At 47.0% G+C, this 144,179-nt stretch overlaps 2 protein-coding genes and 1 pseudogene across 2 annotated transcripts; 1 reads left to right on the plus strand and 2 right to left on the minus strand.

Annotated features, from left to right (window-relative positions):
- Positions 1-13,352: 13,352 nt before the first annotated feature.
- LOC144103739 (ubiquitin-conjugating enzyme E2 Z pseudogene) lies at positions 13,353-14,213 on the minus strand (annotated as a pseudogene).
- Positions 14,214-26,756: 12,543 nt separating this feature from the next.
- LOC144103740 (uncharacterized) lies at positions 26,757-32,314 on the minus strand. Its single transcript, XM_077636394.1, has 3 exons — positions 32,291-32,314; positions 29,245-29,310; positions 26,757-27,070 (listed from the first exon to the last, which is right to left on the minus strand). Exon 3 carries the CDS (start codon positions 27,060-27,062, stop codon positions 26,757-26,759), a length of 306 nt encoding a protein of 101 aa, XP_077492520.1. The 5' UTR covers positions 27,063-27,070; positions 29,245-29,310; positions 32,291-32,314.
- Positions 32,315-39,124: 6,810 nt separating this feature from the next.
- On the plus strand, positions 39,125-64,378 carry LOC144103741 (thyrotropin-releasing hormone-degrading ectoenzyme-like). The gene is made up of 13 exons (XM_077636396.1): positions 39,125-39,167; positions 41,925-42,113; positions 43,389-43,504; positions 44,269-44,411; positions 45,493-45,591; positions 47,141-47,305; positions 50,707-50,799; positions 52,126-52,395; positions 53,763-53,969; positions 55,124-55,319; positions 57,491-57,753; positions 59,560-59,791; positions 63,691-64,378. The coding sequence occupies exons 1-13, from the start codon at positions 39,125-39,127 to the stop codon at positions 63,982-63,984; spliced, it is 2,310 nt and encodes a 769-aa protein (XP_077492522.1). The 3' UTR covers positions 63,985-64,378.
- Positions 64,379-144,179: the final 79,801 nt, after the last annotated feature.

The raw sequence follows: 144,179 nt of genomic DNA on the forward strand, positions 1-144,179 counted from the left end.
TGTGTTTGTACGTGGCATCAAGGCATGCAACCTCACTATCATGTAATAAAATAGATGGCTTACTATAACGCACAACCTTGTTTTCTTCCTCATGTGGAAGGCTTCCATATTCTCACGTGTCAAGTGTTACGGGTGCTTGTACAGGATATCACACTAGTGCAAGGAAGGAAAACAAAATTTGCACTAACGATCATGGTCAACGAGATAGTAGAGTTGTTAGCGTTTAAATGATTTCCATGCCCTTTCAAACGTGTATTTTTGCATCGCCCGGTCTGCCCGATATACACTTGTCCGCATGACATTAGGATTTTATAAACTACCTCTTCTGCGCATGGCACATACTTTGTTTCGTGCTTAACCCCACCGGTTATTTCAGATTCTTTTAGGTTTTGTTCAGCCTTTTTTTTTTCAAAATCGCACAAACCCTTTTAAGTTTGTGCGATTTACTAATGATACAGTCGAAATTATTCCGGAGACCTCCCCTACGGCGCCTCTCTCTACGTCTACTCTTTCACTCCCTCCTTTAAACCTTCCCTTACTGCGCGGTTCAGGTATCCGCCGTGATGTGAGACAGATACTGCGCCATTTCCTTTCCCCGAAAAACCAATTTTCAACAAAACCAATTAATTTATGTATAGTTTTGAGAGGCCTTATTTTGTTCTGCATTGCAATCAATTAGGCTGATGATGACGGTGAAGTATTACCTCGCGTTGTCGTTTTCTGTAATCGCTAGCAATTGGTTTGCTGCATGTGACAGTAGAAGAAGAGGCAGAAGAACAATTATGGCAGCCAACCCCTACAGTCTGCCGGTACCTGCAAAACCATCGACCAAGGCACGAAGGCAGTCATTCGATCCAAAAAGTGCATCTCATTCCCTGCCTAATTTTCAGCTGCAATGCCCTCCGTCTCCCAAACCGAAGAAAACATCATCGGGTCCAGCTATCCCGGCAGCGGTTGCCAGAAGAGTGAGCCAGGCCTCACTGGGACGCTTTCATCATAAACAGCTTCGCATCAAGCAACCAAAGACCACTGGCCCAAGCGCTGTGCCAAGCCCACTTCTTTCAACTCCCGTCCAGGAACGTCACGTTCTACCGCCACCGCCAAGATCGCTGTGGAAAAAACCAGATTTTAGGCAGACGTTATCGCAGAGTCCTTTTGGGCGATCTGCAGCAGCCCAGTCCAAAGAGTCCGATGAAAGACTTGCCAATGCTGCCTCCCACACCTCCAATCTTAGCACGGAAAGTAGTTCGTCAGAGTTTAAAGCAACAAGAACTACAAGCCAGTCATCTTGTCCAGGGCGTCGACTGAGCAAAGCCAGCGATCTTAAGCCACGTCGCCGAACAGAGACGTCTGCCACAGAGTCAACGCATGACCAGGATTCGATGGACGATGAGTCTCATTCGGTGCTGCCTCCAACAAATCGGGGGTCGGTCTTCCGACGGCTACTGCGGCCGGTTTTCAAGAAGTCTCAATCGGCCCGCACGTCAACTCCCTCGCTGGTGGCGTCAACATCACGTGCCCGAAATATCGACGTGACGAAGAGCTCAACGTCCTCGTCGTACATCGTGAAAAGGAGCGATGCAGGCGCTACCTCCAGCCGGGAGACCCAAGGCAGTGACGAAGACGAATCGAGGTCGCAAATGATGAAGGCTCTGTTTCTGAGCCTGTTCATGTTCGTGGCATCTATCCTGTGTATGATGGCCTTCTTCCACCTAAGCGACGTTGCCCGCGACCTTCACGCTAGGGAAGGTGATCCGGCGACCACTGGTCTGCCGACGGTTGCGCCCCCGAATGACTTCGTCGCAAACATAGCGCAGCGGCACATTCCTGCTGTAGCCCACGGGGTGATCAAAGGAGGATCAGCGCGTCCGACTACTGACGCAGCTCTCACGAACGTTGACGACGCCAGTACCACAGCAGCAGAAAGCTCGAGCACCGTTGACGACACTGCAACGGAGAACGACTAACACGTTCGTCTTTTGCCGGCAGTTGAGGCCGCACTATGATTAGAGCAATGAAATTAATGTGGGTCCTCTTTGTTAGCTCGGTAGATGCACGTTTCGTGGTCGTCAGGAATGGCGCGCTGCGGACTTTTCTGTTGCGCGTACCGTTAGGGTTATGCGTCGAGACAAATGAGCGTCTCCACGCGCAGAAACTCGATGAAGCATTATCCTACTGCAGCAGATGCACTCGCAGGCTACTTCAGCACGCTCGATCCTACGGTATCACACTTTTTGCAGGGAGCCAGGCTGAAGAAGGCACTATAGAATTCAGATAAAATCGACGATTGGAAGCACAATATAATTTCCCATCTTATCAGGGTTTGGCAGGAAGCGGAGCTCAAAGCTCCATGTGCACCCTTTCCAGAAGTCATTTAATGCGCTTGTTTTCAACCGATAGCGAAGTGCATATTTTATTTTGTTTATATCTTACATGTTGATGCTCATTAGAATACTTGTCCTCAAAATTGTCGCTTTGCATGTTATAAGAAACGAGTTGAAGTAAGTGCGGTTTTGGAATACGTTCCATTTATTGTATATGGACGTTTATGGGGCGTTAGAAAGAATTATTACTGCACGTGGGTGATGTTTATCCCGAGGGAGGCGAGTCAGTTTTCACCTGTGCGAATGCCCTGAAGGAGGCACCGTATGCCTGGATGATGCTTCAGAAATCGCCTCTTGGCCACATCCTCTTCGACGATTTGAGAGCGAACAAGCGATGGAACCTGCTTGAAGCGTGTGTTGTGGTGTAGCAAAAACAATTTACTGATGCATTTCTGTGAAGGACAGTATCGCTGAAGCGAGCGCAAAAACGAAGCTGAGAAAATTGCACAAGCTAAGCACTTGCGTGGCCTCCGCCACTGAATAAAATTCAAATGTTGCGAGTAGTTTGTGACACGAAGTAGCGCCATTATATCAGCGCATGGGCACTTGAATTAAAACAAGCTGAAGTCTGAAAATGAAACAGGCTCTTGTGTGAGGCGGACAAGCTTTAATCGGGCCCCGCAATACGGGCGTTGTTGGGTGTTGCTGGTGTTTTTAAATTAGGCATTGTAGAAGGCATTATGTACTACACTATTCTCTGGCATAATTGTGGGTGTATTATGTGCGTGCTTTCGCTTGGCCGAGTGAGGTCACGTGACCTAGTGACGTCATCACAGCCTGCTCACTGGTTGTAAGCAACCTGCATATGGATAGAGAGTCCAAACCAAAAATAAATGTGATATATGCAAATGTGGCCACCGTCACAGCAAAGCGCATATATTGCAATTGCAACTAGCAGGCCAAAGTACGGCGATTGATGGATTTGCTATTGCAAATAAACTGACAGAAATACACACAGGGTGCCTTTGTTGAACTAAATCCCTTTCACCTAAGATCCTGCCCTGATATGCACGGAAACGAACAAGACCAGAGGAAAATGCATAGTCACGTACAACTTTTTCATCATTTATTAACCCTTAAGGGTCCCGTAGGGACATTACATAAGGGGGGGATACATAGTGTCCGACGATCATACATATGAAATATACAACTCAAGAACTAGGCAGCAAATCCTCCTCAAAGAAGGTCCTCCAGCCAACGGCGCCGAGTGATCGTCACTACGTCGTGGTTAATAGGGTTAGTCCATGGTTAACCCTCTTGCACCAGCCGGGCCCTACTATATGCCACGTCACCATGTGCGCGCGGTGACAATCGGTTGATACCACACTCTGGAGGACCTTCTTCGATGGGCATTTGCAGCTTCGTTCTCGAACTGTATCTGATCAACAGCGTACATCCATTTTTTTTTAATTTCATTCAAAACTCGAGAGCTCTCCATGATACGGTACGTGGGCTGTAATATCCCGAAGCTGCATGGAGGATTTGAAGACGCAGCACTGGGGGGCACATGAATTCATTTCTAAAACCGGGTTCTTCGAACGCTCATAGATGTTGCACAGCACTCAACCGGTTTTGCATTTCGCCGCCGTAGAAATGCGGCGGCCATAGCTGAGATTCCGTGACCTTTCGTTCAGCCGCCGAAGCGTCTGAGCCATTGATACAGGTCAGCTTTGCTTATGAATTCGTACAATAAGTTTAGCAGCCTCAAGAAACCTCTGTAGCTGCTTCAGTTAGATTTGGCGAGCAAAGTCGTTTCTTTCAGTATATATAGCCCAAGTGTTTTTGATTCTGAGCCTTGCAGCATGGTTCCTTTTGGATTCTCAGCAACCCTAATCTCTCGGAGGCGGGAGGAAACCGCGTATTCAAACATCGCAAGCTTAGGATTGCGAAATATATTAGAGACTAGACAGGCCTGCTGAGCGGCCTAAAAACGGACCCCTTGGTCTGTATAGGTTTCTCATGAAGGCTGCACCATTTACCCCATGGTCGATGTGGAACGTAAAAGATAGATCAAGACTGGGAGCCTGGACGAATCTCGTGCAGTATGCGTATGTTCTCATAGATGGCATGGCAATTCCCTGCAAAAATGTGATGGGCGTTCAGGTGAATAGCCACCCGATTCTTGGCCGATGCCCCAGTGTGGGTATGTGCCATCTTTTGATAGGCTAACAACAACAACAACAACAAGTGCACAGCCAATCGCGAGTGACGTCATTCCACGCGCAGTAGAACAGACGCTGAAGCAGCAGTCAGCAGAGCAAAGAGCCGCCACTTCCCCACCGATCGTACGCTGCAAGTGTCCTCTGGCCCGCATACCAGTGAAGACCTCCTCGTCCAAGTTCTCGGAAGGAGCTAGCACAAGGGTGAGCCTGGCTCCCTGGCTCCGTCAGAACGCTTCCACGCGAAGCAGGGCCCCGGCAAGCCGCGAGACATCACGCGCACCAGCACCCGTCTAGGCCTCGCTCTATCGGAGGCCATTAAAGGACACCTCGCCTCGCTGCCAGTGATGAAGCCTTGGCGGGGAGCTGCTTCAGTGCGATCGGTATCACATCCCGTTTTAATGCTGTTGAGAGCGACTCTTTCCAAACCAGCTGGAAGAAGACCTGCAAGCATGTCCCGGGAAACCATGCTCCGGACACTACAAAAGTCACCGACACCGACGAACCGCAAGCTCGGCACCTACACCGTTCATCGAGGACAACTGAGGAAGATACTTTTTGCCCGGGATCTTGCGTGCCATCGGCTTGCCAGTCTCCAAGGACTCGACCTACCATCTCCGGTTGGACGGAAAGTACCTGTCGGCGCGGTCGCCAACGGAGCCCTGCTCGCTGTTCAACAGCCTGACGCAGTCCGCTCACAATGGGTTGTTATCGAGATGCTTGTTCCGGCTGCAGTTGTGGGTGCGACGCATGGCCTCGGTGACCGCCATCTCCTAGTCCTACCTAAAGGGGCACCCTGCCGTCAGGAGACCCTAGCAGAGCACCGCGCGACGGGAGGTCCAAGTCGGTGCCCTGAAAAACTTAAGAGCAAAAATGGAGAATTAGCTCATTCTGAAGTTTTCCACGCTTGCATCCACCCTGCGTACGACATGACTGCGGCTGCTGCACCTGGAACAGCTCGCCGAAGGCGACCGACCAGTCGACAGTGGTTCCTCCGGGAGGCTTCTGCTGGTACGTGCTGGCCTGTGCACCACCTGAAGCGCAGTGGCGTCTGGCACATGGTACACCAACAACAAGAAATGTTGATGCCACGCCCATGCCTTCGGAGAGGTTATGTTGATGCCACGCCCATGTCTCCCAGGAGGATCTGTTGATGGCACGCCCATGCCTTCGGCATGGGGGTTGATGTCACCCTTGCGAAATTGGCAAGGAGATGTTGATGCCACGCCCATACCCTTGGCGCCGGAAAGTTGATGCCACGCCCATGGCGGCCGTTTGGACATTTTTATCGTCTTCGGCGAGATGTTGATACCACTTCCTTGATCTTCGCGTCAAATCCACCCAGTGATTTCAATAAGAGAGCGCAAAACACTGGAACTTCTCTTCCGAGGTATTTACGAAAACCGCCGCTCATAATAAATTGGTTCTAATTTAGTAAAACCGGCGTTCGTGATCGTTTAGGTGCGTAGTCAAGCACAGACTTCAAGAAAATGAGGAATGGGGCAAGCAGGCCTCATTGACCTCAGTGCTGCAGTTTCAATGCACGCATGCAGCCACTGCTCAGCGGGGCTAAATGTCCGCGAACATTTCAATAGCAACAGCATGCAGGCGCTGTCTTTTGAAGCGATTGGCTACGAAGAAAGAAAAGACACAAGCTCTCTTAGAGTGAGCACTCTGACTGCGCCGTGAGAGTAAGGGTAACATAGGGAGTAAACAGAGGCAGATTACGTAGTGGAGTGCTCGAGATTAGTGATGGATGTTGCTTGGGAAATTTGCCCTGTATACGAAAATTTTAGTGAAACAAGGAACCGTTACCCGAGACCAGATACGACTGAGAAGAGGTAGGGAGCATCTATTGCATATTTGTCGAGACCCTGTTGCGCTAAAAAATTTGTAAATGTGGCTCTAGAGTCATTGATTTTGTTACGCGTCATCTAGAGGTCGCTAGGTAGCGACGACGGTTCACAAGTGATTGCAGCCACCGTGCCTTGCCAAACCAATTAGCATTTCCTTCTTCGAAGGCATATCATAATAGTGATCATCATGAGTGGTTGATTATAGCAGGATGTGGATAGATAGATAGATAAAGAGGAGGAGGGAAAGGCAGGGATGTTAACCAGAAAGGGGTTCCGGTTGGCTACCCTGCACTGGGGAAGAGGGATTAGGGGACTAAAAGGAGGAAGAGAGAAGGAAAAAAAGCCATAACACACACACGCACAACGCTGTCACAATTTGTCACTCAATCCAGTCGCTCTCAAGTAGGCAAAGAGTGCCTTGTATGCCTTGAGGGCAGTCGACTGCTGTGGCCACGGACCGACGATCTTTTGCTCTGTTAATGGGCGAGGATCGAGGCGGATAGCAGGATGTGGCGTGATCAAAAGAATGCATAATAAAAATTTAGACCCCTTGGGGTTCTTTAGCGTGCGCCGACACTTCTCAGCACACGGGTGTATTTTCAGGTTTTTGCCCGTTTCAGGACCACACCGCAAGACGCAGCACGATTCGGCACACGATGGCTTTGGTATTTTTTTCGAGGTGGGCTTATTAACGGCAAGAAAAAGAAAGGCAAAATTCAAACGCTCTTTTCCGAAGGGAGAAATTTTTTTAGTCCTTCCGCTTGGATCCGAGCTCAAGTTTTTGCACGGCTTTTGTTCTGATATTAAGTGCTGTTTTTAAATTTTCCTTCTTTACGTCAATTGTTATTGTCACCTAGTGGTGATGGCAGAGCGGTAGTGGGGAAGGCACGGAAGGGCTTCCACAATAACTCTCTCGGCAGTCGTCACCGGCCAGAATCCCAGCCGCTCTCGGCCGAGGTCAATTTATACCTGGCACAGAACTTCGAGATATGGCACGCAAATCAACCAGTGCAATTTCGAACATCGTATAATCAGCTGCGCATAGCTGTGTTCATTCGGGGCAAATCTGGTCGCGTCTCACGTTACAAAGTGATGAAGCCGCCTGCCGTTGGCTTTGAGAATCATCATGCAAACATAACAAACATCCGCACCGCTAAGTTGCAAACGCCATCTCAGTATAATGCTCTAGTGAAGGTATAAATAGACTAAACGCGTTGCCCATGGATTCAAGATGCGCGGTGCAGATGACCTACGTATCAAGAAATGCCCAGCAAGTATGTTCTTCGGCACACGTTTATTCCGGACCCCAAGCTCTGTCACTTGTTCCCGCTTGTCGAGATCATCATAATGTACATGCCCTTCAAACCAGAAACTTTCAATCGGAAAAAATACTTTGGCACCTTTGTTCTCACGACAAAAAAAGCTCAAGATATGCGCTACGAAAACACTCTCCCTCCCTGCACTCTCGAAACGTTCTCTTCAAGAGTTGCTCGTAAATTCGCACTTTTGTATTTTACCTCGAATGAAAATGTCAGAACTAAACTGCTTGAATCGCAAAGGCTTTACCGGCGATACGTAGTGCGACACTGCTTATCTGTTGAGAATGCATCTGGCCTTGACATGCGTGTTGGAACCAATGTTCCAGCGTTGTGGGATCGCAACACTTATCAAGCGGCTGCTGGACACAGACTTTCACTCTGTTCGCATTTGTCTGGCGCTAGCCTTCAGGGTTCGTGCGAGAAATGATACACTATAAACTGTCACTGGTGACTCAAATGATGTGGTGTGTATTTAGTGACACGATCCAGCATCTATGTTAATAGACGTCGACGAGGAATGTCTTAGGTATGGCGTTCTTTCAAATAGGAAAACATCCTATGTTGTGAACGAAAAATCTTCAAGCAATCCTTGTAGCACGCCAAAATATTCAATGCATATCTTACAAAGCATGCATATTGTAAAATTGGCATAACTAGTGTGGCCGAGGAACCGTTTTAATTACATGCTCTCATAGCATAAGTTAATCCACAGACTCCCATAGAGTTTCACAGTGCATTGCGGAGTTACGCTCATCGCATTATGCAACTGGTACACATGGTAACTTGGAACTATGGCAAGCACAGGCTGATGCAGGTGGAGCCCGTAGGAAGTCATTGGAGCATGTGATGAGTGAAGGATAGGTCCATGCACGGAGATTCAGTGTTTCTACAAAAGGCTGAACACAGGCGATGAAAACGTCCCTCAATAGGCCGCAAGCTCGAGCAATTTTGTCCAGCACCAACCAAAGAAAATAGTCCCACGGTGCTGGACTACGTAAAAAGCGGATGAAGTGGAGCAAATTATTGTTTTAAATTGCCTAATTGTTATTGGCTATTCCCATAGCGTTAGACACTTGCTTCAGCTACGATCATTACGCATAATAGAGTAAAATCAACCTGGTCTCGGTTGAACTGAAAACACGGGCTTGCTTGATGTGGTGCACTATGAACACGTTAAGAAAACATTTCGATTCCACGTTGTCTATAAATGAAAATCAGTGCTGCCTTCGTTATCAGCCGAGGCATGTAACTAGTGAATCCATTATCTCGGTCGTTAGAGGACTTCCAGATACAGGTTCCAGGACTTCCAGATGTTGGTGTAAGATGGTTGCGAAAAACAGCAGGGAACTCTCACAGTAAAAGAAAAAATTGAGAAAGTAACGAAAGGTGGCTGCACGACAGAAAAATAAAAATAATCATTATTTCCGAAAACAGTTCGCGAAGTGCAATTTGCGACCCGAAAGCCATTTTAGTAACACAGACTTCGTACTAAGAACACTAAATATAATGAACATATGGACCCAATCTTCCTACGCTTGTCGGCTCTGTATGTTATGGAGAAATATTTTATTCTTACCATAGTTGGTTAATTTAGAAACTCTTAAATCAGAATAAGTACTCTAGTATGCGCAAATAAAATAGCAGGAGTGAAAACGTTTTGTCGAGCAGGGCTGCTGTAGTGGCCTAAGGTGCATGTAGTAAGCTTTGGCGGTGCGAAGAATAAAACGAATAGCTTGGTAGAAAAAGAAAGAAAATTAGAAGACGAGAGAAGAAACGTGATTGAAAAGATACAACAAATCAACTTTTCGCGATGCTTAAGAATTGTCAAGCCAAGAGTTTTTCTGAACAGGTATAAAAGCCTTTTCAGCTAATAAAGTAAGACCAGATCAATATAAGATAGCAACGTTGATGAGCGCCCCGAACAAGTACGTCTAGCGAGTGCGTTAAGAAGTCGTGCTTAGTTAAGGCTCACTCCGCTAGGTGGATGGTGCTGGCCCAGTGATCGCTGGCTAGAAACACTGCGCTGACTGGCGGAGGTGGTTGAGCGTCGTTTCCTGCGAACCTTGGCTTTGAGTCGCGGTTCCAGAGTCCCTTTCATCGCCCCCATGACATCGCCTGCACTTGCTACGCTTGTACGCGATACATCCTGGTCGAACGGTGCGCCCTCCCGCGGCAGCCTCTGAATCATGCGGGATGAGAGGTAGAGCACGGCTTCCGCCATAACCGCCATTACATCCTCCCGTCCGGACGGGCGAAGGTTAGACGCGACTGCCGCGAACACGCCGCCCAGGCGACCACTGGCTAGGTACAGACAGATGCAGAAGCCGCGGCCGAGTGTTGGAAATGCCTCGAGGGCACACAGCGATGTGATTACAAGGCCACGGCACTGACGGCCTTGTCCAGGATTAACAGGAGCGCGGAGAACACCTCCGGGACGCTGCTGACCATCGTGGCGGCCAGCAAGCAGCAGTTGCTTCCGGCCAGGAGGTAGACGGCGGTGGCGATGGTCACTCTATCGATTGCGTTCACCACGCGGAGGTACAACGCGAAGAGCGCAGCGTCTGTGGCCACGGACGTCCAGGTCATCCAGGGCTTCTTGCGGGCCGCGAACGCCAGGAGCGCAGCGTAGTACGCACTCATGACGGCGAAGGACGCCGAAAACATGACCGAAACACGACGTAGCACGTTGCTGGCGACGGGTCTCTCGGTGTTCGTTGTGGAGGCCAGCGTCAGTTTGGCGTGTTCGAGCATCAGGACCCTCAGACGCTGGACGAACGCCGAGGCGTGTTCTGTTGAGAAGCCATTCATCTTGGCAGCTTCTTGGACCACCGCTTCAGCACCCTTGAGGTCTCGGCGCGCTATCAGCCAGCGCGGTGACTCTGTGAGCAGTGTGCAGCCTATGGGGATGAACAGTGTCGGTGCCACGATCAGGAGCTGCAGCAGGATCCATTTGAGGCGGGCCTGTGAAGAGCTGCGAAACAGGCCTCGCCGAGCAAAAGACCCGCTGTTCCAATGAGGCTCACGTGCACGGCCCGGTGCTGGTTCGTCGACACCTCGGTCACCAGGGCGAAGGCCACCATGGTGAGCGCACTCGAGGTGCCAGAGATGAGGAACCGGCTGCACAGGTATACGAGGTACGTGATGGCGAAGCAGCCTCCGAGGGCCGCAACCATCAGCACGCACGCCGCGCTCAGGATGATTGGCCTGCGGCCGACGACGTCTGTGGCAAAGCCGGACGCGACGAGGATCCCAAGGCGCCGGCCATGTAGACGGCGTTGGCCATGGCAATGAGCCAACGTCGGTGGCACACCAGGTTCCAGAGGCTCACGATAGCGTTGTGGGCGACCTCTTCGTCGTAGTCCCATTGGTCGCACCAGACGACCTCGGTGTTTTTGGGATCGGTCGGATTCGCGTAGACGGTGCAATGGCTTCGGCGCCCGCTGTCTTCGACAGGGATGGCAGTCTCCTTCCAGAGCGCGATCGAGAGATTGACGTCCGCCGGCTTCGCACACCAGTGGTCTAGCTCGCTGGCGATGAGCGGGAAGGCGAGCGTGTTCGAGTGCATGGCCCACACGGATAGTATGGCGAAGAACAGTGTACCCCTCTGGAAGTTGCCGTAGCCGAAGGCATCGGCGCAGTCGAAGGTCTCGCTCAGCTGCGATCCGACCGCGCCTAAGTGGAACTGGAGAAAATTCAGCACGTTTAGCATGGCGCAGACCAGACGGCAGGAGTTGTCGCCGCTGGAATGCTAGCTTCGTAGGGCTGGCTTTAGGCATCCGTCTCTTTGCTCTTCTTCTGTACTTCTCGAGCTGGCACGTTGCACGCAGCTCGTGCGTTGTTGCATTCGCGCAAAACTAAACTGCCTGCCAAAATCCGGGGAAATTATGTTCGGATACAACTTGTGCAAAAAATCCTTGACAAAGACGAAAAACAGCAAGGAATTTTGCTTTCGCGAAGTTATTTTATTTCGTTTGAAGTGCACTGAAGGCGGACAGAATATATTTCCACGGCTGCCTTTTCGCTGCATTTCGAGTCGTCGGCTACTATTGCAATGTTTGCAGAAGGTCCCTTAAATGATCTTCTAATCCATTTTGAATACGGAGTGGCAGAAGATTTGCATCCTGAAGGTAATTTCGTCGAAAACAACCGCTTAGCGCTGGAAGGATGTTATAAATTTTTACAATTAAAGGCCACATAATTTGCGGAGGCCAAGCCACATCCGAAGCGTCTCCGCTCGAGATTCACGTGAGGGCGAAGTTTGCATGCAGCCGAGCCTGAAAATAACACAGATACAAATTTTAAAATAGGTCTGACGTACATTATGTACATAATTTATAGCGCATCACTGCACATTCCGTGCTTGTGACTGTATAAGCTCCGTAACATGCCCACGGCACGAGCCCCTTCCAGGCGACGTGGTCAATGAGAGTCGCACGCCATCCCCACCATCGTCATCAGCATCGTAAATTCTGCCCAGCAACGACCCTGTGGCCCAGGACCTCCGGAATGACGTGAACATCGGGTGAACACTACAGTTTCCTCTCAGAGCACACAGACAGTGGCTGCGTATCATAAGCGGTAAACACTAAAGGTGCAACAGAACAGCGCTTAGCCCTTTGAAGACTGACTACATTGCCACAACCATTAACTGCTCACTGAGCAAACATTGCTCTTTAGGTTTAACTGTAAAGGGACGTCAACTAAAGGCCATTTTCCTACGAAGTAATTAACCGTTTTGGCGCTTTGACCAAATATGGCGACAAGTCCCATTTGAACCTTCCTAGATGTGCGTCATGTACATTCACTTCAGACTGTGTACCGCTTTTAAAGAAATATTAGGCCATAGGGATTGCTTCCAGGCCACGCAGTGCGACTCTTCTGGCATCGCAGCTTTACGAAACCCTCGAACGCGGCAGCGTTCAAAGGAAGCGTAGGACTTATAATGGCTTTAGAGCACCTCCTTCCACAATACCGCTTACCAGGAAGCCCCTTGGTCAGTGTATTTTTGACGTAGGCTGTACCATATGTACAGCAGTATCAGAGTTAACCTGCCCCCTGTTCACAAAACATTCGAGGAGAAAGGAACGACTGTGTAACTAGCAATGGTACAGGTGTTCTCGGTACGCTTCCAACCCCGACCAGACAACGCTACGATTCTCAAAATATTTACTGCGAAATGATGCCGATGGTGACCACATGGGTCGAAATAACTGGTGCTGCACGCCAGATATGTACAACTGCTTATGACTGAGTACCCGTGTGATCCTGTGTCACACACGCGGACGCTTGGGACTATAAAGTAGGAGATGGGAGGTGCCGGTCGAAACGACGCTTTTCGCTTCGCTGTGTGTTACCAGGTTGTCAGTTTGTGGAACGCTCAACTAGCAAAAAGCATTTGGCACACTATTTAATTTTCTTACGCGCACTGATAGACCACGTTGATAGTGGTTCCTCTCTACCAAAAATTTATGCTGAAAAATGGCCGAAACTGTCGTCCGGAGTTCTCACTTCAGCGCCGATGAGATAGGCGCCGTACCGTTCTCGTCGCAGAAGCGTCATGAGCCGCTGCCACAGCTTGTTCCCAAGCGCATCACGAGTCCTCGAGAAGTCAGTGTTGCAGAGGCTAGTTGCTGCTTAGATGTACATCCCGTCGTCGTCTCCATGAGTTGTAACTTCTGCTGCATCTCGTGTAGCAGCTTGCGCAGCAGCTTCTGAGGCGGCCGCTTGGTTCTTCTTCTCAACTTCTTCCCGGAGAATCTTCAGCCGTGTGAGGAGTGCTTCCATCTGGAACGTGCCGGGCGAACTAAAGCTGTAGGCGTCCTTCATTTCTGTACCCGACAGCTGAAGGCGTGACTTCGCGATATCCTCATACCTGCTGTACGATTCAAGGAAAGAGTCCAGGATCAAGTTCCTGAAGGCAGGCGGGCAGTTAGGGTCGTCCTTCAAGGCGGCTTCCACCTGGTCGCACACGGCCACCCTTAGCGTCTCGTGGCGGATAAAGTCGTCGTACTTGTCGGAGTCACCTGGTTCGTTTTCCTGCTGAAATCCGCTGAAGTACGGGTGCTCGCTCATCAACGAACGGATGCTTACCAACACGTTGACGAGTCCGAGGGCCGGACTCCATCCAGGTCCGGGCGCCGTTTTGATGGTGCTGACGCAGACCTTGCCGCTGTTGTAGAGGTTCACGTTGAAGCGGACTCGGCCGGCGTCCGTGGTCATGAAGCGCATGCGGGGCGGGCTGAGCGGGTAGTCCGGGGGACAGTGGAGCAGAAAATGGAAGAATCCACCCTCGTACGGCGTTCCGGTCGAGCCCACTATGAGTACGTGGATTCTTGTGACGTTGCTCTCTTCAGGCGAGATGAAGATTCCCGCGGGCGGACTGGCGCGGAACTCGGCGATATCTTTCTTGACCCTCAGCATGGTTTGCGGCGACGGCTTGTGGTTGTATTCCAGTGGATCCCAGGAGTAGTAGCTTGCAGGCACCTCGCCACTCATTCTTACGTTTCGGCGGGACGACAGTGTTGTCGTTGCAGTGTATGAAGGCTCCGAACGCTCGCTCTTCTCCTTGATGATGATGATGATGTCCTCGGGTTTAATGGCACATACCCACGGCCGGGGATTGGCCAGGGTGCACTGCTGATACTCTGCCCCTTGTTGTTGTTGTTAGCCTATCAAAAGATGGCACATACCCACACTGGGGGATCGGCCAAGAATCGGGTGGCTATTCACCTGAACGCAGTATATCAACGTTCCTACATACCTCAAGCGCATAGAGTACTGTAGCGCCCTCCTTGAACTGCGCCTAAAAGCGCAGTCGAACGAAAAAGACGAAAAGAAAGTACGCGCCATCCCATGAACACTTATATCAATACGTCACTATTGTTTGAACGTGCAAGGCACCCTAGCCAATCTACACTGTGGGTATGTGCCACTCCACCTGATGCCATAACCAGGCGGTGACTATTTAAATTGCAGATTGCATATGGCAAGCATGGGATGACCTAACAAAAATTGTGTAATTCTGTTTCCGTAGCAGAGGAGGCTGCAGGAGGTTATGGCCAATCCCCCTTGTGGGTATGTGCCATTTTGTGAGGGGAACAACAACAACAACACCTGATGCCAACAACAACAACAACGTAATGCCACGGCACGTTTGTTTGTTTCGATCCGCAGCCGCGGTTGTAAAGCAAGTAGACATTGTACAGGTTCGGACAAAAGTGGACGGAGCACACTACTGACTACCAACGTTTTTTTTTCAGGAGTTGCATAATTTAAACTGGCATCTATGGTATGTGGAGGCTGCTGGCGGATTCAAGGGCGTTCTGTCGTGTACAAATAATTGTTCTTCGTGTCCGATAGAGAAAGGCGTGATTGAAATTATCACGGAATGGCCTGCTCCGTTTACTTATGTCCGCACCTGTATGTCTGTATTCATCGTTTTCCTTTAATTGTGCGCATTTGCCAGGGTCCAAGCGGAGTGGTCACATGATCATTACATAGGAGAGGGAAAGAGAATCACTTTATAAACAGAGCTCAGACTAGGCGTTCAGTATGTCGTGGGCCTGGGTGACGAGAGCAGGCTTTCCTTCCCAGGATACACACGAGCTGGAGTGAGATAAGGAGAATGTGATGAATAGCCTGAACAGGTTCAGAGGACAAGAGAAGAGACACTGGTTAATACCAGCACAGCAAGCAGGCCAGTTCGAAGAGGAGGGGTGAGAATGCAGTCAGAAAAGGACGAATTGGGCAGCTGTAGTGATGATGTTCAACAGTATCGCAAGGGAACAGCAGTTCACAATTGTTAGCGAGGTGATCGAGGTGATGGAAGGGCAGGACGACCAGGAGTCGGCAGGAAGGGTGGTGGTGGCTGAAGCCCAGAAAAGCTCATGACGGATGGTGAGCAGGCCACGTGAAGGTCCCGAATCAAAACAGCATCCTCGTCGCCAAAATATGTTGTATCGTAGTAATGATAATTAGCAATGAAACAGTACACGTAGCATACGGTCGAGCCGATCTGTATTCTCCTACTTCGTCGTCTTCTCTCCCCCCATGCGCGCGAGTGCGTGCAGCGCACTTGCCACACTTCATCTTTATCACAGTAAGGGAATACGTCTACTTAAGGCAGGTAGTGCCCGCTGATCCGGAGCATGAGATGGAAATAACTAGAATAAGAATGGGGTGGAGCGCATATGGCAGGTTCTCTATAGGGTCATGAATGGCAGTTTACCAACATACCTCACGAGAAAAGTATACAACGGCTTTATCTTACCGGTATTCACCTACGTGTAGAAAGTGGAGGATAATGAAAAGGGTTCCGCTTAAGTTAAGGACAACGCAGCAAGCCATGGAAAGAAAAATGATAGGTGTAACGTTAAGAGACCGGAAGCGGGCAGAGTGGGTGAGGGAACAAACGCGTGTTAATGACTTCCTAGTCGAAATCAAGAGGAAGAAATGGGCATGGGCAGGGCATGTAATGCTAAGGCAAGATAACTGCCGGTCCTTAAGGGTAACGGAGTGGATTCCAAGAGAAGGGAAGCCTTGCAGAGGGCGGCAGAAACTTAGGTGGGAGGATGATATTAAGAAGTCTGCGGGCGCACGGTAGGCGCAGCTGGCAAAGGACCGGATTGATTGAAGAGACATGGGAGAAGCCTTTACCCAGCAGTGGCCACAGTCAGGCTGTTGATGATGATGGTGAACGGCTGCTTTTGATCAACGTCAACAAAGCTTTAAGCTATTTCTTCATAAGTGCACTACACCTTGTCATTAGAACAAGCGGTGCTGAGTAAATGGCTGTAGTGTTCGAGTGGTGACCGCGAGTTCATAGCTTCAATCTCGGTCCAGGCGGACCGGGATCTCCACCTGGATCGCCTGGACCGGGATGTCTGTTTGCGCTAGAGTGCTTTGAAGCTAAGTAAACCGACGTGCTAGTGCACCTAATTAGCCTTTGGTCTAGCCACGCTAAATCGCCCGTCGATATTTAGACAGCCTTTAGACTGTTCACAGGCGTTTGTCTATAAGGTCTACAGATGTCAAAAGAGAAATCCTGGACTAGTCTATAGACAATGCAAATCCTATAGAAAGTTTTTACACAATCTCTATATTTAAGGCCAAACACTTTTAGTAGACTGCCTACAGGCTGTGAGTACACAAAAGGAAATATCTAAAGCTAGGCAAGAGACAGGAAGTCTATAGACTTCCTGTCTCTTGCCTAGCGTTAGGGATATCTGCATACGCCATTGGCGTCTCACCAAGACATGCCTGAGAACACTCTGCAGGCGCTGTCTTCGCGCAGAGCAATCACGCTGGAAAACCCAAGTAAAATCTCAACCCACAACATGGAAGCGTTAGCGCGTTAGTTGTTTATTTTCGCGTTTTTGATAAAGAGGGAAGCGTCAACTCCAGGCAAAACAAAACGAGGAGCATTAGCGGTAACCACAAGCAGTCTTTGGTCGAATAAAAGCTGTATGCGAATTTGCTCGAACCTTCTCATAAACGTCATAAACGAAAGTAGAACACAGGCTGTATCAGGCCTGTCATATCACGGCCTATATACGCGAACGGTGCAAGCTCCACAATGTAGAGCCGTGAGAATTTGAACGCTATGTAATCTTTATATCGACATAATGTATTTTCCCTACGCTGATATATGATGTTTGCAGGCAACAGAACAGACGCATGGCACATCATAGAAGCGCGTCAGCAAGGCCCAAGTACGTTATTTTTGCTTTGTGGCACAAAACATAACAGAGTAAAATATAACAAAACTCACTCCATGCCCTTATTGTCAATGGTTGGGGTGAAAAAATATTGGGTGCACATCAGACGTTAAATAAGATTTCAGCCCGTAAAGTGACGCGGGCCAACCAGTCCTTTCTGTCGCTCCGTTGGGATCAAAGTAAATCTAAATTTTGCACCGCAGTGGCTGCGTCATTTGATCAGTACCACCGCAGGCGAATGCCTTGTGAAATTCTGGCATGCTTGAGACGGCGATGGTGCAAGCGGCCGAAGCTGTGTCATTATCGAGAGAATTAATGTCCTGGCTCGGCTTCGCTCCAGCACAGAGCGAAAGGCACGCCCGTTTGAAGAACAGCTCCTCCGAAGAGAAAGGGGCTTCGCTTTTCGGCGTAGCCTCTGCGAGCAAGGACTTGGCTTCAAAGATAACTTTCAGTGCCACTGCCGCTTGGAATGCCTCGTCAAACTCTGCGTCGTTGAGTGGCCCGTGGAAAGGGCCGGAGTAGTTGGCGTAACACGTACGCGCCGCTTTGTAACTGCTGGCTGCCTCGACCGACCACCAGGGCCCAGCAGAGGTCCTGAAGAGCAGTGACATCACCTTCCGTGCCATCTGGAAGCCCAGCGTCGCGAGGTTGGCATAGCTGCCTCGCGATATGACGTCGAAGAAGAGCGGAGGTACAGCGAACATGTGGGGGACGACCAGGGTGTTCGTCTCGATGCCTCCCAAGAGCTGGACCTCCACACTCTCCGAGAACCGCTCGTCTTCGGGTGTCGTGGAGTCTTCGTCGACGTCGTCGGCTAGCTTCGTTCTTCTCAGCACGTTCAGCTTGTTGTAGATCCAGTCGTTCGCCCGCATGCCGAAGCTCGGGTTGTACCTGCTGTTGTCGACCTCCTCTGCAGAAAGACTACCGTTACTGAACCTCGTTATGTGCAGTTCCTTTACCTTAGACAGTGCGACGATACGATCCGCGTCGCTCATCCACTTCAAGAAAATAGAAGCCTTTTGCTGGGTAGTATTAAGGATTACAGAGTAGTAATCGTCCACTGTTTGGGCAGTAGTCGGCAAGATGGACAGCACCTTTGTTAAAGATGGCAGCCAGATGTGCTTGAATGTGGCCGTGGTGTCTTGGTGGCAGATCTTTTGGACCAACTCGGTGTCGACTTTTGATTCTGAGGTATGCATAAAGTCTAGCTTCAGAAAGTTGACCACTAGCAACGCGAGAGGGTACAGGGCTTTCACTAGTGGCATCTCGTGCAGTAGGACAGATCGGAGGTCGCTGCATGTACCATTGAAATCTCTAGCCAAGACATCTGTGCCATTGGGTAGCTTCAGTTCGCTTTGGGAGCTCGTACCCTGAACCCATTTCTCGGGCGGAAACTCGGCGCAGTCGGTGCTTGATGCCGGTGATAGGGGAGTACTGGATCCTGTTCGGTGTGTGTCATTAAGCCCTATACTATCGTCGAGAGCCGAGCAAGATGCGATTACAGCTTCAGTGACGTTCTTGCCTCCGACGGCTTTGAGTACAGCCTCAAGGATACTGTGATCTTTCTTGGCCTTCTTCGGTAGTCGTTGCTGGAATGAAGCACACCTGTTTACTCCTATGTAGACCTTATTCTCTATTTTTCCGGTAGTGATCTTGAAGAGCGCGTGCAGCCTGTACACGAAAGACAGTCGAAGCAGCTGAGAGAATATCTGGTCTGAGGACATCCCGTGCCACGTTAGTGCCTTTGTATCTGAGACCTGCGGAGAATGCAAGCTTGAGTTGAATTCAGCGTATAAAGCTTCAATTGAGATGCGTGCGCTGGCGTGATTCGTTTTGCCATACGTGCAAAGTACACACAGAACAATTTCTTTCTATCTATGTAACTGTGACACGTATTCTCGTGGACAAGTCTCCAATACCTGCGAAAAGGGCATTAGGCGCAAAGGCGCAACTTCTGGTAGCGATAACTTCATTTGACTACCATACACCACAGCATGTGAATGAGACTTTTACCTTCAGAAATGTTGCATGGAGCCATCGGCTAAATGCCGATATATTGGCTTCGGCTGCCGTTCACAAATCTTGAAGAAACTCTGATTATCGATAGACCAAACCCCTTATACCTCCTTGGGTCTCGGCTTCTTCATGTGAATAAACAACTTTAGAAGGGGAAGGGGAAACACCGACGACTGAAGAAATGTATTGAAGTTACGGCTACCGCACAACAACCTCGTCGCTGTCTTGCGGCACGACCTGTACGACTTAAGAATAGCTACTTCACGTCAACGACACGAAAACTGCGCAAAAGAAGGGATGCGGTAAGACGGGGTAAATAGGGTGCGGTGTGTGAACGGATGCTTTTGTGAGCTGGGATATGCAGATGTAAATTCATTATCCAAAAAGGGAAAACAGAAAAACAATACAGTATAACACGTATGCACTGCCTTCTTTAGAGAAACGGAGACAATGGCCACGCGACTTAGTTTACCAATATCACTGCCTCAAAGCTTTTCATGCTTTTGGAGTTTTGCGGGAATCTTGATAGGGGAGAGCTGCGGAATAATTTCGACCACCTGGGGATCTTTAACGTGCACTGACATCGCACAGCACACGGGCGCCTTAGCGTTTTTCCTCCATAAAAACGGCGGCTGTGTTTTTATAGAGGAAAAACGCTAAGGCGCCCGTGTGCTGTGCGATGTCAGTGCACGTTAAAGATCCCCAGGTGGTCGAAATTATTCAGGAGCCCTCCACTACGGCACCTCTTGTTCCTTCCTTCTTTCACTCCCTCCTTTATCCCTTCCTTGGCGGCGCGGTTCAGGTGTCCAACGATATATGAGGCAGATACTGCGCCATTTCCTTTCCCCCCAAAACCAATTATTATTACTAGATCATTTATGATCCTTGATGAGAGAGGTAAACATCGAAGAAAAGATTCTAGGCTATTCCAGTAGCCGTAGTCTTTAGTGGCGGGAAGAGCCATAGTTCTCACGTCCGTCATATCTAAAAATTAACATCGCAATAAAGGGAACGCTGATCGGACTTCGAGGGGTTTATAGCGTTTATAGTGCTGCTTACGTAACGCCCCCAAAGGAAACTGTGAACTAGGCAACGAGGAACCCAAGACAGGATATTAGCTACATATCCACACTGCTGCACAGCGCAATCTCAGCCGCAGAACATGGAATTACAACTGCTACTCAAAAGCAGCTGCTCGCGAATATTACATAGCCTCTTCTCGCGCGGCTGTCTAACTCTCCACTCAGGTCAACATCCTGTGCTGAATATGCTCCTCATCGCCCCCCTCTTCTTTCCTGGCTTCCTTTCCCGCTGTCTCACTCCTTCTCTCCTCCTGTGGATGGCTTTGCCCTCGCGCCTTCCTTCTTACACTGCAAGGCTTACCCACTGCCATCTGCATAAAGGCTGCTCCGGACGAGGCGCGAAGGATGTGTTAGTGCATTGTTAAAGAGGAAGAGACAATTTGTTTTCTGTGCCCAATACTTTGCTTTGAAAGAGGCCGATATGGGCCAGTAATTATGCATATAAGCTGAAACACCTGTGTGCAGCGTTAATAATTAAAAACGATTTCGTGCACGCAGTTTCGGTCTCGGTCGGCACCAGCCCTGAAGTGCACTTTGACATAACGGTCGACTGGCGAACCTGGTCTACAAAAACACTGGTCACGACGGCGTCGCCGAAAAGTACTGGTTGTTCCTGAGAACGAGCACTGGATTCGGTGACGTCAAAATAATTGGGACAACTGACTTTACTCGATGTGGGTGGGAATCCCAAGCGGGTCCTCGGAATGTCATGTTACACTCAACGCTTGCGACTGATACCTGCTAGAAGGAATCTCCTTAAACCAATGATTCGAATGATAACGTTTGTTTGCGTTCGAAATTTTGTGTCTGTACTTTTTTAAAGCTTGGCAGCAAAACCATAAGTACTTGATGAAGGATTAGAAACAATGATAACAGGAAGACTGCTTTCGCAAACAACAGGACAAGGTGCTTTGAGCGATAGTACGCCAAGGGCTCCTCTTACCTCGAAGACCTTGTTTACGATGTCCTGGAGACTCCTCGGGACACCCAGATAGTTGACGCAGTGGCTGTAGTATCGGGACACGGCACCAGCAGGCTCTGCCAGCTCAGTTTTTGCCATCATCTCGCGGTGTCTTCTGGCGGTGTAGTTGCGCAGTACGTCGGCCATGAAAGACGAAGACGACGCGGTTGGGGTCTGCGACGTTCTTGTAAGCCAATGCCCGCAGACGTGCCGGTAGAAGTCGTGGCACGGCTTCACGCGCTTGTCCACGATGACGTCCATGTAGTCGAGCACCTGGACGTCAGCAAGGAGACACGTTCAGGGCGTAGTGCATCGCTCCTGCTGCGCGTCGGAATACACAGACGATGGAACTCGGTGTGTTGAGAGCGCAGTGTACGCGGCATAGTGGGTGCCTGTACACATTAGTGCTACACAGCTTAAACCATCCTACTGCGACATGTAAAAGCACGAAATTTCTTACTGTTGGCCCGGATCAGCCCAAGTTAGCGGTACTACTGGCCAGAATTGCCCTGTGTAAAGTCACGAGAGAGAGAAACAACTTTAATGAAACACCAGTCAATGAACGCCAGGAGGGAAGTTCATCTCCCCTGTCGCCCCCAGCCGTCGATTGGAACCCCTTGGGACACAGCAGCAGCAGAGGCTTGACCGACGACGTCCTGCTGGACATTAGGGTCTGGGCTGCAGAGCAAGGCCTCCCAGGATTCTGGAGTGCACGAGCTATCGTACCTAGTCGGACGTGTCCACACCATGTGGACCAAAGTTGCTGCCTCGTCACGAAATTTGCCCTGTAATCTGAATACTTCAGGGTGCCACTTGCTGTAGAGTACAGGGTTGGGAAAAACCCCCGTCTGTAATTTTGTCCACGTAACCTCCTCTTTCTTACTGAGCTGTCTGTCCGCTGGCAGGTAAATTTGTCGACAGTCGCGAGCAAAAAAAGATTAGCACTGAGTGACGTTCCACAGGAGCGGCAGATAGCAGCGCTCGGCGCTGCGATTACGAACACGCTGATAACAGATGTGCCAGGTGGGTTCGCAAAGCACGCGATGTATTTTCACCACTCCGGTGACGTCACTGTGCTAATCTTTTTTTACTCGCGACTGTACACGCTGCAGTGCGTGAAATACACTGGGGACGTGAAGTCACAGCAACGTGGGCAAAGACATGAAAATTTCATCAGTGAGATGATGGCCTGAAGACGAACTGTATATACCGCAAGCTACTTTATCCGCCTTTATATAGATGCTGGGAAATGTAATCTCAAATTGTGAAGTCTCGTTAGGATGCAATGACATGGGAGGCGTCGAGAAGCCGCTTCGCTCAGTACAACATTGTTTCCAAGCTAGGAATGTCACTAACATCCCTCTTCTGGTACAATGAGTAGCGTCGCATGAAGCAGCCACCCTTGCGACAAGACTCATCATCTCTACTATATATCGAACTATTTAAAGTTCACTTGAGAAACAATGACCTGCGGCACTGGCCTCAAAGTGGCCTTTTCCTGTGCCTGGTGGGATAACACTATTCTAACAAAATCTGCAGGTTGTACTCTTTCCCTGGCCTGCGCCAACAGGCCTCCCTTTCTTAACGAATACCACCAGAGCGTCCACTTTAGGCACACATTATCAAGACCCCTCGCGTTAAACACTAAAAAAAAATGAAAATTGGCTGTCGGGGAGAGGAAATGGCGCAGTATCTGTCTTACATTTCGGCGGACACCTGAACCACGCCATAAGGCAAGGGATAAAGGAGGGACTGAGAGAAGAAAAGAAGAAAGAGGTGCCGTAGTGGAGGGCTCCGAGATGATTTCGACTACCTGGGGATTTTTAACGTGCGACTTCGTATAGCACACGGGCGCTTTTGCGTTTCGCTCCCATCGAAACGCTGCCGCCGCGATCGGGTACTTCCCCCCGGGTACTCCGGATCAGTAGCCGAGCGCCCTAACAGCTGGGCTCACGGCTACTGATCCGGAGTACCCGAGTTCGAACCCGACCACGGCGGAAGCGTTTCGATGGAGGCGAAACGCAAAGGCGCCCGTGTGCTGTGCGATGTCAGTGCAGGTTAAATATCCCCAGGTGGTCGATGTTAATCCGGAGCCCTCCACTACGGCACCTCTTTCTTCATTTCTTCCCTCAGTCCCTTCTTTATCCCTTCCTTTACGGCGCTGTTCAGGTGGGAAACAGCGTTGGCGGTTTATGTGATTACATCAGTGCTTTGCAACGGTTTCGCAGCGATAACATATGAAGATACCGTCGGTAGTGCTTTGTACCTATAGCAGAAAATCCCCAGCAGAGGAGTAAAATAACTATTTAGAGTACACTCACTTCGCTACAGGCTGGGTTAAGGCAGCGGTAGCTAGGCTTGGGGAACATCTTGAAGATCAGAACGCTGAGAGGGATGCCCAAGACTGAGAAGAGGCAAACCGCCAATAACGCCGCGGGTCCGGGAAATAGAGAGAGATCGCCTGCGTGTGGGGTAAGTTCTGCAGTGAGGGAAAACGAGTACAAAGTGCATGACAAGATGGATATATGAAAGAAACCTACTGTGACTGAAACCAGAGAAAATATGGGGTAATTTCTGAAATAGTTGTGTTGATGTGAGCGGCAAGCTAATAGCGTAATCATTTTCGAAGCGAAAGTAATTTATTAGGAAGTGCAGATGAGAATATTGGCATGACAAGACGTTCCACATCCGCCATTTGGCTGGGGTGGCACTCGCGAATTCGCTCAAAATTAGGTAACACTAAACACAAATAGACTGGAGATAAAAAAGCCACTGCAGCAGATCACTTGGTAGAGTACCTTACACGACTTACGGAGATCGTGGATTCGGATCTTTTTTGCCTGCCACACGAGGCGGTTTTTCTTTTACTTTATGGAAATTAGTTTCTATCTTTAATAGTGTTATGCTAATCATTTTGGAATCTTGTGAGCATCACCATTAAAACCATTCCAGTACGCGTTTCTCGCTATCAATGGCTGTTGGCGTTCTTGATATATTTTGCAAGATGAGCTTGTCCCTTCCTTACCCTATGTAAAGTAATGCTGTGGCAGAGTAAGGTATGGTGTGGTATATGGCGTGGTGCAGTATATGGTTGTTTTGACCTAAGAGGACGCCAGTTATATGTTCACTGCGTCACATGCGTCGGTCAAGTAGGCTTCTTGCCGTTTATTTCGGGGCCGCCGCGGTGGCTTAATGATTATGACGCTCGGCTGCTGACCCGACAGACGCGGGTTCGATCCCACGACCGCGGCGGTCGAATTTCTATGGAGGCGAAATTCTAGAGGGCCGTGTACTGTGCGATGTCATTGCATGTTAAAGAACCCCAGGTGATCGAAATTTCCGGAGAACTTCACTACGGCGTCCTTAATAGCGTGAGTCTTTTTCGGACGTTAAACCATAACACCAACACCAGCAGTTGATTTCAGCTAGAATACAATTAGTACAAGTTCTCTGTAATCCGCACTGCTTTGAACTCTCTTTAAGTCATTTTCTTTTCCTCGCTTTCAGCATTCTTTTCCATGCTTCTTTGTCATTTACCAGGTTTCGAATGCACAAGTGAGCGCTGGGAAGGCACAATGTGCAGAAATTATGCTTCCTATTTTCGTTCACCGAACACTTTACATATATGAAAATATACTAACATATACGTACAGCAATCTATGAAGTATGGAAGGCCTTTATTCAGTGAGACTGATCGTCTAAATGTAATCGTAGTAATTATAAAACCTATGTTATGACAGATGAACAGCTTCAAAAGTTTAAAACCCATATAACACGCGTGCCACAATTATAGAGACGAAATAGATCTAGAAAAATAAGATGCCATGCTGATCTAATGCTGAAAACCATTGAGTGCTAGCTAGCTGCCGGAGTTATCGAGGAAATATGTGCTTACGTGGCGAATATTTTTTCTCGGAAGGAGGCAAATTCCCCCACTCTTCGGATTTCACTTTGCCATCTGAAAGATGATCAATAAAAATAAAATGAGTACCTTTATTATATACTATTTAAATCTATCAAGTCCACCAGGGGATATAATATTTCGCAAATTACGCGGGGAGGGTAAGCTGGTGCCGGACGTAGCTTTCAAAGTACCTTTAATTTATAAGATTACAAGAAACCGCTTTTGCGATCACAGCAAGTTCTGCTCATTTTAACAGTGTCGTTCAAGTCGTTTTCCAATTTCACGATTACCACTTTAGAACAAGCAGCGTGATTAAGAATAAAAAGAGAACACAACGGCACTCGTAAAAGATGAATCTTCTCTAATTCCTCAGTCGATATCTGGAGTGCGGATGGAATCGAAACAACGTTATCTCGAACCAAATGTAAATCCTCCTTTTAGGAGACATGTTATCTGGTGTAAAGTGGAGTCTCAGCTCTGTGCTTCCTTTACCTTGGAACAGCAAACCTTCGGAGCATAAACTGACTCTGAATTCAGAAGTCCAGTAGTTACGCAACGCTTTTTTTTTGCTGTTTACCTACTTACGAGCAGTAGATAATTTTACCGATAGATACTTTAATAATTATTGATTGATCAATATGATCTACCGTTTGAAGGGTCCTCGCTTAATCTACACCGCTTGTTTGAAGAACAACAGTGATTTCTGTCGGCATAGTTGGTTCACTTCATGAATTTCAAAACGCAGCACCAAAACACTACAACGGTGCGCTATGTGTTGGTCTTCCGTCGTCACTGCGGTCCTGACTTTTACGCGGAGATTTTTTTCAAATGTGTAGAGTTTTCAAAAATCTCTAGAAGTTGAATGCCAGTTTTTTTTTTCTTTTTCAGGACTTCTGGAACAGCCTCATTTAGGCATCCCATTTCTTTCTCCGTACACGAAACCCCGCTTTAATATTTCCCCTCTTACACATTTTACTTCCCTAATTATTTATTTATTCCTTTATTTACTTATCACATTACCCACAGCGCCAGTTTGGCATCACGGGGGGGGGGGAGGGGGGAGAGTTACAACATAATCATACGTCATAGTGGCAGGGACAGAAGAGAAAAAAATACTAACAGAAACAAAATGCAGCATAATTTAATACAAACACACACAACCATAAAATTACAGCAAGGCAGCAAAAAATTCATTACATTTTGCTGAAAAGACTCCCTGGGGGCACTTATTACCATTTGTTCCCCCCCCCCCCCCCCGCCCCTTATGTAATGCCCCATTGGGGCCTTTAAGGGAAAATGATTTATTGTTTTTGGAGAAAAATGACATTCTTAGTATATCAGTTCTCCATTTCATTTCTTTTACTTTGCAAGTCGTTCTCGGTACGTGCAAAGCCTCTGCCACTTACCAGGACGAACAACTGCCTCTGGTTGCTTCAGCTGATTTGTTTCCTGTTGCTGTTCTTTCTTTTGTTCGTCCTGTGTTCTCTTCTGAGGTTCCTGTTGGCCAGGTCGCTGCTGCTGCTGATGGGCTTCCTGCGCTGGCAGTTCCTGCTCTGCGTGCGGATCCGTCGTTCCTGGTACACTTCGCTTGTGGTCATCCGGAGGCTGATGGGGGACGTTAACCTCGCCTCCAACCTGCGCTTCTCGGGTCTCTTCCCGACCCATAGGTGACACTGCGAAGAGAGTTAATAACGCGATAGCATTAGAGGTTGCGTTCACGAGAAAAGCCAGCGCCCTCTGTCCGTGTCACGAGAAAGCAGGCGGCCCATCTGTCACCGGGGCAGGCTGCAACCGGCCCACCATGACAGGTGGCAATCAAATTAATTAAACACATTCAGTGTAATTGGCACCTTCCCAAAGTTGCACCGTGCATTCGGTCATTGGTCGAGAGATAGACATCCTCCCGAAGAAGTGTCTGCACAAAAATGAGCCTTACGGGAGCTGTACATGCTGAAAAAAGTTCTATAATGCAATAAACTCGTACAGTTTTTCATACAGATGTCATACAGTTATCAAAGTTATACAAATGTCTTTCATTTCTCCAAAATCATACATGCCATACAGATGTCATAAGACATCATACAAATTGTATAATATTTGTACGACGAAACCTGAATGAGGTTATTGCATAATAGAACTTTTTTCAGCAGGGGCGAAAAGCAACTAGGGTCTCACAAGCCGAACTGGGGACTGTTTTAAGCAGCCACCAACAGGGCAGTGGCGCATCGCTTAACCGCTGCACCATGGCGGTAGGAATGCTATGAGGACTCCCCGCGATCTATGCATATTTGAAAAAGAAAGATCACTTTTGAGGGAGGGATCTCTAATCCTCTCGCTTTGCACTCTTAAAGTTCAGTTAGGCGTCGTCAAGGTTTTTGAAGTGTCAGCTTACTCCGCTGCTATCTTTCACATTTCTTCATTTCTTACCTTCTTGGGCACAAGCAACCTGTAGACATTAAGATCGTGGTGTTATGCTTTCGATGCATGCAAACAAGCGCGCGGTTGCAAGCAAGCAGTGATAGAAGCTTGTGAGTGCCTTAAAAGCGGTCTTTCTGTACTTTAAAGAGAATTCGGTTTGAACCAAATACGCGCCAGTTTCTGAAATCTTATGTGCCAAATATTTGTTCCTATCCATATGTTCTGACGTTCATTTCATTTTCTTACTATGCGCCTGGCATCATGAGTTTGTTGCGGAATGTATTTTAAATCCGGTTGTTGATGTGGATGTGGTTGTTTTTTGGCCCCTCTATTCTTTTTGTGTCATTGTGGTTGCTCTCCCACAGGAAAGTTGCCAGCGCCTTTCAAAGCGAATTTGTCCCATCCCGTCCTCCAGATACAAAACTTCAGGTTCAGTCCTACTCTCCAGCTGCAGATACAAAATTGGGGAGGAGACTTAAGCTCCGCCTTAAGGCTATGACGCAAGAGCGCAGTGGGTTAGGATTTTAGTTCTGAGCAGTTTGACACTTTTGAACACATATTAATTTTGTAGCGAAAGCTACATTGGCCACGAACTCGCAGTTTCGTGGGGCTCGCACCGCACCACGTGACCAACCACGTGACTTGTCACGTGACAACAACTAGTCAGACAACCAGACTAACCTGGACTTGCAATCAAGATTAACCAAGGCTAACCAAGCTATGCCTTAGCTTTCGCTACGTATATCCTGGCATGGCCGAGCTATGCCACTGCATATTTTTTAAATTGGTGCAATTGATTGATCAATTACACACTCTAAATTTTATTAATTCGCATCATCAAGTATTGGCTCTTCATTCTGAGAATTTTGACACCTTTGATCCCCCTATTTCCAATTCCTTGATTTCCTTAATTAATCCGTAAGTTACTATTTTTTCATTAACTCGTCATCGCCTATCACACACCAAGCAATCATCGATCCCTAGGCCCACAAATTTCCGTGATAAGGTTTTTTTTTAATTTGGTTTTGGGGGGAAAGGAAATGGCGCAGTATCTCTCATATATCGTTGGACACCTGAACTGTGCCGTAAGGCAAGGGATAAAGGAGGGAGTGAAAGCGGAAAGGAAGGAAGAGGTGCCGTAGTGGAGGGCTCCCTTTTTTTTTTTTTACGCAGCCCCCGATTTTTTTTCGACCCGCGTTGCCGAATATGCCGACGGCTTTTCGTCCGAACGAGCTCTATACGCTGTCGCGTGTAACGGACGGTATTGATAGCAGCAGTAATCTTAAGCCTGCGTAAATATGTAAATCACCTTAAGCGGGATTGACCGAGCGGCTAGCTGATAAGCATGAATGCCGCGGCGAAATGCTAAGCGTCTCTTTAATGGTGTTTTGACCGCAGGCCACTAAAAATGAAATTCAGAAACTTATACCATCTCCTTCGGCGTTTTCCTGGTTCGGCTCCGAGGCTACGGAGGCTGGATGGTCGTGATGCTTCCCTGCAAGAGGAGAAGTTTCCACTGAACCTGCATTCCCAGTCTTGCGTGCTTTAGTGACTCTCCACTAAGCGTTCATTCATAGCCATCTAAATTACTCCATTACTTCATGGGGGCTGACATACCGTTCCCACTTATCGTCTCTTCGACTTGTTCAGAACCAAGCTGTCAGGATTCTAACATGGAATAACCGGTATTTTCCTACATCCCATTTATATAGCGAGCTTAACATACTCAATGTTAATAATATCATTACAATAAATGTAGGTGTATTTTGTTCTAGGGTAGTTAATAATCACAATGTTCTGCAATTGATACTCTTAAAGGATATCACGACCTGAAATGTTACGCGCTTTTCACATCGGAATAATTTTTTGGTTCCGAAATTTCGCACTAACCTCGGAATTAAAGCAGTTGGATTTTCATTAATCAAACTTTAGAATTCATTGCCCTATGATATTAAAATAGCGTCATCTTTGTCGTCATTTAAACGCCAACTTAACATGTTTCTTTGAAACTACTAGGCTAATTGTTTTGTTTTTTTTTGTGTTTCTCCTATCGGTGGTTTCTCTATTTTTTGTTTCAATATGTGCTTTTATCTAATATGCCATACTGTTTACTTGGTATGCATTAACTCATTAATGTTCGCGGTTGATATTGGTAAAAATTGTCATTAGTTCATACATTTTATTATAAGAGGTCCATTACTGCATATTGCTGTGATACCTCTCACTGTATGATCAATCGGTGTGTGCATGCATTTCTCATGTATTTTAAGAAATAAACTAAACTTCAAACTAAACTTCAAACATGTCTTCAAGCTACCTGGTCTGTACCTTCATGTGGGCCAGTCGGGGAGGAATCATGGAGAGGTGTGGTCTGCTCCGCTCTCGGTGAGATTGGTTTCTTTGTGATACGAAAACGCTACTCCATCGACCCAGGTCAACTTCATTTTGTACCGAGTGTCCCGTTAAGTAGACAGCAGCCGCTGCTTGCTACAGGTGCATTCCTTGCATTCCATTTGCGAGTTAAAAGTGCTTACACTTCTCGAAAAGTTTCGCATCGAAACCCGGAGAGGATATATAGGGGTGCGGCTTATAAATGCACTCCGAATTTAAAACCAACAGGCGGCGTGAGAGTGCATGACATCATGTGCCTTTTATGCAAAACGAACGGAGTCGTTAATCTCCATCTATCAAACCCTACCCTCTCGCCTTTTAGAAGCCCACGGAAATTTGCCAAGACTTGTCAGGATTAGTGTGCATGGCTAGATGCGTTTCGCTGCCTGAGTCTGATATAATGAATGCGCAACACAGCCTTTTCGAGAGCTAAGCAGTGCACCGGACGAGTGGCGCTAGCGCGATTATTCTCTCGAATGCCGACAGTAAATACGTTCCTCAAACATGGCTCTTTGCACGAGCTAAAATTTGTTGATATTTTCTTTCATGCTGAAATGAAACACAATTCGGCGACAGAATTTTGCGAGCTGGCTCGAACGAAGAGGTTAATTAATTACCAGCGGTGGGCATTCAAAGAGACACTCAGGACAGCTAAACTGATTTCCTGGCTCTTTCTCTCTGTTTTCTTGTTTACCCGGCTGTAAAAGCGCATTTCTCGCCGAGAAAAATACATGGACTTCAAAAGCTTGTAGGGACAGCTATGCTCCGCCTTAGGGGTATGACGCGATATCATTAATGGGGCCCCACTGGCGGCCTGCAGGGTCCTCTTCACTTCGCAGATACCGTCAATGTTGTTTATTTCACCATCACATAATGCTTTACGGCTCCCTTCCGAGCAAGTACTCGTTCACTGTCGCGACATTCTGTCTATATGCCCATATGTGCGGATTTAGTCATTGTCTACAATGCATCCATATATCGCGGGGAATCCTGACGTCACTCCTGGCATATATATAAAGTGGTAACGCGGTTAAGCAATGCACCACTGCCACAGGAGGTGGCTGTTTTAAACAAAGCCACCGGAAATACTTGTGAGACTCAGGTCATCCTTCCAGAGCTCCTGCTAATCTCGTGCGCAGTGCCGAGGTGGGCAGGTGACAGTTGCGTTGAATTTATTTTAATTTCATTTCCACCTGCTTTTCTGGACACGCCGACGCTAACGCCCGGTTCTCCCATGAACGGGACCCTTAACGCTACATCGCGTTAAAATTTTCCCCGTTGTTGGAGTCAACCTGGTGACGTCATGAACAAAAAGGCCTCCATGATCATTGTTTGGGAGTCAAAGCGGTATCGCGTAGCCTCAGGGATCCCTGAAAAACTGTCAGGACGTCACACAAAATAATTGTGAAAACACCTGGTGGTTATGATACCTGCATTTCTTTTATCACGTTGCTTTTAAAGTTTGCAAAAGCGAGAATTTTATTGAAAGTGGCCTCTTTTGACTGAAACGTGGTAGTTTATCGGTACAAACGACATTAAATTTTTCCTTAGTGCCTCATTAATTAAGGCGTTGCCGAATCCCTTCAGATATCTATTAAGCCTAAATTTTTCGTTATTTCCCGCGCAGTGACCATTCAGGCCCTGTTGTCACGAGAACAGCAATCCTAAATTAAGTCTCTTTGCCACTGCGGGCTCTTGAATACCCGAATTTGTTTTAGGTGCATAAAGTGCGCTTAGAGCGGAAATAGTTCTTGGCGAACAGAACATACCATTCGCCAAACAAAGGAGTAAGCCGGGCTTGTTGGTACATTTTTTTCATGGAAACAGCGCAGCAGACGGGACCAAGAAAGGAAGCAAGAAAGGAAGGCAGTGCCCGTGTGTGTGTCTTCCTTTCTTGGTCCCGTCTGCTGCGCTGTTTCCATGAAAAGAATATACCATTCGCGGAAGCTGCGAAAATGATCAACTAGTGCACGTTGATACGTACGCTGTTGTCAGTTGTCAATATGCGCCCGTTTAGAGAATAAACTTTACAGAGCATTTTAATTCCCCGATGCAACTATGAAAACAACGTATCGAGTACTTACGTCTCCCGGCTTTCGGCTTGTGTCTCTTTCCTGGTAAATAAGGACAAGAATAAAAAAAAAAGTCACGCTGTACTTTAATAGTTTCTATGCGCTAACGTCTCGAGGATTCATTTTTTTTTTTTGCACCGAAAATTGTGTTAGGAAGTTCTGCGCAGCTTATAGGTCAATATACGGTCATGTGACAGTCACGGGTTCACGCTCACGTTACCAGCTCCAGGGACGTGACAGTGTGCCCGATGAGATAGCTGTTGCAGGCTAGGTTGCCACAGAAGTTCCTAGATATTAGATTTTCGTGCCCGTATTATGCATTAGAAAAAAAGAACCAGCAAAACTGCTTCAGCTATCACTGAGCTTGACGCCTTACGTAGCAGAGCGAACACACTGGGCAACTTCTTTATTTTACCAAAAATATGGCGAACCGTGCCTGTGCTGATAATTTCGCCAGAAATTTATTCTTTAATGCAGGGTTTGCAGTCTTCTGTGTAGTCGTTTCAACAACGAAACAAATTTTCCGAATTTAATAAGCACAGTTATTAATGCACCATGGTAACATCAAGACAATTATTTTCGCTTTGAATCTCATTGCCATATGGTGCGAACACCTTACAAGTGACCTTGTAAATTTAGTGAACAGCTAAGTGTATAAATGGAACGAACTTACTTTTGCTCTCCTCCGCTGTAAGAGATGCACAAGGTGAATTCAGATGAGACGTGTAGTGTCGCTTCGACAACTCAGCGGGTAAGTGGTGAACAATCTGAAATCTTCGCCTCGTATGAAGCAGAATTCTAGCGGCCACTTTTATACAAGACCCACTACAATCTGAAATCCTCTTCTCGTAAGAAGCAGAATTCTAGCGCTCACTTTTATACAAGACCCACTTACATATATGCGTCAATGCTTTAAGGATATTATGCTTCTTTTAACGGTCTACAGCTCATTTTTTTTTTTACCTAAGTTCGCAGACTCATACACACTGCTAGAAGCTCGCAAGTCTCATCACTCCGCCTCAGCATTTTTTAATAAACTGTATGAGTATTTGTACAAGGCCGGTGCAACTTTTCTACATCAAATTGCTTGAATTGAAGTGAAGAAAATAGCGCACAGAAAATACAGAACGAAGGAGAAGACACGGACAAGCGCTAACTGTCGTTAATTATATACGATTAGAGGTGTGCAGTTATTCGAAATTTCGAATTAAAAATCGAATTTCATTCTGTTCCGTCCGCTGAAGGAATCATATACGGAATGCTCGAAATTATTTGAAACAATTGAAATTCGTTTTCGAATTTTCGAATAGTTATGGAATAATTTCCTCCGCGTTTCAGTAGAGAACACCGCAGCTTTTTTCAATTCTCTCTCAAATACAGGGATGACTTCGACTTTGCAGAGCATGCTTCCACGGTTGGCCTGTGCGGCTAGGAGTGTTCAGCTTTGCGGCCAGGTCCAGCATGCTTAAGCTGAAATGAATTGATTGGTCCCTCAGCGCAACGGCTAAATATGGCTGAACATAAATGCACTTTCGTCTTATAGTTAGCACTGAGGTCAGACCCATTTTCTTCGTCGAAAAACTTGGAATACTCCTCGAGGGTGGGTTGTGCGCCACTTCCCTCGAGATCCGTGTCATACTTAACTGAATCATGTGAGAAAAAGGATATAGTCTAGACTTGCGAATCGTGATAAACGTAGTACACGCCAAGCGTATGCGGTTTCTCGTCCACTCTGTCACGTTACTCTAGTAATGTCCACTGGTAAATTATGTTTAGTGTTATCACTATTATAAGCACCAGCACTATCACCATTTTCCTTTCTTTGTGCCACTAGTTTCGCGCATTTGTTAAGCGCATCCATCTCGGCAGAGTTGGTTCCACTGCAGGACAAATGATTGTCCTAATACCGAACGCCCCGAGAGAATTAAGCGGATTAAACGATCAGCATGGAGGACGGAGACAATAATTGGCATGAACCGTTTGCGAGTTGCATTTAATGTGATAACATTAGAGTTGTCACATGAAAACCCTGCTCACATCCGGTGTCACTAACTTCGCTGATTGGTCGAGAGAAGTGGTGTGAGCGTCTGACGTCATCACAACCTAACCTGATGATCCACCCTGACTGATTGACAGAGCTCAAGTGACCCTGTGGTGTCATCGCAACCTGCCCACTGTGGAAGGTGGCCGCCGGATAGCTAGCAACGGGTCCACCTTGGCAGGCGGCAGTTAAAGTAATTATTGGTCGAAAGAAGTCACGTGACCTTGTGTTGAGCTATGCCATCAGCGTCACAGCGTAGCAGCCACCTGCCACTGCGGCTAGCAGTCCGAATATGGCGTCTGATGGACCGACAGATGTGAAATCTAGTGCTATTGCATTCTAAACTTAAGGCGACTTAAGCGTCCCCGTAGTTTTTTTTTCTTATCAGGCAGCAAGCAAAAAGCACAGTGCTGAAGAGCTTAGAGGATGTGCGGGAACAAGGATAACTCACCACCAGGTGTCGCCGCTTTGCTTCGATCGACCTCTTCTTTGAACTCGGGGCTAGGAGCAACAGAACCTTGAGAAAGGGAGATGAATCATTAGGTTAGATACCTCCTTGTATTCCACCGCTTTCTGCCCAGTACACTGAGCGGCAAAAGTTACCTCGACCTCACCAGCCGATAATGAAAGCTCAGCACCTTGCTCAGCTAGAAAAGGCACCAGTGACTCCTCGACCACAACAAGGCATATGCAAGGCCGTTAGGCTGTTTCTGACAACGCAGGCCGCAGCAGAAAGCGAAAAGCACTCGTACGGACGAGAAATAAACAAAAAGGATTAAAAAGCAATAATTAAACTCGGTACCTTCAGAAAGCAGCAAAACCTGTGTTGAAGGAAAATGAAAATTGGTTGCTGGGGAAAGGAAATGGCGCAGTATCGTCTCACATCTCGGAGTACACCTGAACCACGCCGTAAGGGAAGGGATAAAGGAGGGAGTGAGAGAAGGAAGAAAGAGGTGCCGTAGTAGAGGGCTCTGGAATAATTTCGACTACCTGGGGATCTTTAAAGTGCACTGTCATCGCACAGCGCACGGGCGCCTTTGAGTTTCGCCTCCATCGAAACGCGGCGAACCCGACCGCATAAGTGTGTAGCAGAAGGCAATGTGACCAAAAGTGTTCCGCGAACGGCTCGCAGAGAGAGAAGAGAGAGATAAAGACAAACGGAAAGACAGGGAACGGCTCGCAGCATTGCAAGAAAACACACGTCTTACTCACTTTCCTTCTTCTTACGCCTCTTCTTCTTGCCTGCCTTGTCTCCTTCGTTGTCGAGGCCCTGGGATGTATCATGGGTCGGCGACACCTCCATTACGAAGGACGGGGTCCCGGTTTAGTCCAGACAGTCTCGTAGCGTGGTGTAGGTCGTAGAAGAGGGAGCTCGAGCGGTGGCTGGCTGTGCTGGCACGATGTCTCGTGACGCACTTGCTGTCCAAGCGCTTCTCGGTGCTGGCGATACCGATGCCAACGCCGCCACTGAAGGCAGTGGCACTCATTATTCAATTCAATTTTATTCAACATCTTGAGGATCTTGGCTGCGCCGACAAAAAGCCAGAGAAAAGGCTTGACAGAGGTCGACGCACCCTACAATGACTTGACAGCAGCACGAGAATGGCATACAGCGTGTGGCATACATTCATAACAGGATCACTGAGATACGTGAATATAGAAATGAAACGGCATGGGGTAAGCACACAGGAAGGAAAAATACAAATCATAAGTACAAATCTTTGTTGCAAGAAGTGCCGATGGTACCTAAGTGTACATCAATTTAGATGCCTTATTTAATGAGCATAGAAGAGGAAGAAAGCATTTGGTGACTATAACTGGCGACCATGATGAAGAAACCTCGTTATCGGTCGCAAAGGTTGCATCTGCTATGGATATGACACTTCCAAACTTCTGCCTGAAAGAGAGGCGGAGAAGGTGCCGCTCCTCCGGCTTTTTGAGGCCTTTACATGGGCGCAACTAAAGGCGTTGACTATCTTGATTGTATGTTGTAACATCTTTGAAGGTATAGGCCGGATTACAATCGGGTTCCTGATCGAGTGGGGAGGAGTGGGTTTTGGTTTTCAAAGTATCACCACGCCTGCGATTACCATTTTCATCAAAATCTTTGGAGCGGAAGCAGGCGAGTTTAGATTTGGGAGCCTGGGAGTATAAAATTGCAGTTTCGCACTGACGTGTGTGACAACTATGGAAATGGAGGCACTGTTACCTGTCAGTTGGTTTTTGTACTACTCCAATTAAGTAGTCATTAGGTTAATTTGATTGATAAAGAAGGCATGCGTGAAACAGATTTCGATCTACGTTCTTAGATGGGTCAATATACTCTGTGAGTTGTTTTTAGGTTTCTGTTCATGTCATGAATATGTCAAGGGAGCTTTAGTACAAAGCCGGTTTTCTCTTAAAAGCGGGAATACAGTTGGATTCAGTGTTATGCATAAATGTGTTGGTATAGTTTGGTGCCATTTTAGTGCCCACAGCTGTGCCGAGTGCTTGTAGGCAATATGAGGTGCTGAATCTGAAAGAATGTAAGTTTGCTCGGCGGAAACCTGCTCTATACCTGAGCATTGAACGATGAAAGAAGGAAACCAAGTTTTTTTGGGGAATTTAGAACTCAACAGTGTGCTACTGTGAACACTCCCGGGATTTGTCGTAGCAGTCCCGGAGACACTTATCTCTTAAAGGAGCAAAGTACTTCGACAATTGCAACTTATGTTAATCGCACTCGTCCAGGAATTCATGTGCTTCAGGACGTCGAAAGCAGCGCACACTGACAGAGCACAAAGAACAAGACGGGAGACACCACTAGAACTGACTCGCAGCCATTAGCTTGGCACCAGCTTAGCCTCTTCTTTTGGCTCTCCTCACTGAATCCTGGCCTCTACCCCGTTGTGGGTATGTGCCATGTCACTAAGGCAACAACAACAATTGAAATTTAATGGAAAAAACGAGCAAGTACGTCTACAGTAAACACCTCAAACTTCATACGTCAAAACTACGTGGGAACAAGTTAATGCGCGTGGCAAGAAAAATGTTGCTAAACACAAGCAGGGTGCAGCCGGTTGTGCAGATAGCAGAATTCTTTATCTGAAATGGCGACGGAAGGTTCGTTGACGCATCGCGTGGAACGTGCTAGTGCTGGGGCCCAAAAGAAGGAAACAGAAACCCGGACGACACGCGGCAGCACGCGGCACAGAAGAAGAATCCTTGGCAGAGAACGGTCGCGTCTTCTCAGCCTCGCTGCAGGACTGCGACTTCCAGGGCTGCGATCGGAGGCCCACGGAAATCCACGAGCCCCGTCCCCGGTAATCGCCGTGGTCGCATGCCATCAGCCACTGTGCCTGGCCGCCGCCATCGACAGTGCAGACCCTGACCGTCCAGAGACTTCGGTGCCGCAAGCTGACCTCTCCCGCTCACCTAGGCAACCAGAGTACATGGTTGTCTACGGGGTTGCGGGCACAGCCTTCGAGCTGCTGGCGGCCGGGGTCATCGCCGTGCACTTCAACCACTTCACGTCGCTCCTGTGGCCTTCCTATGGCCGACCGAGTAGTGGCGAGAACATACTGGCCGAAGGGACTCTGTACTTCCCCAAGCACGGGAAGAAAACTGTCGAAGGTGCAAGCGGCTCAGCCGTCGAGTTGCTCGTCAACGGGGCCACGGCTCCTGCAGGAAGCAAACAGACCGACGCAAATCGGTGCCTAGACGACCATATGAGAAAGGGTGCTCCGCCGCTGTCATTATGAAAAGCGGACATGGGTGACATGGATGAGAAATTTCCGTTCGACTGGGTGAAGGCAGACTTGAAAACCGGATGCTAACATGGGATCTCAATTCCGCTGTCAGCATCGCTTCAACAAGGCCTCATCTGTTTGCGATCCCGTATAGAGAACTATGTTAGCAAATAAAAGAAAATGTCCGATACTTCATAAAATCGAGTCATCCTTGGATTGTACCTTCAGGTTTTGCATGTGGAGCAAATGGGAGTCGATTTCTTTCTCTTGATTTCGACTGGGATGTCATTAACTGGCGTTTGTTTTCTCGCCCACTGTGCCCGCTTCCGGTTTCTTACCGTTTCGCCTATCATTTTTCTTTCCGTAGCTCGCTGCGGTGTCCTTAAGCTGAACCCTTTTAGTTTGCCTCCACGTATCTGCCCATAGGTGAGTACCGGTAAAATACAGTTGTTTTATACATTTCTCCTGGAGGATATTGGTAAACTTCCAGGCATGATCTGAGACAACCTGCCACGTGCTCTCCATCCCACACTTATTATTCTAGTTATTTCCTTCTCATGATCCGGATCAGTGGCCACCACCTGCCCTAAGTAGACGTATTCCCCTACCATTTCCAGCACATCGCTACCAAATGTGAATTGCTGTTCCCTTGCTAGACTGTTGAACATTGCTTTTGTTTTCTGTACTTTAATTTTCAGACCTGTCGTTCTACTCTGCCTGTCTATGTGTGTGTTTGTCTCTGTCTATGTATACTAATGTCTAAAGCAATCATTTTAAAGAAGAAACCACGCAAGCAAAATTTCGGTGTCTGTACTCCTTTAGTTCAATAACAACACGGTAAACGTGTCTTTTCCAGCATGTCCATCCACATCGCCGGCCATTGGCTGCAAGATCCAACGGATTGCCCGAATAATGGGACGGACCATCAGTTTTCGGTCAGATTAAAAATGTTTTCATTATCGCCATCATCAAAAACAACTGCGGAAAGCGAGAAACTGACACGCAGCGGTGGAGGAAGAAGAAGAACAGCCGTCCACACGCTGTCTCAAGGCGGAGTGCTGCAGACCAGGATCCGAGATGGTTCACTCTGACTTTGACGAGGACGAGATCAGCGAGGAAGGTACTGACCCGAGGCAGTTTCTCTACAGTAGGCACCAGCGAAAAGCGCAGAACTAATCAGTAGTACGGTAATCCGCTCGCCCAGCAGGCAATGTGCAGTCGTCCACACACCTGTCTAGAACACTCGAACGGCTAGTCCTCATGTCCATTTATGACAGTGACCACTTCCTGGCGGGCCCCATATTGCTTTTAAAGACATGATGAGTTTTAGACGCGATCAATGGCAATGTGCATGCTCAATAAGGTCTTGTTTCGAGCCGTAGGCCACTCGTATATGATGCAAGTGTACTCCCCGGTTCTCCGCACGAGCGTTACGACGTGCGGTCGAATGTGTGGATGACTGTACTATCGGCGTCGAAGGAACCGCGAACAATGCCTCTGTATACTTCAGCTCCGCCTCAAATGCATGACGCGGCAATGTTAACGGGTCCTTTCAGTGGCCCGGGGTTCTCTTTGCGTATCATTTAGCAGGCATGGACACTGCTCTTTCACAATCACACAAAGTTTAAACTACCCTTAGGTCTACAATGCGATAGCATTCGAGATCCCTCCCGCGCATGTACTCCCCTGTCGACGAGGTTATGCTCACATGCCCATATATCAGGATTTGGTCATTTTATACTTCAGATTAACAGGTCGCAGGGAGCCCTCACTCCTGCTGGAGTAGTGATGAGATTAAGTATGCGAGGATACGGCGGGTGCAGCGGGCAAATGACAGTGTTAAGTGTAGAGGCTTTTGCCTTTTAGTGGCGATGATGATGATGATGATGATGATGACGATTATGACTGCCCCAGCATGTGGTGGCTTCAAATACAGCCACCTGGTGTGCTTGTTAAAACAGGTTGCTCTTCCCGAGCGACCTCTCGCGGCCAATCAATAAATGCCACCTACAGCAGTGGGGAGTTCACAATCTGCTGGCCAGGTTGTGATGTCGTCCCAAGGTCACGTGAGGTAGTTGGCAGGTTGGTCAGCTACTTTTATTTAATATCCCGGGGGTTTTCCCGCGAACAGGACCTTTAATGCTTTTTCATTAAAACGAAAAGAATAGATTTACGGAGATTAAATACTTGCACCGTTGAAGTTCACTTCTATGTCGCCAATACCGCAATGCCGCTAGTTTTATTGCGCAAGGACTGTATTTACTGTTCAGCACCTATTATTTTTGCATTATTGTTCTGAGTTCGCAGGTGTCCTTTCCACTTTTTTTGACATTAACTACACATGGGACGCATGAGGAGATCCTTTATACTTAAGGCTCTCTGAGAAACTGTGCCACAGTAATGGCGTCAAAGGGATAGCGATATGTGTGTTATCTGCCCATAAACCTGCAATCGCTGCAAAGGTAGGCGCATTTCCGTCACGGACTGGAACTGTTTCTCCAAGTCTAACTATACCGCCATGAACTAGCGCTCGAGTTCCTGAATTGTGCTACGCTTCGCTGCTCCTTGTGAGTTGCAAGCTTTCGTTGGACTGCAGCTCCTCGCTTGTTCCAAGGACCTTCTATATTGACAGCTGCCCTGCAATTTTTCTGTATTTTTTGTAATACACCTCAATGCTCCTCGTAACAAAAGAACTGTAGCGCAACCAAGACGAACACAAGAATAGAGGCACACAGGACTAGCGCTAAACTTCATCTAACTTTATTCACCGGTAGCGCAGCAAATATAAGGAAAAAAAACCCCGATCACGTGCAGACACCAGATCACATACACCACTATCAACAGAACCGTTCAAGATATGCCATCTCCGATTTGTATAAATTCACGGACGTATCGCTAACACAATATACGCCTCTCTTCCTTATATGAAATGCCTCCAGTAATTTTCTTCTCTGGTGTCTGCACGTGATCGGGGTTTTTTTCCTTATATTTGCTGCGCTACCGGTGAATAAAGATAGATGAAGTTTAGCGCTAGTCCTGTGTGCCTCTATTCTTGTGTTCGTCTTGGTCGCGCTACAGTTCTTTTGTTACAGTATGTACCATCTAGCCCAACAAAAAGTTCTTCTAAGCTCCTCGTAAGTTTCTAGGTTTTAATACGCTGCAAACTGTTTGTGTTGTAAGTGCCGTTGACGTTATGAATTGCTCTATATTTTGCGTCATTTTGTTTGCTTTATAAATTGCCGTGTAAAGTGCCCTTCCTGCTTGGACTTAACCATTGCCAGCAGTGTGTCCCTAAATAAATAAATAAATAAATAAATAAATAAATAAATAAATAAATAAATAAATAAATAAATAAATAAATGTTGTTTGTAGGAAATGTGCAGATGAATAGGAAGTGAGAAAAGAAATGCTTTATGGGGACAAAGATAGGAGGTGGCTCTAAGTATGTGACAGGTGAAATGTTTACCGCTAATGCATGCGCATATAACAATTGGCCGATCTTGTTCTCTGCATGTTACAGCGACTGATGTATTTTAGTTGAGTGTAAACAATATTCCGTTTTTTTTTTGCGGCAAGCGGAGCACGAGATTTTTCAAAACGTTAATCGGGATTACTCGATGGTGCTACCATTTGCACCGCTGTTTTAGTCGCCGGGACAGTCCGCGACATGGCGACTGTCCTTCTGGCACTAATTAGTTAATTAGCTAATTAACACGAACAGGGCTAGAAGTAGCAGCAGCTGCGGATAGTCTTGGCTAATGTCGGAACTGGCTGGTGATTTTTACACTGGAGATGCTCTCCTACACCGCACCTAGGAATCCTGTAGTTTACGAGTCTGCGGGATACGTCAGCTGCATCCTCCGTTTACTTGGCGCAGAGCCGACGGACGATTTCCAGGAGAAGCTGATCGTCTTCGTGGCCCTGCTGACGTGCGTGTCGCTCGTCGGCGCCACCGTCATGGGCGTGGTGCAGATACTGAGGCTCAAGGCGCGGACATCGGGCCTCGAGGCGCTGCTGGATGGAGCCAACGGCACGACCAACGTCAGCGACTGGAGCAACATCGCAGGTATACGCTGCGTCTACTGTCAGGGACAGAAGTCTCCAGGAGGTCCGAAAAATGACCTACACGTACAAATGTCAAGATGTTAACCAGAGCTTAATTTTAGTGTCAGGACTAAGTCGACAGACTTTGCGGTCGAGATGCTTCGGCAAAGCGCAGTTGCAGCAATTTGTGAACGGTGTTGCCACTCGCACTTCACGTTTACGCAATATCCTGGCTCATCAGAGCTCTGTTTCCCGTAAAAATTACATATTTTGATGTCCCACTATGAAAAGCTGTCAATGTAGCTTTACTAATTAATGGGATAGCATTACAGTAGTCGTTGCATCAAAATCCAGCCGATATCCGCGGCGCTATCCGTAGATTGGTGAAGGGAGGACCCGTGGCCTTGTGGGGTATCGTAAACTGCCCTCATGGGCCACCCTGATTTGTAGAGTGAAGTCACGTGAACTTGTGACGTCATCACAACCAGCCCAACGCTTTCTCAGTACCCTAAATAGCGAATTGAAGTAATGTCGGCACCATCACAACATAGCAGATACCTACTAGTGCCGCTACCAGTCCGATAATAAAGGGAGATGGACCGACCATTGCAAAGAAACTGACGCAAACTCTGGCAGAAGTTGCAACACAAGCTGTGACCACTGTGAAGTTTAGTGCTACTGCATTGCACTCTTAATGTGACTGAACTGTCCCCATATTTTTGTCCGCATTTAGTGTCCCTTTAAGGACAGGAAATGCGTGGGAGGATGTAAGCGCTCTTGTATGAAGGACGGGGACTCTTCGACATATAATATTCGCTTTCAGCTTCGAAGCGGCGGCTGGTGGTATTCGCAGTTTCGTCGTATTTTTCTTACTTTTGTTGTTGGTTTTGGAGGCAAACGGTGTTCCCTTCGGGGCTGGGCACTAATGTTTGAATAGTCTCGTTTGAATAGTCTCTTGACGGAGCCTCACTCCCGCTCACAAACGTCCTGGTTCCCTTCTACCCGTTGTACCAAAACAACATGTCACAAGCTCTGCAGCTCGTTCCTTTTGCCATATTCGTTGTCTCCAACACATCTTTATTCGGCGCAAAATTAACCGCGACATGGTGCTTTCGAGCTTGATGTGTTTTGGAAAAAGCATTTCTGACGTGTCAAAACGGACGTTTCAACATCACCGGATATCCTGAGAATTAGGCCTTAGCGAATAAGCAAGTTTAAACTCTCAGAGTAAACCGAGCCGTAAGTGTGAGCCAGTAGATGACCTCATGTCTCCCCACCGCCGTCGTGGTGTCCGCAGACGCGTCTCCATGGCGACCGCTGCACTACGACCTGCTGCTGCACCCGAACCTGGAGAACCAGACGTACGAAGGTTACGTGCACGCCGTGTTCCGGATGCAGAAGAACGCCCGCAAGGTGAGCGCCAGCCTTTTGGAAACAGTCGTAATGTAACGAAAGGAAGCACGCCGACAGATCCCGATGGGACGACGGAGGGGCGAACATCTCGTGAGGTGCTTCAAGGCTTTGAGTGGGAATGAATGCCGTTTTATAAGATGCAGCTTGATGAAGTTTGTTAAAGAGTGCTTTATTGTGATTATGCCTCTACAGCCAGTCGGGAAAAAAAGACAGATTTCTCCAAGTGGCTTACCGACAACAATAAGAGGTAGCCCTCTCCGGTTCCTGCACAAAAATATCTGAAATGAATTTCTATAGTATACGGGCAACCGAAATAATTCCTTTATGGCAAGTGTGCGAAATAAAAAAAAACTCATGCCCAAAATAGGACAAAATATTCCTTTTGTTGTAAGCACATATTTTTCTGCAGTACTGCAGTATTTTTCTGTACTTCATCACTACAACCACGGATAGCGCAATACTAACGAAAATTCTTCTTTGACTACAAAAATTGGTATGTACTGCAACTTAATGAGCAAAAATACTACAGGACATCTGCCGTGTCGACAGAAAGCTTTCTTTTGTGTTTTTCGACTGGTGATCAAATACAGGTTTTCCTTCTTCATCATGACTGGGTAGCTGTGTCTATGCAATTTACTGTGACCCTAAACTTGCTTGTCTTCTCCTTGTTCGTCAAGCCTACGGAAAGGATGGCATGAAGCTGCGTAGCCTGCGATGAAAAGAGTGCACATTCTTTAGCATTCCTGTCTCTTCTTTTGTTCCAGATCGAACTGGACTCCAGCCGGACGCTTGAGATCGCAACGACAGTGCTTCGGTGGAAGTCCTTTCCTGTCCGGGTGACGCGCATCCTCCGGCAGGGCGACAAGCTCGTCGTGGAGACGACTCACCTTCTCAGGATAGGCCGCACGTAAGCCGTGTTATCTTTCCTTGTCAACACAGGAAGTTGTGTGGGAGACTTCCGGCTCTGCTTGATCAACCTCCACATAATTCTCGTAACCCGTCAGCACGATTACGAGACAAGAACTCTTTGAAAAGAGTATCGAGCCACCGGACTCCCGCCTTTCACGAAAACTTCCCTGTTGGATGCCCGTACAGAAATCGTTCAAGCCCATTGCGCAACAATGCCGGCAGTGTACGTTTCTGATATACGCGTGAACGCCCGTTTTCGGAGCAGGAGAGAAAACAACTTGATTTTTTGTGCGCTCATGCCTGTACTTCAAGGAAATTTGCGCTCTTATGAGGGCTGCATGGGTCAGCAACCAACATTTGCACCCTAATAGTGGAAATAAGGGACGCTAAAACGCAATTGCAATGTTTGCTCTATTTACACTGTGCCAACTAACTCTAATGGTGCCTTAAGATATTCACTTTTCATGAAGGACGTAAAATAAAATTTATCTATTGCTTTAGAAGGTGTTGGTCATCAAAAGAAAGAAGAGTGATATTTTGTAGGGAAAAAAAAGGACAGGGCGGCACAATAGTGTAACGACAGCCTGGAGGCGCAGGCAGGCAGGCGTAGTCATAGTTTGGGTCGGTGGTTGTTTAACACTGGAGTAGAATGCAGACGCTGCACAGAAAAGAGGCGCCAGGAAGGACGTTCAATGTTCAAGTGAGCGGAGTTTTATACACGAGCGAGCCTCAATGTGGGCCTGAAACAGCCATTTCAGAAAACAACCTGTTGTACTTTGAGTTACCTTTTGTAATCAAGTGATTCTTGTTTCGTTATTATTTGCATTTCTTTTTACTCATGTCAAGAGTAAGCGTTTCATTAGTAATGTGCGCTTAACTCTTCTGAACGTCTTGCCTGCCTTCCCTTCTTGTAAAGCTATGCAGCGCTTCCAATTTACTTCTTTGTCAAACAATCATGTGAAGAAAGAATTGATAAGCAAAGAATAAAATGGAAAACGCGTGGGGGAACTATGCGCCTGTTTTCTTTTTTGTTTTAGGCGGCTTATGTTGATTTCATAATTAACTTCTTTGGAACGCAGCTACAATCTGACGGTGCAGTTTCGTGGCCGATTCCACCAGCGACACGGCCTTGTCTTGAAGAGGGACGGTAACGATGTCGCATTGTTCATGCGACCCCGGTGAGTTCACCCACTTATGCTCCGTTTCATTCATCAGGTGCAACGCTGTGAAAGGTACGGAAGTAGTCCGAACGGGAAAATAAAGGGAGGCGTGTTACTCCGGGCTTGCTCTGTGCCCGAGTGGTCTATGACACGAGAAAGCGACAGCGAGTTGTCAGCAATAATAGTGCAATTAATCAAGATCATGACAAATGTGTCATGTGGTAAGCCCACAGGCAAAGTATTTACTAAGTTTCCGTCACTACAAATAACGCACTACTTTTTGGTCGTGGATGCAGGCAGTGGAAACAAGAGCGCTAGCATTGACAGCGTTGCACATGATGTTTGAAACGGAGTATAGTAACTTTGGCTCTTGTGAGCAAGTGTCGAAAAAATATTGTTACACGTATTCTAGTGTGCAGAAGGACATGCGTGGTGGTGAGTGATTAAAAAGACCAGCGTAATAGACTGGGACAAATGGGTAGAAGTAGACAGGACGAGCAAACCACCAACTAGCCCAGCTTTTTCTCTTTACTTGGTGATGAAAGTTTGATGGAAGATTTTTTACTTCAGCTTCGGTTTTTGCAATGCCTTTTCAACGGAATACTATCAGTGTTGATGTTAGCAGCCCGGGCAAGCCGGTTGTCTTCCGACCTTTGGCATTGTGTATATAATCGCAACAACAACAAAAAAAGACGTATATTTACTTTTGTATCAGGCTGAAAAGGTGCCGCTTGCTTTATTCATGTATCCCGCCCTTCTTCGACAATGCCTTTTGTCGGTGCAGATAAATGAATAGAGCATGGCTTCTAAAGCAAGAGCATTTGGACCTAAAATCCTTCATCACTCGTGAATAAGCGCTGTCTACGTGTTAATAAACTTTTTTTGCTTATCTGTGTTATTAGTAATGATAAGAATAATCCAGCAGGCTCCTAGTATGGCGCAGGCTCGAGTGATATCGTACTGAGAGCATAGTTGGCTTTAAATAGCCGCCCTTATATTTTATTGGTGCATAAACCGCTAAAAAATACCAATGAACTCATGCATCCAGAAGAAGGTGGCCAACTAAAAAGTTCACTTCTCAGTCATATCTAGGGTAAAAAATGAAAATTGGTTTTTGAGGAAAGGAAATGGCGCAGTAACTGTCTCCCATATCTCGGTGGACACCCGAACCGCGCCGTAAGGAAGGGATAAAGGAGGGAGTGAAAGATGAAAGGCAGAAAGAGATGCCGCAGTGGAGGTCTGCGGAATAATTTCGATCACTTGGGAATCTTTAACGTGTAATTGTTCAACTCCTGCTAACGAAGCATCTGCTTTTCTTCTCGCTTTGATCTGTACCTATATAACACAATAGGTCTCATATAAAACACCAGCTCTCACTGACGCGGTCCAGTGTTTTTGCTAAGACCACCCGACAGTGGCGACCACGTCAAAAAACACATTAGTAATTCTGAGCACAATAAAGGGTGAAATCATTGCTTATACAAGGCATTGAGATGACATGCACACGTTTACTGAAGAACGTCTCCATGAACTGCACAGCTATCGCAGAGTTCTAATGTCAACGCAGAGACCTCGAGGCCCACGTGAGCTTCCCGTGTTTCGGCGACCCAGGCTGGAAGACCACCTTCGACGTGCGCCTGCTCGTTAGCGAGCACATGCAAACCTCCTCCACGGCGCGCCTGCGGAACGTCTCCTCCCACAGCAACGGAACTGCTGTGCACACCTTCCACAGGTATACTCGAGGCGGACCCAGTCGCTATACCCTTGTTGACTGGCTGGTTGCTTCGGTAGATTCCTGGGGGCTTTTTTTGTGAGGATAATGTTTAGGATTCATTACTCTTCCTTTTTAATGGGAAAGCATACCTAATCCCATTTCGAGAAATCTCGGATGCGTGACGTGTTAGTGTGTGTACTCGCACTTGGTACAGGAAATTCCGGCGTTGGCAAGAAAAATATGGCGAGATCATCAAGCGGCCGTATGGCGGACACAGCAAGCCGAACACCGCCACTTCAGACGATCCTGTACATGTTGTTCTATATATAGGCTCCGCTGACCAACCCTCATGTGGTGCCTTACAATATTCATGCCAAAATTGTGACGCAACCGTTTGTCGTGCAGCGTTCCAGGTGGTGTGATACGATTTCTCGTTGCATGCTGGTGACATAAGCTAGTGAAGTGGGAATTCGAACAGGGATTCGAACCGACGATATATGCGACGATATATGGTATGCCTTCGTCTGGAAGCGGCTGTGTAAAGGGGAAGTCAGGATCCCTCAAGCTGTTTACACAACTTTTTCCCTGGCCTTCCTCGCAACACTTTGTTGGAAAATAAACTTCAACTTCAAAACTGTGGTGCAACTGTTCGTCGTAGAGCGTTCCGGTGGTGCCATAAACGAGTATGTGTATGTGAGTGATCGGGGGTGAATGCAGCCAGGGACTGCAATGCTTTTTCACTCCCACACGTAAGCAGTCTTAAGTGTGTGTGTGTGCCGAATTTTGTATTCTTTGAGAGGGCTCGCCTTTGGTACTGCATGCAGACGCTGACTAAGGGCGTGCGTACTGCATGGAATTTTCCAAAAAGAAAATAAATAGGAACACCTTATTGCCTAGTGTTACGGCAGTAATGGCGCTCATTAAAAACTGCTGACGTCTTTACACGAAGTGTTGTCACTTTCTGTTTGGTGATGTCACTTTGGTTCGCTTGCGTCACTTTCCCCTATCTAGTTAAAATTATCCGATTGGGTGAAGTGACATCCCTCTATGTAATGGACGAATTTCATCATCATTTACACATTTTTTCCCGATAAGTCTTCTTTTGTTTTGCTGTCGCGTTAAAAACATCTGCGGTAATGAGAAAAATCAGTATCAAGTTCGAAATAACTTTCCAATAATTGATTTTTTGGCGCAGCATCTGTCTCGTATATCGTTGGACACCTGAACCGCGCCGTAAGGGAAGGGATAAAGAAGGGAGTGAAAGAGGAAAGGAAGAAATAGGTGCCGTAGTGGAGGGCTCCGGAATAACATCGACCACCTGGGGATCTTTAACGTGCACTGACATCGCACAGCACACGGGCGCCTTAGCGTTTCGCCTCCATAAAAACACAGCCGCCGCGGTCGGGTTCGAACCCGGGAACTCCGGATCAGTAGTCGAGCGCCCTAACCGCTGAGCCACCGCGGCGGGTAAATAATTTCCCCAAAAATGCCATCTTGTGTAGAGCAGCAATTGGTACTATCAGCCTCAAATGAAATACAAACACCGGAGCGCGTGGCGAAAGGTGTATCTTACGCCATCTCCTTGTCGTCGTCAAAGATAGAGGAACTCGTCTGGTCTACGACAGTTTTGTTTGTTTTCTTTGCGTTCTGCGTCGTTCTTATGCGCCCGCTCGTGGGTTGAGCCGCGTCGCCGTCGGCGTAAACGAGTGCTAGGGGAGAGAAAGAGCGGAGGAGGGTGAGCATGCCCCCTAGAGACCGGTCACGCATAGATGGCGCTAGTGGTCCGCGCCGTCATAAATCATCACTGCATGTGTGGGGTAAATGGCTCGTTGGCGGGCGGTGCTGTGGTATGTGCTGCACGCGACAGATTGCCCACCTCAGTTGTTAGTCAGCACCGTGTCGTGCCTCTTTGCAGTATGCTGTCCCTCGTTGGCTGCTGTTTCAATTGCGACTGACAACGTTGTCTTGCTAGTATAAATCGTCTCCTTATGAACCATGCTCTGGTGCCGCAGACTGAACATATCTCCATCCATTTCTTAGTCCACAAAGCCACCTTAATTACAATAAAAGGCTGCAAGAGGAGTGTTACGTGCAGAAAAAGTGTCCATGAGAACAAAGATTGCTTTGTAACTCTACATATATTCCCGTATCTCATTCGTTACCACAATAGATCGCAAAATCAAAACACCTATACATCTGCGGTCAAATTTCGCATTAGGGAGTATCCTAATCTTTCTTAGGATTTTTTTTTCTCGCTTTGCCACTGGAGCGCCACATTCATACCTTCCAACAATCGCAACACCCGTAGCTCGGTTTCGCTGCTGGCAGCGGCTCTGGCCCGCGTGGGTGAAGCGAGCGCGCCTAGCTTGCTGACCTGCGGCACTTCGATTTTGCTTCCATCATCACTGCGTTATCATCAGCGACTAGTTCCGCGATGCCAAGAGTGAAAAAGACCGGTCATGTTGCGGTCGCTGGAAAGTACGAATGCGGCGCTCCAGTGGGAAAGTGAGAAAACTAACGTCGAAGGAAACAGAAGCAAAACTGTCGCAAACTGGATTAGTGTGCCTGTCCTTGATGCTGATGGCGTAAAACGGGCCTCTGGCTACGTGCTCCGCTGTTCGCATTTCATCTGACGCCGATAGTACAATGGGCAAAGCAATAGGGAGTAGATTTCGCCATTAAGCTGTCCCACAGAGGTGGTGAATCCGACCAACGAATGCTTTACTGTTGTAAAGAAGAATTGCAGGATTAGCTCGACTAGTTCCGCGGAGTGCCTTCCTGAGGAGGCACTGCCATGCGGACAGGAGCGATAGGGACGCCAGCCCTATCTATTGCAGGGTGTTGAGGCAGAACTATTCTTCTAATCTACAGAGTATCTTTAGGTACTTTGTGTGTTGAATCTTCGGTACTGTGTGGTGTTGAAGGACGGCGAACATATTCAATTTCTCTTCAGCTCATTGGGACAAATTAAATTCAACTATGAACTACAGATTGTAAAATACAAAGCGTGATATATGGTGCTAACACGCAGGGTTTAGCGTCTGGAAACAGCACAGAGGCTACGAGAAACAGCCTGGAGGAGGACTCCGGATTACTTAAGTGCACCTAGGAATATTAATCATGGTAGAACAATGCTGTGGCACACTGTCGTGAAACGAAACATCAAAAGGCTTATTGAGACACTTCTCACATCTGGGAGATCAATTCCTCAGTTAGGACTGATAATTGCACTGCGCCCTAATATTCGATGAATCTTGGGATAAGTGAATGTGCTTAATGCTTAATTTTCTCCTCGCGTGCGAATCGAAAAGCGTCAAAAATTCGGCTGGTATTCGAAACCTTTCAAATTCGCACAAGAACTGTCCATTATATAGCGCTTATTGCTTAACATTGGACTCTTCACATATCCAATGTTGCAGGACCGACCCTATGTCAGCGTACCTCCTGTCCGTCATCGTCACAAATTTCAGCATGGTTTCGAGCGAGAGACTCAACCTCTGGTCGCCCCTGTCGTGAGTAAACGCACCCCTGTCTTCACGTGGGAAAAGTATTCGCAGGGGAACCTAATTTCATTATGTGTTGGGAGATGCGACAGCATTAACACCTTTTGATGTCTTTCTTTACCGGATGTAACGTAACTTCCGGTCTGGCGACGTCACTTCCGTCCAGCCAATGTTAATGTCCCGGTTTGTTGACGCCAGTTCTCGCCAGCCAATCCGAAAGATTCAGTCTGGTAGAGTTGCCAAGCCATGCATCTCCTTGCAATTGTGACAGCACTGTGCACACTTTTGTTGTCTAGATTCTTTGCAGCGTGGAATTATAGTTTTTATCAATTTACAAAGCACGTCTTTACTTTGGGCTCTGCATTTAATCCAGCACAAAAGACTTATTAGAAGATTACGACACTAGGTAGTGCGAATTTCTGGCGCAGGTGCAAGTGCTTTCATTTCGCGATGTATTGAGCACCGCTGTCTCTGCAGCACCCTCAGCTATCACTCCTGTCACGAGCCGCGCCACCATCAGTGTGCCTCTCTCTGGCGCGTCTCTCAGCAGCAGCCGCAGACTGAACGTGCCACATACCTCCATTCCTGTCATACCTTTCTCGTTCCACAATAATCCTCCTCCTCTTTCCACGGTAACCTCCATCGGCCCTGACGTGTAGCAGCCTCCAGGAAGTTAGCGACTTTCTTCCACGGTTACGTCCTCAGTGTGGTTACCGTGGTAGACACATGTAACAACTCTGGTAACTACGACATTAACGGTAAACGCAATCTTGGAGGTGACATAGTGAACACTCACAGTATCTACAACGACAACATGGAAGCTCAGCCCGAGGAAAAAGCGCTTAACAGCTGTGCTGCCAAGGTCTCCAGAACGCTTGTTCGACAACCAAAGTGTCAGTTTCTATTGGTGTTCGCTTCCTATAGACCGCACTGGTGAACTTAGTGGTACGTGCGGGTTAACGTCCCATAACTGAACGTAGCTTCTGGCAAAGCTCCGGATTAATTTCGACGACTTTGGGATTTTTAACGGGCGCTTTTAAGGCAAAACACGTAGGCGATTTTGCATTTCGCATCCATCGAAACGCAGCCTCCAAGGTCGTCGCGATTCGCACCCGCATCCTGTGTCCCAGCAAGTCAACGCTATAGCGGCTGAGCGGGTAAGCTACCGTGGGGTGCCATACTCGTGAAAGTGAAAGTCGCACTCACGTGCTCATAAGCGGGAGTACCACGAGGTGATCCTTGAGAGACATCCAGCCTGTGGCAGAGATTGCATTTCGCTTGTACCGAGGACTTGTGCATCTTGGAGCCAATGTGCGAGTCTCGCTGGGTTCCCAGGTTCTCTCGCTCCCGGTCTACTGTGCTGACGACTGTCACGCGGGCGATGCGGATCGTAGAGGGACTGGTGGGCATCCGAGAGAACGCCTCTATCGTACTGGACCTGTTCGTGGTGCCTCGCCTGGTACACCTCGCCGCATCGGGCGCCGGCTTCATCGTGCTGCGCCAGGACGTCTTCGACAGCCAGCGCCCCTGGCAGAGCCGCAACTGGTTAATCACCGTCGTACACCACATGCTGGTGCAGTACTTCCTCTCGTACGCCACGCCTCGGTGAGTGGACTTCCCTGTAGGATTGAACCCCCCTTTTCGCTCAGAAATACGTTCTAGAGATCCCACGACAAACCTTCGCGAAGCTGGTTTTGTGTTGCAACTCGTAGCAACACTGCTACGTACACCGTTCCAGACAGGGGTAAGGCATATGGGTGTGGACACAGAGGCCGGCGCCGCAGTCAGATAGTGTCCCATATTTCCTTTGGGCGCCATGACTCTTCCCTCAGCGGCCTGCTTTCACACGTAATTTGAATCTATTACACGGGCAATCGGCGGCGCCTTGCTGACAAAGCGGTAAAGTTTTCCTCGCTTCGGGGGGCGGTGTCCTGGCCGAAGAGCTCGTTGCATATCACGAACGTTTATCGCACTGGTTTCTTGCGCAATATATGGTAAAGTTTGGCGGCACGGCTCCACGCGGGCGAGGCTGAATATTGAAACGCGTCGCCGCCCCCTTGCGTCCATCACTGCACGCCCGGTCTTTTTGCCACTTCGGAAAGAATTAAAAAATCTTCCCGCACACGTACGGCATAGTTGCGCTCAACGGTGGATGGCTAGTCAAACACCAAGAAACGAGCGCTTCGCGTTATCACCCAGTTTCTATGGCAGCGGGAGGGCTTATGTATGTTTTTGTTTCCGCCGTTGAAAATTCATCGCTTGGCTGATAGATGACGCTGTGATCGCAGGCCCGGTTAAAACTGCGTGATTGGCACCTTGTCTGGCAGGTGGTGTACGATGCTGTCCTCGCGTTTTGCCCTCACCTACATAACTTGCACAGTGACTCAAGATAACACTTTTGGTCCGTGCTAAGCGGCAGCTTCTTCGTCCGCACTGTAGCCCTCGCCTGAGCGCCAGTGTAAGGACCACGTATAAAGTGTACACCGCATTTAAGGATGCGTAGGCAGGAGGAACGGTTAAATCAACAGACTGCAAAAGTAAGAACCCAGTCGGAAGATAGAACAGAAAATTAATTCTGGCGTCTGAAGAGATCTTTTGCAGTGGTTTTGGCCATGAACTTGTAGCAACAGAAAAGTTTCTAGTATTATGCTGTCCCTAGTCGTAGTGACGGAGCTACAGAATAATGGCGCAGAAATGTTCCACATAAATGCTAATTTTTGCAGAAAATTTTTCCTTGCGACAAAGACGAGAAAACAATTTGTTGCATTTTGGGCGCGATTCTGTCGTTTGTTTCGACTAAGAATGAGCCTAAATAGAATGTAATATCTTCTAAAGGGAATATACAAAAGTGTATTTCTACGGCATTTCGAACAAGGGTTGGTGCTGCGTGCCGACTAACTTTTTTTTTTGTTCTACTGCCTTGTCCTTACCTATGTGTGATGCAAACTGAATTCACTGCCTATTCCGCGCAGCACCATTCGGGATATATGGATAGCCGAGTCGCTGGCGTACGTCTACCAGAGGAAGGTCTTGTCTCGCATGGGTCTGGGCTCAACAATCAACCGGCTGCGCTTGCTGGACCGGCGCAAGGCGATGGAAGCCGACGACAACAGGCGGGACGGCGGCGCGCTGAGGGCCCGGCTCCTCTTCTCCATGCTCAGCGACCTCTGCCCCGAAACGTGCGTTGAAGGGCCTTGCTCGCTCTTTGACGCAAGGAAAAAATAGAGCTAAGAGATTTTCCAAGCGAAGGCCAGTCGAGAAATACGAAACAGCTGGTCCCAAGATACAAGAGAAATTTCTGGCGTTCTGTCGCTACGACAGATTTTTCTGTAGTATTGTGAAGTTGTCTGTCGTTGCGCCAAAACTGGCTCTGTCGTTACAACAGGAGACTGTTCAATGCTACAGAAAATCATGTTGTTACGGCAAGAATTTCTGTTGTCAGGTACCAAAAATACTACAGCAATATCTGTTGTGAAAAAAAAAAGTTTTTTGTTGTGTTTTTTGATAGGGAGGGCCGCGGTTCTTTGAGAACACTCGTTGCCGCCTTTTTTTTTTACAGTGTCAGCTGCTATGGCTGGCCGTTGTCTGCTTTTCTTGAATGTTCTCGCCGCCCTGTTCTAGTTGAATCTCATGGATCGTAAAAAAGTGAATCCTCTAAATAAAATTCGCCTGAAAAAAAATACATGTCAAGTAAAAAATGTTGTTCTGGTTATTCCTTGGCTGTCGTTCTTCCTCACGTTGCAGCTGCTCCGAATCGGGTGTTGCGAACACGTCGTCTAAGGGCAGCTGTTCCTTGCAGCTCCCTTCTACCTGCAATGTAGCAGACTTAAATTCACAGCTCGCCCAGCAACTTATTTTAAGCAATGTACCGGGAGGGGGAAATAAACCAGCTTCTTTTTTTTTGAAATGTACGGAAGCTGCTAGGTAGCTAGGAGCATTAAGCGACATACTTTAATTAGTAATAGCAGGCACGGAACATGAATTGTAGACAGCGGTGGTGGTCTAGTGGTTGAGCATCCGCCTCGCATGTGGGAGGTGCGGGGCTTGATCCCAAGCGCCGCCGGGTACCCACCGGTGACTCAATGGGTACAAGCTTCCCCTGACCTGGTGCTCTTAACGGTGAAATGCTTGGGAAGTGGGTCTTTGACCCCACCTTGAGCCAATGAAAATACCTTGTGCCATGAAGCTGTTGAATCTGATCAGCCCTACGACTCTCTTTTGAAGGGAGGTATTTTCACAAACGTGACTGTTTCACTGGCTTGACTGAGGAGGCCTGACCTTAAAGGATTTCACGGTACTCTAATGCACATATCCTTACCTTTCCTGGGCGCAGTATCCAGACTGGCATTCACCGGTACCTCACCACAAATGAGTACGGAGTGGCCGACGACCGGGCTTTTTGGAGAAGCTTGCACCCCTCAGGCTTCCTGTCTCGGAACATGGAGACGTGGGCCAACTACGGGGGCTACCCCGTGCTCAGCGCGCTTCGGGTGTCCGACGACCGCGGACCAGCTCTCGTTCTCAAGCAGGCCAGTGTACACACTTGCGCCAGAGACTGAACACCTGTTGGTCGGTTGTTTTTACAATGACAGCAGTATGAGGCGCTTACTTCTAGGTAAACGACGTCGGTCTCTGGCGTCCGGTTTGTATGTAGAAACGTAAAAATTCAAGCGTTCACCTCCACTCCGAAGAGAGGGTTGTCAACGTGGGTCTAAGCCATAAGAGACACATGAACCGAGACTTGGGCGTAGTTTAAATGGGCCACCTGTGGTCTGGAAATCCTTATGGGCCCACTTGCGGTGTGAAGACGAGGATACGGCGTTTGTCGCTGTCACATCTTTGCTCTAGGGAGTTTTGGGAATCATCGGGAGCCCAAGAGAACTGTAGGGGCTTGAATCAACAGTGCGCCAAGTTGGCCGCAAACACTAGTGCAAGCTGAACACTTGGATTCCACGATGCATGCTTTGCCTGCCGGCGTGTTTTGTTTGACGGTGTACGGCCGAGGTAAGAAGGACGTTTATGGGGTGCAGTGACGTCGGTTGTTTGTGGCCGTTGTAGGCCGACCCCGAAAACTCCGATAACAACCAGGAGTCCGATGAGACTCTGTCAATGAACGAAAGTAGTGTTCTGAAGATTATGTGCAGGAAACATTCATTGTAGTGTCATCCGTTGCAAATTGCCGTACATTAGTAATAGCAACTGGAGAATAAGCGAAAGCTGAGAAAATCAACTTTAAAGTTTATCCCCTCCTCCTCCTTGTTTATCGCCTCGAATCAACAAAAGCTCGGATCTCCTGATTACTCATCGCCATGGTGTCGCTCAAATGATTTACCTCCACCGTCGGAAACCCGCGGAATTGGCGATGCGTGGAGACCATCAGAATTGAGATTTACTCAGAATTTCTGACGACCAGACATTTAAAAAATCGCTTTTTTATTTTATTGATATTTCGCTATAATATTTCATCACGGGAGAGACGAAGACCTGATAGTTCTAAAAAAAATTAACCGAGGAGCAATTTAAACTCTGCCTTTATGAGTATGACGCGAGAGCGTAATAGGGAATGGCAGAGGCTGGCTGTCTGGGTATGTGGGAGACCACGTGACGTACATATACAGCCACACTCTAACCAAGCTGTGCGAATATGCCTGGCGGCCCATGGGTACTGTGTCTGACTAGCAACTAATGGTCAGGGGTTCGGTTCCCAACTAATCATCCCAATTTTGTTTACTCTTTCACTCCCTCCTTTATCCCTTCCCTTACGGCGCGGTTCAGGTGTCCAACGATACATGAGACAGATACTGCGCCATTTCCTTTCCCCCCAAAACTAATTATTATTATTATTAATATATTTACTTTCTATACTTACATGTTCTTATGACGGTTGTGTCATAGTGTGACCTTGGTTGTAGTCGCCAGTTTTTTCACGTTTTAATCATTTTTGAAGTCTGCCGCTCCACATGTGACGTAGGCAGCTTTTATACCCCTCCGGATTTTTAGCTCGCAACGGACGCCGCCGGATTTTCGCGAGAACGGGTCTCTTAAACCTATCGCTTTGAAAGGATATTAAGAAATGGAAAGTTTTGCCAAATTTTCCTACTGAAAGGTTCCACAGGAGCCACTAATATGGAAACATGGGAATACGGACTCAATATGATACTGAAATATCTGGAGAGCCATGTCTTCTCTGTGTTTTCTATAAAGTGTCAATAAACATTCTTCATACTTTCTAGATTTTTATGTAGCTTGCATGACGTCATATAAAGTCGGAAAGCTTCCTTATACGCTATTGATATATTCTATACGATTTCATATATGCTGTATTTGTATACATTACCTATGGTACTGAAAAACATATGGAGAGCCGTGTCTTCTCGGTTTTCTATAAGGTGTCAATAATTTGTAGCAAGCTAGCAACATAGCAAAGTGGGCGAGTCGGCATTGCATCTTATATAAACGAAACAACAAAGCTAAAACGAAAACCCAGCGCGTGTTCGTGTGTCTTTTTCTGGTCCTTCGTTTTAGTTGCGCTGATTGGTTCCTATAAGATGCAATGCCAACTCGCCCACTTTACTATGTGTCAATAATATTTCCTCATGTTTTCTAGATTCCTATGAAGTGTGCGTGACGTCATATGAAGTTCGTTATCTTTCTTATGCACTATTTATATATTCTATTTGATTCCATATGCCCCAAATAGACTCCATGCGATCCCCATGAGAAAGACATACAATTATGGAATTCGTCACATGGAAAGTCTCAGCAGGGCTTGCTTTTTTATCTGCCGCTTCTCGGCCGTTCAGTAGGAAAACTTCTTTGTCCCCAGGGCTGGCACTGCTTCATCGATCCCGAGTGCAACGAGACGCTCGTGTGGACGGTGCCATTTACGGTGACCGTGGAAGGACGTTTCCGCTTTCCTCAAAATGGCGCCCGGTTTTTGAGGGGAACCATACAGCGTTACAAGTGAGTGCTGCTTCACGTTTCCACCTGCAGCCTCCCGCAGTGTTGTTGGATTAGACAAGAGTGAAAGTAAAAAAAAAGTCTATTAACAAGATAAAAAGAATGCGGGGTCCTTTAGGGGATGGTTTCAATCATGATATCCGCACTTGACCAGTGGGCGCTTTACGCGAATGATCGACATTTTCCAGACATCTTCGAGGTGCTTGAGTCAGCCATAATGAAACGCCATTTTTCTTTTTCGTCGAAATGTAACATTTCTCCGCACAAATAGTGAACTGATGCAATAAGAAAGTTAATTTATTATATCTCCAGGGCAAAATACTATCCAATGATTTTTTTGGGGGGTGTGCGAAATTTTGTACTAGGTGTCACAACTGATGAAATGCGAAAGCCTTTAATGGCTCATACTCGCGGTGTCCGTCCGTCCGTGCGTCCGTGGCACTTTTCAACTCGACAAGAAAAAAAATCTTTGTGCACGATGGGATTCGAGCCACCATCCTTACGTTCCCAGCTGAGCTTCCTAAAGACTACGCTTCTTCCTGCCAAAGCATATGTATTTCTCCGTGTCTAGGACGCTGAAGAGTGCTTGCAGAAAGGTTTCGAATTAGATGGATGCCTCCCGAATGCCTTCCCGTGTCTCTAGCATTTAAGATTCAAAACAATTGTGTACTTAATTAACATCTTAACCACACATCAGTGACACAAGCAGCAACACCGCGCTAAAGGCTTCCGCCTCACCGCACTTTAGGTCAACAAAGTGCCCCCCCCCCCCCCATGAATTTTTATTTACTACGATCGCTGTATTTCATATTTCATAAACGACCAGCTAATTAAGATATAAAGGACGCGAAGTTCACCTGAAACAAAGAAATCACTGCTAGGTGCTGCCCACTCTCAAAAAATGCTGCGTATACGTGGCGGGTCAAAGGGTTGTAGTTAGTGTTAGGTTACGCAGAAGTAAAGAAGGAAGTTATCTTGATCGGCCAGTCCTTGTGCGCGGTACTTTCGCCAAAATCTTTGAACCCATTCTGTTAACAGGATGCTAAAAAAGAACGAAGACAGCTGTCAGGATGGCAACTTACAATCGGACTAATGGGCAACCTACGACCTCACCACGAACCCAGCCTCTGACGAATTGTCGTGTAAAATTCTGGAAGCATTCGCCTTTCGCGGTAGAGAGTGCTAAATAAGCATAATTTGATCGAAGATAATTACACTAAGTCCATAAAGTTCTGCAGCTCCCTGCATTTTTAGCTCTGTAAAAACTAAAAAATGAACATTGACTGATTGATTGATTTTACTTGTTGGTAGAGAGGCCTCGGTGGGCCTATGTTATGGCCTCCGAGGTCGACTGACTTCATTGCATACTTTTTACATGAGGTCATATCAAAAACAGCCTCTGTATGCAATTGCTCATACAGTGCATACAGCTGAGTTATCTGGATGCATTGAACGCAGTGAAACACGTTGCCTTCGCTGACAGACGAGGACAAAAGACGAGCTCGATCTCAATAACCAGATATTAACAAAGTTTGCGATGTACAGCTCGTTTTTTTCTCCTTCCCTGTCAACACTGCCGCCATGTCTCACTTTAAATGAACCAGAAAACGTCGCGCACCTCAAGAACAGAGGCACCACAGCAGTGTTAGTGTTAAGAGCATGTAGGGAGTAGAGAGACGCAATGTAGAAAAGAAAGAACCAAAGAACGTGTTGCGGTAGACTGCACGCGCATCGAGCACTGCTATAACTCGCACAGCGGGGGCAAGGAGCCAATGGTGCAGCAAATCCTCCGACGTTCGCGTTTTGCAGGCTGCCTCCAGCCCTTACATCGTCGTGGCTGCTGCTGAACACGGGCACCGTCTCCTACTTCCGCGTCCAGTACGACACGGAAAACATTGCGCTGCTGACGAGTCAGCTGCTGCACAACAATTCCGTCCTGTCGGAGACCGCCAGGGCGCTCTTCCTGGACGACATGGTGGCGCTGGCAGTCCGCAGGATGGTGTCCATCGACGCCCTGGTCGGATTCCTCACCTACCTGCCAGTACGCCGCTTCACATACATGCACTTCCTGTCTTAAAGGGGCCATGCAACTATAGTTACTGAGGTTAGGAAAAGCGCACGAGTGATCGGTATTCCATCGTTCATCGCCGCCCCGCAAAATTGTTTAAGCGAGCTGCATCAACACCGAAGATATCACCGTATATGAATGATGCTTCTTTTCTCTCCCCTAAAGCCATATTAAAACATCATATAAAAATAATATTCCCGGGGAGCTATAGTGTCGCACAAATGTAGTCTAGCATTGGAATCGAACCTCTTGACAAAAGGCGGAAGGAAAACCGGCTGAATCCGATGCATGCAATTTGTAATAACTCAACTCGTATCGACAAATTTAAATATATCTAGTCCCCCCGCCCTCCCTACCCCTCAAGCAGCAGGAATCAAGGCTTCAAAATCGGAGAAATTAGATGTCGCAAAAAATACACGAAATTTCCTCGCAAAAACGATATCTTAATGGAGCACTTTACCAGAAGAGGTTGTCACAGCTAGCGGTGTCCACTTCGCTCAACTTCTCCATAATTTGTAATTATTTGAATATTCCTTGCACTGTGTTGTTCTTGTGGATTGTATAACAGGTTCTAAAATTGCGAATGTCTCATTTATATACTGACGGGCTGCTTCTTTGTGTTGTTTTCATTATTTGTGCCCCCTCTCCTGCTGTAATGCTTCGGCGTTGCAGGATATGCTATAAATAAATAAATAAATAAATAAATAAATAAATAAATAAATAAATAAATAAATAAATAAATAAATAAATAAATAAATAAATAAATAAATAAATAAATAAATAAATAAATAAACGCCGACAAGCCAGAAAAGCGAAAGAAAACAAGTCGGGACTGCAACACACCGCGGTCCATCCAGTACAAGTCACTTAAACACACCCAGTGAGAAGGCTCGCCCAGATTCCCCAACTTACGTCATCGGGGTAAGGGCGGCTAAGAACCCGAGGCAAGGTGTCACCCTAATCGGTTGCGAGAAGAAATTAAAAAAAAATGTTTGTACTCAACACGGTTGACGCATAGCTATTAAGCGTGACTCGAATGCTCACAAAATGCACCGCTTCCTTGCGGGTCAAGTCATCGCTGTTCCGATGCATGTATTTCTGTTGTTCATCTTTCTTAGCTTATAAGAGCTCCATTTTCAGTACAGTTAGCCCTGGTGTCATTAGAACACCGCAATGTATCGAAACACGCAAACTTAATTTCGGTCTGAGTGTCTCTTTAACGAATTAGGACGCTATGTAATAACAACATCGTAGAAAACTAGAAAGAAAACAGTTGAGATGGGAGCATCAAAACAAAGATTCCATATAAGGAAGACTAATACAGTTGCACCTCGATTTAACTGAACCCGATTTTAGGACGTTATTGATGTAACGAACAAATTATGAACCCCTGGAAAGTACCCACACGGTTAAATGCTCTAATGAACACGAAATAAGGAAACAAACGACAATTAGATCCGATTTAACGAAGTTTTTACGAGAAGAAATGGGTAAATAAAGAGGTGATTTCTTATTTCGCCCATGATGTCTCGCAGTCTGTTGGCACCAGCATTACAATCTAGGAGCCCAAGTCAAGGTCCTCTTTTTGTTTGGAGAGGGCTTTAAACTCCACCGCTGCGCAGAACAACGGATTCAGCAGCCGGTAATGCTTTTCACCTTTGGTTTCGAATACGTTTGCCAGATGGCGCTTTCATCACATTTCATACCCTGTGGAAAACACGGATGCTCACGAAATCGGCAGTGGGAACATACAGAATCTTTAAGCAGGAAATTGCCAAAGAAAATATGATAATTGTAGGGGAAGCTTTTTGTTGTTTGAGGCCAGGACTGGAGTTTTGCGGACTAAGACGTATAGAGTCAGGTACCACGAGATAGACACCATTACCTGAGCCACGAGCCCATCCTTGGTACAGCGGATTTCGAACATTTGAAATTCCCATGGAGTATACTTTACTGCGCATCAAGACAATGTGAGGTTTCTATGACGGTGCTGCGCTGTAGGATTCCTCGCCTTAATATAAATTTATGCCGTTGGAGGTTCACGCCGTCGAATCTATGTGCATCATGCGAGGACGTTGAATGAATAGATCATTTCATCCTCTACTGCCGGCGGTTCGCACGGCAGAGAATTCAGTTTTTGGTAAATCCTCTCACTCAATTAAGACTGCCGTTTACTCTTCCCGTTCTCTCATTCGGTGCAACCTTCAAAGGACGTGTCATTTGGCAGGTGTGTCGGCTACTCCACAAGTATATCATTGAAACCGGGAGATTTTTGTGTTAACTTCTCGATACCTTTTATTCTCTCTCAAAATTATTTTTTTTCTCATCAATTCTCAAAATTTAGTAATTCTACTCGCACCGCTTTGTCTCCTTGATTTCCGATCCGATTTTCTTATGCTCAATCAAAATTAATGATTTCCTTTTCACTCACAATAATCTTAATTGATAAGCCGTTTGAGATAAACTTGGATTAGACCTTCCCTGTTTGGATCTGCACCAAACCCTGGCCAATCCCCCACCGTGGGTATGTGCCATCATCTTTCGGGCAACATCAACAACAACAACGTGCGGAGAGGAGGTGGAATCGGCTGAACACTTGATACTTTACTGTAAAGGGCTTCACCCTACAGTGGAAAGACGCGGGGCTGATTTATCCAAAGCATTGGCGTTCAAGGACAGTGAAGGGAAAGTAGATTTTTAGCGGGTAGAAGTAACCAAGCGAAGGTTATCTGATTGGTGGATAAAATCAAGACAAGAGTAAAATTTGACAAGTCATGGCTAGGTGGCTTGAACCACGACCCAATTTAAATGGTTCAGCCGTATCCACCCATCCATCCATACGCGCAGGCGCGTGCTATCGGCAAACAGGACGCTGCGATAGCTTTTATGTGCCGCTACATTACGATGTTAGCTTCCATAGGACGAAAAAAATGTTTTCCTTGATTTTACGAATTTCTCGATTTAACGAACATGGTTGCTCTTCACTTCATTTAATCGAGTATTGACCATGTTGCATTACACTGCCATTTCTATTGTGCGAAGAGATCTGAGGGAGTTAATAGGTGCTGCGTGTACTTTGTCGCGAGAAGCTAATATTTTCTCCTTCTTGTCCTGATGGCACCGTTTTCTGTTAGCGTTTTGGGCTCACGCTGATGATAGACACGACCGCGTGCGTGGCGAGCCGTCAGGGTTGCTGAAAATGTGGTGCAGCTGTCAGTGCTGCTTTTTTTTTAGAGGAAATTTTCACTTCCATATTGCAGTCGAGCTACCCCTTCTTCTTTCGTTAGCGAGAACTGTAAATAATTCTATAAACAGTGAGATTGTGAGCGCATTTTTCGACATTCTTATGTTGCAGAACATAGCTAGATGGCAGCACCAAGCCTCTTGGAGGCCGCAGCTGCTTCAAACTGTACACGCGGTTTTGCACTCGAGATGATTAGCTTATGACATATTACTTGGTTTTCACAGAGCTTGTGGATAATAAATGCTGCGGACGCCAGACTTTCTCCAGGAACTGTTAGGCATTCATACTCAGAGAGAAATACAAAAAGGGAGGTAGAATAAAAGAAAGGCAGTGAATGTAACCAGGCAGTGCGCGGTTGGTTAACCCCGCACACGGGGGAAGAAGATAAAGTGGCGAAAGAGAAATAGAAAAGGACAGTTCTGGTCGTTCTCTTGTGGTCCTCAGGCCTTCAGGAAGAGTTAGGTGGCCACAAAATGTTCATGCTCAAAATATTTGAGCAGCGCCTTAAAGGCTTTACTAGCATGAGCAAGTTGAGGCCAACCAAAATCTCGGAATCTTGAGTCTGTGCCCTGGAACAAGAAGAAGCACACGCATTGTTCCAACTCCTGTGTGCTTCGCTTCGGCGCAGAAGGAACAGAGTTGCGCGGTGTGGCACCTGTACTCGCTGGTGTCCCGCAAGGCCCTGGAGCAGTTCTCGGGGCGCACCGAGTACAAGCCCTTCTACCAGCGCAACCAGGAAGTGTGCATGCTGCTCCAGATGTCGACGACCAGCGACGCCTGCGTGCGAGCCATGCGCCGGAGGACGTGTTGCACATTCAGGATGTTCTGCGTGGCCCCTTCGACTACGCTGCCAACGCTGGATTTTAACTACACTGTCACGTCACCGGAACCGTTTGGCCGCCGGATTTATTTTCCACATTGACCTAAATGCCTGGCTCAGCGCTGAACACAAAGAACCCGAATGGAGATGTTTCACGCTGGTGGTTGTACAAGTGTCGGTACCAGAGCCAAATTTTATGGATTGCTTAATTAGCGGTGTGTATGCTCACTTTGTTGAGAAAAGGTGTATCCTGTGGTGATATGTAGTCGATGATATTTGTGAAAAGAGAAAGGGATCGAGAAAGGAACGATGTACGTGAACCAGGCCACGGGCGCTTTTCGCGACAAGGAGTTCGAGTTCCTTTTTCTGGACATCGCGAAAGAACACATAGGTACTATGGAAGTTTCTTTTGCTCTTTTTGCTTGTGCTGCTCTGGCCACTTTATATAGTTGGCGCGTACCGCCGATTTAAATTGAGCGTTTGCCTGTGTACTGAACCTCCGTGTGCGTCTGTCTTTTCTGGACGCCTACGAGCCTTGTAGGCTCCAATCTGCAGAGCTAAGCCGCCATCACGCCCATTCGCAGCTTGTACCTTCGGCAAGAAGAAATGAGGCGCATGCAGTCACGGGTGGCTAAAACTTGTTTATTCGTCCGTATTTTTGCGTCAATTTACATGTATAAATAATTATATGTATATATGCTTGAGTAACAATACTTTTCATAGCTTTCGAACTAAGAAAACTTTCCCTAAAAACAGCTGCTACCCAACCAGGCTGCCTAAAACTATGCATATAGTGTTTTGGCGACTATATAGGTCTCTCTAGTCTGGTCATGAAATATGCATTTCCTTGTTTAAAAAAAAAACTAATCTAAGGAGGCATATTTGTTCGCCGTCAACGTGCGTAACATCAAAAGTGCAAGGACCACGAAAGCAATGGCAAAACTGCTTGGCACCGCTATTTGACGGTATGTTCCTGGTTCGAGGCATGCGCAGTTACGAAATGAGAGGTATACGAGTATAAGGGACAGCTTGTTTTCAGAGCTGTGACTCCTGAAAACGCCCTGTGCAGTAAATACGTCCCAGAGTTGAGCTCTTTTTGGAAGATGTAACACAGCGCGCATATTTTTCGCCACTGAGGACGACCACAGATTGATATGTCAGAAACCATTGCAAAGCGAGCGTGCAAAGTAGTGCCATGCTAAGCATTTGCAACCTTGATGTATACAAGTAAAGCTCGTGCGTGCTATCGCGCTCGGCCAAAAAGCCTGCCAACGCATAACTGAAAAGCGGTCTACGCGGCTAAATTCAGGAAAACGCTGCGCCCAACAGAAATGCGCGTATCTCGACGACGTATCTCGGTAACACTGCGCATATCTCGCTAACTGCCGCGATCCCTAAGATAGGGCTTCTGCAACGGTTTCCGTGGCCTCTCCGTATTTCCTATCGTATATTGCCGCTCTAAGCTTCTCCACGGAAAGCATCCCCAGCAGCACAGGTAATCAGCCCAATATTGAAACAGGGTGGCTCCATCCTTCTCCTTTAGTGGGCCGGCCTTTGCCAAAAGGGTTGAAACTTGGGGCAAATTGCGTGTGCTGCTTGGGATATTGTTCTCAATCGAGAGGTGCTTGGAAATGCTGTCCACACTGATCCGGAATTATTACCGCACCATAGAAGGAGATAGCAGCCTTCACTCTACTGTGGGTTTTTATTTATTCAGGCCAGGAGGGCCATGCAACTAACGAAATTCTTATCTGCCTTTTTCGTGAGTTCCCATAGACCTGTGTTATTCTTGCTAGTCGTTCCAGAAGGAACTTGGTGAAAGCGCACGAGTATGGCGTCTCACATCCTTGAAGCTACGAATGCCCATCCCAGAGTGCGCCCTGAGAAGAGGGTGGCGGCGGGTGCACTCTCCACTCTCAAACCTCTGGGGCTGGACATGCATCAGGAACCACTTGCGCAGTGGCATGGAAGCTGGCCTGCGGTCTTTCCTCGTGGTGCGTCAAGGAGTGCGTCTCGAGGTCCTTTACGTGCGAAAACTTCTTCGGGCAGAGGAGGCACTGAAGTGGCGGACACGTGATGCCGGCAGTTCGCCATTTTTTACGGTGACGCGACAAGTTGGAAGGGTCGGTGTAGGACCGTCCGCAGTCGGGGCACTTGTGTGTCTTCTCCCCTGTGTGTACCGGTAGGTGTCGGGAGAGATTTTGCGACCGTGTGAACCTCCTTTGGCACACACTGCACACGAAGGGGCGCTCGCCCGTGTGGATCCGCTGGTGTTTGGTGACATGGGTTCTGTGTAAGAAAATATAAAACAGATGGGCGAGGTGGCGTGCTAAGCATGGCAGGTTTAATGCCGGCTTTCAGGAGGAAGAGTTAAATAACCATTGCGACATAAAAAAACACATGCGGCCGTCATGCAGTCTATAGCAACCAGTGCGATGAGCCAGCTTTAGGAAGCTTTCATGAGCGTCTAAATCCCACATGTTTTTATTTGCATTAGGACTAAGACAAAACAAGGCAGACGGACTGTGCTCTACATACATATATTGGTTGTTGGATTGCACCGAACTATGCCACGAGCATACGCACTTTGTCATACACGGGACTTCGTACCGACAAAAAACGAGAGCTTCTGCGCTCTCGCCGCAGAATTCGACGATTGACGCCTATGCGCAAAGACAATGGTGGTATCCATCTGTGTCACAGCTAGACCTTAGGCCGCTGCTCGATCAGATCTGCCTCTGGGTACAGGGATTTTAGTCTCATCACTGGCATTGCCTGTCCATGCTACTCGATGAGTCTCCGTAACGAGCTGTACCATCTACATCGCGCCTGCACGAGCAAAACTTGCCTTCGTGCTCCGCAGTCTCTGCCATGTGAACGCCACGGCTATCAATTCTTTCGTCTGAAGGAAGACGACTGGCATGACAGATTCGCCATGGAAGGCAACGACATTCATCCCGTCGTAACTGCGCAATTCCCAATTGAATCATCAGAATACACAGTGAGCACGCTCTCCATCTTTAAAGAAACGAAATGATTGAAAATTCGTCCTTTTTGGGGGTGTATTTAAGTGTATCTGTTTGACCAGCATCATCAGCATCAGCCCGACTTCACTCACTGCAGAGCAAAGGCCTCTCCCGTGTGTCTCCAATAAGCCTCGTCTTTTGCCAGGTGCGGCCATCATATACTTCTTAAACTCATCCGTCAACCTAACCTTCTGCCGCCTCCGGCTACGCTTGACTTCTGTTGGAATCCACTCCGTTACCCTTAAGGACCAGCGGTTATCTGGCCTTCGCATTACATGCCCTGCATAAGTCGATTTCTTCCTCTTGATTTCGACTAGGATGTCATTAATCGGCGTTTGTTCTCTCAACCACTTCGCCCGCGTCTGGTCTCTTAATGCTACACCCATCAATTTTCTTTTCACAGCATGCTGCCAATCATTGCTTCGTGTTCGCTCCGATCTAACGCTACCACTGCTTACAACCGATACGAAAAGTAAGTGTACACCATGTAGCGTGGTCAAACTTCGCGCTTACCTGTTATAGCTGGAGTAATTGCATTTGGAGCACTGGTGCCTTAGCCTCTGGGGATGATTCCTCTGCTGATGCAGTTTCAAAATATCTTGCGTAGGCGAGCGGTAGGCGCACTTGTCGCAGGGAAAAACCGTGGGTGAAGCGGGCAGCCTGTTTTCATCTTCAGTACCGACCACAGAAACAACACCTTCGTGAGTAAAGAGAGGTAAGGGCTTCGCCATCACAGCCTGCACTCTTAACCGACAATGATCGAAGGCACAGGATGTACGCGAAAAGGCATGCAATTTCTGCAGACTCGTTCCTGCTTTTACTATTTCTGCTCTTTCTCTTATCAAGTACCACCGCAACTGGGCACGTGTGCAAGAACAAAAAGAACAGCACATATTCGAGGTGGCTTGCCATATCTGTAGTGTTCTGTTTGCACTGTTTTGTCTGTCGCTGCTACAAATTTCTTTCCCCGCATTAACTGATTGTGTTATTTGGTATGCTATCACGGCTCGGCCCTCCTAGGTGCAGTTTAAGGAAATCACAGAAATGCTGCTAGCGCAATGCCTGATGTTTTACCTGCGCTTATCAATTTTACAATGATTATGGGAAGTGATTTTAGCCAACAAGATGGCTGGTTGTGTTGATGGGCCAGAATATCAAGATATGGGCATAAAAATGCTCAGGAATGCTTGCCATCTTCTTCCAAGCAAGAAGGCAACGTTGCAAGCTGGAAGCAGGCAGATTTACAAGCTGATAATTTGGAAGTAAGGCTTTGGGACCTAAAGGATAGCACTTCATAATTTTATTTCGATATACTGTCAATCCAAGCCGGAGTTTTTGCATAGGTGGCTGCACTTAAAAAAAACACAACTTCTAGATCAAACCGTTATTGAACGGTAAGCAATGATACAATGAAAAGGATGAGTCTAGTTGATGCAAAGAGAAGAACAGTTAAATATGAGGTCATCAGTAATACAATGCGAAGTATACATCACCACCATTTTAACAAAACTTGGTCAGTTTTAGGGCAATATACTCAGCTCGGCAAGCTTTAAAATTTTGAAGACTATCGCTTGGACTACAACTGAAGCGTCAAGTGCGTTCCATTTGCGCACTGCTCGCGGAAAAAAGAAAAAGAAAAAGGTGTTATTGCAACAAAAATGTTCTTAAAGTGTGACAGGGTACTTTTGGCGGGTGATTCTGGAGCGGTTTATATTGACGAAGTCTTCGGAGTTAATCTTAAAAGGATTGTGCAGGAGTAACTGCAGGATTTTCAAGCGGTGCAGTTTAGATCGGATAGATAAAGGATGAACCTTGCGCGATGGTAAAGTTCAGTAGGTGAATCTGTGCGTCTCTACCTGTTATAGGAAAAACGCGCGGCTTTTAACTGCACACTTTCGAGCGTGGCTACGCTGGTACCTGTTGTAGAGAACCATGATATGTTACCGTATTCTAATATAAAACGTATAAGCGAAACGTATGCCAGAAGCTTTATTCCGAGAGGCGAGTCATTCGAGGCACGCATGACGAAAAATAGCTTGTTCATTGCTTTATTATCTGCATACTGAACGTGATTTGCCCAATTCAGGTCGGATGAGATAAGGATACCCTGATATTGGTATTCCGTAAAAGTTCGTACCAGAATCCTATCAGGACCATCAGTGAACTTAAGCGGAATTTTTTTTCTTTTTTAGGGACATAGAAACAGTCATTTCATTGTTAATGATTATGCGCTAATCGTCGCGCCACTTAAAAACTGTAGTGGAAGCGCTAACTTCCTTATAAAGGACGCAATCGTCTGCGCAGAGTCTCATTTGTACTTCGTTTTGGTTTGTTGTATCATTAATAAATAGCAAAAATAAAAAAGCGTGAGTACAGATCCTTGGGGGGCACCACATACCTCCGGAATAATGTCGGATAGTATATAGGATATAATACATTGATCGACAGATCCCCAATGCACGCTATAATCTAAATGCGCACTTCATAAAGGCATTAAGTATTTATAATTTTCTCATCACAGCTTTCGGACACACACCGAAGAAAGAAATTAACCACTTATATTGCACAGCTTAAGTTTGTAAAAGATTCGAGTGAATTTTTTGGAGTTTTAATAGAATAACCTCGGGCAACATTACTTCAAATTTCTGTTTAAACACGCCTCTTGTCGGCTTGATAAGAAGGGCGCCATAAAATTTGATGTCCATATCCAAGGAATGTATTTTGTTTTTATCTCCAAACTGTGCCGGAATCACCAACAAGAAATTAATTTTCGCGGCAGTCAAATTTGTACAGAGGCGAAATTCTGGATGCCCGTGCAACTTGCGGTGTCTGTTCTGGCTAGAGAACACCAGGTGGTAGAAATTTCCGGAGCCGTTCGCTACGATCCCAGCCACGTGGCAGTTTGAAAGTGGAAACGAAATACAGAAAAAAACATGAGGTTGTATATATCTATCAGGAGGCGTTTACTTCGGCGCCCCCCCCTCCCCCCCCCCCAAAAAAAAAGAAGAAGTCTGTTATATTATAGACCGCTTTGTTTAATTTCCTGCATTGGCGTAGATTTTGACCATTAAATGTTTGTCTCTCGTGTTTCTAATATAAGCTTCCAGTTTTTTATAATGCGAAATACATTGCGGTCTGGCATCAACTGCGGACAAACTGCTACATGTCGCCTTAATTCCTTCATTCCTACCACCCTACTTTGACCCTGCCATTTTTCTGAACGTATGGTGAGGCCAGGGCCACAATAATAATAATAATAATAATAATAATAATAATAATAATAATAATAATAATAATAATAATAATAATAATAATAATAATAATAATAATAATAATAATAATAATGTATTGTTTTGGGGGAAAGGAAATGGCGCATTATCTGTGTCGTATGTCGTTGGACACCTGAACCGCGCCTTAAGGATATTGATAAAGGAGGGAGTGAACGAAAAAAGGGAGAAAGAGGTGCCGTAGTGGAGGACTCCGGAATAATTTCGACCACCTGGGTATAGTTAACGTGCACTGAAATCGCACAGCGCGCGGGCGTCTTAGTGTTTTGCCTCCATAAAAAGGCAGCCGCCGATGTCAGGTTCGAACCCGGGAACTCCGGATCAGTAGCCGAGCGCCCTAACCACTGAACCACCACCATCATGCAGTACTTGTGGGAATGCCTCCGAACCATGACAGTTTCCCTCATACCGTACCAATCCCTCTCCTCATGCGAGGGCGCTCTGCGAGCTGTTGAAGCAGCAGGCCAAACATTGATAGTGGAGAGAGCTCTGCGTGGATGCCAGGACCGTTTGCTATGGGGCAAGTAGGAGCTCACCCTTGAGGGAGTTAAGTTTTTTTCTTACAAAATTTTTTCCCCCTTCTTCACTTTCAGAGAATGGGACTCGTTTCCGTTTCCCTGAGAGTGCGTGTTCTTCGCCGAGCCACAGAACTGGGACAGGGCATGGGTGTGATTGCTGTTTACTTCATTAAATCGAATATTATCTGTTTTTCATTAAATTTTCATTCCAATGGCGCGAGGAGGAGCGTGGAAGAGTTGATAGATGCTGCTTGTGCTTACTCTCCAGCAGCTAATATTTTCTTGTTCTTGTTTTGATGGCAACGCTTCTCCGTGTTTTCGTCTCACGCTGATGGCACTCGCGACCGCGGGCATGGCGAACACTCAGGGTTCCTGAAAATCTGGTGAAGCTGGCCGTGATGTTGTAGCATTATAGAAAAATTGCACTTTAATATCGCAGTCGAGCTCCTCTCCTTTCGTTAGAGAGAGCAGCATATAATTCTCAGAGCAGTGAGATTGGAAGCGCATTTTTCGACATCCTTAAGTTTCAGTATTTCACTAAATGGCAGCAACAAGCCTCTAGAAGGCCGCAGGTGCTTCAAACTGTTCCCGAGGTGTTGCACTCGAAACGATTAGGAGATGTCATAATACTCGGTTTTCACTGAGGTTGTGTAAAATAAATGGGTTGGCATTTAAACTTTCTTCAGCAGTTGTGTGGCGTTCATGCTCTGAGAGAGAAAAACAGAGAAACATAGGATAAAGGAAATGCACTGAAGTTAACCAGGCAGCGTGCTGTTGGTAACCCTCAACGAGGGAGGTGAAGGTGGATAAAGCGGCGAAAGAGAAATAGATAAAGATAGTTCTGATCGTTCTCTTCTGGTCCTCAGGTCTATAAAAACAGTTCGTTGACCACAGTCAGACGCTCAATTCGAGCAGCGCCTTGACGGCTTTCCTAGCGTAAGTTGAGTCCAAGGTCCTGAAACCTTGAGTCTATGCCTAGAACAAACAAGGGGCACACGCATTGTTCCAACTCTGGTGTGCTTCGCTTCGGTGCAGAAGGAACAGAGTTGCGCGGTGTGGCACCTGTGCTCGCTGGTGTCCCGCAAGGCCCTGGAGCAGTTCTCGGGGCGCGCCGAGTAGAAGCCCTTCTACCAACGCAACCAGGAAGTGTGCATGCTGCTCCAGATGTCGAGGACCAATGATGCCTGCGTGCGAGCCATGCGCCGGAGGACATGCTGCACATTCACGATGTTCTGCGCGACCCGTTTGAATACGCTGCCAGCGCCGGATCTTGACTACGCTGTCACGTCACCGGAACTGTTTGAGCGCCCGATTTATTTTCCACGTTGACCGTAAATCCCTTGCTCAGCGCTGCATACTGAGCGCCTGATAAAGATGTTTCACTCCGGTAGTTGCAAGAGTGTCTGTTGCAGCGCAAAATGCAAGCATAAGTAGTGAGGATGCTGAATTTGTAATGAAAAGGTATATAATATAATTATCCGTAACCACTCACAAAAGTTTGTAGTGAATGATATTTGTTAAAAGATAAAGGGACCGAGAAACCAATGGAATACATGAACGAGCCCACAGGTGCTTTTTCGTGATAAGAAGTTCTTTTTTCCGGATAGAAGGAACACAAGATTTGAAGTTTCTTGTGCTCTTTTTGCTTGTTCTTCTCTGGCCACCTATATACCTGTCGCGTCCCGCCGAATTAAAGTGAGCGCTTGCCTTCGTACTAAACCTCCGTGTGCGTTGTGCATATGGCTTCTCCGGACGCCTACGAGCCTTGTGGGCTCTAGGCTGCAAAGCTTAGACGCCATAACGCTGATTCAAAACTTGTACCATCGGAAGGAAGATATGAGGCGCATGCTGGCATGGGTATCAAATGAATTGTTTATTTATATGTAAAACATGTAAGATATTTATATATATGCATGAGATAACGATACTTTCCATAGCTTTCGCACCGAGCAAACTTTACTTAAAAATCACAACTACCCAAGTACGCCCCGGAAAAAACATGTAGCCCTATACAGTATTTTAGCGACCATGTGGGTCTGTCTAACTTGTCAAGAAATATGCATATCGGATGCAAATAAAGACCATGGAGGCATGTTTGTTTGCCGTCAATGTGCGTAATATCTTGCGTAGCAAAACTGCAGGGACCACGAAAACAATGGCAAAACTGCTTGGCACCGCTATTTGAGGGTGCATCCCTTGTTCCAGGTATGTGTAGTTACGAAATGAAAGCTTCGAATATATGGCCTATATTCCTTCTTAAAGTTGTGACTCCTGCCATAATTTCGGCTCGTGCAGTAAATTCGTCCCGCTGTACAGCTCTGCTTGAAATATGTTACACAGCGCGAATGATTTCCGCCACATATGCCTTGCACGGATTGCTCCCTTAGAGACTATGGCGCAATAAGCGTGCAATGTTGTGCCATGCTAACAACTGGCAGTATTTATGCAAGAAGATAAAACGGCTCGTCCGTGCCGCCGGCACCGCATAACTGAAAAGCGGTGTCAGCGGCTCAATTTTGGAAAACGCCGTGGCAAACAGAAAAGGGCGTATCTCGACGACATATCTCGTTAACACTGATCATATCACGCGAACAGGCGCGGTCCCTCAGAGAGCGCTTCTGCAACAGTTTCCATGGCCTCTCCGTATGTCCTGACGCCAACAGCCGCTGTTCACCTATAGTGCGCATACTGCTTTCAATTGAACAGGGATTTGACATGCTGTCCACTCATGTCCGGAATTACTCCCGTACCTTAGAAGGAAATAGCAAGCATTCGATCTACTGTAGGTTTTTATTTATCTCTGTCAGTCATGAGTGCCATGCAACTAACGCACTTCTTGTCTGCCTTTTTCGTTAGTGCCCATAGACCTGCGTCAACCTCGCTAGTCATTCCAGAAGAAGCGTGGTGAAATCGCACATATATAGCGCTTCAGATCCTTGAAGCTACGAATGTCCATCCCACAGTGGGCCCTGAGAAGGTGGCGGCTGATTCATTCCACACTCCATTAAGTGTGGGATTGGCCATGCATTGGGAACCACTTGCGCAGTGGCATGAAAGCTGGCTTGGGGTCCTTGCTCGCGGTGCGTCAAGGAGTGAGTCTCGAGGTCATTTAGGTGCGAAAACTTCTGCAAGCAGAGGAGACACAGAAGTGGCGGACACGTGGTGAGAGGAGTTCGCCGTTTTTTGCGGTGACGCGACAAGTTGGAAGGGTGGGTGTAGGACCGTCCACAGTCGGGACACTTGTGTGGCTTCTCCCCTGTGTGGACCGGTAGGTGTCGGTAGAGATTTTGCAATAGTGAGAATCTTCTTTGGCACACCTTGCACACGAAGGGGCGCTCACCCGTGTGAACTCGCTGGTGTCTTGCGATATCGGATCTGCATGATAATAGAGGAAAACAGGAGTAAAGGAGGCACGCTCAGCATCTCAACTTTAATGCCAGAGTAAGAGTGAAATAAAAATTGAGTCATAAAAACAAAAACGCAAACGGCCATTCATCAACCTATCGCATATACTGTGATGAGTCAGCATATAGAAACATTTTCTTTCTTTGCATCAGATCTAAGACAAGAAGGACAAAATTATGCAGACACGTTCTGCACTTAATACATGTGTTGGTTCTGTGGTACCACTGAGCTAGGCCACGAGCATACGTTCTTTGTCAATCACAGGACTTCGTATCAACAGCTAACACGAGTATTTGTACTCTCGTCGCAGAATTCTCTGATTCGTTTCCATGCTCAACGAAGTTGGTGGTCGCCATCTCTGTCGCAGATGGACCTCAGGCCGCTGCTTCACCAGGTCCGCCTCCGGGCGCATCGGTTTTAGATTCATCGCTCGCTTTGCCTGTTCATGCTACTCAATGAGACTCCCTAACCGACTGTATACCATTTACATCACGCCGACACCAGCAAAACCCGCCTCGGTGCTCCTCCGTCTCTGCAAGATAAACGCCTCGGCAATCAATTCTTCCTTCTGAAGGAATACGGCAGCCATGACATGGATCTTACTTTAACGGCGGATTTGAAAGTTGAATGACCAGAATACCAAGTTATTACACTCTTCCGATCTTGAGAAAAAGGAAATGGCTGAAAATGCGTCGTTTTGGGTGTTTATTTGTATGTACCGCCTTCAGCACGCTTAACAGGAATGCTCGAATGCGCTTCCTGCCCTGAAATTACAGCTCCTGAGAGCTGGGCGCTGTGTCTAAGACCATGCTGCACGGTGTGTTTTGCGGCGGTTGGAGACAGCTCGTTCATTGATTGCAATCTACGCTGCGCCGACGCAGCGGCCGACGCCCAAGGCAGCGCTAATGTCAGTGATAGACACGCGCTATAGCGCCCATGTTCAGCGTGCGTACGGCTGTTTACGTTTGATCAACAGGTGACAAACATTGCAGGACATTAGCGTCTGTATAACACTACCACTGTTGTCGACCGATACTAAAATAATTGCAAAGCGTACACCGCGGACAAACCTATGGCTTACCTGTGATTGGTAGAGTACTTGCAGTAGCGGCACGGGTACCTTAACTTCTGGGGATGCTGTCTCCGCCAGTGCACTTCCAAATGCTTTGGCTTATCGCAACGATAACCGCATTTGTCGCAGGAGAAGACCATGGGTAAAGCGGGCCGTTCGTTTTCTAGTGCAGAATTCAGCACCGAATCAACTTCTTCCGCACTAAAAACAGGTAGGGGTGACTCCATCGTAGTCTGCACTCTCAAGCGTCGATCATCGAAGGCGCAGGATGTACGCGAAAAGACAGGCAATTGCGGCCGCCTCGTTCCTATTTTTATACTTTCTGGTGTTGCTTGTATCAGGTACTACCGCAACCGGACACGTGCCTCAGATTGCTTTGCGATATCGGTTGTCTTATGTTGGTCACTGTCTTGTTTTTCAATCTGAGTTCAAAAATCCCCCCCCCCCTTCCCTAATGAACTGCTCCAAAGTGATATGTTATCAGCCCTCGGCTCGGCGCTCCGAAGTGCAGTATAAGCAAAACTAAAATCATAGAAATGCTGCTAGCAAATGGCTTCACCTTTTATCTCCACATATCACTTTTATGATGAGTATGCGAAATAGTACTGTAAGAGTATCATAGAAATGATGCTAGCACAATGCTTGATCTTTTACCTGCATATATCAATTTTATAATGACTACGTGAAGTCATTTAGGCGAATCAGACGGCTTGCTGTTTATATGTGCCAGGTTAGCCACGTACGCCCTAAAACAATGAGGAATAAATTCCCTACGTTCGAGGCAAGTAAGCAACGCTGTAAGTAATAATCACGGCAGTAAATCCCTGCGATCTGAAGAGTTCGAAGCAAGCAGGCTGAATTACAACCAGACACTGAAGAGGCAAGATTCTGGGATCTAAAGGATATATTATGGGGTATTACTCGTCCACAATGCGTATTATGGGTGTTATGCGCACTTTATAAATGCATTACGTAACCATTATTTTCTGATCACCGCTTTAGGACACACACAAAATAAAAAAATAAACTGCTGATCTTATTTCGCAAAGCTTAGGTCTGTAAAAGACTGGACTCACGTTTGGTGGTGTTATTAGTATGGCCTCCAGCAACATCACTTTAAATCTGTTTAATTGCCCTTTTGTCGGCTTGCTAAGAAGGGCGCCATAATATTTGATGTCGATATGCAAGGAATGTGTTTTGTTTTTGTGATCCCGGGCGCGGCGGAAGAACTTCGATAGAGGCGAAATTCTAGAGGCCCGTGTGCTGTGCTATGTCAGTGCACGTTAAAGAACCCCAGGTGGTCGAAATTTTAGGAGCCCTTCACTACGGCGTCTCTCATATCCTGAGTCGGTTTGGCACGCTAAACGCCATAAACTAAACTAAACTATTTTGTTTTTGTCTCCAAAGAGTGCAGAAATCGCCTACAACAACTGAATTTACGTAGAGGTCAAAGTTCGATGGAGGCGAAGTTCTAAAGGGTCATCTACTGTGTGATATCAGTGTACAATAAAGAACCCCTGGTGGTCGAAATTTCCAGAGCCCTTCGCTATGTGGTTCGATGCAAACCACGCGGCCGTCGTTTGGTGGAGGCGAAATACCGAAAAGAACCTCAGGTGGTATATATCAATCTGGAGCAGTCCACTTCAACAACCCTCAATGTCGATGCGTCGCTTCAGGATGTTAAACACAGCATACTAGAACATTTGTATTTAGTTTATTGCATTGGCGTACATTTTGACTGCTAAACGTGTGTCTCTTGTGGTTCTGATATGGAAGCATTCTTTTTTATCAGTGTACCGGCTGAGAAGTCCCGAGCGCATAAAAAAGTCTGGCTTTGAAATTGGTCCTTGCTTGTCCTGCAGCATGCAGCAGACTGAGGAGCAAGGTAACAGCAGAGCAACTGCGACACGAGTTGGATTTACCCTAGATGACCCCAGTGGTAGTTTTACTCTAAGGCGAGGCTTCACACACAAGACACAATTCTATCTAAGGATGAAGGTGGGTAGTTGGGTGCCGATTGTGCGGTGTGGAGATAATGTGGGGAATCATGTCGAGAGTGGCGATGGGTGATTATTTTTGTGGACAGCTGGTATGCATACTGCGGCTTTGAATGCGATCGTTTTTGCTGCACAAATTTTCCCTTTGCATAAGCAGAGTCATATGTGAGCATTCAGGCCTGTGTAGCGTATAGATGTAGAAAGGCCTGTTGCTGGGGACCGTGGTTCCAGACTCTTGTGTCGGGGTGGTCGGTTTGGGTGCGAACCCTCGCTGTCGATGCAAGCCGGCAAAAAGTTATCTAACGTCGTCTGTGCAGCGGTAGCGGGGCAGAAAGGGCAGGTCAGAAAAGTAGTCTGCGAGTTCCGGGAGGCGCTGGCCGAGGGCGTCAGGGCAGCACCCACACGGATTTTACACAACGCCTCCTCCTCACGACGTGCTCACATCTCTAGTTTTCACATCTCCCTTTCGTGTTCCAAAATTCAGCTTTCTTTCCGGTTACAGTGCTGGTGCTCTCCAAAATGGAGATTATTTCCCTGTCATCTCTTCCAATTCTGGACTTTGGTGCTCCAAAATAGGGTTCTTTCCTGAAGACTTGCTCGAGATTTGGATTTTTCTGCTCAAAAATTAAGAATTTCCGGCCCCAAAACTGCTGCAAGCCCTACTGTAGCGGTTGCACCCCTGCCTTTGCCATCACCGCAAAGGCAATCGCCGCAAAATCTCCATTTTGGAAAGCACCAGCACTGTAACAGGAAAGAAATCTTACTTTTGGAACAAAAAATTGAATTTTGAATCTTAGAGCAGGTATTTAAAATTAACTCCAGCAATGCGGCGAAGCTACAAAGTATAACAAAAACGAGGCTGATTTTTTAGCAGGTACCTTGCATAAAACCAATTTCGGTGCAGATGTTTTAGCTTCAGTGGGCAAGGTACTGCGAATCTTTTACCAAATTATGCTGCAAAAACCCACACGGCTGGGGCAAATTTGCACAAACATGCAACCCTGGTTCACGCAAAGCCTAGAAGATTATACAACCAACCAAGACAACACAAAACATACAAGAAAAGGCTGGTATAAATACTGCAAATATATTTGTACTTGAAGACAAGTTGGACCTTACTAGACTAGTAGTGCATACACAAATAGCACCAGACTAGATGCACGACAAGATCATGCTTTTGCATGAATTAACCTCCCTAGCGGCACACCTATGTCTAGTACAGATGTCATTACCATGACATCAATACTTTGCCTTCTTTGACATTAGCTTCTTCAGTTCCTTCACTTCATCAAGTTCATGCTCAAGGTTTGCATTTCCTCTTGCTATAAGCACGCGGCCACTTTATAAAATACTCAAGTCTTTCTGCTTGATGCCTCAGTTGATCATTGCCTCAGCATTATTGAGCAATGCCTTCTGCTCACCACTCGGTCCTGCAATTTTCTTGTTGGTGCTTCAAGAGTAGGCTGCTTCGAAGTAGCATCTTCCGTCGCCTTCTGTTTGCCTGTCTTTTCTTCGCCACTCACACTTTGCGCGTACTTCGATCGAGATTGCTTCACATTCCTCAAGAGGTCATGGCTGAGAGGCGCCTTGCTTGCGTCACCATTACAGCGCTGAAGAAAGCTTTTAACCTGGCACATTCCATAATACTAGCAATGCTCAGAGCTTCGTCCATCTAGGATGCGCTTGTTTTCGCTAAAGCCTCGTTCTAGATCGGCATTGCCGTATGGTAAAGAAATCAGTGTTTTCAGAGTTTTGAAAGCACGGGATATCTCGTTTCACCTGTTATTGTCTTCAAATGAAATATCCTCGCTCAGGGGTCATCCACCGTTCTTTCAATTGGAGGGAGCCTCTTTCGCCATCGCGTTTCAACATGTGCCATCCTTCAACGACAGACAACACCTGATCATCAACTACAACCCGAGGCAGCTACTAGCAATATAGCGCAAGGACTGCACCTCTTGCTCAGAATATCGATACTAAGATGCAAAAAACGTTGCGTGCATGATCACTTTGTTAGTCAGAGGCCGATTCGGAAGCAGTGCTTTTGAACAAGCAAGGACAATTGCTGGGTTCCAGGGATGGGCATTTTTTTCTCTGCGCACTCCCAGCCTTCAGTTGCTTTCTCTGTGTCAAAGCCAATTTCCGCCCGCTTTCCAGACGGATGCATTTTTCAGGTTAATTTGGTCAGGGCTTTTTTACTGTTGTTACTGAGCCCATCGCTTCTTACACCACGGATCAAAACTCGGCGCAATATAGCCTGATTCACATCATGAAGGACATGCTGGAGTGTCTCCTGCCTTTGATAAAAGTTCTGGAACCCGCTGAAGAGCTCTGCAGCATTTTTTTAGAAACAGCAACTTTGCGCAAACGGTCTCTCCGCTAAAAGCTGCGGCAAGACAGTTCTGTTGGGTCTAGGCATCTGGACGCTGTCTACGAGTGTTCTCTAACAAAAAGAATCTCAGTGCAATGAACTGCTTTGGCACACGTACTAGAAAAACCTGTATTGTGAGCCAGCGGTTAGAGACATGTGGGTGTATGACATGAGGAGCTATTCCCAGTATTTCTTGGTGTTCCGTCAGGCCCTCTGCACGCAGTGGATGCCTAAATTAATAGTAGACATATCTCATAATTTCACCGACATCAGTGCAAAACGAATCCAAGCCCTTTGAAAATGCATGGTGTATTTTGCGCAGACTGCATTCCCAACATCGGCCAGATTTGGGTTAATAGTTCCTTTAAGTCTCGACTTCACACGCTTCATGAGATTGGGGCCGGCACTGAAGAAACAAAGTAGCCCTTGGTTTGGAAGCTCGTTAGGGCATACTCTATGCAGTCTAAAATAACATCTCCAGTGGCAAGACCGAGGTTAAAAGAGTTCGAGTGTTCAAATACAACGTGTTCCACACGCACCAGAAATATATGACCACCACATCTTACTGCTGCACACGCTGCTGAAAAAGAAAGATTCGCACGACAGAACTCTGACACAATTTTCGATTTTAAGTGAGAACCCAAACTTTTGAGATTACATAGAAAATCTTTGCCCTTCCGAGGGTGAAATTCTTCGCCACATCGCTGGCAGGAAACTTCTTTTTATAAATGCATGTTGCTGTGTCCCCCCACGATTAGGAAAACTTTGAAACAACTGACATTGCAAATATAGCTTAGGTTCGCACAATTATTCTTGCAATGCGGCCTGTGGTTTTCCCTGTGAAAAATCTATTGTAGCTTGCACAGCCTTGGGCGCTAGAAGTACACCGTTCGAATCCCTCTTCTTTGCTGCTGCCTCCAGATGTTTTTTCATGCTTGCATGGCGCTTGACAGCAGCAGCACCATGCTGAGCACAGGAGATGTTCACGTTGCATGGGATGCAAAAAGCATGTGTCCTTGACGCCTGGCCTGCACCAAAGGCTATTCACATCTCCGTCGCAGTCCAGTTCATTCAGCCCTGATGTGGTGAAATTTATGCACCTCCCTAGAAAGGAAAAATTTACCAAAGGAAAAGGTGAAACTCAGTATTTTCGCTTCTAATGCAACCTAACTGTAGTTAAGGACCGATTTTTTTCGGGCTTCAGAGGGACCACAAAAAGTCTTGGGAGGTCTTGTTCTCCGCCGCGGCGATATGAAATTGAAAATCAGAGACTGCTGGACGTTTTAAGACTGGACGAGGCCCGAAACAAATTTTTAAAAAGTTCTCCCTCGCATTATATTGGTGGCAAAGCGGTAGCCGCAACTGATGCACCTGCTGTACAGTCCGGCGATGCAAACGTGAATCTATCGGTGAAGACCCCCCCAGCACAGGAACAATCTCTCGGAAAATAAACGGTGCGTCAGGACACCGGCAACTTCGAGAAGAGAGGAAAAAAGACATGCGACACGTGCATTAAAAAGGAAGTGTGGCGCCTAACTACGACTGTATCAGTAAAGGTTACGACCCGCTAAATCTTGCGCGTCTGTTCTGCCGCTTCAACTAAAGCAGCGGAAGCGACGACACCATCGCTTTTCCTAGTAGATATACCCGCTCAAATGGACGGCGTCAGTGTTCACAGCACCAGTGAAATGCCCAATGTCTCGGTCGAACACACTGGTTGCACTCACTGACCTTTCCTGAACAAAGCTTCCGCTTTACATGGATTCACCTTTGCTCATCTGGAATGCCCATACACAAGACGGGTTGCAACCGCCGGGTAGAATCCGAATAAAAACAGTCGCTCGGAACGCATGACTACTACGTACGTGCTTTTCTGTTGTTGCGTCTCTGCGACTGGACTGGATTGGATTGGATTGACATCTGATAACTGGCAGAACTGCTGGTTGCCAATGTTGCTCTCATTTTTCGCTAAACCTAGCGTGAAGTCGGAGCATTTTGGCGCAGCTTGGCGCAACTTCAGCAATTTTCGCCCTTTTGGTGCAGCTTGGAACACAAGTTCACAGTTGTATCAAATTGGCGCTATTGCTACAGCTCTTGCAACCCTTAAAAAGTTGTATGCACGCGATACCATTGAAGCACCCGTTTTGTTTTGTGCTTATTTATATGTAAAATATGTAAAACATTTATATATATTCATGAGATATCATTACTTCCAAAAGCTTTCGCACCGGGGAAAGTTTCCTTGTGAACCCTAAGTACCCATGTAGCCCGCGGAAAACCATGTATATAGTATTTTATAGACTATATGGCGAATAATTTTCGCCACATATGCCAGACACGGATTGCTCCCTCAGAGACCATGTCGCAACGTTGCACAAATGGCAGTGTTTATGAAAGCAGATAAAACGGCTCGTCTGTGCCGCAGACAGCGCGTAGCTGAAAAGTGGTGTCAGCGGCTCAATTCTGGGAAACGCCGTGGCGAACGGAAATGCGCGTATCTAGACGACGTATCTCGTTAACACTGCGCATATCATGCTAACCAGCGCGATCCCTCAGATAGCACTTCAGCAACTGTTTCCGTGGCCTCTCCGCATTTCATATCGTCTACAGATGCTACTTGTATACAAAGTGCGTACTGCTTTCAACCGACACGGGCTTCAAAATGCTTTCCCCACTCGTCCGGAATTACTCCCGTACCATACAAGTAAATAGCAACCATTCGCTCCCCTATCGGGTTTTTATTTATCTTTGTCAATCATGAAGGCTATGCAGCATACGCACGCACTTTTTATCTGCATTCTTCGTGGGTTCCAATAGACCTGCGTCATTCTTGCTAGTCGTTCCAGAAGAAACATGGTGAAAGCGGACGTGTATGGCGTCTCCGATCATTGAAGCTAGGAATGCCTATCCCAGAGTGCGCCCTGCGAAGAGGGAGGCGGCGGATGCAGTCCCCACTCTGAAACTTCTGGCCCTGGACATGCATCAGGAACCACTTTCGCGGCGGCATGAGAGCTGGCCTGGAGTTTTTCCTCTCGGTGCGTCAAGCAGTGCGTCTCGAGGTCCTTTACGTGCGAAAACTTCTGCGGGCAGAGGAGGCACAGAAGTGGCGGACGCGGGGCGCAAGGAGTTCGCCGCTTTTTGCGGTGACCCGACAAGGTGGAAGCATCGGCGAAGCACCGGCCGCAGTCGGGACACTTGTACGGCTTCTCCCCCGTGTGGAGGAGCATGTGTCGGGTGAGGTTCTGCAACCATGCGAAGCTCTTTAAGCACACCATGCATACGAAGGGGCGCTCGCCCGTGTGGATCCGCTCGTGCCTAATGACATGGCATCTGTGTAAGAAAAGATAAAACAGATGGGCGAATAGGCGCGCTAAGCAAGGCAGCCTTAATTCCCGCTATGAGGAGGAAGAGTGAAATAACCATTGCTTAAAAAAAAGAAAGACAAGCGTACGTCGTGCAGTTTATGGCATGCAGTGCGATGAGCCAACAATATGATGCTTTGATGAGCGTTTAAAACGCATATCTTTTTGTTTGCATTAGAACTGAGAAACAGAACCGAAATAAGGCAGGCATATTATCTCTAAATACATGCGTTGGATATCGGATACCACCGAACTATGCAACTTGCATGCGTTCTCGGTCAGAAACAGGCCTTCGCAGCGGCGGGAGATGAAATTATTTGTGTTCTCGTCGCCGATTCCCTTCTACGCACAAAGACGCTGGTGGTACTCATCTGTGTCGCAGCTATACCTTAGGCCGCTGTTCGATCAGATCTGCCTCTGGGTGCAGCGATTTTAGCCTCATCGCTGGCATTGCCTGTCCATGCTACTCGATCAGTCTGCGTAATTACTGTGTCATGTACATCACGCCTGTGCGAGCAAGACTTTCCTCCGTGCTCCTTAGCGTCTACCATATAAACGCCATGGCTATCAATTCTTCCCTCTGGAGGAAGACGACTGGCATGAAAGTTCCGCTATAGAAGGCAACGACCTGCATCCCGTTCTAACAGCGCAATTGCCAATTGAATGAGCAGAATACACAGGGAGCACACTCACCATCTTTAAAGAAACGAAATGATTGAAAATTCGTCCTTTTGGGGGGAGCATTTATATGTATGACAAGCACCACCATCCTCAGCCTGACTTCGCTCACTGAAGGGCAGAGGCCTATCCCATGTCTCTCCAATTAACCTAGCCTTTTCCCAGATGCGGCCATTATTACCTCGCAAACTTCTTATTATCACCGCCCAAATAACTTTCTGCCACCTGCTGCTACGCTTCCCTTCTGTTGGAATCCAGCGGCTATTACAGAGGACCAGCGGCTATCTTGCCTTCTTACTACATGCCCTGCCCAAGACCACTTCTTCCTCTTGATTTCTCGATTTCGGTTAGAATGTCATTAACCTGCGTTTGTTCCCTCACCCACTCTGCCCGCTTCCGGTCTCTTAATGTTAGAGCTATCACTTTTCTTTCCATGGCTTGCTGCCATCATTGCTTCATGTTCGCTTGTGCCTAACGCTACTACTGCTGGCGACCGATACGAAAACTAATTGCATACTGTAAAGCGAGGCCAGACCTTGTACTTACCTGTAATTGCTGGAGTAAATGCAGTAGCGGCACTGGTGTCTCCGCCTCGGCGGCTGCTGCCTCAACCAATGAACTTTAGAAAGGTCTTGCGTAGGTGCCTTATCGGAAGGGAAGACCACGGGTGAAACCGGTAATCTGTTACCATCTTCAGTGCCGAGCACCGAAACAACATCTTCATAAGTAAGAGCAGGGAAGGGCAGCTCCATAACAGCCTGCGCTCTTAACGGTCAATGAACAATGGCACAAGATGTATGCAAAAAGGCACGCATTTGAGTCCACTTCGTTCCTGTTCTTATACTTTCTGCTGTTTCTCTTATCAGGTACGGCCACAACCAGACCCGTGTGCAAGAAAATAAAATAGTTCGTATCCGAGATGCCTTGCCATATCTGTAGTGTTCTGTTTGTCACCATTATGTTTGTCAATGAGTTCAAACATTCTTTTTCCGCCTGAACTTCTTGTGTTGTTTGATATGCTATCACGGCTTGGCTCTTAGGTACAGTGAGGAAATCGGAGGAATTCTGCTAGTACATTGCCAGTTCTTTTACCTGCGCTTAACAATTTTATAATGACTATGTGTAGTGATATTAGCAAACAAGACTGTCAATCCTAGCCGGAGTTTTTACATGGGTAGGTGAACTTAAAAAAAAAACCAACTTCTAGATCAATCCGTTATAGAACGGTTAGCATTTATACAATGAAAAGGATAAGTCTAGTTGATGCAAAGAGAAGAACAATAAATTCGAGGTCACCAATTACACAATACGAAGTATACATCACCAACATTTTCACAAATCTTTCTCAGTTTTAAGGCAATGTACTGAGCTTGTTCAAGTTTCAAAAATTTGAAGACTATCGCCTCCATTACAACTGAAGCTTCAAGTGCATTCCATTCTTGCACTGCTCGCGGAAAAACGGAAAAGGAAAAGGTGTTATTGCAACAAAAAAGTTCTTCAAGTGTGAGAGGGTATTTGTGACGGGTGATTCTGGAGTCGCCTCCTTGATGAATTTGTCAGAGCTAATCTTAAATGATTTGTGCAGTAGTAAGTGCAAGAGTTTCATGCAGCGCAGTTACGGTCGGATAGATAAAGGGTAAACCTTGCGCGATGGTAATGTTCAGTAGGTGAATCTGTGCATCTGTACCTGTTATTGATAAATCGCGCGACTTCTGGTTGTACAATTTCGAGTGCGGCTAAGCTGGCACCTGCAGTGGGGAACCATGCAATGTTACCGTATGTTAATATCGGACGTATAAGCGAAACGTATGCCAGAAGCTTTATTCCGGAGGACGATCATTTGTGGCACGCTTGAGGAAAAACTGCATGTTCATTGCCTGATTTGCTGCACAAATCGGGTCCAATAAGATAAGGATACCCGGATATCGATGATACGTGACAGTTGGTAGCGGATTCCTAACACAACCATCAGTGAAATTAAACGGATTTTTTTTTCTTTTTGACGGAGATAGAAACAGTCATTTCATTGTTAATGATCATGCGCCAATCGTGGCGCCACTCAAAAAATTTAGTCTAAGCGCTCTTTAGTTTTATCTTGTCAGAGAGATGTTTAACTTCCTGATAACAGACCCAATCGTCTGCAAAGAGCCATTTGTACTTCGTTTTGGTGTGTTTTATCATTCATTAATAGGAAAAATAAAATAAGCGCCGGTACAGATCCTTGGGGGACACTACATACCTCCGTAAAAATGTCGGATAGCATATAGTATATTATACGTTTGTCGACAGATCTCCAATGCACGCAATAGTCTAAATGCGCACTTTAAAAATGAATAAACTATCTATAATTTTCTCATCACCGCTTTAGGACACACGGCGAGGAAAGAAATTAACCGCTTATCTTATATTGCAAAGCATAGGTCTGTAAAAGACTCGACTGAATTTTTTAGAGTTTTAATAGAATAACCTCGAGCAACCTCACTTCGAATTTCTGTTTAAACACCCTTCTTGTCGGCTTGCTAAGAAGGGCGCCATAATATTTGATGTCCATATCCAAGGAATGTATTTTGTTTTTAGTTCCAAACTATGCCGGAATCGCCAACAAGAAATAAATTTTCGAGGCGGTCAAATTTGGACGAAGGTGAAATTCTGGATGTCCGTGTACATTGCGGTGTCAGTGCTGGTTAGAGAACGCCAGATGGTCGAAATTTCCGGAGCCGTTCACTATTATCCCAGCCTCGCGGCCGTTTGAAAGTGGAGGCGAAATACAGAAAAAAATCCCAGGTGATATATATCCATCCGGAGGCTTTCAGTACAGCGCCTCCCCCCTCTCCTCCCCAAAGGCCATGTCTGTTATTTTATAGACCGCTTTTTTTAATTTCCTTCAATGGCGCACATTTTGACCATCAAATGTTTGTCTCTCGTGCTTCTAATATTGAAGCATCCTGTTTTTTTTTCTCAGTGTACCGCCTAGAGAAGCTCCGAGCGCGTAAAAGTTTGGCTTTGAAATTTTTCCTTGTCTGACCTGCAGCGTGCAGCAGGCTGAGGACAAAGATAAGCACAGAGCAACTGAAGCGGCAGTTGGATTTAGCCTAGATGACCACTGTGATAGGTTTACTCTAAGGCGAGGCTTCACACACGCGACAGAATTTTTCCGGAGGATGAAGGTGGGGAGGTGAATAGTTGAGCTGCGATTAGGTGATGATAATGGGGAGAATCATGTCGAGAGTGGCGATGGGTGAGGCTTTTTGAGGACAACTGGCTTTCCTACTGCGACTATGAATACGATATTTATTATTGCGCAAATGTTCACCTCTGCACAGTGGGAGTCATATGTCCATATGTAGGCATGTGGCGCCTATAAACGCTAACAAGGCCATATGTTGGGGACCATTGGTCTAGTTTCGCGTGTCTGGTGGTCGGTTCGGGTGGGCAACGTGGCTGTCGAGGTGTCACGTGCGTGTCGCTCGAATGTCGGGTCGAGTTAGATACGAGTGATCTAACGTCGCCGCCGTAGTGACAGAGACCCAGAAGGGGCAGCTCAGAAGAGGAGTCTGCGAGGTCTAAGAGGCGCTGGCCGCAGGCGTCAGCAAGGCACACGCCCGGATTACCCGCAACGCCTCCTCCTCACGACAAGTTAAATCGCCGGGAAGGTTGTATCCACTCGATGGAATAGAAGCACGCGCGGAGCACGCGTAGATGCTTTACTGGCGCTACTTCAACTTAAGGCAGCAAAAGTTCTCATGCAGATAACTTTATTACAGGCAACGAGCGAGTCATACAACTGGCCAATAGACTCAAGCTCTTTGGACTCTATATAAAAGACTATTTAGATGCAACTTTTACTCTGCAAGTCCTAGAGAAGCAAACGAAACAAATCGCGGCCCTTATCCGCAGACTTGCCTCACGCAAACACGGCTTGTCAGAGAGCAAACTTCTTAATATGACCGACGCTCTCGTCACCAGGCGCCTGACTTATCCCCATCCGTATCACTTGCTCACCAAAACGCAACAAGACAAAGCTCATTTGCGTAATAGGAAAGTGACCACCTCAGCTCTCAACCTACCACAATCCGTCACCCCATATGCCATTCTCAAACGGGGACTTACAACACAGTCTCAGAGTTACTCGAAGTCCAACAAAGCAACCGCATATTTCAACTAATATGTACACAAACCCGCCATCACCTCCTACGGCATTTGCCACTGGCTACCACCATATGGTCATCTGCACTCAATTATCAAATCATCCCAACTGACCTATAGGACAAATTGCGCATCAAATCTCTACCCAGTAATACGAACCCCGATATACGCAGTGGGAGACGCCAGGCCAGAAATTGATGTTACAACAAACACTACAGAAGCAGATCCCACATCGTCGGCGAGCAAACCCTGGCATGCAGCCGCCGCGGTGGCTCAGTGGTTATGGCGCACGGCTGCCGACCCGAAAGACGCAGGATCAATCCCGCCCATGGTTGTCGAAATTCGTTGAAAACGAAATTCTAGAGGGTGCACAAGGTTCCGACATCACTGAAATCTGCACCGACCCCTAAGTTGCGTACCGTCACTCTATACAAAGCATTATCGCACCAACCGCCCGACACCTTCTCCCGTCAGGACCCACGATTGCCCAAGAAAAAACCGTCACTTGGGTTCCTGGGCATGCCTCGATTCCCGGTAATCAGACGGTTATGCGCTATGTCGGGAACTATCCCTCTGGGCGCCTGAAGATCGCACACCAAAACCCACGCAGGAAAGTTCGCGGGCTCTCCTCACATACCGCCAAACATCTACTCAATCCAAAAACGGCCGCTTCACCCTACCACTACCTCACCGTAAGCAAGATTCGAAATACAGTGTGGTCTGGCATCAACTGTGGACAAGCATCTACATTGAACCTTACCTCCATCATTGCTGACACCCTACTTTCACCTTCCCGTTTATCTCAACATATGGAGGATCAGGGCCACCATCATGCATTACCTGTGGGAATGCCTCCAAACCACGGCAGTTTCCCCCATATCCTACAAATCCCTCTCCTCATGGGAGGCCGCTCTGCGACAAGCAACAGGCCAAACATGACTAGTGGAGAGAGCTGTGCGTGGAGGCCAGGGCCTTTTACTATGGGACAATTAGGAGCCCACCTTTGAGGGAGTTTAGTTTTTCCTTACAAAATGTTGTTCTTCCTTCTTCACTTGCAGTGAATGGGACCCATTTCCGTTTCCCTGAGAGTGTGTGTAATTCATAGAGCTCGCAACACACGGACAGGAAACAGATGTGAATGCTGTTTACTTCATTAATTCGAGTCTTAACTATTTTGTATTAAATTGTCATTTTGATGGCGCGAGGAGGCCCGCGGAAGCGTTGATAGATGCTGCTTGTACTTGTTCTCCAGCAGCTAATATTGTCTGGTTCTTGTTTTGACCGCAACAATTCTACGTTCGCGTTTTTGCACCACGCAGCACGCCATCGCATGCGTAGTGGACACGCAGGGTTTCTGAAAATGTGGTGCAGCTGGCCCTGATGTTTTCCCATAAGAGGAAAATTGCGCTTTCATATCGCAGTCGTGCCCCTCTTCTTTCGTTATTGAAAGCAGTAAGTAATTCTCAGAGCAGAGAGATTGGAAGCGCATTTTTCGACATCCCCAAGTTTCAGTATTTCGCTAGATGACAGCAACACGCCTCTAGTAGGCCGCAGGTGCTTCAAACTGTTCCCGAGGTTTTGCACTCGAAACGATTAGGAGATGGCATAATACTCGGTATTCACTGAAGTTGTGTAAAATAAATGGGTTGGTCTTTAAACTTTCTCCTGCAGTAGTGTGGCGTTCATGATCAGAGAGAAAAAAAACAGAGAAACATAGGATAAAGGGAATGCACAGAAGTTAACCAGGAAGCGTGCTGTTGGTAACCCTCCACGTGGGAGGTGAAGGTGGATAAAGCGCAGAAAGAGAAAAATATAAAGATAGTTCTAATCGTTCTCTTGCGGTCCTCAGGTCTATAAAAACAGTTCGCTGACCACAGTCAGACGCTCAATTCGATCAGCGTCTTGACGGCTTTCCTAGCGTAAGTTGAGGCCAAGGTTCCGGAATATTGAGTCTATGTCCCAAAACTTGCAAGGGGCACACGCATTGTTCCAACTCTGGTGTGCTTCGCTTCGGCGCAGAAGGAAGAGAGTTGCGGCGTGTGGCACCTGTACTCGCTGGTCTTCCTCAATGGCCTGGAGCAGTTCTCGGGGCGCACCGACTACAAGCCCTTCTACCAGCGCAACCAGGAAGTGTGCATGCTGCTCCAGATATCGACGACCAACGATGCCTGCGTGCGAGCCATGCTCTGGAGGACGTGCTGCACGTTCAGGATGTTGAACTTGAAGAACAGTGTATGGTTGGCACAGCCCTTTGGCCACCGGATTTATTTTCCGCATATCCCACAAATTCCTAGCTCACCGCTTAACACAACGCACTCGATAATGATGTTTTCCTCCGGTAGTCGTACAGTGCTGTTCCATAGTGAAATGTAAGGCATTGTTTTATAAGTCATGAGGGTGTTGACTTTAAGAAAAGGTATATTCTTTAATTATCCGTAACCACTCCAAAAGTAAGTAGCGAATGACATTTGTGAAAAGAGAAAGGGACCGAGAAAGGAACGGAGTAGGTGAACCATACCACGGCTGCTTTTTCGTGTTAAGAAGTTTTTTCCGGATAGAGGGAATAGATAACTATTGAAGTCGCTTCTGCTCTTTTCGCTTGTGCTGCCCTGGCCACTTATACAGTTGGGCGTCCCGCCGAGTTAAAATGAGCGTTTCTCTGTGTACTACACCTCGGTGTGTTTGTCCTCTTCGGATGTCTACGGGCCTTGTTGGCTCTGGGCTGCAGAGCTTACATCCCTTAACGCTGATTCAAAACTTGTACCAACGGCAAGAAGAAATGAGGCGCATGCAGGCACGGGTGTCTACGAATTCTTTATTCGTCCGTATTTGTGTGCCTCTTTACGTTTGTAAATAATTATATATACTCTTGAGGAACAATACTTTTCCTAGCTTTCGCACCACGCCAACTTTCCTTGAAAACAACTGTCCCAGTAGGCCGCCGGAAACCATGTATATAGTATTTTAGCGACTATGTCGGTCTGTCTAGCATGGTGATAAAATATGCATTTAAAAAGTTATGAAACAAACAATGCAGGAATGTTCGTTCAACGTCGACGTACATAACTGCACAACTGGCATAGCGAAACTGGAGGGACCACGAAAACAATGGCAAAACTGCTTGGCAGCGCTATTTGACGGTTCGTGCCTCGTTCCAGGTATGTGCAGTAACGAAGTGAAAGCATCGAATATATGCGTTACATTCCTTCTTAGAGCTATGACTCCTGCGATAATTTCGGCCTGGGCAGTAAATACATCCCGTTGTTGAGCTGTGCTTGAAAGATGATACACGGCGCGAGTAACTTTCGCCCCATAAGCCGGGCACGGATTGCTCCCTCAAAGACCATGGCACAAAAAAGCGTGCAATGTTGTGCCATGCTAACAACAGGCAGTATTTATGCAAGCAGATAAAACGGCTCGTCCGTGCCGCAGACAGCGCATAACTGAAAAGTGGTGTCAGCGGCTCAATTACGGCAGACGCCGTGGCCTACAGAAACGCGCGTATCTCGACTACGTATCTCGGTAACACTACGCGTATCTTGATAACAGGCGCGATCCCTCAGATAGCGCTTCAGCAATGCGTTCTATGTTCTCTCCGTATTTCCTCACGTCCACAACCGCTGCTTCCCTAGATCGTGCATACTGCTTTCAACACAGCTGGGCTTCGAATTGCTGTCCACACTCGCCAGGAATTACTCCCGTACCTTAGAAGAATATATGAAGCCTTCACTCAACTGTAGAATTTTATTTATCTTTGTCAGTCATGAGGGCCGTGAAACTAACGCAATTCTTATATAAATTTATTGTGAGTGCCCGTAGACCTGCGTCATCGGTGGCAGTCGTTCCAGGGTAAAATTGTTGAAAGCGCACATGTAGGAAGTCTCAGATCCATGAAGCTAGGAATGCCCTTCCCAGAGTGCGCCCTGAGAAGAGGGGGCCGGCGGATGCACGCCCCACTCTCGGACGTGTGGGATTGGCCATGCATCAGGAACCACTTGCGCAGCGGCATGAAAGCTGGGGTGAGACATTTCCTCGCGATGTATCAAGGAGTGCGCCTCGAGGTCCTTTACGTGCGGAAACTTCTGCGGGCAGAGGAGGCACTGAAGCGGCCTACACGTGGTGCAAGGAGTTCGCCGTTTTTTACGGTGATGCGTCAAGTTGTAAGATTGGGAGAAGCATCTGCCGCAGTCGGGGCACTCGTGTGGAGAAGCGAGTGTCGGGTGAGATGATCCCGGCGTGAGAAGGTCCTTTGGCACACACTGCACACGAAAGGGCGCTCGCCCCTGTGCATCCGCTCGTGTCTGTTGACATTGCCGTGCATCCGCTCGTTCCTGTTGACATTGCAGTGCATCCGCTCGTGCCTGTTGACATTGCCTCTGTGTAAGAAAAGATAAAAACAGAAAATAGAGGTAGGGCGATAAGCATGGCAGCCTTAATGCCGGCCATGAGGGGAAGAGTGAAATAACCATTCCGTCACAAAAAAACACATGCAGCCGTTCACTATTCTGTAGCATCCACTGCGATGAGCCAGCATAAGGAAGCATCGAAGAGCGTTTAAAATGCCAAATCTTTTTGTTCGCATTATATCACAGAAAAAAAAGACAAAATTAGGCACGTACATTGTGCTCTTCATACATGTGTTGGTTGCGTGATAGCACCGAGCTAGGCCACGCGCACACGTTCTTTGTCAAACACTGGACTTCGTACCGACATGAAAAGGAAACATTTGTGGTTTCCTCGCAGAATTCGCTGATTCGTTTCTAAGCTCCACGACACTAGTGGTCCCCATCTATGTCGCTGCTGGACCTTAGGCCGCTGCTTTACCAGGTCCGGCTCAGGGCGCAGCGAGTTTGCGTTCAACGCAGGCTTTGGTTGTTCGTGCAACTCGATCAGTCTCCGTGACCAACTGTATACCACTTACATCATTCCGACGCGAGCAGAACCCGCCTCGGTGCTCCTACGTCTCTGCAATATAAACGCCACGGCAATCAATCCTTCCTTCTGAAGGAATACGGCAGCCATAACAAGGATCTTGTTCTAACTGCGGATTTGCGTGTTGAATGACCAGTACAGAGTGTTATTGCACTTCTCCGAACTTGAGATAAAAGAAATGATTGAAAATGCCTCGTTTTGGGGTGTATTTATATGTACCGCCTTCAGCACGCTTAACCGGAATGCTCGAATGCGCTTCCTGCCCTGATATTACAGCCCCCGAGAGCTTTGCGCTGAGTCCGAGACCATGCTGCACGGAGTGTTTGCAGCGGTTGGAGACAGCTCGTGCCATGCTTGCACTCTACGCTACGCACAAGCAGCGGCCGACACCCATGGCAGCGCGAATGGCAGTGAAAGACACGCGCTCGAGCGTTCGTGTTCAGTGTGCTGACGGTGCGCTTTATCAACAGGTACCAAACATTGCTTGACGTTCGCTTCGCTCCAACGCCACCACTGCTGTCGACCGCTACTAAAAACAATTGCAAAGCGTATAACGTGGTCAAACCTAGGGCTTACCCGTGATTGCTAGAGTACTCGCAGTGGCGGCAGTGGTACTTTGGCTTCTGGGGATGCTGTCTCCGTCGGTGCACTTCCAAAAGATTTGGCGTATCGCAACGGTAAACGCATTTGTCGCAGGAGAAGACCATGGGTAAAGCGGGCCCTTCGTTTTCTTGTGCAGCATTCAGCACCGAATCAACTTCTTCCGCACTAAAAACAGGTAAGGGCGGCTCCATCGTAGTCTGCACTCTCAAGCGTCGACCATCAAAGGCACAGGATGTACGCGAAAAGACAGGCAATTGCGTCCGCCTCGTTCCTGTTTTTATACTTTCAGATGTTGCTTGTATCAGGTACTACCACAACCGGACACGTGTCCCAGAAAAAAGGAACACTACATATTCAGGTTGATTTGATATGTCTGTTATCTTCTGTTTGTCACTGTCTTCTTTGTCAATTTCAGTTCAAACCCCCCCACCCCCCATGAACTTCAAGAATGCGATATGTTATCAGCCCTAGGCTCCGCGCTCCAAAGCGCAGTGTAAGAAAAAACTAAAATCATAGAAATGCTGCTAGCAAATGGGTTCATCTTTTATCTCCAAATATCAATTTTATAAAGAGTATGTAAAATCAAAGAGTAAGAATATCATAAAAATGATGCGAGCACAGTCCTTGATCTTTTAACTGCATACATCAATTTTATAAACGCAATGTGAAGTCACTTAGGCGAACAAGACGGCTTGCTATTTTTATTTGCCAGGTTATCCACGTACGCCCTAAAATAATCAGCAATAATCGCCCTTAGTTCCAGGTAAGTAGGAAACGTTGTAAGCAATAATGATGGTAGTAAATCTCTGCGTTCTGAAGACTTCTAAGGAAGCAGGCAGAATTACAACCAGATATTGTAGAAACAAGATTCCGGTGTCTAAAGGATATATTATCGGTTATTCCAGACGTCCACAATGCGTGCTATACGCTTTATGCGCACTGTATAAATTCAATACGTATCAATATTATGATCTCTTCGGCGCTTTAGGACACACGACAAAGAAAGAAATTAACCACTGATCTTTTTTTGCAAAGCTCAGGTCTTTAATAGACTCCTCTCATCTTTGCGGGTTTTAACAGATTAACCTCGAGCAACATAAGTTTAAATTTCTTTAATTGCCATTCTCTGGGCTCGGTAAGAACGGCGCCACAATATTTGGCGTCTATATGCAAGGAATGTATTTTGTTTTTCTCATCTAACTGTGCACAAATTGCCGACGACAAGGGAATTTTCGTGGCGGTCGAAATTTCGGGAGCCCTTAACTACGGGGTTCGATCTCATCCACGCGTCCGTGTGTTGGTGGAGGCGAAAAAACCGAAAAGAACCACAGATGGCAAACATCAACCTGGAGCAGTCCACTACAGCACCCTTCAAAGCCCGTGCGGCGCTTCAGGATGTTAAACCCTGCATTTTAGAGTTTTTTTTTATTAAGTTTCTTGCATTGGTGTACATTTTGATCATCAAAAGTGTGTCTCTAGCGCTTGTCATTTGGAAGCATTCTATTTTTCCTCAGTGTACCGCCAGAGAAGTGCTGAGCGCATAAGAAAGTCTCGCTTTGAAATTTCTCCTTGCTTGACCTGCCGCGTGCAGCAGGCTGAGGTGAAAGGTAACAGCACAGCAACTGGACATGAGTTGCATTTACCCTACATGACCACTGTGATAGGTTTACTCTAAGGCGAGGCTTCACACACAAGAAAAAATTTTTTCAAAGGATAAAAGTGTCGAGGTGGGTCGTTGGGTGCCGATTATGCAGGGTGGAGATAAGTGGTTCTTTTTGAGGACAGCTGGCTTTGCTATTGCGGATTTGAATACGACTTTTGTTACTGCGGAAATTTTCCCTTCAGCATAAGCAGAGTCAAATGTGAACATCGGGTCCAGATTCTTGTGTCTGGTGGTTGGTTGGGGTGCGAAGTCTGGCTGTCGAGGCAAGCTAGCAAAAAGTTATATAACGTCTCCTGTGCCGAGGTAGCGGAAAAGAAGGGGCACGTCAGAAAATTAGTCTGCCAGTTCAGGGAGGTGCTGGCCGAGGGCCTCAGCGCAGCACACACGCGGATTTTCAGCAAAGCCTCCTCCCGACGAGTGAAAACGCCAGAAAGGCAAGGGTGCAACTGCTACAGTAAGAAATGGAGCAGTTTTTGGAGCAGGAAAATCCAAATCTCGAGCAGGTCATTCGCAAAGAACTCCGTTTTGGAGCACCAAAGTCCCGATTTGGAAGAGATGACGGGAAAAAATATGCATTTTGGAGAGCACCGGCACTGCAACAGGAAAAAAGCTTACTTTGTAGAACAAAAAATGGAGATGTGAATTTTAGAGCAGCTATTTAAACTTAACTCCATCAATGCGACGAAGCTACGTACTATAAGAAAAAAGAGGATTTTTTTTCACGTACCTTGCATAATACCAAGTTCGCTGTAGATGTATTAGCTTCAGTTGGCAAGTTAGCTAGTTTATGGGGGTTTAAAGTCTCAAAGCGACTCAGGCTATGAGAGACGCCGTAGTGAAGAGCTCCGGAAGTTTAGACTACCTGGGGTTCTTTAACGTGCACTGACATCTCACAGTACACGGGCCTCTAGGAATTTCGCGTCCATCGAAATTCGACCGCCGCGGGCGGAATCGAACCCGCGTCTTTCGGGCCAGCAGCCGAGCGCCATAACCACGCAGCCATAGCTTAAGTGGGCAAGGTACTGCAAATCTGTGAACAATGAATTATGCAGAAACCCACACGGCTGGGGTCAATTTGTACAAACCTGCAAAGCAGGTTGATCCAAAGCCTTGATTATTTACAACCAACAAAGAAAACACAAAAGATAAAAAAAAATGGCTGGTATAAATGCTGCAAATATATTTGTACCTGAAGGCAAGTAGGTCCTGACTAGACTAGCCGTGCATACAGACCGCAGCGGTGGCCAAGTGGTTGAGCATCCGCCTCGCATGCAGGAGGTGCGGGGCTCGATCCCCAGTTCCGCCGGGTACCCACCGGTGACACAATGGGTACAAGCTTTCCCCTGGGCTGGTGCTCTTAGCTTATTTAGGAGGAAATGCTTGGGAAATGGGTCTTAGACCCCACCTTGAGAAAAAAAAAAAACCTCTGTCATGGCGCTCTTTGGCCATAGATGCCCTTGCGCCATAAAAATCATCTTCATAGTCGTGCCTACATAAATAGCACCCGACTAGATACACGACTAGAGCATGATTTTTCACGACTTTAACCTCACTAGCGGCGCACATATGTCTAGTACAGATGTCATTAACATAACATCAATGTTTTGCCTTCTTTGACGTTATCTTGTCCAGTTCCTTCAGTTCATTAAGTGCATTCTCAAGGTTTGCATTTACTGTTGCTAAAATCACGCGGCCACTTTCTACCTTACTCAAGTCTTTTCAGCATGATGCCTGAGTTGATCATTTGCTCGGCACTAGGGAGCAATGCCTTCTGCTCACCACTTGGACCTCCAATTTTCTTTTTTGTGCTTCAAGAGTAGGCTGCTTCGAGGTAGCCTCTTCCGTCACCTTCTGTTTGCCTGCGTTTTCATCGGCACTCATCTTTTGTGCATAATGTCATCGAGACTGCTTCACATTCCTCAAAAGGTCAAGGCTGAGAGGCACCTTACTTGTGCCACCATCATGGCGCTGAAAAAATCTTTACATGGCGCCTTCCATTATTACCAGCAATTCTCTGAGCTTCGACCATCTAGGAGGTGCTTGTTTTCGCTGAAGCCTCGTACTAGGCCGCCATTTCCGTGGGGTAAAGAAAGAAGTGCTCTTAGGAGTTTTGAAAGAAGGGGACTTCTCTTTTCGCCTGTTATTGTCTTCAGGCGAAATATCCTCGCTCAGTAGTCATCCACCCGTTCTTTCAAGTGGTCGGAGCCTCTGTCATCATCACACTTCAGCTTGTGCCATTCATCAACAACAGGCGTCTGATCATCAGTTACTTTCTGAGGCAGCTGCCCCGCAACATAGCGCAAGGACCGCACCTTTTGCTCAGAATCTTCATACTGTAAGGCAACAAACGGTGCATGCATGATCTCTTTGTTATTCAGAGGGAGTTTCTGATGCCTTGTGGTGTGTGTGGTGTGTTGGGGTTTATGGCACATAGGCAACTGAGGCCATCATGCGCCAAGAACGAATTGTAGAAAAAGTCTTTTGTTGAATATTATAAAAATGAAAAAATCATTTCTGCAGTGGAGGCCCTCAAACGTTAATACTACCTAGTGAACACAAAGACCAATTGTAGAAATAGGTACTAGTAAAAGCTTAAAAGAGGGCTGGGTAATCTCAGTAGCTTTCATTGGCTGTGCAAGGATATCGAGGCTCCCAACCAATCAATGTAAAAGCCTCAGCCTTCTTCTCAGGCATGAGAGAGTGGCTGAGATGTACCAAAATTCCAACATACCAGTGGGTAAAAAATTTAAAGTCTCTTGAGAAATCCCGTTTTGTTAAGAAAGCCAAAAACACGTGATATATCAACAATTGAATCATCTCCTAAAAGCAGTGCGTGATGAAAAGGAATGTATTAGTTATAAAACTGAGTAAAGTACTTTTTCCCTAGTTTTTGCAGCTTCGCACAAGAAATTAAAAAGTGGTTAACCGTAACTTCATGTCCCCATTTTTCGCAGAGAGATTGATCTTGTTTCGTCAGTAGGAAATTTTGTGTGAAGTGCTTGTGTCCTCTACGAAGACGGCATATAATCACTTCCTTAAAACGTTCTTGGTTGGTGCAGGACTTCCATTCTTCTATTGCTGGTTTTACATTGTGTAATTTATTTTTTACTTCGTTGTTCCATGCGGACTCTCATTTTTGTCTTATTTTACGATTAATTAAGTGAATTCCATCTTTGAACGGTATATTTACTTTCTTTACATGCTGATAACGAGCTTGAGCAGCGCAGAAGTCCGCTCTTTCGTTGCCTTTAATTACAGTACGGCTTGGTACACAGCAGAGTTTTACGTTTTGTCCTTTAGCAGTGGCTATTTCTATGTTGTGCATCATATCACCAAGTATAGGAGTGACTGCATTTCTAGGGTGAAGGTCTGTAAGCACGCTTAGCGAGTCTGTGTATATGATAATGTTCGCGAGGTTGTCGTTCACAGATTTTTGTACGGCTCCAGAGATCGCGTAACATTCGGCAGTGAAAATGGAGGCACACTGTGGAAGCCTTACTATTTCAATCCAATTCTCTTGTACCACGGCGCTTCCTACGTAGCCATCTGTTCTTGAACCATCTGTATAAAAAGCTCTGAAAGTACTGTACTTTTCCTCCAGAGCAAGAAGTTCTTGTATGATATGTTGTTGTGGAGTTTGTTTCTTCCGGAAGCGTGTAAGAGAAAAATCGGATTTTGCAGGGAAATTGCGCCAAGGAGGTAGTGCATCTCGTCATTGCGCAATACCAGGTAATGTATTTAGGACGCCATGATTCTGGCACATCTCCTCGAATCGTAAGAGCAATGGCCTGGTAGCTTGAAGTTTGTTTTTAAGGAGCGGTCGAGATTGCCACTTCGTAGCTATATGGTAACATGGACGTTTCTTTAAGGAACGGAATTTTAGAATGTACGAGCAGGTAAGCATGATTCTTCTGTCTTTAAGTGATGGAGCTTATGATGCAGTGCCTTTTAACAAACAAGGTAAAATTGCTGGGTTCCAAGACGGAACATTTTCTTCTCTGCGGGATCCCAGCCTCGGCGCAATAATACCAGAATCGCCTCATGAAGGACATGCAGGAGAGGCTCCAGCCTTTTATAAAAGTTCTGGAACCCGCTGAACAGCTCGGCAGCATTTTTTAGAAACAGCAACTTTGCGTAAAGGGTCTTGCTGCTAAGAGCTGCGGAGAGTTTGTTGTGCTGGGTCTAGGCATCTGGTCGCTGTCTACTTGTATTGTTCTCTAAAAAAAGAATTTCACTGCAGAGAACTGTTCCTGCACACGGGCTAGAGAGCCCTGTAATGTCAGCCAGCGGTGAAAGACATGTTTGAGGAAGACAGGAGGAGCTATTCCCAGTATTTCTTGGTGTTCCTTCAGGCCGTCAGCACGCACAGGATGCTTAAAGTAATAGTAGACATCTTTTACACGTTTATAGACATCAGAGAAAAATTAATTCAAGCCCTTTGAAAATATATGGTGCACTTTGGGTAGTCTGCATTCCCCAAAATCGAACCGATTCGCGTTAATCGTTTGTTAAAGTCTCGACTTCACACACTTCATGGCATTGGGGCAGTCACTGAAGAAACAAAGCAGCCCTTGGTTTGGTAGCCCCGTAAGGGCATCCTCTATGCAGTCTACAATTATATCTCCAGTGGCTAGACCGAGGTTAAAAGAGTTCAAGTGCTCAAATACAACCTGCTACACACGTATGCAGAAATATGTGACCACCACATCTTTCTGCTACACACGCTGCTCCGGTTATGGTGTTTCACCTATCATAAAAGAAAAACAAATATTTGCACGGCACAACTCTGTCACAATTTTCGATTTGCAGTGAGGCCCCAGACTTTTGAGATTACATAGGAAAACTTTGCCGTTCCACGGGTGCAATTATTCGCCACATCGCTGTCAGGAAACTTTGTATAAATACATGATTGTGTGTCGCCCAACGAGTAGGGAATGCTTTTTGAAACAACTGACATTGCAGATATGGTTTCAGCTTCGCACACCTGACCATGCAATGAAGCACGTGGCTTTCCTTGCGAGAAATCTATTGTAGCTCGCACAGGCTTGGGCGCTAGAAGTACACCGGTTGAATCCCTCTTGTTTGATGCTGCGTGCAGTTCTTTTTTCATATTTGCATGGCCCTTGGCAGCTTGCACCATGCTCAGCGCAGGTGATTTTCACATTGCATAGGATGCAAAAAGAATGTGCGTCCTTGACGCCTGGCTTGCACCAAAGGCTGATCACGTCCTGTTGCAGTCCACTTCATTTAGCACTGCAGTGCTGAATTTTGTGCACCGCCCTTCAGAGAAAAATATTACCAAGAAAAGGTCGAAAGACAGTAATTTCGCTTCTAATGCAACCTAACTACACCCAAGGATTGACTTTTTCGGGCCCCAGAGGGACCACGAAAAGTCTTGGGTGGTCCTGTTCTCCGCCGCGGCGATATTGAATTGAAAATGAGAGACTGCTCCGCGTTTTAAGAACGACCTAAACCCCAAACAAACTTTTAAAATGTTCTCTCTCACGTTATATTGGCGCCAATGCGGTAGCCGTAACTGGTGCACCTGCTGTACAATCTGATGATGCAAACTTGATTCTATGGACGAAGGCAACATAGTAACAACGTCTAGGAAAATGAATGGCGCAACAGAATAGGCGCAACTTCGAGAAGCCATTGAAAAAAGGCAAGCGACCCGTGCATTAAAAGAAGGAAGTGTGGCGCCCAAAACACGATTCTATCAGTAAAAACTTCGACACTATAATTCATGCGCCTGTTCAGCCGCTTCAAATAAAGCAGTGGAAACGACGACACCGTCGCTTTTGCTAGCCGATATTCCCGCTCATATATACGGCGTCAGTGTTTGCAGTGCCTGTTAAATACCCAATGTCTACGTCGAACACACTGGCGGCACAGACGTTTTCTGAACAAAGGTTTGCACTTTAAACGGACTCATCTTTGCTCATCTTGAATGGCCATGCACAGGAAGGGTTGACACCGACGGGGAAAATCCGATCGAAACAGTATTTCGGCACGCGCACCAACCACGCACGTGCCTTTCCGTTGTTGCCTCTCTGCGGCTGGAAGATATTGAATTGGAGTGTCTTCTGATAACAGAAAAAACTGCTGGAAAAACGAGCTTTTGCGGCAAGTCGGGGCATTTTGGCGCAGGTTGGCGCAATTTCAGCAATTTTCGCCATTTTCGCGCAGCAGTCGCGCCCATGGAAATGTATGCAAATGAAGCACGCGTTGATCACCGGAGATACTCTATTCGTGGCAGTAAAGCTTCTCATTCCGGTAACTTCAGTACAGCAAGCGGGTATTTCATACCACTAGTCAACAGACTCAAGGTCCTTCGACTCTGTATACGAGGACTTTAGATGCAACTTTCGCTCTGCAAGTCCTAGACAGCAAACGAAACAAATCGCCGGGCTTGTCCGCACTGTGCCCACACGCAACCTCAGGCTGGTGGACAGGGAAATATCTTATATGACAAACGCCAGCATCACCACCTGCTTCACTTATCACCTTCCTTATCACTTGCTCACAACAGAAAAATACACCTTAATAAGAACAATAAGTAACTGCGCCAAAAGACAGCACCAGAGAAGAAGCACACGGGACGAGCGCATTACTGTTCTGATAATGCCGTACCAACTATCCCCTCACCGCACTCTTCAGGACAAAGCTGATGTGCTTATTAGAAAAGTAACCACTTCAGCGCTGCGCCTTCCACGTTCGCTACCTCGAATTGCTTACTCACAACGGATACTTACCACACGATCTCGAAGTTACCCGAATCTCAACGAAGTTACCGAATACTTCGACTAACCCGCAAAGAATCCTGCCAAAACCACGCACGGCATCTGCACGTGGCCACCATCATATGCGAACCTGCACTCGACTGTCCAACAATCCCACCGGACTTTTGGGCCAACTGCGCATGAAATAATAATAATAATAATTGGTTTTTTGGGGGGAAAGGAAATGGCGCAGTATCTGTCTCATATATCGTTGGACACCTGAACCGCGCCGTAAGGGAAGGGACATGAAACCTCAGCCCAGAAATTTGAGCAGCGACCTACACACTGACAGACGCCAGGCCCGAACTGGATATTACATGAAACACTAACAGGCAGATCCGACATCTTCTACGGGGACGTGGCTCAGCACACTTTACCAGGCCGATGCCGCAGTGATTATGGATGGCGTTGGAATGCTGACCTGAAAGACGCGGGCAAAATCCCGGCCACGGCGGTCGAATTTCGATGGAAGCGAAATTCTAGAGTCCCAAGTACTGTGCAATGTGTGCAAGTTAAACAATCGCAGGTGGTTGAATTTTTGAGGGTCTTCACTGCGACGTCCCAGAGAGCCTGCGTGGCTTTTGGACGTTAAACTCTCATAGGCTTTTATGCCGCTGTCTTCGCCTACGAGGACGGCACCGCCAGCGCCACAGGCACCCTCCACACCAACAGCCCTACGGAGGCTGAGGGCGCGGCCATCGCCCTGGCGCCCATACGCGCTGCCCAAGATCCCGACGTCAATGAATTCTCCACCGACTTCTAAGCTGCCAACCGTCAATATCTGCAAGCCATTATCACACCAACCGGCCAACACCTCCCATCAGGACCCAAGCTTACGCAAGAGAAAACCGTCACCTTTCTTACTGGTCATGCCTCGATCCCTGGTAATGAGCCCGCTCATGCGCTGTGTCGGGAACTATCTCTCGGCGCCCCGGAATATCGAAAAACCAAACCCACGCCGGAAACATCGCGGGTTCTCACATACCACCGAAATACTACTCCTTACAAAAGCAGCCGCTTCACCCCCCACTGCCTCACTATGCTCTAGAGTCGAAATATAATGAGGTCAGGCGGCAACTGACCACAAACTTCTGCATTTCGCCTTACTTCCTAAATTGCTACTACCCTACATTGACACACGCACTTTGCTCAACATGTGGGGCGGTCATGACAACCCTCATGCACTACATGTGAGAATGCCACCAACCCATGGCAGTTCCCCCCATACCCATCCCTTCGACCTCCTAATGGGAGGCCGCTCTGCGAGCTGCTCAACGAACTGGCCAGACATGGCTAGTTGAAAGACCTCTGCGTGACGCCCTGGCCCGCTTACTCCTGGGCAAGTTGGAGCCCACCCCTGAGGAAGTTTTTTTTTTAAACAAAGTTTTTTCCTCCACTTCAATTGCAGTGGATGGAACTCATAGTACGCTTTCCTGAGGCGGTGAGTTCTGCGTGGAGCCCACACAGCTCGGACAGAGCATGGATGAGATTGCTGTTTGGTTCATTAAATTAGGTTTTAACTGTTTTGCATTCAACTGTCATTTTGAAGCCGCGAGGAGGTCCGTGGAACAGTTCCTAGGTGCTGCTTCTACTTGCTCTCCTGCAGCTAATATTGCACTTTCATATCGCAACTAAGCTCTTCTTCTTTTGTTAGCGAGCGCAGTGAACAGTTCTTAAAACAGTGAAATTGCGAGCCTATTTTTCCACATTAGGTTGCAGTTTTTCACTACATTGGAGCATGAAACGTCATGGAAGCTGGAGCTGCTTCAGACTATACGCGAGGTTTATCACTCGGAATCTTCAGATGATCTACATTACTTGCTTTTCACAGAGCTTATGAAAATATAAATGTTGTGGTCGTCAGTCATTCACCAGCAACTGTCTGGGGTTCATGTTCAAAGAGAAAAATAAAATAATGGAAAGGCGGTGATGGTAACCAGCCAGCGCACTGTTGATTACTCCCCACGTGGGAAGGGAAGGATGACAAAGCGGCGAAAGCGAAATAGACAAACACAGTTCTGATCGTTCTCTTGTGGTCTTCAGGTGTAGGACAACATTTGGCTGACCAAAGAATATTTGTGCTCAGAATATTTGCGGAGCGCCTTGACGCCTTTGCTAGCATGTGTTAGTTGAGGCCAATGTTCCGGAATCTTGAGTTTATGCCCCACAACATGCAAGGGGCACACGCATGTTCCAACTCCTGTGTGCTTCGCTTCGGCACCGAAGGAAGAGAGTTGCTCAGTGTGGCACCTGCACTCGCTGGTGTCCTGCAAGGCCCTGGAGCAGTGCTCGGGGCACACCGAGTACAAGCCCTTCTACCAGCGCAGCCAGGAAGTGTGCATGCTGCTCTAGATGTCGAGGACCAATGATGCCTGCGTGCGAGCCATGCTCCGGAGGGCGAGCTGCACATTCACGATGCTTTGCGCAGCCCGTGTGACTACCGCTCCAACGGTGAACTTGAACGAAATGGTCACTTCGTCCGAGCCGTATGGCCGCCGAATTTATTTTCCGCATTGACCGCATATCCCAAGCTCCGCGCACAACACGAAGCGTCTGATAAAAACGTTTTGCAGTAGTAGTTGCACAGTTTCTGTTCCAGAGCGAAATCTAAGGCTTTATTTTATAACTCCTGTGATGATCACCCTTGTGAAGAAAAGATATGTCCTGTATAAATCCGCAACCACTCACAAAAGTAAGTAGTCGATGATATTTGTGGAAAGGGAAAGGAACCGAGAAAGGAACGGTGTACGTGAACCAGACCACGGGCGCTTCTCGCGACAAGGAGTTCTAGTTCTTTTTTTTTCTGTATATCCCAAAAGATCACATTAGTATTGTCGATTTGGTTTGGTTTATGGGTGTTTTACGTGTCAAAGCGACTCAGGCTATGACGGATGCCGTAGTGAAGGGCTCCGGAAATTTCGACCACATGGGGTTCTTTAACGGGCACTACATCGCACAGTACACGGGCCTCTAGAATTTCGCCTTCATAGAAATTTGACCGCAGCGGCCGGGGTCGAACCAGCGTCTTCCAGGCTAGCAGCCGAGCGCCACAACCCATCAGCCACCACGGCGGCGTATGTCGCCAAAGAGGAAGGACCACGAAAACAATGGCAAGGCTCCTTAGCAGCGCTATTTGACAATGCGTACCGGTTTCGAGGTATGCGCAGTTACGAAGTGAAAGCTATGAAAATAGGGGTAGTTTCTTTTCAGAGCTGTGAGTGCCGCAACAATTTCGCCCTGTGCAGTAAATACGTCCCACTGTTGATCTTTTTTTGCAAGACAAAACACAGAAATACGCGTATCTCGGCGACGTATCCCAGTAACAGTGCGCATGCCACGCAAACAGGCGCGACCCCTCAGCACTTGTGCAAAACCTTCCATGGCCTCTCCGTATTTCTTTACGCCTATAGCCGCTGCTTACCTAGAGCGTGCATACAGCTTTCAACCGACCGGGGCCTCGAAATGCTGTCCACACTAGCCCGGAATTACTCCCGTGCCATAGAAGGAAATAGCCAGCCTTCACTCTACTGTACGTTTTCATTTATCTCTGTCAGTCATGAGGGCCATGCAACTAATGCACTTGTCTGCCTTTTTCGTGAGTGCCCACAGACCTGCGTCATCGTTGCTAGTCGTTCTAGAGGAGAAGTGGTGAAAGCGCACATGTATGGCGCCTCAGATCATTGAAGCTAGGAATGCCCATCCCAGAGTGGGCCCTGACAAGGTGGCGGCTGATTCATTCCACACTCCATTACGTGTGGGACTGGCCGTGCATCGGGATCCACTTGCGCAGTGGTATGAAAGCTGCCCTGGGGTCCTTCCTCGCGGTGCGTTAAGAAGTGCGTCTCGAGGTTTTTTACGTGCGAAAACATGAGTAGGCAGACGAGACACTGAAGTGGCGAACAGGTGGCGGCAGGAGTTCGCCGTTGTTTGCGGTGACGCGTCACGCTGGAAAGGTGGCTGTAGGACCGTCCGCATTCGAGGCACTCGTATGGTTTTTCCCCCGTGTGGAGATGCCGGTGTTGGGTGAGGCCGTACAACCATGCGAATATCTTTAGGCACACATTGCACATGAACGGGCGCTCGCCCGTGTGTCTTGTGATATGGTATCTGCATCAGAATAGACCAAAACAGGAGGGAGGGTGGCAGGCTAAGCATCACAGTCTTAATGCCGGCTCAGAGGAGTAAGAGTGAAATAACCATTCAGTCAAAAAATTAAAAACACAAGCGGGCATTCACCAACCTATCGCATATACTATGTCTCTGGGTCTCTATCTTGGTCATGAAATATGCATTTTCGTTGTGAAAAAAAGCCCTAAACTAAGGAGGCATGTGTTTGTGCGCAGTCATGCGTGCGTTACATCTGACCCTCTCAAAGCAGGAGGACCACGAAAATAATAGCAAGACTGCTTGCCAACGCTATATGACGGTGCGTCCCTTGTTCGAGCTATGCGCAGTTGCGAAATGAAAGCTACGAGTGTAGCGAACAGTTTCATTTTAAGAGCTGTGTCTCCTGCAAAAATTTCGGCCTTTGCAGTAAATACGTTCCGCTGTTGACCTCTGTTTACAAGATGAAACACAGCGCGAATATTTTACGCCACAGGGGCCAGCTAAAGATTGCTCCATAATAAACCGTTGCACAGGAAGCGTACACAAAGCTATGCCATGCGAACGATTCGCATTATTCATGTATACTTGTACTAAAGCGCTCGCCCAGAAAGCCTGCCTCCGCATAACTGGAAAGCGGTGTCTCTGGCTGAGTTCTGGAAAACGCAGCGCCCAACAGAAATGCGCATATCTCGACGACGTATCTCGGTAACAGTGGGCGTATCTCGCTAACAGCCGCGATCTCTCATACAAGGCTTCTGCAACAGTTTTCATGGCATCTTCGGATTTCCTCACGTATATAGCCGCTGCTCATTTACGGGGTGCATCCCAAACGGCACAGACAATCAGCCCAATATCGCAGTAAGGTGTTTCCATCCTGGTCCTTTGTAGGGCTGGCCTTTGCCAAAACGGTTCCAACTTTGGGCCTGTGCTGCTGGGGATATTGCTCACAGCCGACCGGTGCTTCTAAATGCTGTCCACACTGGTCCAGATTTACTCCCGTACCATAGAAGGAAATTGAAAACCTTCACTCTACTGTAGGTTTTTATTTAGATCGGTCATGAGGGCCAAGAAACTATCGCAATTCTTATCTGCCTTTTTGCTGAGTGCCCGTAGACCTGTGTCATCCTTGCTAGTCGTTCCAGAAGAAGCGTGGTGAAAGCGCGCATGTATGGCGTCTCCGATCCTTGAAGCTACGAATGTTCATCCCGGGGTGCGCCCTGAGAAGAGGGTGGCGGCTGATTCATTCCCCAATCTCGGACCTCTGCGCCCGGACATGCATCAGGAGTCGCTTGAGTAGAGGCATGAGTCCTGGTCTGGGGTCCTTCCTCGCGGTGCGTCAAGGAGTGCGTCTCGAGGTCCTTTAAGTGCGAAAACTCCCGCGGGCAGAGGAGGCACAGAAACGGCCGACACGCGTTGCAAGAAGTTCCCCGTTTACGGTGACGCCTCAAGGTGGAAGCATCGGCAAAGAACCGCCCGCAGTCGGGGCACTTCTGCGGCTTCTCCCTGGTGTGGAGAAGCAGGTGTCGGGTGAGGCTCCGCAACCATCCAAAGCTCTTTTGGCACACCTTGCATACGAAGGGACGCTCACCCGTGTGGATCCGTTCGTGTGTGGTGATATTGTATCTGCGTGAGAACAGAGGAAAACAGGAGAGAGTATCACAACCTTAATGCGGCCATTCACAAACCTATCGCACATACTGTGATGAGCCAGCATATAGAAGCATTTTCTTTCATTGCATCTGATCTGAGACAAGAGGGACAAAATTGTGCTCTTAATACATGTGTAGGTTGTGTGATACCACCGAGCTAGCCCACGAGCATATGTTCTTTGTCAAACACAGGACTTCGCATCCACAGCAAACGAGTATTTGTACTCTCGTCGCAGAATTGTCCGATTCGCTTCCATGCTCAACGAAGTTGGTGGCAACCATCTGTGTCGCAGATGGATTTTAGGCGCAGCGGTTTTAGGTTCATCGCTCGCTTTGCCTGTTCATGCTACTCAATGAGTCTCCCTAACCGAATGTATACCATTTACATCACGCCGACGTCAGCAAAACCCGCCTCGGTGCTCCTACGTCTCTGCAATGTAAACGCCACTGCAATCAATCCTTCCTTCTGAAGGGATACGGCAGCCATGACAAGGATCTTGTTCTAACTGAGGATTTGCGCGTTGATTGACCAGTACACAGAGTTAAGGCACTCTTTCGAACTTGAGATAAAAGAAATGATTGAAAATGCGTCGTTTTGCCCATACAAGAATGTCCTCTTGCCGGCTATAGAATTTTGGCCCAAATAGCTATAGACCTTTCCTATTTCTGTCTATAGCTGTCTATACAGGCTGATATATTTTTCAATAGAGAGCTTAAGACAATTGTATGGTTCCAAAGCTATAGCTTTAGTGGCATATATTTTTCAATAGCTGGCAATAAGCACCTTATGGGTGCTTATAGACGTTCATAAAAGGCCATAGACGGACATAGCTTTTTCCATAGACGCCCATAGGACTTTTTTGTATGGGTGGGGTGTATTTATATGTACCGCCTTCAGCACGCTTAACAGGGATGCTCGAATGCGCTTCCTGCCCTGATATTACAGCCCCTGAGAGCTGGGCGCTAAATCTGAGACAATCCTGCATGGTGTGTTAGCGGCGGTTGGAGACAGCTCGTGCCATGCTTCCACTCTACGCTGCGCCGACGCAGCGGCCGACGCTCATGGCAGTGCTAATGTCAGGGAAAGACACGCGCTCGAGCGTTCGTGTTCAGCCTGCTGACGGTGGTTTACGTTTGATCAACAGGTGACAAACATTGCATGACTTTAGCTCCTGTATAACACCACCACTGCTGTCGATCAATACTAGAACAATTGCAAAGCGTATAACGTGGTCAAACCTAGGGCTTACCTGTGATTGCTAGAGTACTCGCAGTGGCGGCAGTGGTACCTTAGCTTCTGGGGATGCTGTCTCCGCCGGTGCACTTCCAAAAGATTTCGCGTATCGCAACGGTAGCCGCATGTGTAGCAGGAGTAGACCATGGGTAAAGCGGGCGGTTCGTTTTCTTGTGCAGCATTCAGCACCGAATCAACTTCTTCCGCACTAAAGACAGGTAAGGGCGGCTCCATCGCAGCTTGCACTCTTAACCGTCGATCATCAAAGGCACACGATATACACGAAAAGACAGACAATTCCGTCCGCCTCGTTCCTGTTCTTATACTTTCTGCTGTTGCTCTTATCATGTGCTACCACAATCGGACACCTGTCCTAGAAAAAAAAGGACTTTATACATTCAGGTTGCTTTGCTTTATCTGTAGTCTTCTGTTTTCCACTGTCTTGGTTGTCAGTCTGAGTTCAAAAATCTTCCCCGCATGAACCGCTGGATGGTGATATGTTATCAACCCTCGGCTCAGCACTCCATGGTACAGTGTAAGAAAAACTAGAACCATACAAATGCTGCTAACACATGGCTTCATCTTTTATCTCCCCATATCAATTTTATAATGAGTATGTAAAATGATACTTAACAAGGTGATGGTTCGGGCTAGTGGGTATGCGTTATGATAAATAGAGCAGCAACAAAACAGGGGACAAACACAAGCGCTAAACTTCCACTACTACTTTATTTGGTGCACACAGAATTTATATATGAAGTAAAGAACGATACCAGCCAGATTAAACAAGATACGTTGTGAACAAAGCTTACAAATCACATGCAATACATTTCACCGGTTGGCATACTGCTTCGAGTCTAAAAATGCCATATCTTTCTTTGTCAGCGACAATGACGGACTGCTGACGCAGCTTTCAGGTCCAGCTCTTTCAATTGCGGCAGCCTCGATAATTTCCCTTGTTAATTTATCTGCATTTCTGCCAATCACCTCGCATTCTTCAAAACCTTGCATTTATGAGCCCGACAGTGTCGTGCCAAATTGCTGGAACCGCCATCCCTAACTTAACTATGGTGCTCGCTTAACCGCTCATTAAGGCATCTGCCTGACTGCCCAATGTACGCCTTGCCGCATGAAAGCGGGATACTGTAGACTATATCTTCAGTACACTGCACGAAAGGGTTTCCTGTCCTTGTACTGTGCGATGAAAGTCCACGTTAAATAACGCCAGGTGGTCGAAATTTTGGAGCCCTTCACTAGCGGGGTTCGATCCCAGCAACACGCCGTACGTTGGTGGTGGCGAAATACAGAAAAAAAAGCCCCAGGTGGTATACATCAATCGGCAGCCGTCCATTATATCACCCCTCAAAGGCCATGTGCCGCTTCAGTATTTTAAACCCCACATTTTAGAACTTTCTCTTTAGTTTCCAGCATTGGCGTACAGTTTGGCAATAAAAACTGTGTATATCGTGCTTCTGAGTTTGAAGCATTCTTTTTGTAGCAATACCTACATTACGATAGCATTTCGAGCCTTCAGCGTGACGACGCCGTGGCGGTGGCTGCGCCGCCACGGTGTCACGTGGTTGGTCACATGATGCGGAGCAGCTTCCGGCGCCGTGGCTGAGCACGTGGTTGGTCACGTGACCAGCCACGCGGTTCGGAGCAGCTGCTGCTGCCGTCGGCGAGGCGTGCCGGTGATGCCGAGCTGCCACAGTTGTGCGCATGCGCCGTGTCAATTGGGACGAAGATGAAGGAACGCCCAGCGAAACGGAGTGGCGAAAGACTGACTTTGCAATTCAACTAATCGAGTTCCACTCGGCCAGTGTAGCTATCGCGTCACTACAGGTTTAACCAGAGCTAAACCACAGCCATTTTTTTTAGTGTACCGCGCCGAGAAGGTCGAGCGCATAAAAGTCTTGCTATGAAGTTTTCCTTGTCTGATCTGGATGTGACCTTGGCTGAGGAGAAAGGCAACACCACAGCATCTAGGGCAGGAGTTGGTTTGCTCCAAATGACCACTGTGATAGCTTCTGTAAGGCGAGACTTCACACACGCGGCAAACATTTGCCGGGGGATGAAGGAGGGGAGGTGAGTAGTTGGGTGGCGATTATGGAGGGTGATAATAATGTGGGAAAGCATGCCGAGATTGGCGATCGGTGATTCTTTTTGAGAACAGCTGGCTTTCCTACTGCGTCTTAGAATACGATTTCTTTTAGTGCGCTAACATTCCCGCCTGCATAAGGAGAGTCAAATAGGCACGTGCAGGCCTGTGTAGCGTATAAATGGTAGCAAGGCCTGGTGCTGGGGCCCATGGGTCCAGATTCTTGTGTCTGGTGTTCGGTTAGGGCGCGAACCCTGGCGTTGAGGCAAGTCAGCAAAAAGTGAGCTAACGTCGCCTCTGTAGCGGTATAGGGGAAAGGGGCAGGTCAAAATAGCAGTGTTCGCAGCACCTACCCAGATTATCCCCAACGCTTCCTCCTCATGACGAGCTAAATCGCCGGTAAGGTTGTATCCACGCGATGGAATTGAAGCAAGCGTGATCATCTGGATCGATTTGAGGCAGTAAGGCGTCTCATGCGGATAACGTGTGCAGGCAACAGATATGTCATAACACTCACTAGGTTTTTGCACTCTATATGCAAGGTACTTTAGAGGCAGCCTTCACTCAGCAACTCCTAGACAATCAAACCAAACAAATTACGGGTCATATCCTCAGAGTGGCCATACCCAACCACAGCCTGTCGGAGAGAAAAACCCTTGATATGACAGACGCCATCATCATCAGCTGATTGACTTATCACCTTCCTTATCACTTGCTCACCAAAACGGTGCAAGACAAAGCTGATGTGCTTATGAGAAAAGCGACCACCCCAGCTCTCCGCCTACCATAATCCGTTACCCCTAATGGCTTACTCGCAACGGGCACATACAACACGACCTTGGAGTTATTCGAGACCCGACGAAACAACTAGATGCTCCGAATAGCTCGCACAGAAACCGGCCAACACTTCATACGGCATCTGCACCTCGCCGCCACCACATGCTCATCTGCACCCACTTATCAAATCGTCCCAACTAAAATCTAGAGCCAAGTGCGCATCAAACCTCTATCCAGCAATATGAACACCGAGCTACACAGCGGCAGAAACCACGCCCGGGGTTGATATTACACCAAATACTACGAAGGCAGATCCGACATCCTCTACTCGGGCGCGGCTCAGCACACCCTACCAGGTCGCCGCCGCGGTGGCTTTGTGGTTATGGCGCTCGGTTTCTGACCCGCGTGACCCGGTTCTGGTCCCGGCCTCGTCTGCTGAATTTCCATGGAAGCGAAATTCTAGAGGCCCTTGTATAGTGCGATGTGTGCACGTTAAAGAATCCCAGGTGGTCGAAATTTCCCGAGCCCTTTACTACGGTGTCCCTCATAGCGCGAGTCGCTTTTGGAAGCTAAATCCCCATAACCCGAACCAAAACACCCTACCAAGCTCTTATACCACTGTCACTGCCTGCTAAGATGGCGCCGTCAAGGCTGCAGCTACCCTCCACGCCAACAACCCTTCGGAGGCTGAGGGCGCGGCGGTCTTTTTGGGGCTCATACACGTTATACAAAATCAAGACGTTACTGAAATCTTCACCGACTGCCAAGCTGCGTAGCGCCACTATCAGCAAAACATTATCACACCAGCCAACCGACGCATTCTGCCATTAGGATCACAAGCTTACCCAAGAGACAACTCTCAGGTCGGTTTCTTGGCATGCCTTGATCTCCGGTAACCGGCGCATTCATGCTCTATGTCGAGAACTATCCCTCCGGGCCCCTGAAGATCGAGTCCCCAAATCCTAGCAGGAAACCTCGCGGGCTCTACTCACACGCCGCCAAACAACCACCGAATACAGAAACAGCAGCTTCACACCCCCATGATCTCGTCACACATCAGATTCGAAATACAGCGCGGTCTGGAGGCAACTGCAGACAAACTGCTACGTTGCAAGTTGCCTCCTTCCTTTCTACCACCCTGCCTTGACCCTCAAACTTTTCTGGACATATATGGCGGCCAAGGCCACCCTCATGCACTACCTGCTGTAGTGCCTCCACACTATGGCAGTTTCCCCCATACCCTACCCATCTCTCTCCTCGCGGGAGGCTGCTCTTCGAGCTGCTCAACCAACTGGCCAAACGTGACGAGTGGACAGAGCTCTCCGTGAAAGCCCACCTTTGAGGATGTTTTGTTCTTTTTTTAAGTAAAGTTGTTCCTCCTCCTTGACTTGCAGTGGAGGAGGTTCGCTTTCCACTTCCTTGAGACGGTGAGTACTGCGTCCAGCCCACATAACTCAGACAGGAAATGGACGAGGCTGCGGTTACTTTAAGCACAGACGCACGAGAGTGGGGAGTGCATCCGCCGGCACCGTCTTCTCAGGGCGCACTCTGGGATGGGCATCCCTGGCTTCAAGGATCTGAGGCGCCATGCATGTGCGCTTTCACCACTTCTCCTCTAGAACGACTAGCAACGATGACGCAGGTCTGCGGGCACTCACGAAAAACGCAGATATGATGCGCGTTATTATCATGGCCCTCATGACTGACAAAGATAAATGAAAACCTACACTAGAGTGAAGGCTTGCTATTTCCTTCTATGGCACGGGAGTAATTCAGGACGATTGTGGGTAGCATTTCGAGGCCCCGGTCGGTTGAAAGCAGTATGCACGCTCTAGGTAAGCAGCGGCTATAGGCGTGAGGAAGTACGGAGAGGCGATGGAAACTGTTGCAGAAGCGCTATCTGACGGATCGCGCCCTTTAGCGAGATACGCACAGCGCTACCGAGATACGTCGTGGAGATACGCGCATTTGTGTTGGGAGCGGGGTTTTCCAGAATTCGGCAGCATACAGCGCTTTTCAGTTATGCTGGGTCTGCGGCACGGACGAGCCGTTTTATCTGCATGCATAAATAGTGCAAGTCGTTAGCATGGAACAGCTTTGTAGGCTTGTTGTGCTAGGGTCTCTGAGGGAGCAATCCGTGGCCGCCCTCTGTGGCGATAAATATTCGCTCTGCGTATCATCTTGCAAACAGAGCTTAACAGCAGGGCGTAGTTACTCCGCAGGCCGAAATTTTCGCAGGAGTGACAGCTTTGGAAAAGTAACTGTCGCATATAGTCGCAGCTTGCAATATCTATGTGCACATACCTAGAACCAGGAAGGCGCCGTCAGATAGCGCTGCCCAGACTTTTTTAATTTTTTTCGTGGTCCTTCTCTTTTGTCACGTAAGATGTTGCTCACGCATGTCTGCGGGCAAACTTATGCCTCCTTAGTTTAGGTCTCTTTTTAACATCAGACGTGCATATTTCGTGACCAGCCTAGAGAGAAGAATAAAGCCGGCAAAATATTATGTACATGATTTTCAGCAGCTTACTTCGGTAGTTGGGGTTTTTAGCGAAGTTTCCTCGGCGCGAAAGCTAGTCAAAGTAATGTTGCACGCATACATATATTTTCTTCGATAGTTAAATAATAAAAACAAGAAAACGCGCGAATAAACAAGTTTCTTAGGCACCCGCGCCTGGATGCGCTTCATTCCTTCTTGCACCTAGCATTAGTTTTCAATCTGAGTGATTTCGTCTGTCCACCACACGAGAGAGCCCACAAGGCGCGTAGGCTTCCGGAGAGAAATAGAGACATGTTGATGCAGTTCCTGTTGCTGCCAAATTCAAGCGGTTATGTTAGCTTCTTTTCTTTCTCTCGTTAAGTTCGCAAACTAATGCTCGATAGTTTTTCTTTCGTTTTTCCTAGCTTTACTTGCCCATTGTTCGGTTTGGCAGTGGTGTTCCTCTGTTTGGCAACTGGTGCTTCAAGCTGATGTAGCTCATAGACATTCTCTCTGGCGTTAGTTGTTCCCTTCCTCTCTTGTTAGTTCTCCACGCTAGAAAGTCAACATAAAATTTTATTTGCAGCGTTTTGCATCCAATACCAGTTTTGGTATTGATGGAGCAAGCAAAAAGCCTAAAATGGGCTTCACAAGTCTTGCCCTTCTTGCATTTGATGGAGTGACGGTGAGCTGACGTATTGCAGAATGTGCTAGAAAAAAAACGAGAGGTTCAAGCAATGGGAGAAAAAAAAATATATATGCATGTCAGCAAAAGTTATTGCTAAAAACAAACAATATATTATGAACCAGAGCATTTCCGCTTCATGTGCAGTAAAAAGAGCAGACATGGGAAGAAGAGCAAGAAAATTGATCAGGATACAAAAAAAAAAATAAACAGCAATAATTCTAGGATGTCTTTGCCTTCATGGATTGCATTCTCGTTGTCGCTATGATAGACGTTCCTCATCGTGATCTAATAAAAAGGACACAGAGTACTCACTGCTGCGCAGTATCATAATTCTTGATATCATTATTTCAAGTGTGAGTAGGATTTCTCAGTTTTTTGGTGCTATCGCAAACAATTCCTTTCAGCGCTGTTTTTCTGCAGTGATCTCAGTACTAAACATTCAGTCGAAAGTATTCAATGTTGCGGATTTTCACTCTCCCTCCCAGTCTGCCTGTGCTAATGGGGCTAATATGCAGCTGCACTTTGCAGTGAAGTCTAGTTGTGACGGGTGCCGCATAGATTTCTATTGTGTGACCCTATTTTGAATGCCCCTTCTTTTCGGCCACGAACAACTGATGTGAGCTTGCGGCCTACTGAGGGAAGTTTTCATCGGCTGCACTCAGCCTAATGTAGTCTAGTGATCTTCCCCTAGGCATTCTTCCCGCTTTCTATATTTCTAATACCATAACACAGGAAAAATATTTTCTGGCGCTTGATTTATTTTAACTATGTTGTTATTATGCAAACTGTAAGTAAAAGAATTTAATCATAGCTTATGTGGTTTAACCGTATTGGTTAACATGAGTGCAATGTGGATTATACAGTGTATTTTGTTGGTGGTGTCTGAAGTGCAGATTACTTTTATAATCATGTGTCTGATTGCCTGCATAGCATTGTTAATTATACAATGCTGCTGTCATCATGTGGTTGGTTTACTTTTATGATATAGCTGCATGAGGCGTGTAATCATTTATTTTTCATTTTTAGGGTGTGGTCTTGTGTTCGTGTGTGCACTCTTACGCCTCACTCTTTCATATTCAGGTGTGTGGATCCGTTACTAGCCTTTCGCTATGGATCGGCTCAGCTTTGTGCATTGGAGATGTACTTCAAATGACAATAATAATAATAAAAACATGAAATCTCCGCGCATGGACCTATCCGTCACACATTACACGCTGCATCAGCGCGTGCTTTCCATAGTATCAAGTAACCATATGGATTGTTCTATATTAACCTGAACGTAGCAGTATATCGTAACTGCACAATGCATGCTAAAAGTCTATGAAGAACTTATCCTATAAGAGTATGCTACTGACGCGGTTCTTCGCGCAAAAGTTTTGTCCATATTACAACATGTGTGCTTTACGTTTTTAATCTTCCCGCATACTACAAGAAATGCTCGGAGATTCGTCTTTCAAACCACGTGGAATGTCTTCCTAGACAAAAGCATGCTATAAATATGACATCATTCCTCGACAGTGCTCTCTCTTGACGTGCATATATGAACATATATGTCATTTGACTCAAAGTGACCGTTTATGTATAGTACATCACTTGTCGCAAGTACCTTACGGTTAGCGTCATACGTCTGCGAATAGAGTGAAATTCTGTATCCATCAGCCGCATGTTAGTGTCACTAACTCCGCAACTCTGGAAAGTTGGTTCCATATCCGACGCATGCCAAGACAAGATTGCGTCTCAGCAGTTAACCAGTGTCTCGCGGCGTATAGCGGGTGAAGCCTTTGCTATTTAAGCAGTTTAGCTGTGAATCGCATTCGAGGTAAAATACTGAAGTGCGGATTTATGAGCAACTCTTGATGAGGACGTTATAGGGGTTCTAGGAAGGAGAGTTTTCGTAGCGCATATCTCGAGCTTTTTTTTTTTTTGTCGAGAGAATAATGGTGCCAAAGTACTTTCCTTGTTGCATGTTTCTTGCTTAAAGGTCATGAGCATTATGATGATGACGATCTCGTCAAGGAAAAGAAGTCACTGAGCTCGGCATCAGAAACAAACGTGTGGCAAACAACATTCCTTCTGGACATTTCTTGTTGGATAGGTGACCTGCACCTATAACCATCGATTTGTTCAGTACTTTTGGACGCCAGACAGCCCAATAAAGAGCTATATTTGAAAGCCTTTAAGTGCCTTCTTCACTGTCGGACTGCCGTCAACACTACGTGACAATAACGATAGATCTAGAAAAGGAAAATTTTTAAATTACACATAATATCATAACAAAAGGCATGCAAAAACTTGAGCTTGACTCCGAGTGCAAGGGCTCAAAAGTTTTGTCCGTTCAGGAAAAAAGCATTTGAATTTTGTGTTTCTTTTTGTTGCAGTTAATGAGCGCACATAGAAAAAAATACCAATGCCATCAGGTGTACACGTCGTGCTTTGTCTTGCGATGCGGTCGTAAAGCTGAGCAAAAACTGCAAGACACGCTCGTGTGCTGTGCGGTGTCAACACACGTTAAAGGACCGCAGTTGGTCTAAAATGATATTATGCACTCATTGGATGAAGCCGCATACCGCTGTAATTTACGTTCATAACGATCACTATTCTGATTAGCTATCGAAGAAGGCAAAGTTGAACATTCGTTTGGGAAGGCTAGATGCTGGGATCACACTTTTGAAGCGCCGCCGCTACACAGCAACCTTACCCTCACGGCGCGGTGGGGGCGCCCAGTCTAAGAGACTTTGTCTTTCCTTTCTTCATTGCCAATCGCTTCAAACGGCAGCGCCTGCATGCAGCTCCTGTTCAGCAGTACGCAAGCATTTAGCCCATCTCGGCAGTGGTTGAACGCGCGCATTGAAGCTGCAGAACCGACTTCAATGACGCCTGCTTGCCCCATTCATCATTTTCTTGAATTCTGTGCTTGACTACGCGACTAAACAATGAACGACGGCTTTTCCCAAACTAGAACCAATTTATTTGCTTTCTACTTTCTTTTGCTATCTTTTTAGTTTTCATAAATACTTCCGAAAAGAAGTTAAATGCTTTGCGCTATATTATCGAAAGCACTCTGCGGATTTGACGCCGAAGTCACGGGCGTGGCATCAATATCTCCAAGCCGAAGAGATGTGCAGAACATCACAATGTCCGCGCGGCAGGCATGGGCCTGGCATGAACATTTCGACGCCAAAGACATGGACGTGGCACCAAAATTACACTGCCAAAAACATGGTTGTGGCATCAACACATGTTCCCGGGGCACATGGGTATGGCATCAACATAACCACGCCGTTGGCATAGGCGTGGCGTCAATATTTCATTGCCAATTTCGCCAGCGTGACATCAACACCCATGCCGAAGGCATGGGCGTGGCATCGACATAACTACTGTGAAGGCATGGGCGTGGCATCAACATCTTTTGCCGTTGGTGCCCCATCTGCCGGACGCAAATGGGCTTCGGGTGGAGAAGCCTTCCGAAGGCCTGTCGACTGGCCGGTCGCCTTCGGCGAGCTGTTACAGATGCAACGGTCGCAGTCATGTCGTACGCAGGGTGGACGCAAGCGTGGTAAATGTCAGAATCAGCGCCTTCTCTGTCTTCGTCCTTAGATTTTTCAGGGCACCGACTTGGATCTCCTGTCGCGGGGTACCCTGCTAGGGTCTCCCGATCAGAGTGCCCCTTTAGGTAGGACAAGGAGATGGCGATCCCCGAGGCCATGCGTCGCACCCACAACTTCAACCGGAACAAGCATCTCGATAGCAACCCCTTGTGAGCGGACTACGTCAGGATGTTGAATATCAAGCATGGCACCGTTGGCGGCCGCGCCGACAGGTACTTTCTGTCCAACCGGAGGTGGTAGGTCTAGTCCTTGGAGACTGGCAAGCGGACGGCACGCAAGATCCCGGGCAAAAAGTATCTTCCTCAGTTGGTCTCCATGAACGGTGTAGGTTCCGAACTTGCGGTTCGTCGATGTGGGTGACGTCTGTAGGTCCCGGAGCATGGTGTCTCGGCACATGCTTGCAGGTCTTCCTCCAGCTGGTTTGGAAAGAGTCGTTCTCGACAGCATTAAAACGGGATGTGATACCGATCACACTGAAGCAGCTCCCCGCCAAGGCTTCATCACTGGCAGCGAGGCGAGGTGTCCTTTGATGGCCTCCGATAGAGCGAGGCCTAGACGGGTGCTGGTGCGCGTGATGTCTGGCGGCTTGCCGGGGCCCTGCTTCGCGTGGAAGCGTCCTGACGGAGCCAGGCTCACCCTCGTGCTAGCTCCTTCCGAGAACTTGGACGAGGAGGTCTTCCCTGGTTTGTGGACCGGAGGACACTTGCAGCGCATGATCGGCGGGGGAGTGGCGGCTCTTTGTTCTGCTGACTGCTGCTTCAGCGCCTGTTCTACTGCGCGTGAAATGACGTCACTCTCGCGGTTGGCTGGCTGTGCACTTCGTTTCTTTTGCTCTCTTCTTTCGTCCTTGTCTTCTTCTCCGCAGGATTCTTATAATGTTCGTGTCTTTCAAGGTCAACATCGGATGGCTGAACACTGCACTGGGCTTTTGTGGAGGGTAGAGCACTTCAGAAAAATTCGTGTATCATTCAAGACGTCTGGAATCCATGCACTTTAATGAGAGCAAAAGCATCGTACGTACCGCCGCGGTGGTTCAGATTTTAGAGCACTCAACTACTTAGCGGGAGTACCCGGGCTCGAAACCTGGTGCGGCGGTCGCGTTTCGGCTTGGGCGAAACGCAAAAAGGCGCCAGTGCGCCGTGCGATATCAGTACACGCTAAAGATCCCCAAGTGGCCACAAGTATTCCGGAGCCCTCGACTACGGCACCTCCTTTTTCTATTCCTTCTTTTACTTCTATTCCTTTATGCATTTCATTGTGGCGCGGTTGAGCTGTCTCCCGGTTTGTGAGACAGTTACTGCGCCATCTCCTTCCCTCAAAAACCACCAAATACATTGCAAAGGCGTCCGCCAGGCCCTGGTCGGTCAGTTTGACTTCACCGATGGGATCCGGAATCTCGCAAACTGTAAACGCATTTCACGCACCTCCATTAGGAGCACTGGAAATGCGTAATGGGCTAATGCCTCGTACTCTTGGCTCGCCTTGAACGATGCCGTGACATAGCGTTATCTTCCTATTGCAGTTGTTCTGTTGGTGCGGTAAACGAAGCAACAACCAGAGCGGCGGCAGCTTCGCAGTCTCCGTCGATCTGGATTACTCCAAATTGCATCGCTATCCCCTACCCGTATGCAGCTAATTCTTAACCGGTGAGACTGTCGAATACTTTGGTGTTCTAGCGATTGCCTTTTCTTCGAACTGACTACTTGTGTGCCGACGCCTGCATGTCTTTTCTCTCTTTCCCGTTTCGTCTTAAAATGTTCAGTACAGTGCAGAGACGTTCACTTCTAACTGTTTATGCTGACTGTATTTTTACTGTATTATGCTGACTGTTTTTATTTCCTGCATCACCGTAAAGGGTTGCCCCGCTAAGTTCTGATGCCGCTAGTGGCTGTGGGGCAGGTCGTCTGTGGTCGAATTGTGCGCGCTCCGAGGACTGAGAAAAAATAACGACAGAATTGTGCCCAAAATACGACAAAGTGATTAGTGGTTTTGTCGTAACGACAGGTTTCTCTTTAGCATTCTAATATTTTTCTGACCTACTGCGGTATTTTTCTCTGGGAAGGACGCAGAATATTGGAGAAAATCCTGTCGTGGCGACAAAAGTTTTTTTGCCGTTACTCCACGTACATGGCAAAAATATTACAAGAAATCTGTTGTGACGACAAAAACACTTGTTGTTTTCCGAATAGAGTGCAAAGGGGTGATCCTGCTATGTTCTGACGACAATGGTGGCAGTGAGGGCGAGCCGTTAGTGACCGCATTTTGTGCGCTCCAAGGGCTCATCAGTCAATTGTATTTCTCTGCCAGGGCTTACAGCTCATACAGCTGGGAATCCCTATAGCAGCCCCAAGATCACCGCCAAACAACCACGCAACAAGGCGAAGCTTCATGCACCAAACAAAAGCTTCACACGAAGGGAAGTCGGAGCAGCGAAGTTTCGGTGCGGAGCAGTCTCGGTGGAGAAGTCCAATCAGCACTAAGAAACCTCTTGATAGTTGACTGCTCCAACGATCTCTTCGTCATGGGCGCCCCATATTCCGAAAGTTACTGTCCTGTATGGGTCCCCAATTGTGGCGTTTTAGACATCCTACTAATCTTTGCCATCGCCGGCTTTATCAGCTGCTTATACCATGTTGTTCACCTTGCTATTTTATCTTTATCTTGCTAAAGAAGAGCATTGAGCATTCCATCGCCTTTTTTGACACCGAAGCTCGATGTCCACTTGCTTGATCGTTGTCCCTGGCTAGCGCTAGGCTACTTAACTGGTGGAAGGAGATTGTCTTGAGCTTCGTTTTCCGGCATCCTCTCTTGGCGCAATTTTCAGACATAGTTGTAACCAGGAAGTGTGTGTTGGGTCCTCCGAGTTATTGTCTTGGCCATTTTTGCGCTGCATTTTGTTGCTGAATTGTATCCTTTTGCTACCAGAATGACTACTTTGAGGGAGAATCTTTGTACATATACCCTTTGTCACATTTTTGACATAATGGCTACTCCTTTCTCGCCCTTGATTGCAATTTCTGACCGTTGTGTGTGATGTTTCTTTCATGCCAATTGGTTTATTCTGCAGTCTCAAACATGTAAATTATTTCTTTTTGTGCTTGTGCATTAAAAACCCATCTTCAAGTGTAATCTTGGCTGCCTTGTGTATCCCGTGGCACCAGTATGTGCAGTTTGAATATGAAAAAATCAACAGACACACCTCACTCGTCATGTCGTAGGTACTTACTGAATGTGAATGTTAGAATCTGTAGATGCTAAGAAAAGGCTCTCCATTTAGTATGGCGCTTACCCGGCTTGGACAATCAACCAAGGCCTCTAGAGGCAGCACTTCGCTCTTGTGACTCAGGTCTTGTAACGAAGGCTAAAAATCTGGTATCGTGGCCTACGACCTACGCCAGAAACGCTATTGAGGCGTTCTTAAAGCATTCGCGAGCCACATGCTTGAGCGCCGGGCTGTAGAAAGACAACGCGTGTCCGTTTCTTTGATTGACCAACGGATGTGACATGCGTACTCTTCGTATAATGAACTAAATTGAGCTTTCCCTTGCATTCTCTCTCGCCTATTTTTCTCGCCACGGGTGTAGGATAGCAAACAGGCCATTGCCTGGTTACCATCCTTACCTTTCTTTGTTTCTGTATCTCCTTCCCTCTACTCAGCATGTTAAGCATAGATGTGAAGGGAAGAGAGGTGATCGTTATGGCATAAATGACGGAAGCCAACAGCAACAGGAGCCAAAGAGCACAGAGGATGTTTTATTTTTCCTAATTTGTATTTTTTCCTCAATATGATGATAATAAAATCAGAAGAAAAACAACCACATGCCGCTGGTGGGATCCTAACCCACGACCTCTGATTTTCTCGGATCTTCATTCTGTTCGTATTGATCGCAATCCTGGTTATCGCGGCTGTAATGAAGAAGCCCACGTTATCCATATCATCGGTACCGATCGAGAGGGTAAACGCAATCACAGCGCGCTTTATGGACGCTGAGATTATCTTGGATTGGCTTTTACGTTCCTAGGCGTATTCGAGCCGACCAACAGGTACGCTGTAAAATGGGCACCTGGCAAGGTCAGCAGAAAATTCCGGTTTAGATTGGCCAAGTTCAACGGTTGGACTCCATCTGCGTAGAGCAATGTGCCCGGTTCACCTTCCTGCACTGTTCTTGTCTCTTCGTTGAAGATTACCTGCGCAAATAGGAATCGTACCAACCAGCCCGGAACCATATCATTCTACTGTGAAAATTCTAAAGACGACTACTAGTGCCCGGAACATGTATGCGGAAGAGTGACAAACACCTCGCAAACACAAACATCGTACACCGGATCTCTTTGAAACATGTCCAGTAAAGCTCTATTTCTTGCCTGTGGAATGAAAGGCACTTAGCAGTGCTGAAATTTGCGATCTGTGTACGCGCCGGAACGGGTAGTGTTTATAAGGTGCATCGACACGATGGTCAGGGATGAGAGCAAGCATATCGCAAGAATCATGGCTTAATGTGACGACCTGAGTCAAACCTGGGACTGGAAAGAGTTAAAGTTGCCCTATGACTTGTAAACTACAGCGAGGTCTTCGTCTTTTCCCACCGGTGACCCGCCACAGCTTGCGAAATATTCGATTTGAGCAAGTGGCTGCTAACTGCTGTGCTATAGTTACCACAATGGCGCTCATCTTGGTCCCGGTATCTGCCGTCTACTTACTGAACTCACGGTATGCCCGCAACAATATTCGTTGCAGAAACGCCGACCATGAAAACCAAAGTCCACGGATGGGAAGAACAAGCTTCCAAAGCCAAATGCACCTTCAATACTGGGTCCCTTTCTTCGCGTTCTGCCTAACCCAACCGCCAGATTTTTAAAAGTACTGACTACATCTATATTGGTATTTTTCAGCATGATGTTATAGCAGTGGATAAGGATTTGCAGGAGCGTCATTTAAGGCTCAAGAGCGGGCCGGGACCGTGATTTCACGCACGAGACCGTCACAGGCTCTTTCCCGGCAGCAATGTACGAAGTGTTAAATTACTCGCTGCACGCAAGAAAAGGCATATCACGCAAATAAAAAGGATCCGACAAAGGCGCTGAAATCGGACCAAAGGAGGCAAGCAAAGACGCTGCTTTTCATTTTAAAAAGTAAGTATTTTGGTGAAACGGCCATCGACAAAACGACCATGTCATGTGCAAAACAGCACTCGATGCCACCTTCCAAACAATGGCTTCATGTCATGACCGAAGAGGAGAACTAAATTCGCCCTGACTGCTTATAGCCCACCACATAATAAGGTCTACTAGGCTTAGCTTACAAGGTACCGTGTCACTGTGGCTAAAGATACCGACGTTATCTCGGACATCAGAAGAGTAGGCTGGCATGGCACTTAAAGAATACTGAACCGAATTTTAAAAACATGCAGAAAAATCTGAAAGGAAGTTCCTGTAGGTGATTATGCCGAGATGTCTCTACTTTGCGTATTTTTCTGGTGATGTCTTCATTTTCAGATTTCATGAACGCGCGTCAAGCTGCCGCGTCACAGGCAACGAGGGGAGTACGTCATCATAACACCGTAATCAGAGAGGTAGCCGGTTACGGTGTCTGAAACATGCTGTCGCACAGCTGTGTAACATGATACCTGGCTCTTCTGGCCACATAATTCAGCCTTTTCTCCCTCAAAACTTTGTCGTATTTATCAGTTTTAGCCGTTCAGCTTCCGTTTGCGTCAAAAATCGCTGCTGCAAAACTTTAAGTACCCCTTTCGATGAGCGGGGGCTCCTTGTACCCACAAAGAAAAAGAAAACAAAGAAGAATACAGGTCGATTGAAGGTGCTGGGAAGCGGCAAGTACTCTGGCAGATCTTCGAATATCGGGATGGCCTTTGCTCTTGGCCTTGTTCTGTTTAGAGACGGCAGTAAGCATTCTAGATAAGGTGCCAAAAACACAGAGCAATCTGAAACACCGTAGAAACTTCCGCGCATCATCATGATCCTTCCAGGGTTATCTCGTCTCGTCGCACGCAAGTAAACAAAGTGATAAAGGTTATTTAGCTGCGAGGTGGTGACCAGCTTGGAAAACACACAGGACCATGGAAATTATTTCACGGCAACAAGTACCATCTAACCCAACGTTTCATTTTGGGAAAACTAATAAAGCTCTGTGCCGACAACAATAGCCAAAACAAAACACGGAGAGCAAGAACCATGCAAGAACAAACCAAACATTTTATGTACCTAGAGCCTTTGTCAAAAGTTGAGAGCACATGGGGTTTTGCTTCTAGGCTGTGTAGTGAGGCTCTTGTAGCATTTGTCGAAGTTGCAACCTTCGGAAAGGGTGACGTCCTGCGTTCCTGTAAACTTCGAGAGATTGATAAATAAACACTGAGAGCCTGATTTATTGCATTTTTTGTTTTTCAAGGTTTGGTTTATTTGAAGACCTTTACTGCGACGCGAACTGTTCAATACGCATTTTCAATTTTATTGCTGTATAGTTTATTACACTCTTTGTTTATTTGGTCTTGAAGAATTGTTGCTTTCAGTGTTTAATCGTTGCTGCATGAACTGATGTATTCAAGAAATTTACCGCGATCTTTTTACCTTTATGTGACCGCTCTGTACTGCACATGCATTACTGGCAATGCATGCACACCGAATGAAGAAATGACTAGGATAAATTTGGAATGCCTGGGTATCAATAATCAGCTACATGGCGTTTCTTAGAAGAATACCTCATTGGTTATAAACTTTCGCCTAAGGTTGTACATTCCTTGTTTGATCCGACATGAATTCAACAGAAATTATTCCAAAGATGACATTTTGAGTGACGCTGAGCTTGACATTTGCTGCCAACGAAATTAGCACGCTCAAGAAAAGTCAAATTTTTGTGTAATATATTCCGCATTTATAATTCTCAAAAATCATTGCAACACAAAGGTTCACTGTTCTTAAGGTTCGACGAGAGTTCCAACGCTTCTTGTTCAGCTCAATGCGCTGTACAACCATTGGAATGCCGTGAGTTCCAATCGTTATTAGCAAAACCTATAGTGAAGAATGCGGCAGCTATCAAGGCTGGAAACTTAATTCAACAAGGCTTTACTAGAGCAATGACATTAAGCAGGGTCGTGTCATTTCTAGTAACCCTCAAAGCTGTAACATTTTTGCAGTAGCTTCTCTTAGTGCTAAGAAAAACTTGTTTCAGCGACTCTTACGGCATGGTCATTTCTGAAAATGTTTCGCGCATACTGCTGGCGGAAGTTTGAAAATTGCAGTGCAGGAAATACGCCGTAGCGAGGACCCAACAACATCGCGTTTGAAGCTATTCACGTAGAATATATCGATACAATATTGTCACTTCTAATTGCCTAGTATAATATTTAAAGGATTATAGAGACGTAATTTTGGGTGCATGTTTTCTTCTTTTTAACAATGTGTAATGCATTAGTATACTTGAATTACTGCGTGGTATTCGGCTACGACCGCTAAATAATTCATACTCGAAACTATCTTTCTCGTGCTGTACAATTTCAGCAGCCGAACGATGGGTGTAAAGAAAGTACTGCAATAAGGTGTTTGTCTGGGCTAGTCGGTACATGGTAATAAATGAAGGCACAGCGCACGAAAGGCGGGACTGAGAAAGAGCCTTAATGATCGCCTAAGTGAGCATAAACGCTCCTAAAGCCACCCCCCAAAAGCAATTTGGTTATACATTGGCTATCCTGTAAATGCACTCCTTTTTTCGGCAATACTAAAATACTGTATAAACATAAGGACCAACGTACGCGGGAAATTGTGGAAGCTCTTTTAATTCACCGGGGACTTGACAACTGCGTCAGCAAACCTTCCGTCGCGCTAACACAAAAAGAAATTGACTATCTTAACAGTTAGGTTCGCTTGTGTAGGTTGTGACTGTGTGCTTTTTTGTGTTCTTTGACAATCATCACTGATGCAGTTCTTCTGTTGATTGTGCTCCTTTTCGCCTATTTATTGCGTGCGAGCAATAAAGCCTTTCAGTCGTAAGTCAGCGCTGTGTTTGTCTCTTTCTCAGTCCCGCCTTTCGTGCGCTATGCTTTCATTTAGTAAAGAAAGTACTCAGGTAAACGCTTGAAAAAGAACTAATTTCCGTCTGTAATCGTTTATTCTTTTGGTGCGTTTATTCTTTTGGTAAAGCCGGGATATTACCTAGCGGGATATTACATAGCAGAAAACGCAGCTAAGATTTTGATCAACCAGATGTTGTGGCTTTAATAGACTATGTATATGCTTAACTTTGTTGTCCTATGCATACTGTTGAAAGTAAAGTACATGGCAGGAGTTGCGTAATACTATCACATGCGTTCCCTAAAATTGTTTATCATCCGAAACTTCTCAAACGTCGCTCAAACACATATATTACCAAGGAGACATAATTCATTGCAAGCGCGAAATTAAATGACTGAGAAAGAAAGCTAAGATAGAAAGAAACTAGTTCACCCAGCAATAATTTATTAACAGAAGTTAAGCAAGCCAGACGCATCATTTCAATAATCAGTCTGAAAAATTTATTAAAAGTGGCCATTAAAGATTTGCAGGTATCATGGCCAAGCTAAATCTGTACTATGGGAACATTTACTGAAGCGTGTAACATCACGGATAACTTTTAAACGCTACTTCCAAAAGGTATTTTCGGAACTGAATAAAACTGAGCATAGCACCCCCGCGCCTTATTGCTCACACGAAACTGTAATCACACGTACTCTCACTCGTGTTCACAATGTCGTGTCCTGGCGATGATTTTTAATATGAATAAAAAAAAACTGGTGCACCAGATAACATCCCTGCCCCATTTATTCTTAGGCTCTATGCTCAGCAGCTTTCTATATTTTTTACGGATCTTTTTAACTTTTCACTGAGATCATGTTATGTACCAGACCATTGATGAAAGTCATGTATTGTACCAATGGATAAAAATGGGAGTCGCCTTCTGGTTACTAATTGTCGCCCTGCTTCTATCATCAGTCTATGTTGTAAATTATTAGATCATGTTATTGCAAGTTACCTCCACAAATTCTTCGCTGAACATTAAACACTTTCTGTCCACCAGCATGGTTTTAGAAAAAGTCTCTGTACAGTCAGACAATCAGTATCAACATGTCATGAATATCTTAGTATTCTTGGTATCTCTTTCATGTGGACGTTTTGGGTTTTTTAAGGCCTTTGACGAAAGTTCCTCATCCCAGTATTCCGTCCGAAATAATGGGATGGGTTTCTGCGCATCTCCAAGAGAGACAAAAATTGATGATGATGATTATTATGATTATGATGATGATGATGATGATTGTGATGATTGTGATGATGATGATGATGATGATGATGATGATGATGATGATGATGATGGTTGTGGTGGTGGTGGTGTTGGTGATGATGATGGTGATAATGGTGGTGGATTTTTGGCGCAAGAGCATCTACGGCCAAAAAACGCCATGACATAAGGTAGTTTTTCATCGCATAAGGTGGGGTCAAAGACCCATTTCCCAAGCATTTCACCCTAAAGAAGCCGAGCACCAGACCAGGGGAAAGCTTGTATCTATTGTATCACCCGTGGGCACACTGCGGCACTGGGGATCAAGCTCCGCACCTCCCGCATGCGAGGCGGATGCTCAACCACATGGCCACCGCTGCGCTGAGGCAAAAATTCGTTGAAGTGCCAAATTATTCATCTAGCATGCTTCATGTTACCTCCGGACTTCCCCAGAGATTGTGGTACTGGTGCCACTGTTCTTTTAATTTATATAAATGGTCTAATATGTGTATTACCAGATGATGTTTGAATAGATTCTCAGCAGAAGACTGCGTTATGTTTGAAAACATCTCGTTCACGAAAGACCATGCTGCTGTACATGAGCCTCTTCAGGCTGGATGGTGTGAAGACTTGGACACAGAACTGACTAAACAGGGAATAACTTATCTTCTACGCGCCGCAAGAAAGAAGCGTGCCAGGTAACCTTGGCAACACTGCTATATACAAGTGCCTATTTATAAGTGCGATTTATAAGTGATTAATATAAGTACCTAGGAGTAACTTTTACGAATAATCTGTCATGGGCTATATATATATATATATATATATATATATATATATATATATATATATATATATATATATATATATATATATTTCACGCATTTGTGCTTCTGCTTTTCGAATGTTATGCTTTCCTAAAACTACTTTAAAGAAACGTTAAAAATTACCTCGTGAGTTGAAAGCTTTTAGAATATATTGCTTGTATAAGATTCAAGTCGGAATATCCGTCGGTACTGTGGAATGCCTACAAAAATGACTACACAACACTACACACTACACTACACTGCACTACACTACACTACACTACACTACACTACACTACACTACACACTTACACTACACTTCTATTAAACCCTAAAAATTGCATTCATCAAGCTACTAACGCGCGAAAAAGGCATGTTACACAACACACACTGGATCCGATTTTTTGCTAAAGTAAACGGGTTCGAACCCGACCGCGGCGGCTGCGTTTTTATGGAGGAAAAACGCTAAGGCGCCCGTGTGCTGTGCGATGTCAGTGCACGTTAAAGATCCCCAGGTGGTCGAAATTATTCCGGAGCCCTCCATTACGGCACCTCTCTCTTCCTTTCTTCTTTCACTCCCTCCTTTATTCCTTCCCTTACGGCGCGGTTCAGGTGTCCAAAGATATATGAGACAGATACCGCGCCATTTCCTTTCCCCCAAAACCAATTATTATTATTATTACTAAAGTAAACTCCGAGAACAACAGTTCTTTCTTTTTTCATACAATAGTGAAGGAATAGAACGAATTACCACCGATCATTTTGTTTCGAACGATTTCATAACAGAAATTGAATGTTTTCTTTTTCAAACAAAGGAGCCTTGATTTGCATTGTGTTCTAAATATGTGTCCTTTTTGTTGCTCAGATGCCTAGAGATCATTTGTGATAGTGATCTTTCTCTCTTCGTCACATATCTTCATTGTTTTCCGGTATTGGTAGTTGTAATGCTCCTCCTGTTAGGTCAAATCTTTGGTCTGCAGTATGGTTAAATGAATGATTAAGTATATAAATGTGCAGGTTCTCAAAATATTGAATTTATGCTCACACAGTCGAGCTCGGTCCGCTTTTCCAAGGTTCAGTGTGGGTGCCCTTCCTTGGCCCCAAAGCATGCGCTTTCGCGTATTTCTCTTATGCAGCTATATGTCACCCAAGCAGTGCACTATCCGGCTATGCAGGCTGGTAAGTGCAGCGCGTGCCATTTTGGTGCGGGCCAAAAAAGGGGCAGTGTGATAAGGATACCACGTTCGTTGTCCTGTAGACTATACGCGTGTACTGCTTAACCTAGTCTCAAAGTTGGCTTTCTGACCTCCAATGGCATGCGAGCGCTCACGGGTATTTTCCTTAAATAGCCATTCTGACCCAAACGCCCAATTCTTCCGTCCCATTACGTCTATGGTTCGACCAAACCAATGGGTATTTGCTAGGTATCCCAGCCAAGCAGTTAGATGTCATGCACCCATCCCTTGAAGAGTTCTCTCTGGAGTATCTTCTTTGCAGGAATAATAAATGTGCACTGAAAAGAGTTAAGAAAAATGAAAAGAAGCACGACGTTTTGAGGCCCGTACGTGTCCTATGGTCACACCGCGTGCTAGATGCACGACAAAAGCCTACGTACGATTGATATCGCGCAGTGAGCTACTTCAGATTTCAAGAAGAGTTCCGTATGTACTTTGAAGAGCATGCTTCGTTTTATCCATATGAAATGATGCAAAGAGAAGGACAATGATAAGTTTTTGGAGCGACAGCTGTAAAGCGCCCGTTCCTGCATTCATAGAAGTCTTCATAGCAGTAATAATAGTAGTAGTAGTAGTAGTTGGAGTAATCTCCGATCCTGGTTGGTGCGTTGTTGTGGGAGCCATTCAGTGGGTGGCTACCGTGGAAGGAGAAGGGTGTGAGATAAGTGGAGGATTGCGCTACCGGTTAGTGGTTACCACTGGAACCACGTAGAATGTGGTTGCCGGGATAGGAGGACGGTAGCGCGAGAGTGGAGGAATCCCCAACTAGAGGATGGTTACCGTGGCGGAGAATATGGCGAGAGTGTAAGAAGGCTCAGCTGGTTGGTAGTTGTCACAGAAACCATCCGGAGGGCAGTTACCCTGCAAAGAGGAGAGCATGGCGACAGCATGCCAAGGCGTGACCGCAGGGTGGTTACCATGGGAGCCGTCCGGAAGGCGGTTACCGTGGAAGGAGGAGAGTGTGGTGCGAGAGGAGGAATCCGCAACTGGAGGATGGTTAGCGTGGAAGGGGGAAGATATGGAGCGAAGGAAGGCATAACCGGAGGGAAGCTACCACGGGAACCCACCGGTGACACAATGGGTACTAGCTTTTTCTTGCTTGGTGCTCGGCTTCTTTGGGGTGAAATGCTTGGAAAATGGGTCTTTGACCCCACCATGAGTAGAAAAAAGTTCCACAAGCTGGGCTTCTGCCGCACGATGTGGATTTAGGGATGCTTGACGCCTGAACTTATCTCTGATCCGTCAAGGCAACTGTTTGGCCCGGGACTCTTTTTCCAAGCATATCACCCTAGAAGAGCCGAGCATCAGGCCTAGGGAAATCTTGTACCCATTAAAAACCGGTGGGTACCCGGTGGCACTGGGGATCAAGCCCAGCACCTCCCGAATGCAAGGCGGATGCTCTACCACAAGGCCACGCTTCGGTCCACGGCGCCGCCTGTAAATGGCTAACAGTGTGGCTGTATAAAGAAAGAGAGGAAGCCTGGACCAGTAGAGCTTTCCTGGCAATAAAGCCAACACAAAATAAATGAACAGGATGCTCGTCGCTCTCGTTCTCGCGAGGCTCGCCTTCAACATGACCCATTTCTGCTCGTCACTGAGCGAGAAGCCGATAGACAGCGTAGCCAGACCAAAAATCGGCGGGCGACGAAGACCGCAGCAGCAAGAACGAGGCCGGAGACAATGCTTAGAGGGTGGACCTCCCAACTTCAGGAACTGCAATCTCAGACGAGGGCAGGGGTAGGAGGGCCGCATTGCAGCGAGAGCGTAGGAGGCGTCAGCGTGAAGGAGCCGCCGACTTGTTACGGCCTCACGTCGATTGTTTAACTGGGCCATTGCCTAGTTTAGCCAATTTTTTTTTTGCTTTCGACAAGCGGTTCTCTCCATACCGGCGTTCCAGGAGCGCGGCGCCATTTCTGCTGAGCCTGTACTAGGACACCGTGTTTCGCAGGAGCTGCCGTTGACGGAGCGTGGAATATTCCTCCCTACCAAACTCTTCTTCCTCCTTTCAGGGCAACCAATCTTCGAATGGTTTCCATGGCAGCCGCTCTTCACTTGCAAATTCATCGTTATCGCAGTATCTTTCTCCTTCCACGGTAACTACACCCCGATTATGCATTACTACGCTCTCGCCAACCCCTCCACCTTCCTCGGTAACAAATCCTCTGGGTGGTTCTTAGGCTCCTGCCATACCTTCATCTTTCCACGGTTACCGTCCGGCGGGCGATCCTATTGTGCGATCCGACAAATAGGCATTACGAGTAGCGGTTGTACATTTCGTGCTTACAATGATATTTTCCCATTTCATGGGCTTCTGCTGTGTGGGCTTCCTGTGGGCGGCTGACATCTTGAGGTCACATGGGGGATTTGATGGAAGTTTGTGGCGCTTCTCCGGGATGGAGGTGGCTATGATGGGCTATTATAAGAGCGAAGCACCTCCTAGTAATAATGGCATACTGTTTAGAGGCAAAGAAAATGCATTATGTGGAAATGCAAGCTATGTCATGACACATGACCGAAAAAGATGCATGAAGGAATCTCTCTGGTCAGGCACTTTTCGAAGGCAGTATGCAAGTGTTCAACGCTGAACGGGATTAGCTTACATCTGCATCAGGGGAAACAAACTGTGCTCTACAGCGGCTTAAAATAGAACCACAATTTCTCTCAGTTTGCCCTGCATTCTTTTTATCCGCGGTGCCTAGCGGTCGCTTCAAGAGGAAGATCGGATGCAACAAAGGAATCGATTTTGAAGGGAAGGATTACATTATCTTGGAGTATACGTAACTGCACGAAGACATGTTATAAACCGTCTTGTCAATCGATACACATTGTCACAGAGCTTGCTACTACTCTTCGGATGGGAAACGACGTGCTGAATTCATTTCATAGGCCACTGACATCTAATGTTCCGATCTAAGTGGGTATGTGTGCGTATGTGAAATTGACTTATCATGCAGGCGACGTTTAGGCAGCTGAATGTCAGCGTCCTTCAAGACAAATGGCCATTCCACAAATGCTGTACCGATCATAAGGCTCTCATATATCGCAATTACCTCTTAGACGTGCGAATTCACGACGCGTAGTTTGTACATCGCTAAGACATTCTCCGCCGTATGTGGAGCCAATGACGTCGTCGTATGGTATAATCGAAAGATGTCGTGTAGATGTTCGGAATGTGAGAATGGTAATTAGATGTAGCAGTAAGCGGCAGCTTAACCTTTGTATGTCTGGTTCACCCAAGCTTTGCAATGTACGTCCTCATATTGGGTCGGTTAACAGGCGTTCTTAAATATCGGTCCTGCATGGCCATATGTTAAGCTGGACATTCCACACTTACGGAGTGTGGGCGGGCAGTAGGATACGTGCCGTTGCAGTGCCGGCAAGAGAGAGCTAAAGCTCTGAGCGAAGGCTTGGGAGGATATTGAGGACGAAATGAAGTTCGTCTATGATGATTTAATGCCAGCTTAACGTGACAAAAGATGCAAATTTTACTGGAAACTGAGCTCTTATAACGGTCTGGAGTTGGACACGTTGGTGAATAGTATGCACGGCAAAAAATAGTGCGTAGACCATGCCTACTCTCGTTCCTGTCCCCTCTCTAGGCCCTGTTTTCTGCCATGTTTTGTCTAATTAGGCAGAAGCCGTAAACACCAGAATTTTTCGAAAGTGCGCTGATGTCACAATGGGTCACTGAATTGAAGTGACATCAGATGAGATTTTTTGTTGAAACGAACTGAAATTGCTGGAATACGCACCTCGATATTACAGTTGCATTTCGATTCCTATTATGAATGGAAGCTTAGGCACCCCTACAAAAAAACTAAACCTGGCTAAAAGCAAGCCAGCCTATGACACCCAGCGTAATCAACTAATCGCCAACATCAGGAACATCGAGAGTAACGGCATGAAAAATATTCCGACTTCCAACTCCAAATATTTCTACTGTAAATTTCTCAGCATCAGTGACTTTGACCTCATTCCTTGGGTTTAGCTTGTTCCCCTTCTCTCCATCACCTCCACACTTTCTAGCTGCCGCCTACCCAGGCGTGCACTTAACACGCAACATTTGCACATAAAATCCACGTTTTCGGCCTCCCCTACAAATTCGAACCACGTTTCCTTTAAATTCACCGACACCTCACATTCCTTGCATTTGACCTGGAGTTGCTTGGCCATCTTAGTAGCACTCGATTTTTGTACCACAAAATGCTAGAATATCTACAGACTAAAAAAAAAACACTTTCAAACACGTGCTCAGAAACATCCTGCGTACCGCAAATGCCGATCACCTAGAAAACGAATAACTGCCTTTCTGAAATAGTTAACTCACAATTGAGGGCTCAAAATTTATAACTGCCGCTCAGAATAGACCCGGCTCTTAGGTCACTGACCTAGATTCTGCCCTTTGGCCTGCACTTCAGCTAACTAGCCTAAATCTAAACATACTCTACTTTAAAAATATTAAAGGAAAGAACTGATCTATTTGACGTAGTCACACTGCTCTCGCAGTCGTCCGTCCGTCCGGTCCCAGTCACCACGCATAATCCGAAGAGCATCGAAACATGCATGTGTCCGCACCGCACGGCTGTCAGCTTGGTTCCGCGGAATTCATCGCCTTCGCTGGCGGTCGTTCGTGCCCGTTCGCCCCTGCGTACTGGCGCGGCGATGAAGTATAGAAGCCAGTGCCATTAGTGTGGCAGCGCATGCTCGGATGCAGGCTATCTAAAACCAGGCGTTATCGGTAGGCGTCGCGCGTGCAGCCAAAAGCTGGCCTTTCCAGCGCTCTAGGAGGAACTTGCGCTGAAGTTTGCGGTGCCGATTGCAGCGCCATAACACACTGTCTAGCGAGAAGAGCAAGCAATTTTGGGTAGTACTATTAGTACTTTTCCGCGCCACCTTCGGGCGCTTATTGGCGTGAGCCTCCGCGCTCTGTCGAAGGCGCACGTGCCGTGCGTCAGCTATCCGGGCTACGTCGAGAGGAGCTAGGCAATGAATATTGTCAGCCAAACGCGGGTATCTCATCGCGCCGAATGTGCTCTCGCGTTTGCGGCGGCCCAAGCGGCTGACAAAAGCAGTTTTGAGTCACCGAATGGAACAACTGCGGTGCCACCTTGGCAGCGCAGGTTCCCCAGAGAGACGCGCTGACTATTGCGCTCTGCGCATCCAAATGCGCAGTGATCACAGTGCTCTCATCTCGGACATGCTAAAGCGCTGCCAGATTCTAGTCTGCAGCTCACGACAGAGCTTCCCGTTTCTGTCGGTTCTGAGATAAGCGCCAGCAGCTGCTGACGGCGCTGTTTTTCAGCGCACCGTCAGCAGCCCGCCGTTCTGTTTTGCCTGTCGAGATTCGCACTCATGCTTCACAATCCGACCACGGAGTTACTTAGCAAGGCTATGCATCGGCGAACCGCGGATCACTAATGTTTCTTCGTTACCCTTTATCCCCAAGTCTCTCAATCCGGACCTCTGAATATCTTCTGTAAGCATGCGGTGAATATTATTCAAGAGATCATGTCACACTGCCTGACATCTTTCTCGATTGGGATCTTAATGCGATTGCCTTAGTATTTTGTAGGTAACGGACAGCAACGTGATCGGTTTGCAAGTTCTTGACGTGCCCTTTCTTATGGATTACTGCAACGTTGACGTCCTCCCGAGATTCCGGTATGCTCGCGGCCGTGAGGGGGTGCGCATACAGAGTGGCCAGTTTTTCCAGCACAATCTTCCCATTGGCCTTCAACAGATCTGCTGTTAGCTGATCCTCACCAACTGCTTTTTCCCTTTTGCATTGCCTGTAAAGATTTTTTTATTGCTCTTTCGCTGCCGGTTGGATGTCATATTTATTCACATTTTTGTATTCGTATTCTATATACCCGTTCCTTATGCTTATCTTGTCATATAAAGGCTGCAATACCCTGCTCGCGCTTTAACAGCGAAAAATCACGCTATTCTGGATCACGTGGGGCGGAAAACGTCACCCAAGCTCCATTAACGTTAACATCACGTCTAGTACTGGTCATAAAGATAAGGTCAATACGTACCCTGAAGAGTGTACACAGATTATTGAGGTACCAACTCGAATCTCTATCTCAGGCTACTACATTTTTGACCTAGTTATGATTACGTCTGCTCACGGGTGCATTTTTGTTGATGTTATAAAGGGTGTGTCTGATCAGAACCGCATTTTCCTAATTGTTTTACACTCAACGCATGTTGAGAACAAACGGCTCCCTGATGCTACCTTTTCTGAGAACGTCACAATCGGGGCGGTCACGTTTTGGTAACACGCTTTGGTGACGCGACTCCGTCGACATAGCCCAGTAATGCTTTCGCATTTATAATGTCGTGTCTTCCATTTCTACGACAGCGCTGCGTGGGCAGTTCATATGAACGTTTTTCAACGCTCTGTATAGAAGTTATTTACGCTTGTAGCAATACATCGTGTCAATTTTGCGCCTTTTCTGAGAACGTCACAATCGGGGCGGTCACGTTTTGGTAACACGCTTTGGTGACGCGACTCCGTCGACATAGCCCAGTAATGCTTTCGCATTTATAATGTCGTGTCTTCCATTTCTACGACAGCGCTGCGTGGGCAGTTCATATGAACGTTTTTCAACGCTCTGTATAGAAGTTATTTACGCTTGTAGCAATACATCGTGTCAATTTTGCGCCAGTTACACACGCACAAATTTTCTTCCACAAAGCAAACTTTACGCCGAAGAAAATATTTGTGCATGCCTTCAGCCTAAAGGCGCAAGATATAAACAAGAGAAGTTTAATTTCGCTCAATATTCTTCGGGAGAAAGTGCCGTCGCTGCAAAGTGATTCCTCACAACTTCGACTCGGCATTTTGACGGCTACACTGGCTTGCAACGACAAGCATGTGCAGTTAATTCTCTCTGTCATATAGCAGTGTGAATGGCCGCTGCAAATTCGCAGCTGTACTCATACCACACTTGTTCTTTTGAGTGCATTAAAAAGGGAGCAGCTCGCACGTGATTCAGGCGTGAAACTTGGGCGACATTGTTGCCAAGCAGAGGCTGTGGATCATAACGGTTCTTTTCCCTGTTCCTTTTGTTTGACCTCTTCAAGTTTCCGGTTACAAGGCTTTTGCGTCCTCCACACACAGAGGAGGCAGCATGGTCATCATTTACAATCGACGTGGGCTTACCGATGTGCACGATACGGTTCCCCTCCACAACGAGAACCAATACGTCTGCCTAACGGTGAAAAGGCGCATCCTTTCGTTTACGCTTTTGGGTGCGTACTCATCTCCAACAAAAGCAGCATGGTGGCTCAGTGGTTATGGCACTTAGCTGCAGACCCGAAAGACGCGGGTTCGATCCCGGCCTCGGCGGTCGCATTTCGATGGAGGCGAAATTCTACAGGCCCGTGTACTGTGCGGTGTAAGCGCACACTATAGAACCCCAGGTGGTCGAAATTTCTGGATCCCTTCACTACGGCGCCCCTCATAGCCTGAACCGCTTTGGGACGATAAACCCTTATAAATCAGATCAAATATCTCCAACAAGTCGCTTTGACTCCAAAAGACTAACGGACTTGCTAAATGTAAGACCTGACCCATTTATCACTACTGACATCCGGGTGAATTCGAGCGAAAAAAAAATGGCAGGGGCTTAGCTCGGTTATGCCAGGATATACGTAGCGACAGGTATGTACGTTTCCCTGGCTGAGCTTGCTGTGGCTACTGTATGTTTAGCAATGAGAGACATATAGGCTCCATATCGGCGGCTATGCGCCGTCGATAACGCTCGGCAGTCTAGCATCTCCGTTTGGCAATCCGTTCCTCTCTCTGTTCGGGCGTCTCCGCTGCTCTCTTCGCCTTCAGACGCTCATTCTCTTTGTTGAGTAGCCAAGTGCCAGGCGACCACGTCAGCATCGGAAGAGTTAATCTTCTCTCGTCTATACCGCCGTTTAGCAGCGACTGGACTCTCCTTCCCTGCATCCATGTCAAACGTTGTGATACAGACGCCCGTTACATCTCCGCCCTTTATACGCAATGCTGCGCATGCGACGTGTTTTCGAGTGATCGAGCGGCGAGACGGTGACGAAGCGCGCGGCGCACTCCAGGTCTCGCACTCGCGTTCGCCGCACAATTCGCGTGGACCTCCTTCTGGCTACTGCCTCAGGTGGTCCATCTTGTATTCCACGATATCGATTGACTGAGTGACGGCGAGCTCAAGCGCGGCGAGCAGAGCAGTGGGCGAAAGCATTAACAATTGCACGCGCTCACGGTCACGCGGGAGCTGTTGCCGTGCGTGGCCAGGTGACGTCAAGGTAAACTTTCACGGCGCGGACACCCAGGACAGCTAGCGCTGTAAAACGCTCACGTACCGAGCGCCCTTAGGACCTCAGGTGGTCAAAATTAAAGTACTATATGAAACAAAAGTCTCGAGGACGAGATGATAGCGATCTAGGCCCATCGCAGAGATGTTTGGCAACGATCGCCTGATGTCATTACCACAAGTTAGAGAAATCAATCCAAACTTTCTTCGCCACAAGTGAGGTTTCGAAAGACCGAGCAATAACAAATATGCATTTTGGTTGCCGCTTACCCGTCGCGCAGGCCTTTTTACCCTCTAGTGCATATAGGTACATGCATGAGGGTACAGGGGCGGGCTTATGGGACACTTTTGGAAGGGACAGTCCTATATGAACCATGCATTTCTTCGACTTTTTCCTTGAAAAAATTTGAGTGAACATTGTTTTCCCGAGTAAAATTTAACGCTTTGGGGTCAATCGCCCTCCCCTCCCCCTCATAAATTCCCACCTGCTGGGCCTCGGTGAGGGCACATTTGGAAAGTAGCCCCTGTCGTAGTCGTGTGATCTGAGTGAGGCTGGCCGCCTATTTATTCATAGCGAGGAACCGGAAGCGGGCTGCGAAACCATGGACGTTAATGCTAGGAAAATATTCAACAACAAAAATGCATTGCATGCATTTCCATTGTTTAAACTTGGACGTATTATTATTTACTGAAACATGGTTTACAAGAAATGTTACTCCGGTCCACTTTAACAAAAATAGATATCGTCGTTATAGTTAAATTGCTCATCGTGGATTTTCATGTTGCAAAGCGCCACATGGGGCTATGAGGGACGCCTTATGGAGCGGAGAGAGAAGGGGAAAGACTTTTTATTAACTTAGCCCACCTTGAGTTCTTTAATGTGTTGACATCACTTAGCACTAGTACGGTTTTGTATTTCGTCTCCATGGAAGTAAGGCCGCTGCTGTCGATATGGGAATAGCTATCTTGGGATGGGCAGCCGAGCGCCAAAAACACCGACGCGTGCCGGCGGGTTTCTTGGTTTTAGTCGGTTCTGTGGACGCGTTGAGAGCGTAGCCATGCATATGCAAAAAGAGCTTGTTTTGGATGTTTTGATGAAATATACATTCATTGATGATGATGATGATGATGATGATGATGATGATGTAGAGAGGCTGGTTTTTTGTTTAAAGCATATACACTCTGTGTTGAATACAAATCATGCTCAAGAAATACGGTTAGGTTTTTCTTTGCCACATTAGCATGCTGCATAACTTAAAAAATGGCGGTCACGTTAGTATAAGTGGGTGATTTGAATATTTACAGCTATTATTAATGCATGTGACAAATGTCGCATGCATTACCGCTCGAAATGGACGCTGTAGTGAGCATCATGAATACTCATATTCCTAATATCGATTCATTCCCGCTGCTGCTGGGTACAATAGAACTCTTATTCTTGCATCTAGCTCTTATCGAAGAATCAACGCGTAGTGGTTAGAACTATCTTTTGGTGTATTTTATTGAACAAATGTAAATTTGTCGTGGTTAGACAAGAGCAATGAAAATTACGGTTCATTTTCAGTTAAATACAACAACTGTTGTGAAGTACACTCAAGGTTAGAGACGGGGATAAAGACGTTAAGAAAGTCATTGACGACAGACATTCAAAAAAGGAACATTTCGGACAACAATTGCTTCAATCTTTATCATGTGATGCATCAGTTAGAGGTTCGTACACTGACAGGTCTGGATATCAGCTTATGCCGAACACAAGACAGCAAAGTTAGAGCACATCGAGAAGTCATTCTCAAGTTCCTGCCCTGGCTCTGGAAAATAACAGTTAGCAATCACAGTAAAAAATTGAGGTTCAATTGCAGTACCCTCCACCAATTGTGAGTGGACTCCAGCTCACTGCTGCCGCACATAATCTTCATTTTACCGAGAGTCGAAGATACGCCTTTTATGAATTGTTACGCCAGGTACTGCGTTACAGCTCAGAAAACTTAGAGCATATTTAATTCAATAGCTTTAACATCGATCACTTAGTTTGAAACCTAAAGCATAATACGAAAGTTGAAAAGTTTCGATGACTGCTGGTTTTGATGTCGTTGGGGCGCGTACAACAACCGAGACTGAAACCACGGCTTGGCATCAACTTTCGACGCATAGATGTCCCGACATGTATCACAAACACTTATTCTTCCCCACCCAGTACCCGGCATATGCTCGAGCGGCCAACTACCCCGATCCACATTATACTACTCCATTTGGGACTACCCCGATCCACACTATACTACTCCAATTGGGACTACCCCAATCCACATTATACTACTCTATTTGGGACTACCCCGATCCACACTATACTACTCCATTTGGGACTACCCCGATCCACACTATACTACTCCAATTGGGACTACCCCAATCCACAGTATACTACTCCATTTGGGACTACCCCGATCCGCACTATACTACTCCATTTGGGACTACCACGGTCCACATTATACTACTCTATTTGGAACTACCCCGATCCACACTATACTGCTCCAATTGGGACTACCCCAATCCACACTATACTACTCTATTTGGGACTACCCCGATCCACACTATACTACTCCATTTGGGACTACCACGGTCCACATTATACTACTCTATTTGGAACTACCCCGATCCACACTATACTACTCCAATTGGGACTACCCCAATCCACACTATACTACTCTATTTGGGACTACCCCGATCCACACTATACTACTCCATTTGGGACTACCACGGTCCACATTATACTACTCTATTTGGAACTACCCCAATCCACAGTATACTACTCCATTTGGGACTACCCCGATCCGCACTATACTACTCCATTTGGGACTACCCCGATCCACACTATACTACTCCATTTGGGACTACCACGGTCCACATTATACTACTCTATTTGGAACTACCCCGATCCACACTATACTGCTCCAATTGGGACTACCCCAATCCACACTATACTACTCTATTTGGGACTACCCCGATCCGCACTATACTACTCCATTTGGGACTACCACGGTCCACATTATACTACTCTATTTGGAACTACCCCGATCCACACTATACTGCTCCAATTGGGACTACCCCAATCCACACTATACTACTCTATTTGGGACTACCCCGATCCACACTATACTACTCCATTTGGGACTACCACGGTCCACATTATACTACTCTATTTGGAACTACCCCGATCCACACTATACTACTCCAATTGGGACTACCCCAATCCACATTATACTACTCTATTTGGGACTACCCCGATCCACACTATACTACTCCATTTGGGACTACCACGGTCCACATTATACTACTCTATTTGGAACTACCCCAATCCACAGTATACTACTCCATTTGGGACTACCCCGATCCGCACTATACTACTCCATTTGGGACTACCACGGTCCACATTATACTACTCTATTTGGAACTACCCCGATCCACACTATACTGCTCCAATTGGGACTACCCCAATCCACACTATACTACTCCATTTGGGACTACCCCGATCCACACTATACTACTCCATTTGGGCCTGCCACACACCGCCCGGCGGCGTACAACCCATGCTCCAGTACACCCTTTACTCCTGGGAGACAGCCCTGTGCGGATGAGTGCTTATACACCAATATATTTACAGGTAGTATCTACAACAAAAAATGCAGCAGCAAATGCCATAGCCGGGAGCGACGCCGAATGACTCAAAACTATATTCGTCATCGTCGTCTCATCCGTCTTCTGCTCGTGGTGTAGGAATTTCTCTGCCACTCATTCTGTCTGGAGTCTTTGACGCTGCTATCAACCTGAAGTTAGTAAGTTGTATTGATAAGCATAGGCTCGGACAGATAGATTTCGCAAAGATATGCACACTAAGGAGGCCCTTCGTGCACATAGTTTATACCTTGACCTAATTGTTGGTATCTGTTGTCCGCCCCCAGAAACAGCCGAAAATGTTGTACTTTCCTGATTTTATAGCGTGTAATATACTAATCTGTAAAGTCGCCTTGTAACTTCATAACGCTATACGAAAAGATAGATTTGTTCCAGTCCCGTCGGCCTGTTGCTCAGCAACGCTAAATGCGACGACGGCAACAGCAAGGCTGCACACGAAATTGCTTTCGTATTGTGCTTTTTGTGTTGTCTGACTCCACGCTGCTACAAAAGTGACCTGTTTACATCTCAAATCAGTAGGTGAATGATCGCTCGAAATTTCTGTCCCTCTGTCAGATGGTTTCTGTGTTTATCGAAGCTTTTTGTGCTAAGAGGTTGAAAAACAGCCAAGAACATTTTCTAAATCAGTCAACGTGAGGAGCTGTGGCGACATTTCACGCTTTTTTTTTTTCAAAACACAAAATTGACATAAGTTGACAAGTCCAATGCCTTCCACGGAATTTATGAACAGTGGGAACGCCGTCGTACTGACTTTAGCTCATTTGCATTGTAGCCTTACACTACTTTTCTTGCTTTTCTCAGGAAAGAAGTGATAAAGAAAAATAAAAAAGAATAAATAGAGCTTCTGAGAAGTGCACCGCACGCTGTGACTGCGTAGCCTTCTCACCAGACTGAATATGCTATCAAGGCGTATATAAGAGAATGGAACAAGTTGAAAACGCAACAGCACTCCTATACACTTGCAACAATGAGCCGTTTACCCGAGTTCTGGGCCTTTTTTCACACTGCCATAACATTTTGTGTGGGCGCAGGGATGTCCGCCACTATACTCGACAATGGTGGGAATCTCAACATTACAGAGGTGAGACTGCAGCTCTCAGCTATCTGCCTGGAATAAAGTTAATGCAATGAAGAGCTCGTACTCGGACCATAAGTGCAGGTTTAAGAGTCAATGCTTATATATTTTCATCTTCCCAACGCTAAAAGTCGAAGATGAGTGACGCTGTGTTCTAGTAACATTCCGGGAACCTGACAATGAGTAACAAGCTAACGTCGCATTAACGCTGGTTGCTGTCTGTGCGCTGTGCCCCTCTTATTATCGTAGTGCAATCCACTCATAACAATATTGAGAAAACCAGAAAATAAGATTGTTATAGCCGATTATCGCTATAACTAGATCGGCAAAAAATTTGAAGAATCCAAAAGAACACACCCACGGATTCCCGCCATGCATGTAGGTATTGGTCCATGCATGTAGCCACTACCACCGGCGCTCTTGTCAAGGGCGCACACAGCGTCTTGACGCTCTGCCAAGTTTGCCGAGCGAAATGCACCCCCACAGGAGCTCCCGCACAGCATCTTGGCGCGCTGCCAAGGTCTGCATGCTTTGCGAACAGCGCGAATTGGAGGGACAAGCTAAGGGAAACCTCACGCTTTAAAAAAAGTAGATTCTCAAGAACAAAATTGCGGGGTGGATGGGTTCAGAGATATGGCCTAGCGCTTAATTGGCGTCATTTTCACCTAGTTCGCGAACGCACCAACAGCAGGAAAGGGCGGAAACTACATTTGTTTGAGAAAGTGTTGCGCTGTGGGTTCCAAGCAAGCTCTTCCCTCCAGCCATTGCGACGATGACCGCACGTCGTTCCCGATGCCGTTGGTTTAGCTCCCTCGCTGATTTCGCCACGCCGGTCCCTTTGAGGAGTTTTCCCCTCATTCGCTTCAAAATATATGGTTTTTTTTATCAAACTTTCAGACATTTTGTTGGTAAACACCTTCCGTGCGGTCAGAATCCCTATAGCCTTTATTTCGCGGATAATTTTACCGTTATATATAGTTTATTTTTCCATAGGGGCAGTGGGAGAATTGATAAATCTAAAGAATTTGATCGTTTAAAGTGATCGTTCTACATGGTATCGCTATGAGCGGATTACACTAAACTAGTCTGGAGTGTGCAAGCACGCAGTGTACGGTGTGCCGGATACGTACTTTTTGTGCCTTGTGTCTTGTTCAGAGATGATTAGAAATGAGTAATGCATTCTACTTTATTTTTGTTTTCTTCCCGCTTGTGGAGAACCTGTTTCCCCCTTCATTTCGACGCGGCCCATCTTCATCGTCGGGCGTCAGGACAGCACCGGCTGGGCGAGGAGGGAAGTCTCCCTCATGGGGAAAGCGGAAGCAGGGACGGGAGTGCCACCTCTAAGGCTACGCGGAACTCCGCGGAGCCGTTGAGAGTCTCTTCGGGATCCGGCCAGCGTCACGAGCGGTCGCAGCCACACGCTCTCGTCACCTTCCGCGGCAGG

Source organism: Amblyomma americanum, chromosome 9 (assembly GCF_052857255.1).
Source record: "Amblyomma americanum isolate KBUSLIRL-KWMA chromosome 9, ASM5285725v1, whole genome shotgun sequence".
Lineage (NCBI taxonomy): Eukaryota > Metazoa > Arthropoda > Arachnida > Ixodida > Ixodidae > Amblyomma > Amblyomma americanum.

Excerpts from the sequence above, each read along its gene's own strand:
- LOC144103741 (XM_077636396.1), top strand. The coding sequence starts at position 39,125 with ATGGTTCACTCTGACTTTGACGAGGACGAGATCAGCGAGGAAG. Across the intron at positions 50,800-52,125 it reads AACCTCTGGTCGCCCCTGTC|GTTCTCTCGCTCCCGGTCTA; the intron begins GTGAGTAAACGC and ends CTGGGTTCCCAG. Across the intron at positions 57,754-59,559 it reads GGAACCATACAGCGTTACAA|GCTGCCTCCAGCCCTTACAT; the intron begins GTGAGTGCTGCT and ends CGCGTTTTGCAG.
- LOC144103740 (XM_077636394.1), bottom strand. The coding sequence starts at position 27,062 with ATGGGTCGGGAAGAGACCCGAGAAGCGCAGGTTGGAGGCGAGGTTAAC.